The sequence below is a fragment of the Lithobates pipiens genome, unplaced genomic scaffold (assembly GCF_037356315.1).
Source record: "Lithobates pipiens isolate NorthernLeopardFrog02 unplaced genomic scaffold, aLitPip1_a1.2 Scaffold_52, whole genome shotgun sequence".
Classification (NCBI taxonomy): Eukaryota; Metazoa; Chordata; class Amphibia; order Anura; family Ranidae; genus Lithobates; species Lithobates pipiens.
In genome coordinates this window covers 4,140,351-4,243,171 of record NW_027507875.1, presented here as the reverse complement: position 1 = coordinate 4,243,171, position 102,821 = coordinate 4,140,351, and the positions used below count along the sequence as shown (strand labels likewise).

Genomic DNA, 102,821 nt, shown 5'->3' with positions numbered 1-102,821 from the left:
AGGCTGGGACTGCCCAAACAGTAAGGGGTAAATCCTCCAGGGGGGTCCAGAGTCACCCTGGAGGGAAGCAGTGTCTCGTACCAATAGGCTCAATAAATAAGTCATCCAGGGTCCCCGAAAGCTGCAGAAGGCAATGTCGGCAAAGAGTAGGTGGGAGCCAGAGGGGGGGACAAGGGGCACATCCAGGGGGAGGGGACACATATGCGGCAGGGACCACCCAAACAGTGAGGGGTAAAGCCTCCAAGGGGGACCGGTGTCAGACAGGAGGATAGCGGTGTCTTGTACAAGTTGGTTAATTAGACAAGTCATCCAGTGTGTTTCTGTGAGCAGCGGAAAGAAAGGTCGGTAAGGATTATGAATGGGTGGGGGCCAGGGAGTGCATAAAACTGCCACCAGATGACCGGGGCAGAGAGGGCAAGGGGATGAAAGTCAGATCTGGTAGGTGGGGGCGGGGGTGAGGAGTGTCCCTCATATTACTCACGTTGGCCATACCTTGAAGCTGAGCGCTCTGCATACCCAGGACGTTCTTCTGTATAATCTAGCCTATCTGTACACATTAGTCGGTCCTCTGTATACACTAGTCTGTCTGTATACACTAGTGTATACAGATAGGCTAGATTATACAGAAGAACGTCCTGGGTATGCAGAGATGGAGGCTAGGGTATACAGAGAGAGAGACTGTGTTACACAGAGAGGCAGGAGTATGCAGACTTGCTAGTGTATACAGATGGACTAGTGTATACAGTAGACCGGCTAGTTTATACAGAGAGGCTAATGTGTACAAAAGACAGGCTAGTGTATACAAATAGGCTAGATTATAGAGAAGAACGTCCTGGGTATGCAGAGATGGATGGCTAGTGTATACAGATAGGCTAGATTATACAGATAGGCTAGATTATACAGAAGAACGTCCTGGGTATGCAGAGATGGAGGCTAAGGTATACAGAGAGAGAGAGGCTAGAGTACGCATACTTGCTAGTGTATACAGATGGACTAGTGTATACAGAGGACCGGCTAGTTTATACAGAGAGGCTAATGTGTACAAAAGACAGGCTAGTGTATACAAATAGGCTAGATTATAGAGAAGAACGTCCTGGGTATGCAGAGAGAGAAGTTGGGTTACAAAGAGAGGCTAGTGTATGCAGACTTGCTAGTGTATACCGGTGGACTAGTGTATACAGAGAGGCTTGGGTATACAGAGAGCTAATGTATAAAGAGATGCTAGTGTATACCGACGGACTAGTGTATACAGAGGACCGGCTAGTTTATACAGAGAGGTTAATGTGTACAAAAGACAGGATAGTTTATACAGATAGGCTAGATTATACAGAAGAACGTCCTGGGTATGCAGAGATGGAGGCTAGGGTATACAGAGAGAGAGAGCGAGGCTGGGTTACACAGAGAGGCAGGAGTATGCAGACTTGCTAGTGTATACAGATGGACTAGTGTATACAGTAGACCGGCTAGTTTACACAGAGAGGCTAATGTGTACAAAAGACAGGCTAGTGTATACAGATAGGCTAGATTATACAGAAGAAGGTCCTGGTTTATGTAAGAGATGGAGGCTAGTGTATGCAGAGAGAGAGGCTTGGTTCCACAGACTTGCTAGTGTATACCGACGGACTAGTGTATACAGAGGACCGGCTAGTTTATACAGAGAGGTTAATGTGTACAAAAGACAGGATAGTTTATACAGATAGGCTAGATTATACAGAAGAACGTCCTGGGTATGCAGAGATGTAGGCTAGGGTATACAGAGAGAGAGAGAGCGAGGCTGGGTTACACAGAGAGGCAGGAGTATGCAGACTTGCTAGTGTATACAGATGGACTAGTGTATACAGAGGACCGGCTAGTTTATACAGAGAGGCTAATGTGTACAAAAGACAGGCTAGTGTATACAGATAGGCTAGATTATACAGAAGAACGTCCTGGGTATGTAGAGATGGATGCAACTACTTTTGAAACATATAAAGTGCTTTTTTCATATTTTGGTGCTGTTAAAAAGTGGTGTGTTGTCAGTGGTGATATCAATGTGACAGTTAATGTGGAGAACTACAACTATTCAAAATAGAGCAAAAGAGTGCTAAAGTTTAACTTGTTAAGTCATTGACTGATAGACGTTAAGTAATTGGCCGTTATTGGTTTGGCAGTACATGGTTTATTTTGATGTAAGATAGTTTTATTCTCTACTTATAGCCGAGTTTTAGACGACTTTCTTATTAGCATTATTCGCATTATTCATATATATTATGCAGAGTGTAAGTATTGCAGTGAGACGATATTGCTTTTAAAAGATTTGTATTATTATACATAGCATTGTTAGCAGACCAATAGGACAATTTACATGGCTTAATATTGCAGAGCGTAATTTATCAGGAAAGAGATCCAAAGCGTTAGTTGCAGTAGCTTCATAAAACTGAGATATCGTTGCATTACTCTAAATTTAAAGGTTGTTCCGGTAGCACTGAAAAGACGATATTAGATGAGTGATCTACACATTTCGTTTACTATTTCACTATACCGGCTAAATGTTAATATGTTAATATGTGCTGCGTGTAAGGTAGAAATTAGATGGTTTAGTGTGAGCTGGTTTACCAGGATTTAGAGATAGTAATCTGTTTATACTAGTAATAAATATAGCAAAATAACTATAACGGGTTTAAGTGGAAATACACGAAATAACAGCAACAACGTGTGTAGGTTTTTACCAATCAAGTTAATTACGTGTCAGCAGCTAAATATTCTGCAATAGCAGAGATTAAGTATTGCAGTCGAAATGAGATCGGAAGCGTTAGTTGCAGTAGCTCCAAAATGACTGAGAAATCATTTCATTACTCTAAATTTAAAAGTTATCCCGGTAGCACTGAGTGGACTGATATTAGATGAGTGATCGTTCTAGTACAAATTCAGTTTCCTATAGCAGAGAGATACCAGTTAATGTGAGACGAGTAATTAAACTGTTCACGGTAGCATTGCATTACTCTTAACATGTGCAGCGTGTAAAGAAGCAATAAGATGGTTTTGTATTATCCTAAAATTAGCAGTATACGTAATAAAGGTGAGTAGGTAACCTGGATTTAGACATAGCAAACTCTATAATCTAATTTAGCAAAATTAGAAAGGATAATATTGAGACAGTATATACAGGTAGAGTTTAAGTGGAAATACACAAAATATCTAGCTTACCTTTACATTGTTCAATAGAGCGTTGCAAAGTAATACCAAGGCAAAATGTCGGAATAGCAATTAGATGAGATGATTGCTGTAATCATGAAATATCAGCAACGACTAGGTTTCTATCGGATGAGAAAGTATAATAACTGGCAAAGTATGACATGGCAAAGAGACAAATTGCATTAGAGATGTGAGATGGATATGAAATATCAATCCCCATTGGTTACTTACATGTAAACGCGGCTACATACAGCAAAGTGTGAGCTAAGCAGCTAAAGGGTATTTAAGAGTAAATTGACGTAGCTTGAAAATTCCAACGTGTAAATCGTTCCATTAATTATGCTACGCACGAAGACGGCTTACACTGACTGTTTTCCGTTTCCACTGGTCATCGGCATAATGTATCAGTAACCATGAACATTAATAGTGATAGACAGCTTACATTAGGATGTATGCATGATGTGAATGTAAAATGAATGTAAAATAGTTGCATTATGTGTTATTAATGTAATCAAACTGTATTGCTTTGCTTTGCTACTGCAACCACTTCTCAATCAAGTAAACCGTCCCACTGCTTTTCTCACATTTTGCCGCAGTTAAAAAATGTGTTGCAAGTGTTATGTGTTACAAATGGTTATCAGTGTGACAGTTAATGTGGAGAAGAAGTAATACACAAAATAGAGTCAGAAAGAGAATCCTATTGCATAGAGGTAGCGAGAGATGGTTGCATTAATCTTAATGTGCAGTGTGTAAAAGGTTTTAAAAAGATGGTTTTGTGTGACTTTTGCTTTAACGTAAAATTAGCTGTAGACATTATAACTTGTTACAATGATTTAGAGATAGTAATCTCTATAAAATAATAATAATAAGTATAGCAAAACAAATTAGGAAAATTTTGAGGCAGTATGTATAGGTCGAGATATAGTGAATACACAAAAGGGATCAAGGGATAGTAGCAAAGTCAAGGGATAAATGCAAAGGTACTCTATTTAACAGTAAATTGACGTAGCTTGCAAATTTCAACGTGTAAATCGCTCCATTAATTTTGCTGCGCACGAAGACGGCTTACACTGACTGTTTTCCGTTTCCACTGGAAAGAGAATCCTATTGCATAGAGGTAGCGAGAGATGGTTGCATTAATCTTAATGTGCAGTGTGTAAAAGGTTTTAAAAAGATGGTTTTGTGTGAATTTTGCTTTAACGTAAAATTAGCTGTAGACATTATAACTATGGTTAGGTTTACAAAGATTTAGAGTTAGTAATCTCTATAATATAATAATAATAAGTATAGCAAAACAAATTAGCAAAATATTGAGGCAGCATATATAGGTCGAGATAAAGTGAATACACAAAAGGGATCAAGGGATAGTTGCAAAGTCAAGGGATAAATGCAAAGGTACTCTATTTAATAGTAAATTGACGTAGCTTGCAAATTCTAACGTGTAAATCGTTCCATTTATTTTGTTACGCACGAAGACGGCTTACACTGACTGTTTTCAGTTTCCACTGGAAAGAGAATCCTATTGCATAGAGGTAGCGAGAGATGGTTGCATATGGCAGAAAGACGGCTTACACTGCTTTTCTCACATTTTGCTGCGGTAAAAAGAAATGTTTTGTCACTGTGTTTTAACTGTGACAGATAAGGTGGAGAAAAAGAAGTAATACAGTACATGACAGCTGATACTGGTTGAGTAATAAAACTGTTTTATTAAGATGTAAGACTAGTTTTATTCTCTACATATACAGAGAGTTGTATAATATAGGCGACCAATAGGACATTTAAATGGCTTAATATTGTAGGGAGGAAGTATCGCAGTTCAAAGGTAAGAGATTGAAAGCTTAGCTTGAAAATGGCCGAGAAATAGTTGCGTTAGTCTAAATTTAAAGGATATGCCGGTACCAATGAGAAAGTTTATATTATATCTATATTAGACTAGTTGATCTTTGCATTACACAATCCTATTATTATTATTATTATTATTATTAAGATCATAGTGCAGAGAGATACTCAGTTAATGTCAGAAATACTCGGTCAATGTCAGAAAAGCAATAAAACTGTTTACATCGTTAGAGAGCGATAGTTCCATTACTCTTAGTATGTGCCGCATGTCTGGTAGCAAATGGATGGTTTTGTGAACATTTTGCATTAAGGTACAATTAACGGTAGAACTCATGGAAGTGAATAGATTTAAGCGGATTTTGAGATGGTACTCTCCATTTCTAATAAGAAATAAAGAAAAATAAGTCAGGATGGTGTGTCAGGACTGTCACATACTCACAGTTCCGGTACAAATATGCAAAATAGAGCAAAAGAGTACATGGTTTATTTTGATGTATGATAGTTTTATTGCATGCTTGATGTGGATGATTAAAATCGTGTAGTGATCTATATTTAGCATAAGAATGAAAAGGCATAACCTGGCAATGAGACAAACTCCATTAGAGATGTGAGCTAGATGAAATGATGAGATGTCTCTGTATAGCCCAGATTGTCTTCTGTTATCACTTAGCCTACCCTCTAAATTCACTAGCCTCTCTATATACACCAGTATGTTTACACTAGCCGGTCTTCTGCATACAATAGCCTGTCTTCGATATACACTAGCCTATGTTCTGAATACACTAGCCCGTCTTCTGTCTTCTGTATGCCCTAGCCTGTCTTCTGTATACATTAGTCTCTCTGTATAAACTAGCATCTCTGTATACCCCAAACTGTCTTCTGTAAAAACGTGTCTCTCTTTATAGCCTGTCTAGCCTTTCTTCTGTACACACTAGCTTCTCTGTATACACTAACCAGGCTTCTATATACAATAGCTTCACTCTATGCACTAGCCTCTCTGTATAATCTAGCCTCTCTATATACCCTAGATAGTGTTCTGCATCTCCGTAGTGGTAGCCTCTCCGTAGAAGCCAGCCTTTATTCTGTATTCACTAGCCTTTCTTCTGTATGCTGTAGTCTTCTATATATACTAGCTTCTCTGTACACCCTTGCATCTCTGTAATACACTAAACCCTCTGTATACCACAGCCTGTCTTCTGTATACACTAGACTGTAAACACTAGCTAGAATACACCAGCCTGTCTTCTGTACCCACTAGAATCTCTGTATACACTACCCAGTCTTCTGTATACACTGTCGGCTTGGATGTATACCCAAGCCTGTCTTCTGTATACACTAGTCTCTCTAGATGCACGGTCCTATCTGTATACACTCGACTCTCTCTATACACTAACCTCTCTATATACACTAACATCTTTGTATATACTAGCCTCTCTTTAAATTAGCCTCTCTGTGTACCCAGCCTCATTGTTTACTCTAGCATCTCTGTATACTCAAGCCTACCTGCTTACACGAGTCTGTATTCTGTATTCACTAGCCTGTATTCACTAGCCTTATATATACTAGCTTCTCGCTTCTCTGTACACCCTTGCATCTCTGTACACTAGACTCTCTGAATACACTAAACCCTCAGTATACCACAGCCTGTCTTCTGTATACATTAGACTGTAAAAACTAGCTAGAATACACCAGCCTGTCTTCTTTACCCAATAGACTCTCTGTATGCACTACCCAGTCTAAGAGATCGCTTACAGCCACATCACCCTGAAAGCACCATATCTCTTCTGATCTCAGAGGCTAAGAAGGGTTGGGCCTAGTTAGTACTTGAATGGGAGACGGCCTTGGAATACCAGGTGCCGTATTCTTCTTTTTATGTTGTTGGCGTTGACCTGTTTTTTTTCGCTTGTTTCCCAGGGTGACTATATTGGCATTTTTCAAGAGGGATGAGAGTGCCCAAAGAGATTGCCTATGGGCACATCACCCTGAAAGCGCCCAATCTCCGCTGATCTCAGAGGCTAGAAAGGGCCGCGTCTTGTTAATACCTGGATGGGAGACCGCCTGGAAATACTAGGTGCGGTAGGCTTCTTTTTATGTTGTTGGTGTTGACTTGTTTTTTTTGTTTGTTTCCTAAGGTGACCATCTTGGCATTTGTCAAGAGGGTTGAGCGTGCCTGAAAAAATCTACTATGGCTGCATCACCCTGAAAGAGCCAAATCTCATTTGATCTCAGAGGCTAAGCAGGGTTGGGACCTGGTTAGTACCGGGATGGGAGACCGCCTGGGATTTCTCGATGCCATAGGCTTTTTTTTTAAGTTGTTGGCATTGACTTATTTTTTTTTCTTGTTTTATTCTTTTATTAAGTATAAGTAGAACAACATAAATATAACAGTCAACCATACAGCATGACCCAGGGTCACAATTACATGGTAACAAAAAATAGGCAGCCAAATAACTCTGGGTTCTCAGAGGGGAGTCCTAGAGTTTCATGCAGAAAAGAGAGAAACCCCACCTCCGACATGTAGTACAGTATAACTAATGCAGCTCCGTTCGGACAAATGTAATCATGGAGAACAACTGGGACCACAGCGAGCCAGCTTATCATGACCTATGTGAACCAGAGTAAAATATGAGCCGGTCATGTCCAGAACCCTGGGGTTCTTCTGGGTCCCAAAGGCTAGTAAGGAGACAAGGCATAGTGAAAAGGGAGGACGGGGGAAGAAGAGAGTGCAAAGACGGAGAGAGAAGAGGGGGGCGGGATGGCGGCGGGGAAAAAAAGAAAAATAAAGACAAAAAGGGAGGGGGGGAATGCCACCCAGGGCAGACTTGGCCTACGTAGGTAAACGTTAGATGTTCAGTCGTTTTCTGGGACAGGGGCGCTGCTCACCTCCCAAATGTAGTCTCAGGTACCAGTAAAATACCTCCAGGGCCTCCATGTAACACTAAATGCCTCTTCAGTGTTGTGAAGGGTGGCGGTCAATTCTTCCATCCGGAGAATATGATTGACTTTGGAATACCACAGCACCTTGGATGGGGGCTGAGGCTGCCTCCACAGTGTGGGAATGCAGGCCCGGGCGGCGTTCAGGAATTGCATCGTGAGGGTTTTTTTGTATTTTTGAACAGGCTGTTCGGTCAAGTGTAGAAGGCACGCTGCTGGGTTGTCTGCGATATCTACATTTCTGAGAGTTTTTATCGTCCCGGTCACCTCCACCCAAAAGTTCCTCAAGGTCGGGCATGCCCAGAAAAGGTGTCCCATGGTCCCCATATCTGAATTTCACCTCCAACAAACATCCGGGATCGATCTATCCATTTTATTCAGAAGGTATGGGACTCTATACCAGCGTGAGACTATCTTGTATCTTGATATTGGTTTGCGATGGAAGCTTTATGTACTAAGGTCAGGATCTTCCCTATCTGTTGTGGGGTAAATGTGATGCCTAAGTCCCTCTCCCATTTGTGGATAAATGGTGGGGTCGACTCCTCCTCCTGACTACTCAATAGGTTGTACAGGAGGGAGAGGGTGTGTCGCACAGGTTCCCTTTTGTGACAGATGGATTTATAGGGTGTCAGGTCTCTAGGAGTTTAGGGGGCCCTTTGTATGGCCAGAAAAAAGGGACGAAGTTGATAAGCACTAAACAAGTCAAGCGGAGGGTCAGAAAGCTCGGTGTCAGTTTGCGTGGTCGGGAGCCCTCCCGTGGGCCACACCTCTCCCAGACGCTGTTTCCCCACCACTGTCAACTGTCGCAGTTTCTTGTTGGTAAATCCCGGTGGGAAGTCTGGATTACCTATAACCGGAGTCATTGGTGATGGCAGGGGAGCAATGTGTGTGCAGCGGAACAACCTCCGCACAACAGCCAACGTAGCTCCCACTACGGGGTGACCTCTGAGGTCTTTTGGTAGGGAGGACAGGAGCCACGGGGAGGTCAATAGGGGAATGGATCCATCCTCAATCTCCATCTCCACCCACTGCTTGTGTGGGCCATTACAATGCCAATCAACGACTCTCGCTAGCAGAGTCACTCTGTAGTATTGTCTGAGATCTGGGAGACCCAGACCCCCCTTGTCCTTTGGTCTGGCAAGCAATTGCAAATGGGCTCTGGGCGGTTTGCGCGCTCAAATAAAGTCCCGGAGCAGCACCTGCAGTTGTCTGAAAAAAATTGGGGGTAACCAGATCGGTAATGTCTGGAACATGTATAAGATCCGAGGGAGGGCCATCATTTTGAATGCATTACAGCGCCCGAACCAGGTCAGTGTTAAAGCATGCCAGTTTCCCAAATCAGATTTCAGTCTATCCAGGAGAGGGACAAAATTAAGCAGGTACAATTGCGCTAAATCCGCTGCGATGTCAACGCCCAGTTAACGTATAGATTTTTCAGCCCAGTAGAATGGAAAAGCGGACCGGAGCCTCTTGGCCTCACCATCCGGGACCGATATATTCAATACAGCCGACTTGGCGCAATTGTTTTTATAGTTTGATAGGCTGCCGTGTCGCTGTAGAGACGCAAGTATTTTGGGAAGCAAAATGTTTGGATTGGAGACGGAAAAAATTAGATCGTCAGCGTACGCCGCAATTTTGTGGTGTGCTGAGGGTTTGGATATGCCAGTAATATTCGGGTCATTCCGAACGTGACACATAAGTGGTTCCAGTGTCAGAATTAAAATTAGGGGAGACAGAGGGCACCCCTGCCTCGTCCCATTAGTGATGGGGAAAGAGTCCGAGCACCCCTCGGTCACCCGTACCGCTGCCGACGGCGTGGAGTAAAGCGACATTACCCAGCTCATCATGTTGGGGCCAAGACCTATATGTTCCAGGGTGGCCTGCATAAAGTGCCAGGCCACCCTGTCAAAGTCCTTCTCCGCGTCCGTTGACAACATAAGCAAGGGCCTTCCCTGTTAATGCGCCGCATGGATTAAATTGAGGACTCGGGCCGTATTGTCTCTAGCTTCCGACTTATTTATATTTTTTTGCTTGTTTCCCAAGGTGACCATCTTGGCATTTGTCAAGAGGGTTGAAAGTGCCTGAAGAGATTGCCTATGGGCACATCACCCTGAAAGCACCCGATCTCGTTTGATGTTGGAGGCTAATAGAGTCGGGCCTTGTTAGTACCTGGATGGGAGACCGCCTGGGAATACCAGGTGTCGTAGACTTCTTTTTATGTTGTTGGCGTTGACCTGTTTTTTTTTCCGCTTATTTCCCAAAGTGACCATCTTGGTGTTTGTCAAGAGGGTTGAGAGTGCCTGAAGAGATTGCCTATGGCCACATCACTCTGAAAGCACCCAATCTCGTCTGATCTTGGAGGCTAAGAAGAGTCTGGCCTGGTTAGTACCTGGATGGGAGACCACCTGGGATTACCAGTTATTGTAGGCTTCTTTTTATGTTGTTGGCGTTGATTCGTTTTTTTTTTTTTCTTGTTTCCCAAGGTGACCATCTTGGCATTTGTCAAGAGGGTTGAGAGTGCCCAAAGAGATCGCTTACAGCAGCATCACCCTGAAAGAGCCCTATCTCTTCTCTGAGGCTAAGAAGGGTTGGGCCTAGTTAGTACCTGGATGGGAGATGGCGTTGGAATACCAGGTGCCGTATTCTTCTTTTTATGTTGTTGACATTGACCTGTTTTTTTTTTTCACTTGTTTCCCAAGGTGACCATCTTGGCATTTGTCAAGAGGGTTGAGAGTGCCCGAAGAGATCACCTATGGCCCCATCACCCTGAAAGCACCCAATCTCGTCTGATCTCGGATGCTAAACAGTGTCGGGCATGGTTAGTACCTGGATGGGAGACCGCCTGGGAATACCAGGTGCCATAGGCTTCTGTTTTTTTTATTTTTTATTTAGTAGTATGCGACATACAATGTAAAGGCAACTTCACAGAATGTGTGATACAAATAGTTACAATCAAATGATCATATTGCATGGATATCAGAGCCAATGGTAAGAAGTCTGAGGAGAATAGCACGTGTACAGCTTTGCGGTCATATCAAGATGAGATTAAAGCTCCATCTCGTTGGGATCCTCTACCACTTAAAATATTATTGATACTAGCCCTGCTACCCTCGAAGAGTTTAGATATCCATAGATAGGGGAAGAGTATTGTGTAGTAGTCAAATGGGGTCGGAACATACCATTTTCTTTTCCCTTTTTTGAGTTAAGAAGGGAAATAGTAGAACTGAAAGGAGGGAGAAGGGGAAAGAGAAGATTGGGGAAGGAAATGGCAGAAAAGGAAAAGAAGGGGTAAGGGGGTGTCGTGGGTAGAGTGGATAGGGTGGGGTCCCCTCCCAGGGAGCAAGAGACGCCCTCGGCTCACCAGCTCATCAGCTGTCCAACGTTTGGAACAGCGATCTCCAACGATCACCATGAGCTTACTATGTCTCGCGGAGGTATTCTTCCGAAAAGCGAAACTGGGTCCAGTAGAACCATCTGTTCCCATGCTCCTCCGTTTTATCCCTCATTGTGGCAGTCAGGTCTTCCATTCGTTCAATATCATTTACCCTTGCGAACCACTGGGTCACCATTGGAGCAGATTGCTCTTTCCACTGACGTGGGATGCAGGCCCTAGCTGCATTGAGGAGATGTTTAAGTAAGGACTTATGATAACGCTTTCTCGACATAGGAGTTAGATTGAGAAGAACTGCTGCGGGATCATTGGCTAAGGAAATGTCTGCGAACTTGTGGATGAGTCTCAGGACAGGCTGCCAGAATGTTTGTAATTTAGGGCATTCCCAGAAAATGTGGAGAATGGTGCCAGTCTGTTGCCCACAGTGACAGCAGCGGTCAGATTGACCGGGGAATATTTTGGCCAACACCACCGGTGTACGATACCAGCGTGTGATCAGCTTATATGAGATCTCCTGATATTTACTGCAGAGTGACGACTTATGGGCGAAAAAGAGTATTCTGTCCTTCTGTGGTTTGGAGAATGTAGTTTGTAAGTCCCTTTTCCATTTAGCTAGGAAGGGTGGATCCGTGGAGGATTGTGCGTCTGTCAGGATTTGGTAGGACCTAGAGAGGGAACCACGAATTGGGCCATCATCCAGGCAAATTTCCTCGAAGGGGTGGAATTGTCTAGAGAAGAACGAATGGTTAGGTAGTGGTCCGAGGAAATGGATTAGCTGTCTAGCTCTCCAGCTATCCAATGCAACAGGTACTTGCTCTAGCAGTATGGTCCCCGTGGGAATCAAGCCCGTGGGTCCAAGAAATAGGGCTGCTCTCAGAAGCCCTTTCGGGGCTTGCCTGGTAAAGGCCTGGTCAGACAGGCCCGGAGGGAATCTAGGATGTCCAATAATTGGGGTCATAGGAGAAGGGAAGTTAGTCAGGTGGGAAAGGTGAAAAAAACTATCCATCTCGGCGAGCGAGGGGCCAATTAACGGGTGAGTAGTCACACAGGGCTCCAATGGCCTCCCCGCCCAAGGCAGACCAGCCAGTGGAACCCGCGCCATCTCCTGCTCTAGCTTGACCCATAGCTTCAGTTCCCCATGCCGGTGTCTTATCACATATGGTTCCCCATCGGATAGTGTCCGCTGTGTACTGCGCATGCGCAGTACACAGCAACACAGATTCCGAAAATTGCCGAGCATGAACGGCGCCTGCACACCGAGTCCAGGTTCTATCCCCGCTATCCAAGTGGACATAGAGTAAGAATATAAAAGAGCCGAGCGCAGCGAGGCCGAGCCCGAAGCGTGGCGAGCAAAGCTCGCCTGCGAGGGACCCTCTAATATTCACAACCCTATGTCCGCTTGGATGGTGGGGCTACCACCTCCACTCACCGCGCAGGCGCCGTTCAGCTTCGGAAATTTTCCGAAGCTTCGTCTGCTCCGTACTGCGCATGCGCAGTACGGCGCGGACACTATATCATGGCCGGACAGTATATGGCAGAACACCGGCACCAGTCAACCACCGGTGTCATGTGCGTCGCTGTGTAATATAGAGCAGGGTCCGGGAAGCCAATACCTCCCCGCAATTTCGGTCGCAATAGCATTGCCCTACCAATACGCATATGTTTTCCGCACCAGAGGAACTTGATAAAGATTGAGCGAACCGCATGAAAGAAAGTCTGGGGTATTTTGATAGGTAAGGCTTGTAGTAGATACAGAAGTCGTGGCATCGCGTTCATCTTCAACACATTACAGCGTCCGAACCATGACAGAGCTAGTGGGTCCCATCTTTTAAGGTCCGCTGTAAGCCCATAGGCTTCTTTTTATGTTGTTGGCTTTGACCTGTTTTTTTTGCTTGTTTCTCAAGGCGACCATCTTGGCGTTTGTCAAGAGGGTTGGGCGTGTCTTGAAGAGAACGCTTACGGCCACATCAACCTGAAAGCACCCGATGTTGTCTAATTTCAGAGGCTAAGCAGCGTCAGGCCTGGTTAGTACCTGGATGGGAGACTCCCTGGGAAGACCAGGTGCCATAGAAGGATCTGGTCTGGTTAGTGTCTTTTTTTTTTTTTATTCTTTATTTATGGATTGCAGGTAATACAGAGACAAACTGTAAAAGACATAGATCCCTCAGTTTTCCAGGTTAACAAAAATACATAGTTAATACTTCGTGGGGGATCGGGGGAAACCTAACAACTTATGTCAGCAGCAGCCCCAGCCGTGGCTAGGCCACCACATTATCCCACTCTAATGATCTGGCACCCCAGTGTCTACTTATAAACCAGGGCAGTCCCCGGGGCGATCCCCCTCAAGGCCCAGACTGAGGGGCCTCTAACATCGGTCACCTTCATTCTATTGGTCAAAGAGCTCAGCCGGGACCACCCCGAGGGCCGCCAACCCCTGGCTGGGAAATCGAGGGAACAAAACGAAAAGATCCTTGCAATCACCATGTATTTTAATTATACTTGGGAGTTAGGGGGTAGGGAAAGAGGGGGGAGCAAATGGGCAGGAGAAGGGGATGGGGGTAGAAAGAATGAAAGTTATAGGGGGCTAACAGTGCTACGAGGCAGACGGGGGAGAGAGTGAACCAGGGTGGTATACGAGAAGGGAGAGAAAGAAAGAGGACTCCGATGGGTTCCCACGGCCGGACCCTTCCCTCTATACACGTGCCAGAGCCTACAGATAGGATCTGTATGCGTCGGAAAACCTGAACAGGCTCCAAGACAACCAACGAGCAGTGTGCTCTTCCTCCCTGTCGCCTAACGCTGATGTGAGCTGTTCCATACGGTAGATGTCGAGTCCAGGTTCTATCCCCACTATCCAAGTGGACACAGAGTAAGAATATAAAAGAGCCGAGCGCAGCGAGGCCGAGCCCGAAGCGTGGCGAGCGAAGCGTGGCGAGCGAAGCTCGCCTGCGAGGGGCCCTCTAATATTCACAACCCTATGTCCGCTTGGATGGTGGGGCTACCACCTCCACTCACCGCGCAGGCGCCGTTCAGCTTCGGAGATTTTCCGAAGCTTCGTCTGCTCCGTACTGCGCATGCGCAGTACGGAGCGGACACTATATCATGGCCGGACAGTATATGGCAGAACACCGGCACCAGTCAACCACCGGTGTCATGTGCGTCGCTGTGTAATATAGAGCAGGGTCCGGGAAGCCAATACCTCCCCGCAATTTCGGTCGCAATAGCATTGCCCTACCAATACGCATATGTTTTCCGCGCCAGAGGAAGTTGATAAAGATTGAGTGAACCGCATGAAAGAAAGTCTGGGGTATTTTGAGAGGTAAGGCTTGCAGTAGATACAGAAGTCGTGGCATCGCGTTCATCTTCAACACATTACAGCGTCCGAACCATGACAGAGCTAGTGGGTCCCATCTTTTAAGGTCCGCTGTAAGCCCATAGGCTTCTTTTTATGTTGTTGGCTTTGACCTGTTTTTTTTTGCTTGTTTCTCAAGGTGAGCATCTTGGCGTTTGTCAAGAGGGTTGGGCGAATCACTATACTATATATCTATAATAATAAATAATATTTTTAGTTATTATATATAAGATACTATATAGGGGATTTGGCCGTAGGCACTCTCTTTGGGCACTCTGAAGCCTCTTGACAAAGGCCAAGATGGTCACCTTGGGAAACAAGCTAAAAAAAACAGGTCAAAGCCAACAACATAAAAAGAAGCCTACGGCATCCAGTATTCCCAGGCGATCTCCCAATCAAGACACTAACCAGGGGGGGCGTGGCCTAGGCATGAAGGAGTGAGGACGCTCTTTTCCGGAGCTCCCGGTCCGTGACCCCTCCGCACCCCTTTACCACAGTTTGGTCGCATATTTCGGCATCGCCGACATTTCCGCGCTTCGGCGGAACACAGCCAGCCGAGCGGGGTCCGCCGCTGCTGCCATGGACAGGTACTTGGTCCCGCTGCAGCCTCCGGCCTCCACGCCGGATCCAGCCAAGATGGCGCCCGCGGCCTCCGGCGCTCCAGGACACGCGGCACAGAGGGAAGGTGAGCAGACTGCTATGCAGGGACACGACATGCCCCCGTTCTCCCCGCCTAGTGACTTGTCCCCGTGTCTCCCCCGCTCACTGTCCATGGCCTCGCTTGACAGCCCGGACCATAGCGGCCTGCCACCCTGGTTCCCTCACAACTCCCAACTGTCCCAGAGACCCTCCCGCAGTGGAAGCCTCATCCCAGGACCGAATGGCCAGGCTGCTCTCGCCTCAGACACACAGGGGGACCCACCGCTGCCACCAGCACCAGCATTATTGGGGGACAAGGCCATCCTAGCTTTACTCCAAAACCTTCCCACTAAAGCAGACTTTAGCTGTATGGCAGCCAGGATTGAAACGACCTTGCGACATGAAATCGCAGGGGTCAAACGTGACGTGTCGGCTACGAACGAGCGGGTGACCACCCTGGCATCGGATGTGACCTCCCTGACCACTGATGTTTCTGGCCTGCAAGCCGCACATGATACCCTTGCTGACAGAGTGGCACAGTTGCAACTCCTAGTGGATGACCTTGAGAATCGCAACCGCAGATGCAACATCAGGATCAGAGACTTGCCCGAAGCCACTGGCCAGGCAGACCTCAAAGCCACAGTTACAGCTATATTTAACGCCTGTCTGGACTGCGCTGCTGACACAGTAATAGCCATTGATAGAGTCCACAGGACCCTGGGCCCCAGGAGCCCCACAGAGAACCGGCCACGTGACGTTTTATGCTGTCCCCACAATTACTCAGTTAGGGAGGATGTCCTGCAAGCGTCGTGGCGCAAAGGCAGCATTGATTTTGACGGGGCCCAAGTCACCCTTCTGCCAGATGTATCCCGCAAGACTTTCCAGATGAGACACTGTCTGCGACCCCTTCTGGAACACCTAACTGAACGGAGGATTCCATACAAGTGGGGCCATCCGTTTCACCTTATAGTGCGCAAAAATGGGAGGCCCCTTGCGCTACGACACCCTTCGGAGGTCCCGTCCTTTCTGGAGGCTTTGGGCCTGCCCTCGGTTCAGGTCCCCGACTGGTTGGCTCCTGTTGTCCCCCAGGGAGCAGTGGCCCCGACGAACAACCCCTCAACCAGGCCACAGAGAGTGAGACGCCACCGTTGATCCCAACGTCAGAGATCGCAGGCCCCCCAAGATCGTGAACCCTGAGAGAGTACAGTAATTTTCCGTTATTCCTGTGTTATACCCTTTTTTTTGTTTTCTTTTTCTCTACCAACATAGACGGCTGGAGTATCCAGCTTTGTGTTGTTTACCATGCCACGGGCCATTGTTCCCAGTGCCCCCGCTAGGGGAGAGGAAGGACATTGGAAGAACAGAGTTGGACACTGCGCTTCCTGGACGAAGCCCTGAGTCATTGGCGGTACTGTTCACCATTCTCGTTACTGTTTATCTACAGGTGCCCTAGTCTCGGCGCTCTTTGTGTTTTTGGACTGCCTGGTGGTGCCCCCCGGGTGCCCCTGGGCGGCGTTCCCGCTCCCTCCCCCTCTCCCCCCCCCCCTTTTTTCCATTTTTTTTGGGGGGGGGGAGGGGCGGGTGCCTGGGTGGTATAAATTTATCTATACTCTGTGTTGAAAAGTTTAATATGTTGGTCTAATTATGCACTGTTCTACTGTTGTTAACTGCCCGATACCTGCTGCAGTGATGTTCTATAATGCGTTTGATGTCGTAGTTAAGATGCCAAAGAAGCTCCGTGCACGCCCGATTGCGACTGCATGGACCATGGGATGCTGGAGGGGTACTGCACCGACGAGTTCCTCCCTCTGCAGTGCCTTACCTCTTCCCCCACTAGGCCCCTCTGCCCTAACCGGCAGGTTCTCTCCGATAGGAGCTTTAGCAATTCCCCGATCTATCCCCACCCCTCCTACCCTCCTCCTCCCTACTAACTCCGGACCTTCTCCGCTTCGTTACTGCTTTTCCTTTTTCTCCTCCTCTTCCTCTGTGCTTGAACTCTATATCTACTACTGACTCTGGTGGGGACCGCCGGCCGGGTACCACTGCCGTCATGGCCCTGAAGCTGGTTTCCTGGAATGTGAAAGGGCTGAATGTACCTGAAAAAAGGTCCAGCTGCCTAACAGAATTGTGGCGGATGAAGCCCCAAATAGTTTTCCTCCAGGAGACCCATTTCAGGACAGACCAAATACCACGGCTTTATAGTAAGCACTTCCCCCTGGCCCACCACAGCACGTCCCCTACTTCCAAATCGAGAGGAGTGTGTGTTCTTCTTGCTAAAAACTTGCCGTGGCGCCTGTTAGCTGTCCAAGCCGATAGTGAAGGGAGATATCTCTTCATTAAGGGAACTCTCCACTCGCAAACTTTTACTCTTGCCAACCTATACATGCCGAATGTGGACCAGCTGCCGGCCTTAGAAGCATGCTTGGATGCCCTGGCTGCATTCTCGGAGGGTACTTTGATCGTTGGGGGGGACTTTAACCTCACCTTGGACCCCAGCAGAGACTCATCATCGGGCACCTCTGCGATTTCTGCGAGAACGCGTTCACACATAAGAGACCTGCTACACTCCCACCGACTGATCGATGTGTGGCGTACGCTTCACCCACAGGATAGGGACTATACGTTCTTTTCCACCGCTCATGGTTCTTACTCACGTATAGATATGTTTTTAGTCGACCCACAATGCTATCCCGGCGGTCACAGACACTCAGATAGGCCACATAGCCCTGTCTGACCATGCCCCGATTTCTTTGATGCTGAAGCTACAACAGGAGTCGCGTGGTCAGTCCTGGTGGAGACTGAACGAGTCTCTCCTGAAGGACCCTGAGACCCACGCAGACCTGCTTAGGGAATTAGAAAGTTACTTTGATCATAACCGTGATTCTGTTTCCAACCCCCTCATGTTATGGGTGGCTCATAAATGCTACATTAGGGGCATTCTTATTAAACATGGTCATAGACTCAAAGTGGCCAAAACTGAGGCTCTCTCCAAACGTATTGCCAAGTTGCATGCGTGTGAACAACGACACAAATCCCAGCCGACTGCTGCGCTGGAGGTGAGAGATCTTAGAGAACAAATCAGAGATTTCTCTCTCTTTCAGGCTAGAACCAGACTCATGTGGGTCCGCAGGACGTATTATGAATATGGAGACAAGTGTAGTAGGTCCCTAGCGAACTCCCTGCGTGCCCAACGCAACGCGTCCTTCATTCCAACCATAACCTCCCCTTCGGGTGCCAAGCTTCATGATTCACGGGAGATAGCGGAGTGTTTCCGATCTTTCTATGAAGCCCTTTATAACTTGCACCCCCGGGACTCAGGAGATGCCCTCCAGGCCGGCACAGCAGCCATTGATGAGTACCTAGCTTCGGCAAACCTCCCGTCGCTTACACAGGAAGAGATAGAGCTTCTCTCGCAACCTATCTCCCCGGAGGAATTGTCGGCAGCGTTAAGAGACTCACCCAAGGGCAAGGCACCAGGCCCAGATGGGTTTACGGTCCCTTATTATAAGGCCTTCCTCTCCCTGTTGTCCACGCCGTTTGTGTCAGCTTTTAACGCCCTATTGGAGGGTCAGACCTTTCCACCGGAGCTGTTGCAGGCAAGCATCTCGGTCATACCCAAGCCGGAGAAGGATCCGCTTCTCTGTGCGAACTACAGGCCCATCTCCTTATTAAACAGCGACCTTAAGCTCTTCACTAAGATACTGGCGGAGCGGTTGGTGCCCATTCTCCAACGCCTGATACCTCTGGATCAGGTGGGGTTTATTCGTAACAGGGAAGCCCGAGACAACACTACCAGGACAATCAATGTTATAGAACGCGCCAGACGCCTTAAACTACCGATTATGTTGCTCTCTGTGGACACAGAAAAAGCGTTTGACAGGGTGAGCTGGCCTTTTTTGCTAGCCACCCTGCGAAGCCTGGGTGTACCCCCCCCATGCTTTCATGGGTTACAGCTCTTTACTCGTCACCGACGGCGATGGTTAGGGTCAATGGGTTTGCCTCGTCGCGTTTCACTATTGGCAATGGAACGAGGCAGGGATGCCCGTTGTCCCCCCTTTTGTTTGTCCTATCGCTTGAACCCTTGCTGCACCACATCAGGCAGAACATAGACATCAAGGGACTGGACACCCCCTCACACCACCATAAGGTCGCAGCCTTTGCAGATGACCTCTTGTTCTATGTCTCAGAGCCTCACATTACATTGCCGAATCTCTTAGCGGAAATAAGACGATATGGCACCCTGTCAAATTTTAAAATTAACTTACAGAAATCGGAAGCACTCAACGTCTCCCTGTCTACCAATGCCCAGACGAGTCTAAGCACTAATTTTCCCTTTCGTTGGGCAACTGGGGCTATACAATATCTGGGTACCAAGGTTCCCCCGGACCCACATCTGATTTTCCAATTGAATTTCCAGCCGCTTCTAAAAAAAATTTCCGTAGATCTAGAGAGGTGGTCAAAGTTGGCGACCTCTTGGTTTGGGAGATGCAATGTGCTCAAAATGAATGTAATGCCCAGACTCTTGTACCTATTACAAGCCTTACCGATAAAAATCCCCCAATCATTTTTTAAAGCCATGCGCTCCATCTTTATTCGATACGTATGGCAGGGCAGGCCTCCAAGACTCAGCCGAACATTACTGCTCAGACCAAAAGACAAGGGAGGGATTGGCCTCCCAGATCCGGCATGGTACTATACGGCGGTGCACATGAACAGAGTAGTTGACTGGTGCAGACACCTGAAGGATAAGCTGTGGGTTCGTCTGGAGCATGAATCCGTACCATTTCCACTTGAGGGTTTGCCCTGGAGTGGACCGGGCTGGTCGGGAGCGGCGCGGGCACACCCACACATTGAGCCAACGTTACAAGAGCTAGACAGATATTTTACCCTGACGGGCGTGCCCAGTTTCCCTTCGCCCATGACTCCTATTATTGGACACCCACGCTTTGAACCCGGCATGACGGAAAAGTCTTTCCGCCTCGACCCTGACTGGGACCTTGTGCGGGCCTCTTCTTTTCTTGGCCCTAGGACGTGGACAGCGGTCTCCACTATGTACGAGGCGTTAGCAACCACGGCCCTGGGACAGTGGAAGCTTTCCCAACTCTCCCACTTCTTGAAATCTTTGCCAAACAGTGGCGAATTCCGCAGACCCCTAACATCGTTTGAGGAGGTATTCTCAGGAGAGGGACCGACCCGAAGGTCTCTTTCCCTGTCATATCGCATCCTACTGGACCAACTCTCCCAGGGTAACCTGGTGTTCGTGGAAAAATGGGAGCGAGACCTGCATGTCCGGCTCTCGCCAGACCAGAAGAACCGCGCGCTTCTTTTTGCGCACAAGTCATCCCTATGTAGTAAATACCAGGAAATAGCTTATAAAATTTTGACCCGATGGTACAGGACCCCCACTGTCCTGGCGGCTATGTTTCCCGGTCACAGCCCTTTGTGCTGGAGATGCGGTGAACAAGCCGGCACGTTACTACATATCTTCTGGGAATGCCCTCAACTGGCCCATTTCTGGAGACAGGTTCTCAATATCATTTATGACCTCACGGCTATTGATCTCCAGAACAACCCAGCTGCGATCTTCCTCAATCTGACCCCACTCTCGAGCAAGAAGTACCATAAATCTCTCTTAAAACATCTTCTGAGTGGGGCCAGGGCATGTATACCTAGCATGTGGAAACAGCAGGCCGCTCCACTGGTGTCTCACTGGTTTGCAAGAGTTTGCGACATCTACCGTATGGAACAGCTCACATCAGCGTTAGGCGACAGGGAGGAAGAGCACACTGCTTGTTGGTTGTCTTGGAGCCTGTTCAGGTTTTCCGACGCATACAGATCCTATCTGTAGGCTCTGGCACGTGTATAGAGGGAAGGGTCCGGCCGTGGGAACCCATCGGAGTCCTCTTTCTTTCTCTCCCTTCTCGTATACCACCCTGGTTCACTCTCTCCCCCGTCTGCCTCGTAGCACTGTTAGCCCCCTATAACTTTCATTCTTTCTACCCCATCCCCTTCTCCTGCCCATTTGCTCCCCCCTCTTTCCCTACCCCCTAACTCCCAAGTATAATTAAAATACATGGTGATTGCAAGGATCTTTTCGTTTTGTTCCCTCGATTTCCCAGCCAGGGGTTGGCGGCCCTCAGGGTGGTCCCGGCTGAGCTCTTTGACCAATAGAATGAAGGTGACCGATGTTAGAGGCCCCTCAGTCTGGGCCTTGAGGGAGATCGCCCCGCGGACTGCCCTGGTTTATAAGTAGACACTAGGGTGCCAGATCATTAGAGTGGGATAATGTGGTGGCCTAGCCACGGCTGGGGCTGCTGCTGACATAAGTTGTTAGGTTTCCCCCGGTCCCCCACGAAGTATTAACTATGTATTTTTGTTAACCTGGAAAACTGAGGGATCTATCTCTTTTACAGTTTGTCTCTGTATTACCTGCAATCCGTAAATAAAGAATAAAAAAAAAAAAAGACACTAACCAGACCAGATCCTTCTATGGCACCTGGTCTTCCCAGGGAGTCTCCCATCCAGGTACTAACCAGGCCTGACGCTGCTTAGCCTCTGAAATCAGACGACATCGGGTGCTTTCAGGTTGATGTGGCCGTAAGCGTTCTCTTCAAGACACGCCCAACCCTCTTGACAAACGCCAAGATGGTCGCCTTGAGAAACAAGCAAAAAAAACAGGTCAAAGCCAACAACATAAAAAGAAGCCTATGGGCTTACAGCGGACCTTAAAAGATGGGACCCACTAGCTCTGTCATGGTTCGGACGCTGTAATGTGTTGAAGATGAACGCGATGCCACGACTTCTGTATCTACTACAAGCCTTACCTATCAAAATACCCCAGACTTTCTTTCATGCGGTTCGCTCAATCTTTATCAAGTTCCTCTGGCGCGGAAAACATATGCGTATTGCTATTGCGACCGAAATTGCGGGGAGGTATTGGCTTCCCGGACCCTGCTCTATATTACACAGCGACGCACATGAAACAGGTGGTTGACTGGTGCCGGTGTTCTGCCATATACTGTCCGGCCATGATATAGTGTCCGTGCCGTACTGCGCATGAGCAGTACGGAGCAGACGAAGCTTCGGACAATCTCCGAAGCTGAACGGCGCCTGCGCGGTGAGTGGAGGTGGTAGCCCCACCATCCAAGCGGACATAGGGTTGTGAATATTAGAGGGTCCCTCGCAGGCGAGCTTCGCTCGCCACACTTCGGGCTCGGCCTTGCTGCGCTCGGCTCTTTTATATTCTTACTCTATGTCCACTTGGATAGTGGGGATAGAACCTGGACTCAGTGGGCAGGCGCCGTTCATGCTCGGCAATTTTCGGAATCTGTGTTGCTGTGTACTGCGCATGCGCAGTACACAGCGGACACTATCCGATGGGGGACCATATGTGATAAGACACCGGCATGGGGAACTGAAGCTATGGGTCAAGCTAGAGCAGGAGAATGCGCGGGTTCCACTGGCTGGTCTGCCTTGGGCGGGGAGGCCATTGGAGCCCTGTGTGACTACTCACCCGTTAATTGGCCCCTCGCTCGCCGAGATGGATAGTTTTTTTCATCTTTCCCACCTGACTAACTTCCCTTCTCCTATGACCCCAATTATTGGACATCCTAGATTCCCTCCGGGCCTGTCTGACCAGGCCTTTACCAGGCAAGCCCCGAAAGGGCTTCTGAGAGCAGCCCTATTTCTTGGACCCACGGGCTTGATTCCCATGGGGACCATACTGCTAGAGCAAGTACCTGTTGCATTGGATAGCTGGAGAGTTAGACAGCTAATCCATTTCCTCGGATCACTACCTAACCATTCGTTCTTCTCTAGACAATTCCACCCCTTCGAGGAACTTTGCCTGGATGATGTCCCAATTCGTGGTTCCCTCTCTAGGTCCTACCAAATCCTGACAGACGCACAATCCTCCACGGATCCACCCTTCCTAGCTAAATGGAAAAGGGACTTACAAACTACATTCTCCAAACCACAGAAGGACAGAATACTCTTTTTCGCCCATAAGTCGTCACTCTGCAGTAAATATCAGGAGATCTCATATAAGCTGATCACACGCTGGTATCGTACACCGGTGGTGTTGGCCAAAATATTCCCCGGTCAATCTGACCGCTGCTGTCGCTGTTGGCAACAGACTGGCACCATTCTCCACATTTTCTGGGAATGCCCTAAATTACAAACATTCTGGCAGCCTGTCCTGAGACTCATCCACAAGTTCACAGACATTTCCTTAGCCAATGATCCCGCAGCAGTTCTTCTCAATCTAACTCCTATGTCGAGAAAGCGTTATCATAAGTCCTTACTTAAACATCTCCTCAATGCAGCTAGGGCCTGCATCCCAAGTCAGTGGAAAGAGCAATCTGCTCCAATGGTGACCCAGTGGTTCGCAAGGGTAAATGATATTGAACGAATGGAAGACCTGACTGCCACAATGAGGGATAAAACGGAGGAGCATGGGAACAGATGGTTCTACTGGACCCAGTTTCGCTTTTCGGAAGAATACCTCCGCAAGACATAGTAAGCTCATGGTGATCGTTGGAGATCGCTGTTCCAAACGTTGGACAGCTGATGAGCTGGTGAGCCGAGGGCGTCTCTTGCTCCCTGGGAGGGGACCCCACCCTATCCACTCTACCCACGACACCCCCTTACCCCTTCTTTTCCTTTTCTGCCATTTCCTTCCCCAATCTTCTCTTTCCCCTTCTCCCTCCTTTCAGTTCTACTATTTCCCTTCTTAACTCAAAAAAGGGAAAAGAAAATGGTATGTTCCGACCCCATTTGACTACTACACAATACTCTTCCCCTATCTATGGATATCTAAACTCTTCGAGGGTAGCAGGGCTAGTATCAATAATATTTTAAGTGGTAGAGGATCCCAACGAGATGGAGCTTTAATCTCATCTTAATATGACCGCAAAGCTGTACACGTGCTATTCTCTTCAGACTTCTTACCATTGGCTCTGATATCCATGCAATATGATCGTTTGTTTATAACTATTTGTATCACACATTCTGTGAAGTTGCCTTTGCATTGTATGTCGCATACTACTAAATAAAAAAACAAAAAAAACAGAAGCCTATGGCACCTGGTATTCCCAGGCGGTCTCCCATCCAGGTACTAACCAGGCCCGACACTGTTTAGCATCCGAGATCAGACGAGATTGGGCGCTTTCAGGGTGATGGGGCCGTAGGTGATCTATTCGGGCACTCTTAACCCTCTTGACAAATGCCAAGATGGTCACCTTGGGAAACAAGTGAAAAAAAAAACAGGTCAATGTCAACAACATAAAAAGAAGAATACGGCACCTGGTATTCCAACGCCATCTCCCATCCAGGTACTAACTAGGCCCAACCCTTCTTAGCCTCAGAAAAGAGAAGAGATAGGGCTCTTTCAGGGTGATGCTGCTGTAAGCGATCTCTTTGGGCACTCTCAAACCTCTTGACAAATGCCAAGATGGTCACCTTGGGAAACAAGCAAAAAAAAGAAAACGAATCAACGCCAACAACATAAAAAGAAGTCTACAATAACTGGTAATCCCAGGTGGTCTCCCATCCAGGTACTAACCAGGCCCGACTCTTCTTAGCCTCCAAGATCAGATGAGATTGGGTGCTTTCAGAGTGATGTGGCCATAGGCAATCTCTTCAGGCACTCTCAACCCTCTTGACAAACACCAAGATGGTCACTTTGGGAAATAAGCGAAAAAAAAACAGGTCAACGCCAACAACATAAAAAGAAGTCTACGACACCTGGTATTCCCAGGCGGTCTCCCATCCAGGTACTAACAAGGCCCGACTCTATTCGCCTCCAACATCAAACGAGATCGGGTGCTTTCAGGGTGATGTGCCCGTAGGCAATCTCTTCAGGCACTTTCAACCCTCTTGACAAATGCCAAGATGGTCACCTTAGGAAACAAGCAAAAAAATAAAAATAAGTCGGAAGCTAGAGACAATACGGCCCGAGTCCTCAATTTAATCCATGCGGCGCATGTACAGGGAGGGCCCTTGCTTATGCTGTCAACGGACGCGGAGGAGGCCTTTGACAGGGTGGCCTGGAACTTTATGCAGGCCACCCTGGAACATATAGGTCTTGGCCCCAACATGATGAGCTGGGTAATGTCGCTTTACTCCACGCCATCGGCAGCGGTACGGGTGACCGAGTGGTGCTCGGACTCTTTCCCCATCACTAATGGGACGAGGCAGGGGTGCCCTCTGTCTCCCCTAATTTTTATTCTGACACTGGAACCACTTATGTGTCACGTTCGGAATGACCCGAATATTACTGGCATATCCAAACCCTCGGCACAGCACAAAATTGCGGCGTACGCTGATGATCTAATTTTTTCCATCTCCAATCCACACATTTTGCTTCCCAAAATACTTGCGTCTCTACAGCGACACGGCAGCCTATCAAACTATAAAAACAATTGCGCCAAGTCGGCTGTATTGAATATATCGGTCCCGGATGGTGAGGCCAAGAGGCTCCGCTCCTCTTTTCCATTCTACTGGGCTGAAAAATCTATACGTTAACTGGGCGTTGACATCGCAGCCGATTTAGCGCAATTGTACCTGCTTGATTTTGTCCCTCTCCTGGATAGACTGAAATCTGATTTGGGAAACTGGCATGCTTTAACACTGACCTGGTTCGGGCGCTGTAATGCATTAAAAATGATGGCCCTCCCTCGGATCTTATACATGTTCCAGACATTACCGATCCGGTTACCCCCAATTTTTTTCAGACAACTGCAGGTGCTGCTCCGGGACTTTATTTTGGCGCGCAAACCGCCCAGAGCCCGTTTGCAATTGCTTGCCAGACCAAAGGACAAGGGGGGTCTGGGTCTCCCAGATCTCAGACAATACTACAGAGTGACTCTGCTAGCGAGAGTCGTTGATTGGCATTGTAATGGCCCACACAAGCAGTGGGTGGAGATGGAGATTGAGGATGGATCCATTCCCCTATTGACCTCCCCGTGGCTCCTGTCCTCCCTACCAAAAGACCTCAGAGGTCACCCCGTAGTGGGAGCTACGTTGGCTGTTGTGCGGAGGTTGTTCCGCTGCACACACATTGCTCCCCTGCCATCACCAATGACTCCGGTTATAGGTAATCCAGACTTCCCATCGGGATTTACCAACAAGAAACTGCGACAGTTGACAGTGGTGGGGAAACAGCGTCTGGGAGAGGTGTGGCCCACGGGAAGGCTCCCGACCACGCAAACTGTCGCCGAGCTTTCTGACCCTCCGCTTGACTTGTTTAGTGCTTATCAACTTCGTCACTTTCTTCTGGCCATACAAAGGGCCCCCTACACTCCTAGAGACCTGACACCCTATAAATCCATCTGTCACAAAAGGGAACCTGTGCGACACACCCTCTCCCTTCTGTACAACCTATTGAGTAGTCAGGAGGAGGAGTCGACCCCCACCATTTATCCACAAATGGGAGAGGGACTTAGGCATCACATTTACCCCACAACAGATAGGGAAGATCCTGACCTTAGTACATAAAGCTTCCATCGCAAACCAATATCAAGATACAAGATAGTCTCACGCTGGTATAGAGTCCCATACCTTCTGAATAAAATGGATAGATCGATCCCGGATGTTTGTTGGAGGTGAAATTCAGATATGGGGACCATGGGACACCTTTTCTGGGCATGCCCGACCTTGAGGAACTTTTGGGTTCCCAGTAGCGTGCCTTCTACACTTGACCGAACAGCCTGTTCGAAAATACAAAAAAAACCCTCACGATGCAACTCCTGAATGCCGCCCGGGCCTGCATTCCCGCACTGTGGAGGCAGCCTCAGCCCCCATCCAAGGTGCTGTGGTATTCCAAAGTCAATCATATTCTCCGAATGGAAGAATTGACCGCCACCCTTCACAACACTGAAGAGGCATTTAGTGTTACATGAAGGCCCTGGAGGTATTTTACTGGTACTCGAGACTACATTCGGGAGGTGAGCAGTGCCTCCGTCCCAGAAAACGACTGAACATCTAACGTTTACCTACGTAGGCCATGTCTGCCCTGGGTGGCATTCCCCCCCTCCTTTTTGTCTTTATTTTTCTTTTTTTCCCCGTCGCCATCCCCCCACCTCCTCTCTCTCCGTCTTTGCACTCTCTTCTTCCCCCGTCCTCCCTTTTGACTATGCCTTGTCTCCTTACTAGCCTTCGGGACCCAGAAGAACCCCAGGGTTCTGGACATGACCGGCTCATATTTTACTCTGGTTCACGTAGGTCATGATAAGCTGGCTCGCTGTGGTCCCAGTTGTTCTCCATGATTACATTTGTCCGAACGGAGCTGCACTAGTTATACTGTACTACATGTCGGAGGTGGGGTTTCTCTATTTTCTGCATGAAACTGTAGGACTCCCCTCTGAGAACCCAGAGTTATTTGGCTGCCTATTTTTTGTTAGCATGTAATTGTGACCCTGGGTCATGCTGTATGGTTGACTGTTATATTTATGTTGTTCTACTTAATAAAAGAATAATAAAAATAAAGAAAATAAGTCAATGCCAACAACTTAAAACTAAAGCCTATGGCATCGAGAAATCCCAGGCGGTGTCCCATCCAGGTACTAACCATGTCCCAACCCTGCTTAGCCTCTGAGATCAAATGCACGCTCAACCCTCTTGACAAACGCCAAGATGGTCACCTTGGGAAACAAACAAAAAAAACAAGTCAACGCCAACAACATAAAAAGAAGCCTGCGGCATCTGGAAAACCCAGGCGGTCTCCCATCCAGGTACAAACCAGGCCCAACCCTGCTTAGCCTCTGAGACCAAACGAGATTGGGCGCTTTCAGGGTGTTGTGCCCGTAGGCAATTTCTTTGTGCACTCTCAACCCTCTTGACAAATGCCAAGATGGTCACCTTGGGAAACAAGGGAAAAAAAACAGGTCAAATCCAACAACATAAAAAGAATCCTACGGCATCCGGTATTCCCAGGCGATCTCCCAATCAAGACACTAACCAGACCAGATCCTTCTATGTCACCTGGTCTTTCCAGGCAGTCTCCCACCCAGGTACTAACCAGTCCTGATGCTCCTAAGCCTCTGAAATCAGACGAGATCGGGTGCTTTCAGTGTGATGTGGCCGTAAGCGTTCTCTTCAAGACACGCCCAACCCTCTTGACAAACGCCAAGATGGTCGCCTTGAGAAACAAGCGAAAAAAACAGTTCAAAGCCAACAACAAAAAAAGAAGTCTATGGCACCTGGTATTTCCAGGCGGTCTCCCATCCAGGTACTAACCAGGACCGACACTGTTTAGCCTCTGAGATCAGATGAGATTGGGCGCTTTCAGGGTGATGGGGCTGTAGGTGATCTCTTTGGGCACTCTCAACCCTCTTGTTAAACACCAAGATGGTCACCTTGGGAAACAAGCGAAAATAAACAGGTAAAAGCCAACAACATAAAAAGAAGCCTACGGCACCTGGTATTCACAGATGGTCTCCCATACAGGTATTAACCAGGCTGTACACTGCTAGGCCTCCGAGATCAGATGAGATTGTGCACTTTCAGGGTGATGTGGCCATAGGTGTTCTATTTAGACACTCTCAACCCTCTTGACAAATACCAAGATGGTTATCTTGGGAAACAAGTGAAAAAAAAAAAGGTCAACGCCAACAACATAGACCCTGGCGGTCTCCCATCTGACCCAGACCCTGCTTAGCCTCTGAGATCGGGCGCTTTCAGGGTGATGTGACCTCAGGCGAACGCTTTGGGACATACTCAAAACTCTTGACTGATGCTAAAATGGTCACCTTGGGAAACAAGCGAAAGAAAAACAGGTCAAAGCCAACAATATAAAAAGATTCCTACGGCACCTTTAATTAGGTACTATCCAGGCCGGACCCTGCTTAGCCTCTGAGATCAGATGAGATCGGGCACTTTCAGGGGGATGTGGCCGTAGGAGATTTCTTTGGGCTCTCTCAGCCCTCTTGACAAATGCCAAGATGATCACCTTGGGAAACAAGCGGAAAAAAAAAACCATGTCAACGCCAACAACATAAAAAGAATGCTACGGCACCTGGTATTCCCAGTTGGTCTCCCATCCAGTTACTAATCAGGCCCGACAATGCTTAGCCTCCGAGATCAGACAAGATCAGGCACTTTCAAGGGGATGGGGCCATAGGCGATCTCTTCGGGCACTCTCAACCATCATGACAAATGCCAACATGGTCATCTTGGGAAACAAGCGAAAAAAAACAAGTCATTGCCAACATTGGAGGCTAAGCAGGGTTGGGCAATCAGTTTCCTTGCCTGAAATAGGCATCTCAGAACTGCCATCTGGCTACTTCCCGGGTTTCCAACTCCTTCAACTAATCCCAGGAGACAATACTTCGCCTCCATCCTGGTGGAGGTTCCAACCACCCGATCAATGGTTCCTGTCACCTCTGTCCAGTAGCGGATCAACTTCGGGCATCTCCAAAACATGTGCATCATGTCTCCCCCCATGTTCCCGCACCAGGGTCAACTTGCGTCCGGCCAAACTGAAAAAGTTTACGAGGAGCATAATAGGTTCTATATAATAAGAACAGATGTGACATCCTATGTGAGGAGAGCCACAATTCACCACAGGCAGGATTCCTGTGGCCAATTATAGCTCAGGGGGGTTTAGTACACACCCCACACTATATAAGGCCGCCAGCATGGCGGCCTTGTATAGTGTGTTGCGGTGATCAGGGAAAGAGGACGCTCTTTACTGCTTGGGAACCTAGCACTGTTACAGTGGGTGTTATGTGCCTCCTGCACAGTACACACCTGAATCTACCCTTTATTACTGGTGTTCAATTTCTGCAATACATGCATCTGCAGTGCAGAAGTTAGAGTCGGTGTTGTGTGCCTCCTGCACAGTATACACCTTATTGCTAGTGTATAGAGAGAGTCGAGTGTATACAGAAAGGACAGTGCATATAGAGAAGCTAGTGTATACAGAAAAGGTATACATGAAAGCTGACATTCTATACAGAAGACTGGGTAGTGTATACAGAGAGTCTAGTGGGTACAGAAGACAGGCTGGTGTATTCTAGCTAGTTTTTACAGTCTAGTGTATACAGAAGACAGGCTGTGGTATACAGAGAGTTTAGTGTATTCAGAGAGTCTAGTGTATACAGTCGGCGAGTGTATACATAAGACTGGCTAGTTTACACAGTGTTTACAGAGATGCAAGGGTGTACAGAGAAGCTGGTATATATAGAAGACTACAGCATACAGAAGAAAGGCTAGTTAATACACAATACAGAAGACTCGTGTATGTAGATAGGCTTGAGTATACAGAGATGCTAGAGTAAACAGTGAGGCTGGGGTACACAGAGAGGCTAATTTAAAGAGAGGCTAGTATATACAAAGATGTTAGTGTATATAGAGAGGTTAATGTATAGAGAGGGTCGAGAGTATACAGAAAGGACAGTGCATATAGAGAAACTAGTGTATACAGAAGACAGGCTTGGGTATACATCAAAGCTGACAGTGTATACAGAAGACTGGGTAGTGCATACAGAGAGTCTATTGGGTAAAGAAGACAGGCTGGTGTATTCTAGCTAGTTTTTACAGTCTAATGTATACAGAAGACAGGCTGTGGTATACTGAGGGTTTAGTGTATTCAGAGAGTCTAGTGTACAGAGATGCAAGGGTGTACAGAGAAGCGAGAAGCTAGTATATATAAGGCTAGTGAATACAGGCTAGTGAATGCAGATAGGCTTGAGTATACAGAGATGCTAGAGTAAACAATGAGGCTGGGGTACACAGAGAGGCTAATTTAAAGAGAGGCTAGTATATACAAAGATGTTAGTGTATATAGAGAGGTTAGTGTATAGAGAGAGTCGAGTGTATACAGATAGGACAGTGCATATAGAGAGACTAGTGTATACAGAAGACAGGCTTGGGTATACATCCAAGCTGACAGTGTATACAGAAGACTGGGTAGTGTATACAGAGATTCTAGTGGGTACAGAAGACAGGCTGGTGTATTCTAGCTAGTGTTTACAGTCTAGTGTATACAGAAGACAGGCTGTGGTATACAGAGGGTTTAGTGTATTACAGAGATGCAAGGGTGTACAGAGAAGCTAGTATATATAAAAGACTACAGCATACAGAAGAAAGGCTAGTGAATACAGAATAAAGGCTGGCTTCTACGGAGAGGCTACCACTACGGAGATGCAGAACACTATCTAGGGTATATAGAGAGGCTAGATTATACAGAAAGGCTAGTGCATAGAGTGAAGCTATTGTATATAGAAGCCTGGTTAGTGTATACAGAGAAGCTAGTGTGTACAGAAGAAAGGCTAGACAGGCTATAAAGAGAGACAAGTTTTTACAGAAGACAGTTTGGGATGCAGAGATGCAGAAGACAGAGATGCTAGTTTATACAGAGAGACTAATGTATACAGAAGACAGGCTAGGGCATACAGAAGACAGAAGACGGGCTAGTGTATTCAGAACATAGGCTAGTGTATATCGAAGACAGGCTATTGTATGCAGAAGACCGGCTAGTGTAAACATGCTGGTGTATATAGAGAGGCTAGTGAATTTAGAGGGTAGGCTAAGTGATAACAGAAGACAATCTGGGCTATACAGAGACATTTCATCATTTCATCTAGCTCACATCTCTAATGGAGTTTGTCTCATTGCCATGTTATGCCTTTTCATTCTTATGCTAAATATAGATCACTACACGATTTTAATCATCCACATCAAGCATGCAATAAAACTATCATACATCAAAATAAACCATGTACTCTTTTGCTCTATTTTGCATATTTGTACCGGGACTGTGAGTATGTGACAGTCCTGACACACCATCCTGACTTATTTTTCTTTATTTCTTATTAGAAATGGAGAGTACTATCTCAAAATACGCTTAAATCTATTCACTTCTACCGCTAATTGTACCTTAATGCAAAATGTTCACAAAACCATCCATTTGCTACCAGACATGCTGCACATACTAAGAGTAATGTAACTATCGCTCTCTAACGATGTAAACAGTTTTATTGCTTTTCTGACATTGACCGAGTATATCTGACATTAACTGAGTATCTCTCTGCACTATGATCTTAATAATAATAATAATAATAGGATTGTGTAATGCAAAGATCAACCAGTCAATCAATAAGCTTTCTCATTGGTACGCAACTATTTCTCGGCCATTTTCAAGCTAAGCTTTCAATCTCTTACCTTTGAACAGCGATACTTCCTCCCTACAATATTAAGCCATTTAAATGTCCTATTGGTCGCCTATATTATACAACTCTGTTAAAAGCCTATATGTAGAGAATAAAACTAGTCTTACATCTTAATAAATCAGTTTTATTGCTCAACCAGTATCAGCTGTCATGACAAATAAACGTTTCCACTGTTTGACTCTATTTTCTGTATTACTTCTTTTTCTCCACCTTATCTGTCACAGTTAAAACACAGTGACAAAACATTTCTTTTTACCGCAGCAAAATGTGAGAAAAGCAGTGTAAGCCGTCTTTCTGCCATATGCAACCATCTCTCGCTACCTCTATGCAATAGGATTCTCTTTCCAGTGGAAACAGTCAGTGTAAGCCGTCTTCGTGCGTAACAAAATTAATGGAACGATTTACACGTTGGAATTTGCAAGCTACGTCAATTTACTCTTAAATAATGTACCTTTGCATTTATCCCTTGACTTTGCAACTATCCCTTGATCCCTTTTGTGTATTCACTTTATCTCGACCTATATATACTGCCTCAATATTTCCCTAATTTATTTTGCTATACTTATTATTATATTATAGAGATTACTAACTCTAAATCATTGTAAATCTAACCATAGTTATAATGTCCACAGCTAATTTTACGTTAAAGCAAAATTCACACAAAACCATCTTTTTAAAACCTTTACACATTAAGAGTAATGCAACCATCTCTCGCTACCTCTATGCAATAGGATTCTCTTTCCAGTGGAAACGGAAAACAGTCAGTGTAAGCCGTCTTCGTGCGCAGCAAAATTAATGGAACGATTTACACGTTGGAATTTGCAAGCTACGTCAATTTACTGTTAAATAGAGTACCTTTGCATTTATCCCTTGACTTTGCTACTATCCCTTGATCCCTTTTGTGTATTCACTATATCTCGACCTATACATACTGCCTCAAAATTTTCGTAATTTGTTTTGCTATACTTATTATTATTATTTTATAGAGATTACTATCTCTAAATCATTGTAACAAGTTATAATGTCTACAGCTAATTTTACGTTAAAGCAAAAGTCACACAAAACCATCTTTTTAAAACCTTTTACACACTGCACATTAAGATTAATGCAACCATCTCTCGCTACCTCTATGCAATTGGATTCTCTTTCTGACTCTATTTTGTGTATTACTTCTTCTCCACATTAACTGTCACACTGATAACCATTTGTAACACATAACACTTGCAACACATTTTTTAACAGCGGCAAAATGTGAGAAAAGCAGTGGGACGGTTTACTTGATTGAGAAGTGGTTGCATTAGCAAAGCATAGCAATACAGTTTGATTAAATTAATAACACATAATGCAACTATTTTACATTCACATCATGCATACATCCTAATGTAAGCTGTCTATCACTATTAATGTTCATGGTTACTGATACATTATGCCGATGACCAGTGGAAACGGAAAACAGTCAGTGTAAGCCGTCTTCGTGCGTAACATAATTAATGGAACGATTTACACGTTGGAATTTTCAAGCTACGTCAATTTACTCTTAAATACCCTTTAGCTGCTTAGCTCACACTTTGCTGTATGTAGCCGCGTTTACATGTAAATAACCAATGGGGATTGACATTTCATGTCCATCTCACATCTCTAATGCAATTTGTCTCTTTGCCATGTCATACTTTTCCAGTTATTATAGTTTCTCATCCGATAGAAACCTAGTCGTTGCTGATATTTCATGATTACAGCAATCATCTCATCTAATTGCTATTCCGACATTCTGCCTTGGTATTTCTTTGCAACGCTCTATTTAACAATGTAAAGGTAAGCTAGATATTTTGTGTATTTCCACTTAAACTCGACCTGTATATACTGTCTCAATATTATCCTTTCTAATTTTGCTAAATTCGATTATAGAGTTTGCTATGTCTAAATCCAGGTTACCTACTCACCTTTATTACGTATACTGCTAATTTTAGGATAGTACAAAACCATCTTATTGCTTCTTTACACGCTGCACATATTAAGAGTAATGCAATGCTACCGTGAACAGTTTAATTGCTCGTCTCTCATTTAGCTGGCATCTCTCTGCTATAGGAAACTGAATTTGTACTAGAACGATCACTCATCTAATATCAGTCCACTCAGTGCTACCGGGATAACTTTTACATTTAGAGTAATGAAATGATTTCTCAGTCATTTTGGAGCTACTGCAACTAACGCTTCCGATCTCATTTCGACTGCAATACTTAATCTCTGCTATTGCAGAATATTTAGCTGCTTAGCTCACACTTTGCTGTACGTAGCCGTGGCGATTGGCATTTCAACTCTAATTCACATTCACATTTCTAATGCAGTTTGTCTTTTTGCCATGTCATCCTCTGTTAGTTATTATGCTTTCTCATCCTTGTGCTCCAATATTGGGGTATATTCACTACATGATTAAAGACACGTAATGAACTTGATTGATAAAAACCTACACACGTTGTTGCTGTTATTTCGTGTATTTCCACTTAAACCCGTTATAGTTATTTTGCTATATTTATTACTAGTATAAACACTAAACCATCTAATTTCTACCTTACACGCAGCACATATTAACATATTAACATTTAGCCGGTATAGTGAAATAGTAAACGAAATGTGTAGATCACTCATCTAATATCGTCTTTTCAGTGCTGCCGGAACCTATTTTAAACTTAGAGTAATGCAACGATTTCTCAGTTTTATGAAGCTACTGCAACTAACGCTTTGAATCTCTTTCCTGATAAATTACGCTCTGCAATATTAAGCCATGTAAATTGTCCTATTGGTCTGCTAACAATGCTATGTATAATAATACAAATCTTTTAAAAGCAATATCGTCTCACTGCAATAATATATATGAATAATGCGAATAATGCTAATAATAAAGTCGTCTAAAACTCGGCTATAAGTAGAGAATAAAACTCTCTTACATCAAAATAAACCATGTACTGCCAAACCAATAACGGCCAATTACTTAATATCTATCAGTCAATGACTTAACAAAATAAACTTAGCACTCTTTTGCTCTATTTTGAATGGTTGTAGTTCTCCACATTAACTGTCACATTGATATCACCACTTTTTAACAGCACCAAAATATGAAAAAAGCACTTTACATGTTTCAGAAGTAGTTGCATTAGCAAAAAATAAAATCCTGTCTTCTTTACACGCTAGCTTTTCTGTATACATTAATCTCTCTGTGTACACCAGCCACTCAATATAGACTAGCCTCTCTGTCTTCTGTATACAGGTGCCCGTAATCTATATACACTAGCCTGCCTTCTTTTTACAATAGTCTCGGTGTCCCAGCCTCTCTGCATACACTAGCCTCACTGAATTCCCCAGACTGTCTTCTGTATACACAAGCCTATCTGTAAAAAAAAATAGCCGGTCTTCTGCATACTCTAGCCTCTCTGTGTAACACAGTCTCTCTCTGGATTTCCTAGCCTACATCTCTGCATACCCAGGACCTTCCTCTGTATCATCTAGCCTATCTGTATATGTCTTTTGTACAAATTAGCTTCTCTGTAGCCGGTCTTCTGTATACACGAGCCCCACTGTCTACTCTTGGTTGTCTTTTGTATACACTAGCATCTCTTTATACATTAGCTCTCTGTATACCCAAGCCTCTCTGTATACACTAGTCCACCGGTATACACTAGCAAGTCTGCATACACTAGCCTCTCTTTGTAACTCAACTTCTCTCTCTGTATATCTTAGCCTCCATCTCTGCATACCCAGGACGTTCTTCTCTATAATCTAGCCTATGTGTATACACTAGCCGGTCTTCTGTAGACATTAGCCTCCCTGTATAAACTAGCTGGTCTACTGTATACACTAGTCCGTCTGTATACACTAGCAAGCTTGCATACACTAGCCTCTCTGTGTAACCCAGCCTCCATCTCTGCATACCCAGGACGTTCTTCTCTATAATCTAGCCTATTTGTATACACTAGCCTGTCTTTTGTACACATTAGCCTCTCTGTATAAACTAGCCGGTCCTCTGTATACACTAGTCCATCTGTATACACTAGCAAGTATGCGTACTCTAGCCTCTCTCTCTGTATACCTTAGCCTCCATCTCTGCATACCCAGGTCGTTCTTCTGTATAATCTAGCCTATCTGTATAATCTAGCCTATCTGTATACACTAGCCATCCATCTCTGCATACCCAGGACGTTCTTCTGTATAATCTAGCCTATCTGTATAAACTAGCCTGTCTTTTGTACACATTAGCCTCTCTATATAAACTAGCCGGTCCTCTGTATACACTAGTCCGTCTGTATACATTAGCAAGTCTGTGTAACCAAGCCTCTCTCTCTGCATACCCTAGCCTCCATCTCTTGCATAACCAGGACCTTCTTATGTATAATCTAGCCCATCTGTATACACTAGCCTGTCTTTTGTACACATTAGCCTCTCTGTATAAACTAGCCGGTCTACTGTATACACTAGTCCATCTGTATACACTAGCAAGTCTGCATACTCCTGCCTCTCTGTGTAACACAGTCTCTCTCTTTGTATACCCTAGCCTCCATCTCTGCATACCCAGCACTTTAGCCTCTCTGTATAAACTAGCCAGTCTTCTGCATACACGAATCTCTCTGTATACCCTTGGATGTCTTTTGTATACACTAGCTGCTCTTTATACATTAGCTCTCTGTATACCCAAGCCTCTCTATACACTAGTCCGTCTGTATACACTAGCAAGTCTGCATACACCAGCCTCTCTGTGTAACCCAGCCTCTCTCTCTGCATACCCAAGATGTTCTTCTCTATAATCTAGCCTATCTGTATACATTAGCCTGTCTTTTGTACACATTAGCCGGTCTTCTGTATACACTAGTCCGTCTGTATACACTAGCAAGTATGCATACTCTAGCCTCTCTCTCTGTATACCCTAGCCTCCATCTCTGCATACCCAGGACGTTCTTCTGTATAATCTAGTTTATCTGTATACACTAGTGTATACAGACAGACTAGTGTATGCAGAGGACCGACTAATGTGTACAAAAGACAGGCTAATGTATACAGATAGGCTAGATTATACAGAAGAACGTCCTGGGTATGCAGAGCGCTCAGCTTTGAGGTATGGCCAACGTGAGTAATATGAGGGACACTCCTCACCCCCGCCCCCACCTACCAGATCTGAGTTTCATCCCCTTGCCCTCTCTGCCCCGTGGTGGCAGTTTTATGCACTCCCTGGCCCCCACCCATTCATAATCCTTACCGACCTTTCTTTCCGCTGCTCACAGGAACACACTGGATGACTTGTCTAATTAACCAACTTGTACAAGACACCGCTATCCTCCTGTCTGACACCGGTCCCCCTTGGAGGCTTTACCCCTCACTGTTTGGGTGGTCCCTGCCTCTCCCTGGATGCTCCACATATACCACAACGACATTGTCAGAGGGGCACCACTTGACAGGACACGGGGCTTTCATTCCGGTGGCATCTCCCATTGGAGGAAGGGATGATGGCCCCAACCCCTTGGCAGCAGGTTCTTTCATGTACAGACCAGGGCGGCTCATCTTCCCTTCTGGAGTCTTGACCTTAGATGGGGGAGTTGCACTTTGGGGGGTCTGAGTGATACCTAATGCGCTGTACTGGAAGGGCTTGACATTCCCGCATATGTGTCCCCTCCCCCTGGATGCGCCCCTTGTCCCCCCCTCTGGCTCCCACCTACTCTTTGCCGACATTGCCTTCTGCAGCTTTCGGGGACCCTGGATGACTTATTTATTGAGCCTATTGGTACAGGACACTGCTTCCCTCCAGGGTGACTCTGGACCCCCCTGGAGGATTTACCCCTTACTGTTTGGGCGGTCCCAGCCTCCCTCTGGATGCTCTACACAGCCCCCGATGGCGATGCAGGAGAGACACTAATTGGCGGGCCCCAGGACTGCTGCTCGGGTGAAGTCTCCCATTGGATGGAGGGATGGTGGCCCCAGCCCCTTGCCTGCCGGATTTTCCATGCACCGACCAGGGCTGCTCCTCTTTCATCTTGATGTGGTGACCATGGAGGGGAGGAGTTGAAATTTATGGGGTCCGGGTGTTTGCTGGTGGGAGTGCGCTAAAGGACTTGACATTTCTGCATGTTTGTCCCCTCTCCCCTGTTTCCCCCCTCCCTCTCCCCCCTTCCCACCCTTCCCTTCCCTCCTTTCCCTCCCCCTTTCCCCCTTCCACTCCCCCTTTCCCCCTTCCACTCCCCCTTTCCCCCCTTCCCTGCCCCTTTTCCCCCCGGGGCGTGGACGGGGGAGAGGGGGTAAGGAGAGGACAATCTGCCAAAGGGAGAAATGCATTTGTTCGGGGACTGCATGTACTTTAGGGGTATGGGACGGGGGGTGGTGGATCCCATTCTGTGATGCCTTTTCTGTTGTGACGGGCTCCCTCGTGCATGCCTATGTTTAGGGCGAGCCGAGGAGACCCCTCAGTGCTGACAGTTATATGCTCTACCTCCGTTTTGGTTATACTATTGTTTTTTGTTTCTTTGATGTTACTGATTGTCTTTTATTTGCATACCGGTATCAGACGTGACATTTACCACTGCCGGGACTGGGGGGACTAGGATTCGGGGGCTCCCTCTCCGACCTGTCTACCCAATAACCCAAGTAGGACAGCGCTTTAAACCCAGTGTACATCTGGTAAGCGCTATAGCATAATTGTGCTGTTTTAGTATACCCTTCCTGTACTGTTGAGTGCGGACAACCCTTAATTTCCCTCTCCCCCTGGGGTTGAGGTGCCCGGCCTCTTTTTCCCTTTACCTTTCCTTCCATTTGCCCTTCCTTTCTCCCCCTTAGTTCCCACCATGCATTACCTACCCAAAACCTACCTTGGTTCAACTTTCTTTGCTTTTCTCTGACGTCCCCCTCCCCCTCCCCGAGGAGCGATGGGAGACTCAGTCAAGGTCACCTCTCTAAACGTTAAGGGACTGAATTCCCCTGAAAAACGGTGGATCCTCCTGTGAAAACTGAACACATCCTGTACTGATGTGGCCTTTATACAAGAAACACATTTTAAAAATACTAGCCTCCCCTTTCTATGGTCGAGATCCTTCCCTAAGGTCTACCACTCTACTAACCCCTCCTCTCCATTCTGATCTCTAGCAGGCTCCCCTGGGTTCTCCAGGATTCTCTGGTGGACCCTGGGGGCCAATATCTTTTTCTTAGGGGCCACATTGGAGAGCGCCTTTTTACATTTGCCACTGTGTACGCTCCCAATGATCACCAAGACACGTTCCTCAGAACTACCCTGCACAGATTATGTGACTTTCGGGAGGGCCAATTGATATTAGGTGGGGACTTTAATGTTCCCTTTCGCCATCGGTTGACACTTCTGCCTCTTGCTCCTCGCTCCCTACCCCTCACCTAGGTCTCTATTCTGGCACCTTAATGAGAGCCTCCTCCAGATACCGGAAGTTTTAGCAGATGTGACCAGGGAATTGGACCTTTATTTCCAAGAAAACTAAAGCAGGACTGTGCCCCGGGGATAATTTGGGAGGCTCACAAGTCAGTACTCCGCAGGGTACTTATCAGGCACGGGGCGCGCATCAAACGAACACGGAAGGAACAGCTTGCTAATCTGTTTCGTGAACTTGCCTCTGTGTAAGCGAAACATAAACATACCCCCTTACGGACCTTAGAGATTGAATTGGGGACACTCCATACCCATATTGCTGTCCTACTCCATTATAAAGCGAAAGCGGCACTCCAGTTTTGTCGTAAACTGACGTAGGAGTCAGAGGACAAATGCAGAAAAATCTTAGCCAGGTCGGTAAAGGAGTTGAAATCTGGCTCTTACATACCACAGTTGATAGATGAGAATGGCCAGAGGGCCTCTACCCCAACCCAAATAGTCGAAGTCTTTGAAAAATGTTACTCTGATCTCTACAACCTGCCCGATTCAGGGTCTGGACAGGACAACATAGACAGATATGTAACCGGTTCTGGTCTACCAACCCTCTCATCGGAATCACGGGAGTACTTGGAGGACCCGATCACACTGGAAGAAGTCCAGACGGCCGTGGGACCTCCGAAGGTGGGTAAGGCTCCGGGCCCTGACGGATATACCGCACAATACTTTAAGACCTTCCTCCCTATTCTCGGCCCGCGCTTGGTGAATTTATTTAATACTCTGAGCTCAAATGGGGATTTTCCTGAGGATACCCTTAGAGCCCACATCTCGTTGATACCTAAGGAGGGCAAAGACCCGGGCCTATGTGGGAGCTACAGACCCATTTCCCTCCAAAATTCGGTCCTAAAACTATTCTCTAACTCCTCGCCACGTGATTGGCACATCACTTGTAGTCCCTTATACATATTGACCAGTTAGGTTTTATTCCCACCAGGGAAGATAGGGACAACACCACTAAGGTGCTTACCCTAATCCGTAAAGCAAAGTCATCTGGGACCCCTTGTCTTTTCATGAGTACTGATGCCGAGAAGGCTTTTGATCGGGTCAAATGGACATTAATGTTCTCGGTCCTTCGCCATATAGGTCTGAGTGAACGGATGCTGGCATGGATAAGTAAGATATACTCACGTACTTACATTCCACTGGACATCGCGCGTACGTTTATGTTGAACTTCCCCCCACCCCTTGTCACTAAGATCCGCAGTTTGCTTCACGGGTGGCATTCTGGCCTTCATTCCTGGTTCAGCAGATGCAATCTCATTAAAATGAACATACTCCCTAAATTTACTTATCTTTTCCAAGCTCTCCCGATCCAGATTCCAGTTCTGTTTTCTAAGCAAGCTCAATCCTTGCTCACTCAATTTAGCTGGGCCCACAAAAATCCCAGACTTAAGCGGTCACAGCTGACATTGTCTAAACAACAGGGAGGGTTGGTTCTCCCTAACTTGCGACGCTACTACCTGGCCTCCCATCTGGGGCGTGTATTGGACTGGAATCGAAACAAACTTTCTAAGCTCACTCCCGAATTCCGCTAAGAAGCGCCATGTGGTGCTATAAGTATTTACCCACAGAATTTATGTCACATCCCACTATAGGGGCTTAGTTGAAAGTCAGTAACCTGATCGCTACCCAAAACACACTCACGTCTTTGACTTCCCCCCTATTCCCTATACGTGGCCATCCAACCTTTGAACTGGGGACCCACTTAGAAATTCCAACCTAGACAATGCGTCTAAATTCGTCATTGATGGAAAATGGCCTTCTTTCTCAACCCTAACAGATCCGACAGGGCTTTTCCAACTGCCTTTTTGGAGAGCGGCGCAACGACATCATTTTCTCCATTCCATCCCCAATCCTCAAACGTTCGCCCACCCTCAGACGGAGTTTGAGACTCTATGCAGGAGCGAAGGCCCTTTGGCCCACATTCTCTCTCAAACAGATTACCCACACTTAACCTGTCTGTCCAACTGGGAAAAGGACCTTAATTGCTAATTTTCCCCAGCACAGAGACAACGCATTTTCACTTTGGCTCTCAAAATGTCGCTGTGCACGAAGATACAGGAGACGAATTTTAAACTTCTCACCAGGTGGTATTTGACACCATCAAAGCTGCAGAAATGTTTCTCCTCTTCCTCGAACATATGCTGGAGGTGTGGAGAAGAAGAGGGCACGTTGCTGCACATTTTTTGGTCCTGCCTCAGCTTGGTGGACTTCTGGACAGAGATCCGATGCATAACACAAAAATTCACAGACTTCTCCATCCAGGAAGAGGCTGCATTCTTTCTCTTGCACCATTCACAGATTCCCATTAAGAAGTACAAAAAAATCTATTTTACGGCATGTGATAAATGCGGCGAAATCCTGCATCCCTCTCTATTGGAAAAAATGTTCCCCCCCTTTCATTACTCACTGGCTTAGGAAAATAGAGGACATTAAAAAAAATGGAGGACTTGATCCTCACATCACAAGGTATACAAGAATTTTTTAAACAAACCTGAGACATCTGGAATACCTTTATATTCTCGCTGGAAGGATGTCGCCTGCTATCGCCTTAGTGCTCTGAGCTTTCCTTGACTGGCCCCTTGGACAGTGGCTGCCATCGTGTCTCGTCCCCTCTTCTCCTTTTCTGATCTTTCAACCCTTCTCTTTTCTGCCTTCCTCCCCTATCTCTCACCCCCTCCACCCCCTCTCTCTTTTGGAAAGAGTGGAAAATTGGGAATGACGGCCCCACACCCCCCTCTGGATGGATTATGCCGGAGGGACCTGGGGGTTTGTGTGACCCTGGATCTTAGTACAGTACTTTATCCGTGCCTCGAATCATTGTGATTGATGGAAGGCAGACTCACAGTTGCGAATATACCTGTATCAAGTATTGTTCAGCTGCTTTTTGCTCTGTATTTCTCTGTTGCATTATGTACTCGGGGGACCGTCTTCCCCTATTTGGAGAAAAAATTATATTTGAAAAAAAAAAGAAGCCTACGACACCTGGTATTCCCAGGCGGTTTCCCATCCAGGCATTAACCAGGCCTGACCCTGTTTAGCCTCCAAGATCAGACGAGATGGAACAGATTCAGGGTGATGTGGCCGTAGCTGATATCTTCAGGCACTCTCAACTCTCTTGACAAACACCAAGATGGTCACCTTGGAAACAAGCGGAAAAAAATAGGTCAACGGCCACAACATAAAAAGAAGCCTACGGCATCTGGAAATCCCAGGCGGTCTCCCATCCAGGTACTAAACTGGTCCCAACCCTGCTTAGCCTCTGAGATCAGATGAGATTGGGCTCTTTTAGGGTGGTGTGGCCGTAGGAGATTTCTTCAGGCACTCTCAACCTTGACTAACGCCAATATGGTCACCTTGGGAAACAAACAAAAAAATTAAGTCAACGCCAACAACATGAGAAGAAGTCTACAGCACCTAGTATTCCCAGGTGGTCTCCCATCCAGGTATTAACAAGGCCCGACCCTGTTTAGTCTCTGAGATCAGACGAGATCTGGTGCTTTCAGGGTTATGTGGCCATAGGCGAGCTCTTCAAGCACTCTCAACCCTCTTGACAAACACCAAGATGGTCACCTTGGTAAACAAACAAAAAAAAAAAAACAAGTCAACGCCAACAACATAAAAATAAGCCTTCAGCACCTAGTATTCCCAGGTGGTCTCCAATCCAGGTACTAGCAAGGCCCGACCCTGTTTAGCCTCTGAGATCAGAGGAGATCGGGCGCTTTCAGGCTTATGTGCCCATAGGCAATCTCTTTGGGCACTCTCAACCCTCTTGACAAATGCCAAGATAGTCACCTTGGGAAACAAGCGAAAAAAAAACAGGTCAATGTCAACAACATAAAAAGAAGACTACGGCACCTGGTATTCCAAAGCCATCTCCCATCCAGGGACTAACTAGGCCCAACCCTTCTTAGCCTCAGAGATGAGAAGAGATAGGGCTCTTTCAGGGTGATGCTGCTGTAAGCGAACTCTTTGGGCACTCTCAACCCTCTTGACAAATGCCAAGATGGTCACCTTGGGAAACAAGCGAAAAAAAAACAAAACGAATCAAGGCCAACAACATAAAAAGAAGCCTACAATAACTGGTATTCCCAGGTGGTCTCCCATCCAGGTACTAACCAGGCCTGACTCTTCTTAGCCTCCAAGATCAAACGAGATTGGGTGCTTTCAGAGTGCTCGGACTCTTTCCCCATCACTAATGGGACGAGGCAGGGGTGCCCTCTGTCTCCCCTAATTTTTATTCTGACACTGGAACCACTTATGTGTCACGTTTGGAATGACCCGAATATTACTGGCATATCCAAACCCTTGGCACACCACAAAATTGCGGCGTGCGCTGACGATCTAATTTTTTTCGTCTCCAATCCACACATTTCACTTCCCAATATACTCGCGGCTCTCCGGCGATACGGCAGCCTATCAAACTATAAAATCAATTGCACCGTCGGCTGTATTGAATATATCGGTCCCGGATGGTGAGGCCAGGAGGCTTCGCTCCGCTTTTCCATTCTACTGAGCTGAAAAATCTATACGTTACCTGGGCGTTGACATCGCAGCGGATTTGGCGCAATTGTACCCGCTTAATTTTCTCCCTCTCCTGAATAGACTGAAATCTGATTTGGGAAACTGGCATGCTTTAACACTGACCCGGTTTGGGCGCTGTAATGCATTCAAAATGACGGCCCTCCCGCGGATCTTATACTTGTTCCAGACATTACCGATCCGGTTACCACCACTTTTTTTCAGACAACTGCTGGTGCTGCTCCGGGACTTTATTTGGGTGTGCAAACCGCCCAGAGCCCGTTTGCAATTGCTTGCCAGACCAAAGGACAAGGGTGGTCTGGGTCTCCCAGATCTGAGACAATACTACAGAGCGACTCTGCTAGCGAGAGTCGTTGATTGGCATTGTAATGGCCCACACAAGCAGTGGGTGGAGATGGAGATTGAGGATGGATCCATTCCCCTATTGACCTCCCCGTGGCTCCTGTCCTCCCTACCAAAAGACCTCAGAGGTCACCCCGTAGTGGGAGCTACGTTGGCTGTTGTGCGGAGGTTGTTCCGCTGCACACACATTGCTCCCCTGCCATCACCAATGACTCCGGTTATAGGTAATCCAGACTTCCCACCGGGATTTACCAACAAGAAACTGCGACAGTTGACAGTGGTGGGGAAACAGCGTCTGGGAGAGGTGTGGCCCTCGGGAGGGCTCCCGACCACGCAAACTGTCACCGAGCTTTCTGACTCTCCGCTTGACTTGTTTAGTGCTTATCAACTTCGTCACTTTCTTCTGGCCATACAAAGGGCCCCCTACACTCCTAGAGACCTGACGCCCTATGAATCCATCTGTCACAAAAAGGAACCTGTGCGACACACCCTCTCCCTCCTGTACAACCTATTAAGTAGTCAGGAGGAAGAGTCGACCCCACCATTTATCCACAAATGGGAGAGGGACTTTGGCATCACATTTACCCCACAACAGATAGGGAAGATCCTGACATTAGTACATAAAGCTTCCATCGCAAACCAATATCAAGAATCAGGATACAAGATAGTCTCACGCTGGTATAGAGTCCCATACCTTCTGAATAAAATGAATAGATCGATTCCGGATGTTTGTTGGAGGTGCAATTCAGATACGGGGACCATGGGACACATTTTCTGGGCATGCCCGGCCTTGAGGAACTTTTGGGTGGAGGTGACCGGGACGATAAAAACTCTCAGAAATGGCATTGAGAAATCCCAGGCGGTCTCCCATCCCGGTACTAACCAGGTCCCAACCCTGCTTAGCCTCTGAGATCAAATGAGATTTGGCTCTTTCAGGGTGATGCAGCCATAGTAGATTTTTTCAGGCACGCTCAACCCTCTTGACAAACGCCAAGATGGTCACCTTGGGAAACAAACAAAAAAAACAAGTCAATGCCAACAACATAAAAAGAAGCCTACCGCACCTAGTATTTCCATGCGGTCTTCCATCCAGGTATTAACAAGGCGCGTCCCTTTCTAGCCTCTGAGATCAGCGGAGATTGGGCGCTTTCAGGGTGATGTGTCCATAGGCAATCTCTTTGGGCACTCTCATCCCTCTTGAAAAATGCCAAAACCCTGGGAAACAAGCGAAAAAAAACAGGTCAACGCCAACAACATAAAAAGAAGAATACGGCACCTGGTATTCCAAGGCCGTCTCCCATTCAAGTACTAACTAGGCCCAACCCTTCTTAGCCTCTGAGATCAGAAGAGATAGGGTGCTTTCAGGGTGATGTGGCTGTAAGCGATCTCTTTAGGCACTCTCAACCCTCTTGACAAATGGCAAGATGATCACTTTGGGAAACAAGCGAAAAAAACAGGTCAACACCAACAACATAAAAAGAAGCCTGCGGCATCTGGAAAACCCAGGCGGTCTCCCATCCAGGTACAAACCAGGCCCAATGCTGCTTAGCCTCTGAGACCAAGCGAGATTGGGCGCTTTCAGGTTGCTGTGCTCGTAGGCAATTTCTTTGTGCACTCTCAACCCTCTTGACACATGCCAAGATGGTCACCTTGGGAAACAAGGGAAAATAAAACAGGTCAACGCCGACAACATAATGAGAAGCCTACGGCACCTGGTATTCCCAAGCTGTCTCCCATCCAGGAACTAACCAGGCCCATCGCTGCTTAGCCTTCGAGATCAGATAAGATTGGGCTCTTTCAGGGTGATTTGGCCATAGGCACTCTCTTTGGGCACTCTGAAGCCTCTTGACAAAGGCCAAGATGGTCACCTTGGGAAACAAGCTAAAAAAAACAGGTCAAAGCCAACAACATAAAAAGAAGCCTACGGCATCCAGTATTCCCAAGCGATCTCCCAATCAAGACACTAACCAGACCAGATCCTTCTATGGCACCTGGTCTTCCCAGGCAGTCTCCCATCCAGGTACTAACCAGGCCTGACGCTGCTTAGCCTCTGAAATCAGACGAGATTGGGTGCTTTCAGGTTGATGTGGCTGTAAGCGTTCTCTTCAAGACACGCCCAACCCTCTTGACAAACGCCAAGATGGTCGCCTTGAGAAACAAGCAAAAAAAACAGGTCAAAGCCAACAACATAAAAAGAAGCCTATGGGCTTACAGTGGACCCTAAAATATGGGACCCACTAGCTCTGTCATGGTTCGGACGCTGTAATGTGTTGAAGATGAACGCGTTGCCACGACTTCTGTATCTACTACAAGCCTTACCTATCAAAATACCCCAGACTTTCTTTCATGCGGTTCGCTCAATCTTTATCAAGTTCCTCTGGCGCGGAAAACATATGCGTATTGGTAGGGCAATGCTATTGCGACCGAAATTGCGGGGAGGTATTGGCTTCCCGGACCCTGCTCTATATTACACAGCGACGCACATGACACCGGTGTTGACTGGTGCCGGTGTTCTGCCATATACTGTCCGGCCATGATATAGTGTCTGCGCCGTACTGCGCATGCGCAGTACGGAGCAGACGAAGCTTCGGAAAATTTCCGAAGCTGAACGGCGCCTGAGCAGACGAAGCTTCGGAGATTTTCATGCGCGGTGAGTGGAGGTGGTAGCCCCACCATCCAAGTGGACATAGGGTTGTGAATATTAGAGGGCCCCTCGCAGGCGAGCTTCGCTCGCCACGCTTCGGGCTTGGCCTCGCTGCGCTCGGCTCTTTTATATTCTTACTCTATGTCCACTTGGATAGTGGGGATAGAACCTGGACTGTTCATGCTCGGCAATTTTCGGAATCTGTGTTGCTGTGTACTGCGCATGCGCAGTACACAGCGGACACTATCCGATGGGGGACCATATGTGATAAGACACCGGCATGGGGAACTGAAGCTATGGGTCAAGCTAGAGCAGGAGATGGCGCGGGTTCCACTGGCTGGTCTGCCTTGGGCGGGGAGGCCATTGGAGCCCTGTGTGACTACTCACCCGTTAATTGGCCCCTCGCTCGCCGAGATGGATAGTTTTTTTCACCTTTCCCACCTGACTAACTTCCCTTCTCCTATGACCCCAATTATTGGACATCCTAGATTCCCTCCGGGCCTGTCTGACCAGGCCTTTACCAGGCAAGCCCCGAAAGGGCTTCTGAGAGAAGCCCTATTTCTTGGACCCACAGGCTTGATTCCCATGGGGACCATACTGCTAGAGCAAGTACCTGTTGCATTGGATATATATATATATATATATTGGACCTATATGTTCCAGGGTGGCCTGCATAAAGTGCCAGGCCACCCTGTCAAAGGCCTTCTCCACGTCCGTTGACAACATAAGCAAGGGCCTTCCCTGTACATGCGCCGCATGGATTAAATTGAGGACTCGGGCCGTATTGTCTCTAGCTTCCGACTTATTTTTATTTTTTTTGCTTGTTTCCCAAGGTGACCATCTTGGCGTTTGTCAAGAGGGTTGAAAGTGCCTGAAGAAATTGCCTGAAGAAATTGCCTGAAGAAATTGCCTACAGGCACATCACCCGGAAAGCACCCGATCACGTTTGATGTTGGAAGCTAAGAAGAGTCAGGCCTTGTTAGTACCTGGAGGGGAGACCGCCTGGGAATACCCGGTGTCGTAGACTTCTTTTTATGTTGTTGGCGTTGACCTGTTTTTTTTCCGCTTGTTTCCCAAAGTGACCATCGTGGTGTTTGTCAAGAGGGTTGAGAGTGCCTGAAGAGATTGCCTATGGCCACATCACTCTGAAAGCACCCAATCTCGTCTGATCTTGGAGGCTAAGAAGAGTCGGGCCTGGTTAGTACCTGGATGGGAGACCACCTGGGAATACCAGTTATTGTAGGCTTCTTTTTATGTTGTTGGCGTTGATTCGGTTTTTTTTTCGCTTGTTTCCCAAGGTGACCATCTTGGCATTTGTCAAGAGGGATGAGAGTGCCCAAAGAGATCGCTTACAGCAGCATCACCCTGAAAGAGCCCTATCTCTTCTCTTCTCTGAGGCTAAGAAGGGTTGGGCCTAGTTAGTACCTGGATGGGAGATGGCGTTGGAATACCAGGTGCCGTATTCTTCTTTTTATGTTGTTGACATTGACCTGTTTTTTTTCGCTTGTATCTCAAGGTGACTATCTTGGCATTTGTCAAGAGGGTTGAGAATGCCCAAAGAGATTGCCTATGGGCACATAACCCTGAAAGCGCCCGATCTCCTCTGATCTCAGAAGCTAAACAGGGTTGGGCCTTGCTAGTACCTGGATTGGAGACCACCTGGGAATACTAGGTGCTGTAGGCTTCTTTTTATGTTGTTGGCCTTGACCTGTTTTTTTTTTCACTTGTTTCCCAAGGTGACCATCTTGGCGTTTGTCAAGAGGGTTGAGAGTGCCCGAAGAGATCACCTACAGCCCCATCACCCTGAAAGCGCCCAATCTCGTCTGATCTCGGATGCTAAACAGTGTCGGGCCTGGTTAGTACCTGGATGGGAGACCGCCTGGGAACACCAGGTGCCATAGGCTTTTTTTTTTTTTTTTTTTTTTTTTATTTAGTAGTATGCGACATACAATGCAAAGGCAACTTCACAGAATGTGTGATACAAATAGTTACAAACAAACGATCATATTGCATGGATATCAGAGCCAATGGTAAGAAGTTCGAGGAGAATAGCACGTGTACAGCTTTGCGGTCATATCAAGATGAGATTAAAGCTCCATCTCGTTGGGATCCTCTACCACTTAAAATATTATTGATACTAGCCCTGCTACCCTCGAAGAGTTTAGATATCCATAGATAGAGGAAGAGTATTGTGTAGTAGTCAAATGAGGTCGGAACATTCCATTTTCTTTTCCCTTTTTTGAGTTAAGAAGGGAAATAGTAGAACTGAAAGGAGGGAGAAGGGGAAAGAGAAGATTGGGGAAGGAAATGGCAGAAAAGGAAAAGAAGGGGTAAGGGGGTGTCGTGGGTAGAGTGGATAGGATGGGGTCCCCTCCCAGGGAGCAAGAGACGCCCTCGGCTCACCAGCTCATCAGCTGTCCAACGTTTGGAACAGCGATCTCCAACGATCACCATGAGCTTACTATGTCTCGCAGAGGTATTCTTCCGAAAAGCGAAACTGGGTCCAGTAGAACCATCTGTTCCCATGCTCCTACGTTTTATCCCTCATTGTGGCAGTCAGGTCTTCCATTCGTTCAATATCATTTACCCTTGCGAACCACTGGGTCACCATTGGAGCAGATTGCTCTTTCCACTGACTTGGGATGCAGGCCCTAGCTGCCTTGAGGAGATGTTTAAGTAAGGACTTATGATAACGCTTTCTCGACATAGGAGTTAGATTGAGAAGAACTGCTGTGGGATCATTGGCTAAGGAAATGTCTGTGAACTTGTGGATGAGTCTCAGGACAGGCTGCCAGAATGTTTGTAATTTAGGGCATTCCCAGAAAATGTGGAGAATGGTGCCAGTCTGTTGCCCGCAGCGACAGCAGCGGTCAGATTGACCGGGGAATATTTTGGCCAACACCACCGGTGTACGATACCAGCGTGTGATCAGCTTATATGAGATCTCCTGATATTTACTGCAGAGTGACGACTTATGGGCGAAAAAGAGTATTCTGTCCTTCTGTGGTTTGGAGAATGTAGTTTGTAAGTCCCTTTTCCATTTAGCTAGGAAGGGTGGATCCGTGGAGGATTGTGCGTCTGTCAGGATTTGATAGGACCTAGAGAGGGAACCACGAATTGGGCCATCATCCAGGCAAAGTTCCTCGAAGGGGTGGAATTGTCTAGAGAAGAACGAATGGTTAGGTAGTGATCCGAGGAAATGGATTAGCTGTCTAGCTCTCCAGCTATCCAATGCAACAGGTACTTGCTCTAGCAGTATGGTTCCCATGGGAATCAAGCCCGTGGGTCCAAGAAATAGGGCTGCTCTCAGAAGCCCTTTCGGGGCTTGCCTGGTAAAGGCCTGGTCAGACAGGCCCGGAGGGAATCTAGGATGTCCAATAATTGGGGTCATAGGAGAAGGGAAGTTAGTCAGGTGGGAAAGGTGAAAAAAACTATCCATCTCGGCGAGCGAGGGGCCAATTAACGGGTGAGTAGTCACACAGGGCTCCAATGGCCTCCCCGCCCAAGGCAGACCAGCCAGTGGAACCCGCGCCATCTCCTGCTCTAGCTTGACCCATAGCTTCAGTTCCCCATGCCGGTGTCTTATCACATATGGTCCCCCATCGGATAGTGTCCGCTGTGTACTGCGCATGCGCAGTACACAGCAACACAGATTCCGAAAATTGCCGAGCATGAACGGCGCCTGCGCACTGAGTCCAGGTTCTATTCCCACTATCCAAGTGGACATAGAGTAAGAATATAAAAGAGCCGAGCGCAGCGAGGCCAAGCCCGAAGCGTGGCGAGCAAAGCTCGCCTGCGAGGGGCCCTCTAATATTCACAACCCTATGTCCGCTTGGATGGTGGGGCTACCACCTCCACTCACCGTGCAGGAGCCGTTCAGCTTCGGAGTACACAGCGGACACTATATCATGGCCGGACAGTATATGGCAGAACACCGGCACCAGTCAACCACCGGTGTCATGTGCGTCGCTGTGTAATATAGAGCAGGGTCCGGGAAGCCAATACCTCCCCGCAATTTCGGTCGCAATAGCATTGCCCTACCAATACGCATATGTTTTCCGCGCCAGAGGAACTTGATAAAGATTGAGCGAACCGCATGAAAGAAAGTCTGGGGTATTTTGATAGGTAAGGCTTGTAGTAGATACAGAAGTCGTGGCAACGCGTTTATCTTCAACACATTACAGCGTCCGAACCATGACAGAGCTAGTGGGTCCAATCTTTTAAGGTCCGCTTTAAGCCCATAGGCTTCCTTTTATGTTGTTGGCTTTGTCTGTTTTTTTTGCTTGTTTCTCAAGGCGACCATCTTGGCGTTTTCCAAGAGGGTTAGGCGTGTCTTGAAGAGAACGCTTACGGCCACATCAACCTGAAAGCACCCGATCTCGTCTGATTTCAGAGGCTAAGCAGCGTCAGGCCTGGTTAGTAGCTGGATGGGAGACTGCCTGGGAAGACCAGGTGCCATAGAAGGATCTGGTCTGGTTAGTGTCTTGATTGGGAGATCGCCTGGGAATACTGGATGCCGTAGGCTTCTTTTTATGTTGTTGGCTTTGACCTGTTTTTTTTAGCTTGTTTCCCAAGGTGACCATCTTGGCCTTTGTCAAGAGGCTTCAGAGTGCCCAAAGAGAGTGCCTACGGCCAAATCACCCTGAAAGAGCCTAATCTCATCTGATCTCGGAGGCTAAGCAGCGATGGGCCTGGTTAGTACCTGGATGGGAGAAAGCTTGGGAATACCAGGTGCCGTAGGCTTCTCATTATGTTGTCGCGTTGACCTGTTTTTTTTCCCCTTGTTTCCCAAGGTGACCATCTTGGCATGTGTCAAGAGGGTTGAGAGTGCACAAAGAAATTGCCTACGGGCACAACACCCTGAAAGCGCCCAATCTCGTTTGGTCTCAGAGGCTAAGCAGGGTTGGGCCTGGTTTGTACCTGGATGGGAGACCGCCTGGGTTTTCCAGATGCCGCAGGCTTCTTTTTATGTTGTTGGTGTTGACCTGTTTTTTTCGCTTGTTTCCCAAAGGGATCATCTTGGCATTTGTCAAGAGGGTTGAGAGTGCCTAAAGAGATCGCTTACAGCCACATCACCCTGAAAGCACCCTATCTCTTCTGATCTCAGAGGCTAAGAAGGGTTGGGCCTAGTTAGTACTTGAATGGGAGACGGCCTTGGAATACCAGGTGCCGTATTCTTCTTTTTATGTTGTTGGCGTTGACCTGTTTTTTTTTCGCTTGTTTCCCAGGGTGACTATCTTGGCATTTTTCAAGAGGGATGAGAGTGCCCAAAGAGATTGCCTATGGGCACATCACCCTGAAAGCGCCCAATCTCCGCTGATCTCAGAGGCTAGAAAGGGTCGCGCCTTGTTAATACCTGGATGGGAGACCGCCTGGAAATACTAGGTGCGGTAGGCTTCTTTTTATGTTGTTGGTGTTGACTTGTTTTTTTTGTTTGTTTCCTAAGGTGACCATCTTGGCATTTGTCAAGAGGGTTGAGCGTGCCTGAAAAAATCTACTATGGCTGCATCACCCTGAAAGAGCCAAATCTCATTTGATCTCAGAGGCTAAGCAGGGTTGGGACCTGGTTAGTACCGGGATGGGAGACCGCCTGGGATTTCTCGATGCCATAGGCTTTTTTTTTAAGTTGTTGGCATTGACTTATTTTTTTTTTTTTGTTTTATTCTTTTATTAAGTATAAGTAGAACCATACAGCATGACCCAGGGTCACAATTACATGGTAACAAAAAATAGGCAGCCAAATAACTCTGGGTTCTCAGAGGGGAGTCCTAGAGTTTCATGCAGAAAAGAGAGAAACCCCACCTCCGACATGTAGTACAGTATAACTAATGCAGCTCCGTTCGGACAAATGTAATCATGGAGAACACCTGGGACCACAGCGAGCCAGCTTATCATGACCTATGTGAACCAGAGTAAAATATGAGCCGGTCGTGTCCAGAACCCTGGGGTTCTTCTGGGTCCCAAAGGCTAGTAAGGAGACAAGGCATAGTGAAAAGGGAGGACGGGGGAAGAAGAGAGTGCAAAGACGGAGAGAGAAGAGGGGGGGGGGATGGCGGCGGGGAAAAAAAGAAAAATAAAGACAAAAAGGGAGGGGGGAATGCCACCCAGGGCAGACTTGGCCTACGTAGGTAATCGTTAGATGTTCAGTCATTTTCTGGGACAGTGGCCCTGCTCACCTCCCAAATGTAGTCTCAAGTACCAGTAAAATACCTCCAGGGCCTCCATGTAACACTAAATGCCTCTTCAGTGTTGTGAAGGGTGGCGGTCAATTCTTCCATCCGGAGAATATGATTGACTTTGGAATACCAAAGCACCTTGGATGGGGGCTGAGGCTGCCTCCACAGTGTGGGAATGCAGGCCCGGGCGGCGTTCAGGAGTTGCATCGGGAGGGTTTTTTTGTATTTTCGAACAGGCTGTTCGGTCAAGTGTAGAAGGCACGCTGCTGGGTTGTCTGCGATATCTACATTTCTGAGAGTTTTTATCGTCCCGGTCACCTCCACCCAAAAGTTCCTCAAGGCCGGGCATGCCCAGAAAATGTGTCCCATGGTCCCCGTATCTGAATTGCACCTCCAACAAACATCCGGAATCGATCTATTCATTTTATTCAGAAGGTATGGGACTCTATACCAGCGTGAGACTATCTTGTATCCTGATTCTTGATATTGGTTTGCGATGGAAGCTTTATGTACTAATGTCAGGATCTTCCCTATCTGTTGTGGGGTAAATGTGATGCCAAATGCAATCTCCCATTTGTGGATAAATGGTGGGGCCGACTCCTCCTCCTGACACCTTAATAGGTTGTACAGGAGGGAGAGGGTGTGTTGCACAGGTTCCCTTTGTGACAGATGGATTCATAGGGCGTCAGGTCTCTAGGAGTGTAGGGGGCCCTTTGTATGACCAGAAGAAAGTGATGAAGTTGATAAGCATTAAACAAGTCAAGCGGAGGGTCAGAAAGCTCGGCGACAGTTTGCGTGGTCTGGAGCCCTCCCGAGGACCACACCTCTCCCAGACGCTGTTTCCCCACCACTGTCAACTGTTGCAGTTTCTTGTTGGTAAATCCCGGTGGGAAGTCTGGATTACCTATAACCGGAGTCATTGGTGACGGCAGGGGAGCAATGTGTGTGCAGCGGAACAACCTCCGCACAACAGCCAACGTAGCTCCCACTACGGGGTGACCTCTGAGGTCTTTTGGTAGGGAGGACAGGAGCCACGGGGAGGTCAATAGGGGAATGGATCCATCCTCAATCTCCATCTCCACCCACTGCTTGTGTGGGCCATTACAATGCCAATCAACGACTCTCGCTAGCAGAGTCGCTCTGTTGTATTGTCTCAGATCTGGGAGACCCAGACCCCCCTTGTCCTTTGGTCTGGCAAGCAAATGCAAACGGGCTCTGGGCGGTTTGCGCGCCCAAATAAAGTCCCGGAGCAGCACCTGCAGATGTCTGAAAAAGATTGGGGGTAACCGGATCGGTAATGTCTGGAATAAGTATAAGATCTGCGGGAGGGTCGTCATTTTGAATGCATTACAGCGCCCGAACCAGGTCAGTGTTAAATCATGCCAGTTTCCCAAATCAGATTTCAGTCTATTAAGGAGAGGGAGAAAATTAAGCGGGTACAATTGCACCAAATCCGTTGCGATGTCAACGCCCAGGTAACGTATAGATTTTTCAGCTCAGTAGAATGGAAAAGCGGAGCATAGCCTCTTGGCCTCACCATCCGGGACCGATATATTCAATACAGCCGATGGTGCAATTGATTTTATAGTTTGATAGGCTGCCGTATCGCCGGAGAGCCGCGAGTGTATTGGGAAGCGAAATGTGTGGATTGGAGACGAAAAAATTAGATCGTCAGTGTACGCCGCAATTTTGTGGTGTGCCGAGGGTTTGGATATGCCAGTAATATTCGGGTCATTCCGAACGTGACACATAAGTGGTTCCAGTGTCAGAATAAAAATTAGGGGAGACAGAGGGCACCCCTGCCTCGTCCCATTAGTGATGGGGAAAGAGTCCGAGCACTCTGAAAGCACCCAATCTCGTCTGATCTTGGAGGCTAAGAAGAGTCAGGCCTGGTTAGTACCTGGATGGGAGACCACCTGGGAATACCAGTTATTGTAGGCTTCTTTTTATGTTGTTGGCCTTGATTCATTTTGTTTTTTTTTTCGCTTGTTTCCCAAGGTGACCATCTTGGCATTTGTCAAGAGGGTTGAAAGTGCCCAAAGAGTTCGCTTACAGCAGCATCACCCTGAAAGAGCCCTATCTCTTCTCATCTCTGAGGCTAAGAAGGGTTGGGCCTAGTTAGTCCCTGGATGGGAGATGGCTTTGGAATACCAGGTGCCGTAGTCTTCTTTTTATGTTGTTGACATTGACCTGTTTTTTTTTCGCTTGTTTCCCAAGGTGACTATCTTGGCATTTGTCAAGAGGGTTGAGAGTGCCCAAAGAGATTGCCTATGGGCACATAAACCTGAAAGCGCCCGATCTCCTCTGATCTCAGAGGCTAAACAGGGTCGGGCCTTGCTAGAACCTGGATTGGAGACCACCTGGGAATACTAGGTGCTGGAGGCTTATTTTTATGTTGTTTTTTTTTTTTTTTTGTTTACCAAGGTGACCATCTTGGTGTTTGTCAAGAGGGTTGAGAGTGCTTGAAGAGCTCGCCTATGGCCACATAACCCTGAAAGCACCAGATCTCGTCTGATCTCAGAGACTAAACAGGGTCGGGCCTTGTTAATACCTGGATGGGAGACCACCTGGGAATACTAGGTGCTGTAGACTTCTTCTCATGTTGTTGGCGTTGACTTGATTTTTTTGTTTGTTTCCCAAGGTGACCATATTGGCGTTAGTCAAGGTTGAGAGTGCCTGAAGAAATCTCCTACGGCCACACCACCCTGAAAGAGCCCAATCTCATCTGATCTCAGAGGCTCAACAGGTTTGGGACCAGTTTAGTACCTGGATGGGAGACCGCCTGGGATTTCCAGATACCATAGGCTTCTTTTTATGTTGTGGCCATTGACCTATTTTTTTTCCGCTTGTTTCCAAGGTGACCATCTTGGTGTTTGTCAAGCGAGTTGAGAGTGCCTGAAGATATTGGCTACGGCCACATCACCCTGAATCTGTTCCATCTCATCTGATCTTGGAGGCTAAGCAGGGTCGGGCCTGGTTAATGCCTGGATGGGAGACCGCCTGGGAATACCAGGTGTCGTAGGCTTCTTTTTTTTTCAAATATAATTTTTTCTCCAAATAGGAGAAGATGGTCCCCCGAGTACATAATGCAACAGAGAAATACAGAGCAAAAAGCAGCTGAACAATACTTGATACAGGTATATTCGCAACTGTGAGTCTGCCTTCCATCAATCACAATGATTCGAGGCACGGATAAAGTACTGTACCAAGATCCAGGGTCACACAAACCCCAGGTCCCTCCGGCATAATCCATCCAGAGGGGGGTGTGGGGCCGTCATTCCCAATTTTCCACTCTTTCCAAAAGAGAGAGGGGGTGGAGGGGGTGAGAGATAGGGGAGGAAGGCCGAAAAGAGAAGGGTTGAAAGATCAGAAAAGGAGAAGAGGGGACGAGACACGATGGCAGCCACTGTCCAAGGGGCCAGTCAAGGAAAGCTCAGAGCACTAAGGCGATAGCAGGCGACATCCTTCCAGCGAGAATATAAAGGTAATCCAGATGTCTCAGGTTTGTTTAAAAAATTCTTGTTTACCTTGTGATGTGAGGATCAAGTCCTCCATTTTTTTAATGTCCTCTATTTTCCTAAGCCAGTGAGTAATGAAAGGGGGGAACATTTTTTCCAATAGAGAGGGATGCAGGATTTCGCCGCATTTATCACATGCCGTAAAATAGATTTTTTTGTACTTCTTAATGGGAATCTGTGAATGGTGCAAGAGAAAGAATGCAGCCTCTTCCTGGATGGAGAAGTCTGTGAATTTTTGTGTTATGCATCGGATCTCTGTCCAGAAGTCCACCAAGCTGAGGCAGGACCAAAAAATGTGCAGCAACGTGCCCTCTTATTCTCCACACCTCCAGCATATGTTCGAGGAAGAGGAGAAACATTTCTGCAGCTTTGATGGTGTCAAATACCACCTGGTGAGAAGTTTAAAATTCGTCTCCTGTATCTTCGTGCACAGCGACATTTTGAGAGCCAAAGTGATAATGCGTTGTCTCTGTGCTGGGGAAAATTAGCAATTAAGGTCCTTTTCCCAGTTGGACAGACAGGTTAAGTGTGGGTAATCTGTTTGAGAGAGAATGTGGACCAAAGGGCCTTTGCTCCTGCATAGAGTCTCAAACTCCGTCTGAGGGCGGGCGAACGTTTGAGGATTGGGGATGGAATGGAGAAAATTATGTCGTTGCGCCGCTCTCCAAAAAGGCAGTTGGAAAAGCCCTGTCGGATCTGTTAGGGTTGAGAAAGAAGGCCATTTTCCATCAATGACGAATTTAGACGCATTGTCTAGGTTGGAATTTCTAAGTGGGTCCCCAGTTCAAAGGTTGGATGGCCACGTATAGGGAATAGGGGGGAAGTCAAAGACGTGAGTGTGTTTTGGGTAGCGATCAGGTGACTGACTTTCAACTAAGCCCCTATAGTGGGATATGACATAAATTCTGTGGGTAAATACTTATAGCACCACATGGCGCTTCTTAGCGGAATTCGGGAGTGAGCTTAGAATGTTTGTTTCGATTCCAGTCCAATACACGCCCCAGATGGGAGGCCAGGTAGTAGCGTCGCAAGTTAGGGAGAACCAACCCTCCCTGTTGTTTAGACAATGTCAGCTGTGACCGCTTAAGTCTGGGATTTTTGTGGGCCCAGTTAAATTGAGTGAGCAAGGATTGAGCTTGCTTAAAAAACAGGACTGGAATCTGGATCGGGAGAGCTTGGAAAAGATAAGTAAATTTAGGGAGTATGTTCATTTTAATGAGATTGCATCTGCTGAACCAGGAATGGAGGCCAGAATGCCACCCGTGAAGCAAACTGCGGATCTTAGTGACAAGGGGTGGGGGGAAGTTCAACATAAACGTACGCGCGATGTCCGGTGGAATGTAAGTACGTGAGTATATCTTACTTATCCATGCCAGCATCCGTTCACTCAGACCTATATGGCGAAGGACCGAGAACATTAATGTCCATTTGACCCGATCAAAAGCCTTCTCGGCATCAGTACTCATGAAAAGACAAGGGGTCCCAGATGACTTTGCTTTACGGATCAGGGTAAGCACCTTAGTGGTGTTGTCCCTATCTTCCCTGGTGGGAATAAAACCTAACTGGTCAATATGTATAAGGGACTACAAGTGATGTGCCAGTCACGTGGCGAGGAGTTAGAGAATAGTTTTAGGACCGAATTTTGGAGGGAAATGGGTCTGTAGCTCCCACATAGGCCCGGGTCTTTGCCCTCCTTAGGTATCAACGAGATGTGGGCTCTAAGGGTATCCTCAGGAAAATCCCCATTTGAGCTCAGAGTATTAAATAAATTCACCAAGCGCGGACCGAGAATAGGGAGGAAGGTCTTAAAGTATTGTGAGGTATATCCGTCAGGGCCCGGAGCCTTACCCACCTTCGGAGGTCCCACGGCCGTCTGGACTTCTTCCAGTGTGATCGGGTCCTCCAAGTACTCCCGTGATTCCGATGAGAGGGTTGGTAGACCAGAACCGGTTACATATCTGTCTATGTTGTCCAATATGGGTATGGAGTGTCCCCAATTCAATCTCTAAGGTCCGTAAGGGGGTATGTTTATGTTTCGCTTCCACAGAGGCAAGTTCACGAAACAGATTAGCAAGCTGTTCCTTCCGTGTTCGTTTAATGCGCGCCCCGTGCCTGATAAGTACCCTGCGGAGTACTGACTTGTGAGCCTCCCAAATGATCCCCGGGTCACAGTCCTGCTTTAGTTTTCTTGGAAATAAAGGTCCAATTCCCTGGTCACATCTGCTAAAACTTCCGGTATCTGGAGGAGGCTCTCATTAAGGTGCCAGAATAGAGACCTAGGTGAGGGGTAGGAAGCGAGGAGCAAGAGGCAGAAGTGTCAACCGATGGCGAAAGGGGACATTAAAGTCCCCACCTAATATCAATTGGCCCTCCCGAAAGTCACATAATCTGTGCAGGGTAGTTCTGAGGAACGTGTCTTGGTGATCATTGGGAGCGTACACAGTGGCAAATGTAAAAAGGCGCTCTCCAATGTGGCCCCTAAGAAAAAGATATTGGCCCCCAGGGTCCACCAGAGAATCCTGGAGAACCCAGGGGAGCCTGCTAGAGATCAGAATGGAGAGGAGGGGTTAGTAGAGTGGTAGACCTTAGGGAAGGATCTCGACCATAGAAAGGGGAGGCTAGTATTTTTAAAATGTGTTTCTTGTATAAAGGCCACATCAGTACAGGATGTGTTCAGTTTTCACAGGAGGATCCACCGTTTTTCAGGGGAGTTCAGTCCCTTAACGTTTAGAGAGGTGACCTTGACTGAGTCTCCAATCGCTCCTCGGGGAGGGGGAGGGGGACGTCAGAGAAAAGCAAAGAAAGTTGAACCAAGGTAGGTTTTGGGTAGGTAATGCATGGCAGGAACTAAGGGGGAGAAAGGAAGGGCAAATGGAAGGAAAGGTAAAGGGAAAAAGAGGCCGGGCACCTTAAACCCAGGGGGAGAGGGAAATTAAGGGTTGTCCGCACTCAACAGTACAGGAAGGGTATACTAAAACAGCACAATTATGCTATAGCGCTTACCAGATGTACACTGGGTTTAAAGCGCTGTCCTACTTGGGTTATTGGGTAGACAGGTCGGAGAGGGAGCCCCCGAATCCTAGTCCCCCCAGTCCCGGCAGTGGTAAATGTCACGTCTGATACCGGTATGCAAATAAAAGACAATCAGTAACATCAAAGAAACAAAAAACAATAGTATAACCAAAACGGAGGTAGAGCATATAACTGTCAGCACTGAGGGGTCTCCTCGGCTCGCCCTAAACATAGGCATGCACGAGGGAGCCCGTCACAACAGAAAAGGCATCACAGAATGGGATCCACCACCCCCCGTCCCATACCCCTAAAGTACATGCAGTCCCCGAACAAATGCATTTCTCCCTTTGGCAGATTGTCCTCTCCTTACCCCCTCTCCCCCGTCCACGCCCCGGGGGGAAAAGGGGCAGGGAAGGGGGGAAAGGGGGAGTGGAAGGGGGAAAGGGGGAGGGAAAGGAGGGAAGGGAAGGGTGGGAAGGGGGGGAAGGGAGGGGGGAAACAGGGGAGAGGGGACAAACATGCAGAAATGTCAAGTCCTTTAGCGCACTCCCACCAGCAAACACCCGGACCCCATAAATTTCAACTCCTCCCCTCCATGGTCACCACATCAAGATGAAAGAGGAGCAGCCCTGGTCGGTGCATGGAAAATCCGGCAGGCAAGGGGCTGGGGCCACCATCCCTCCATCCAATGGGAGACTTCACCCGAGCAGCAGTCCTGGGGCCCGCCAATTAGTGTCTCTCCTGCATCGCCATCGGGGGCTGTGTAGAGCATCCAGAGGGAGGCTGGGACCGCCCAAACAGTAAGGGGTAAATCCTCCAGGGGGGTCCAGAGTCACCCTGAAGGAAGGAGTGTCTCGTACCAATAGGCTCAATAAATAAGTCATCCAGGGTCCCCGAAAGCTGCAGAAGGCAATGTCGGCAAAGAGTAGGTGGGAGCCAGAGGGGGGGACAAGGGGCGCCTCCAGGGGGAGGGGACACATATGCGGGAATGTCAAGCCCTTCCAGTACAGCGCATTAGGTATCACTCAGACCCCCCAAAGTGCAACTCCCCCATCTAAGGTCAAGACTCCAGAAGGGAAGATGAGCCGCCCTGGTCTGTACATGAAAGAACCTGCTGCCAAGGGGTTGGGGCCATCATCCCTTCCTCCAATGGGAGATGCCACCGGAATGAAAGCCCCGTGTCCTGTCAAGTGGTGCCCCTCTGACAATGTCGTTGTGGTATATGTGGAGCATCCAGGGAGAGGCAGGGAGCACCCAAACAGTGATGGGTAAAGCCTCCAAGGGGGACCGGTGTCAGACAGGAGGATAGCGGTGTCTTGTACAAGTTGGTTAATTAGACAAGTCATCCAGTGTGTTCCTGTGAGCAGCGGAAAGAAAGGTCGGTAAGGATTATGAATGGGTGGGGGCCAGGGAGTGCATAAAACTGCCACCAGATGACCGGGGCAGAGAGGGCAAGGGGATGAAACTCAGATCTGGTAGGTGGGGGCAGGGGTGAGGAGTGTCCCTCATATTACTCACGTTGGCCATACCTTGAAGCTGAGCGCTCTGCATACCCAGGACGTTCTTCTGTATAATCTAGCCTATCTGTATACATTAGCCTGTCTTTTGTACACATTAGTCGGTCCTCTGTATACACTAGTCTGTCTGTATACACTAGTGTATACAGATAAGCTAGATTATACAGAAGAACGTCCTGGGTATGCAGAGATGGAGGCTAGGGTATACAGAGAGAGAGGCTAGAGTATGCATACTTGCTAGTGTATACAGACGGACTAGTGTATACAGAAGACCGGCTAGTTTATATAGGGAGGCTAATGTGTGCAAAAGACAGGCTAGTGTATACAAATAGGCTAGATTATAGAGAAGAACATCTTGGGTATGCAGAGAGAGAGGCTGGGTTACACAGAGAGGCTGGTGTATGCAGACTTGCTAGTGTATACAGACGGACTAGTGTATAGAGAGGCTTGGGTATACAGAGAGCTAATGTATAAAGAGCAGCTAGGGTATGCAGAGAGAGAGGCTTGGTTACACAGACTTGCTAATGTATACAGACGGACTAGTGTATACAGAGGACCGGCTAGTTTATATAGAGAGGCTAATGTGTACAAAAGACAGGCTAGTTTATACAGATAGGCTAGATTATACAAAAGAACGTCCTGGGTATACAGAGAGAGAGTGAGGCTGGGTTACACAGATAGTTACTAGATTATAGAGAAGAACGTCCTGGGTATGCAGAGATGGAGGCTAAGGTATACAGAGAGAGAAGTTGAGTTACAAAGAGAGGCTAGTGTATGCAGACTTGCTAGTGTATACCGGTGAACTAGTGTATACAGAGAGGCTTTGGTATACAGAGAGCTAATGTATAAAGAGATGCTAGTGTATACAAAAGACAACCAAGAGTAGACAGTGAGGCTCGTGTATACAGAAGACCGGCTACAGAGAAGCTAATTTGTACAAAAGACAGGCTAGTGTATACAGATAGGCTAGCTTATACAGAGGAAGGTCCTGGGTATGCAGAGATGTAGGCTAGGGAATCCAGAGACTGTGTTACACAGAGAGGCTAGAGTATGCAGAAGACCGGCTATTTTTTTTTACAGATAGGCTTGTGTATACAGAAGACAGTCTGGGGAATTCAGTGAGGCTACTGTATGCAGAGAGGCTGGGACACTTTTTATTGTAAAAAGAAGGCAGGCTAGTGTATATAGATTACGGGCACGTGTATACAGAAGACAGAGAGGCTAGTCTATATTGAGTGGCTGGTGTACACAGAGAGATTAATGTATACAGAAAAGCTAGCGTGTAAAGAAGACAGGACTTTATTTTTTGCTAATGCAACTACTTCTGAAACATGTAAAGTGCTTTTTTCATATTTTGGTGCTGTTAAAAAGTGGTGTGTTGTCAGTGGTGATATCAATGTGACAGTTAATGTGGAGAACTACAACTATTCAAAATAGGGCAAAAGAGTGCTAAGTTTATTTTGTTAAGTCATTGACTGATAGATGTTAAGTAATTGGCCGTTATTGGTTTGGCAGTACATGGTTTATTTTGATGTAAGATAGTTTTATTCTCTACTTATAGCCGAGTTTTAGACGACTTTATTATTTGCATTATTCGCATTATTCATATATATTATGCAGAGTGTAAGTATTGCAGTGTGACGATATTGCTTTTAAAAGATTTGTATTATTATACATAGCATTGTTAGCAGACCAATAGGACAATTTACATGGCTTAATATTGCAGAGCGTAATTTATCAGGAAAGAGATTCAAAGCGTTAGTTGCAGTAGCTTCATAAAACTGAGAAATCGTTGCATTACTCTAAGTTTAACATATGTTCCGGCAGCACTGAAAAGACGATATTAGATGAGTGATCTGCACATTTCGTTTACTATTTCACTATACCGGCTAAATGTTAATATGTTAATATGTGCTGCGTGTAAGGTAGAAATTAGATGGTTTAGTGTGAGCTGGTTTACCAGGATTTAGAGATAGTAATCTGTTTATACTAGTAATAAATATAGCAAAATAACTATAACGGGTTTAAGTGGAAATACACGAAATAACAGCAACAATGTGTGTAGGTTTTTAACAATCAAGCTCATTACGTGTCTTTAATCATGTAGTGAATATACCCCAATATTGGAGCACAAGGATGAGAAAGCATAATAACTAACAGAGGATGACATGGCAAAAAGACAAACTGCATTAGAAATGTGAATATGAATTAGAGTTGAAATGCCAATCGCCACGGCTACGTACAGCAAAGTGTGAGCTAAGCAGCTAAATATTCTGCAATAGCTGAGATTAAGTATTGCAGTCGAAATTAGATCGGAAGCGTTAGTTGCAGTAGCTCCAAAATGACAGATAAATCATTTCATTACTCTAAATGTAAAAGTTATCCCGGTAGCACTGAGTGGACTGATATTAGATGAGTGATCGTTCTAGCACAAATTCAGTTTCCTATAGCAGAGAGATACCAGCTAAATGTGAGACGAGCAATTAAACTGTTCACGGTAGCTTTGCATTACTCTTAATATGTGCAGCGTGTTAAGAAGCAATAAGATGGTTTTGTATTATCCTAAAATTAGCAGTATACGTAATAAAGGTGAGTAGGTAACCTGGATTTAGACATAGCAAACTCTATAATCTAATTTAGCAAAATTAGAAAGGATAATATTGAGACAGTATATACAGGTCGAGTTTAAGTGGAAATACACAAAATATCTAGCTTACCTTTACATTGTTCAATAGAGCGTTGCAAAGAAATACCAAGGCAGAATGTCGGAATAGCAATTAGATGAGATGATTGCTGTAATCATGAAATATCAGCAACGCCTAGGTTTCTATCGGATGAGAAAGTATAATAACTGGCAAAGTATGACATGGCAAAGAGACATACTTATAGTAAAGTATAATAACTGGCAAAGTATGACATTGCATTAGAGATGTGAGATGGACATGAAATGTCAATCCCCATTGGTTATTTACATGTAAACGCGGCTACATACAGCAAAGTGTGAGCTAAGCAGCTAAAGGGTATTTAAGAGTAAATTGACGTAGCTTGAAAATTCCAACGTGTAAATCGTTCCATTAATTATGTTACGCACGAAGACGGCTTACACTGACTGTTTTCCGTTAGCACTGGTCATCGGCATAATGTATCAGTAACCATGAACATTAATAGTGATAGACAGCTTACATTAGGATGTATGCATGATGTGAATGTAAAATGAATGTAAAATAGTTGCATTATGTGTTATTAATGTAATCAAACTGTGTTGCTATGCTTTGCTACTGCAACCACTTCTCAATCAAGTAAACCGTCCCACTGCTTTTCTCACATTTTGCCGCTGTTAAAAAATGTGTTGCAAGTGTTATGTGTTACAAATGGTTATCAGTGTGACAGTTAATGTGGAGAAGAAGTAATACACAAAATAGAGTCAGAAAGAGAATCCAATTGCATAATCTTAATGTGCAGTGTGTAAAAGGTTTTAAAAAGATGGTTTTGTGTGACTTTTGCTTTAACGTAAAATTAGCTGTAGACATTATAACTTGTTACAATGATTTAGAGATAGTAAGCTCTATAAAATAATAATAATAAGTATAGCAAAACAAATTAGGAAAATTTTGAGGCAGTATGTATAGGTCGAGATATAGTGAATACACAAAATGGATCAAGGGATAGTTGCAAAGTCAAGGGATAAATGCAAAGGTACATTATTTAAGAGTAAATTGACGTAGCTTGCAAATTCCAAAGTGTAAATCGTTCCATTAATTTTGTTACGCACGAAGACGGCTTACACTGACTGTTTTCCGTTTCCACTGGAAAGAGAATCCTATTGCATAGAGGTAGCGAGAGATGGTTGCACATGGCAGAAAGACGGGTTACACTGCTTTTCTCACATTTTGCTGCGGTAAAAAGAAATGTTTTGTCACTGTGTTTTTTTTTTAAACAATCTTTATTTATAGGAGATAGGGTATTACAGCTTGATATACAGTAAAAGAATGAAAAAAAAATGAAAATAAACAGAGAGGATAAACATTTGCTGCAGGTAATGCTGATACGTAATTCTCCAGTCGTTCCTCTTTCGTTTTTCACTTGTAGTGGGAACAAGAACATGAATAGTCAACAGTCATAAACTAACTTCGTACTGATCAGGTTATTAAGAGAGTATTTACCAGGTGACGGGTCAGCACGGTAGGTCAACTGATTGTTGGGCTGAGTAATCCCAGTCCGCAGTCAAGTTCGTGCAGTATAGGACTGGTCTGTCCTCTTGTAAGGGGTTCTCACGCGTGATACGCTTGGTCAGCTTTAACGTTCAAGGTAACTCACGTGGGGCCGACGGCTTCCTAGACGACCGCGTGCTGGGGGGAGGGGGGCAGTCCTGCATAATAGCGGCACCAAAGTGCCATTTCCCTGTTCAAGTCAGGTTTTTTGGGCCACCCAAGTCCTCCATTCCTCACCCGTCACCTGGCACTCAACATATCAACCATCTGCCCGTAGGCAGCCATAACTATTCAAGTCATAAAGTATTAGAAAGTAGTTAAGTGAGAAAAAGAAGGGAAAAGAAAAGTGGTTTAGAGCATACCTGAAGCCTCTCTTCCGACTCCGCCTCCTCTCCGAGCCCCGTCAACCTCTCCATACATGTAGGATGATCAAGGGGGTGAGTGAAGAGAGAGAATAGCATCCTGTCTCCTCGCCCCTGATTAATGAAACGTTAAATTGAGTGTTGTCACTGAGTTTTAACTGTGACAGATAAGGTGGAGAAAAAGAAGTAATACAGAAAATAGAGTCAAACAGTGGAAACGTTTATTTGTCATGACAGCTGATACTGGCTGAGCAATAAAACTGTTTTATTAAGATGTAAGACTAGTTTTATTCTCTACATATAGGCTTTTCAGAGAGTTGTATAATATAGGCGACCAATAGGACATTTAAATGGCTTAATATTGTAGGGAGGAAGTATCGCTGTTCAAAGGTAAGAGATTGAAAGCTTAGCTTGAAAATGGCCGAGAAATAGTTGAGTTAGTCTAAATTTAAAGGATATGCCGGTACCAATGAGAAAGCTTATTGATTGACTAGTTGATCTTTGCATTACACAATCCTATTATTATTATTATTATTATTAAGATCATAGTGCAGAGAGATACTCAGTTAATGTCAGAGATACTCGGTCAATGTCAGAAAAGCAATAAAACTGTTTACATCGTTAGAGAGCGATAGTTACATTACTCTTAGTATGTGCAGCATGTCTGGTAGCAAATGGATGGTTTTGTGAACATTTTGCATTAAGGTACAATTAGCGGTAGAAGTGAATAGAGATTTTGAGATAGTACTCTCCATTTCTAATAAGAAATAAAGAAAAATAAGTCAGGGTGGTGTGTCAGGACTGTCACATACTCACAGTCCCGGTACAAATATGCAAAATAGAGCAAAAGAGTACATGGTTTATTTTGATGTATGATAGTTTTATTGCATGCTTGATGTGGATGATTAAAATCGTGTAGCGATCTATATTTAGCATAAGAATGAAAAGGCTTAACATGGCAATGAGACAAACTCCATTAGAGATGTGAGCTAGATGAAATGATGAAATGTCTATGTATAGCCCAGATTGTCTTCTGTTATCACTTAGCCTACCCTCTAAATTCACTAACCTCTCTATATACACCAGCATGTTTACACTAGCCGGTCTTCTGCATACAATAGCCTGTCTTCGATATACACTAGCCTATGTTCTGAATACACTAGCCCGTCTTCTGTATACATTAGTCTCTCTGTATAAACTAGCATCTCTGTATACCCCAAACTGTCTTCTGTAAAAACTTGTCTAGCTTCTCTGTATACACTAACCAGGCTTCTATATACAATAGCTTCACTCTATGCACTAGCCTCTCTGTATAATCTAGCCTCTCTATATGCCCTAGATAGTGTTCTGCAACTCCGTAGTGGTAGCCTCTCCGTAGAAGCCAGCCTTTATTCTGTATTCACTAGCCTTTCTTCTGTATGCTGTAGTCTTTTATATATACTAGCTTCTCTGTACACCCTTGCATCTCTGTAATACACTAAACCCTCTGTATACCACAGCCTGTCTTCTGTATACACTAGACTGTAAACACTAGCTAGAATACACCAGCCTGTCTTCTGTACCCACTACAATCTCTGTATACACTACCCAGTCTTCTGTATACACTGTCAGCTTGGATGTATAACCAAGCCTGTCTTCTGTATACACTAGTCTCTCTATATGCACTGTCCTATCTGTATACACTCGACTCTCTCTATACACTAACCTCTCTATATACACTAACATCTTTGTATATACTAGCCTCTCTTTAAATTAGCCTCTCTGTGTACCCCAGCCTCATTGTTTACTCTAGCATCTCTGTATACTCAAGCCTATCTGCATTCTCTAGCCTGTATTCACTAGCCTTATATATACTAGCTTCTCGCTTCTCTGTACACCCTTGCATCTCTGTGCACTAGACTCTCTGAATACACTAAACCCTCAGTATACCACAGCCTGTCTTCTGTATACATTAGACTGTAAAAACTAGCTAGAATACACCAGCCTGTCTTCTTTACCCAATAGACTCTCTGTATGCACTACCCAGTCTTCTGTATACACTGTCAGCTTTGATGTATACCCAAGCCTGTCTTCTGTATACACTAGTTTCTCTATATGCACTGTCCTTTCTGTATACTCTCGACCCTCTCTATACATTAACCTCTCTATATACACTAACATCTTTGTATATACTAGCCTCTCTTTAAATTAGCCTCTCTGTGTACCCCAGCCTCACTGTTTACTCTAGCATCTCTGTATACTCAAGCCTATCTACATACACGAGTCTTCTGTATTGTGTATTAACTAGCCTTTCTTCTGTATGCTGTAGTCTTCTATATATACCAGCTTCTCTGTACACCCTTGCATCTCTGTAAACACTGTGTAAACTAGCCAGTCTTATGTATACACTCGCCGACTGTATACACTAGACTCTCTGAATACACTAAACTCTCTGTATACCACAGCCTGTCTTCTGTATACACTAGACTGTAAAAACTAGCTAGAATACACCAGCCTGTCTTCTGTACCCACTAGACTCTCTGTATACACTACCCAGTCTTCTGTATAGAATGTCAGCTTTCATGTATACCCTTTCTGTATACACTAGCTTCTCTATATGCACTGTCCTTTCTGTATACACTCGACTCTCTCTATACACTAACCTCTCTATATACACTAACATCTTTGTATTTGTCTTTAAACTAGCCTCTCAGTGCTAGGTTCCCTGCCTATCGTCCTCTTTCCCTGACCACCGCAACACACTATACAAGGCCGCCGTGCTGGCGGCCTTATATAGTGTGGGGTGTGTACTAAACCCCCCTGAGCTATAATTGGCCACAGGAATCCTGCCTGTGGTGAATTGTGGCTCTCCTCACACAGGATGTCACATCTGTTCTTATTATATAGAACCTATTATGCTCCTCGTAAACTTTTTCAGTTTGGCTGAACGGCCGGACGCAAGTTGCCCCCGGTGCGGGAACATGGGGGGAGACATGATGCACATGTTTTGGAGATGCCCGATGTTGATCCGCTACTGGACAGAGGTGACAGGAACCATTGATCGGGTGGTTGGAACCTCCACCAGGATGGGGGCGAAGTATTGTCTCCTGGGATTAGTTGAAGGAGTTGGAAACCCGGGAAGTAGCCAGATGGCAGTTCTGAGATGCCTATTTCAGGCAAGGAAACTGATTGCCCAACCCTGCTTAGCCTCCAATGTTGGCAATGACAGGTTTTTTTTCGCTTGTTTCCCAAGATGACCATGTTGGCGTTTGTCAAGATGGTTGAGAGTGCCCGAAGAGATCGCCTATGGCCCCATCACCTTGAAAGTGCCTGATCTTGTCTGATCTCGGAGGCTAAGCATTGTCGGGCCTGATTAGTAACTGGATGGGAGACCAACTGGGAATACCAGGTGCAGTAGGATTCTTTTTATGTTGTTGGCGTTGACATGGGTTTTTTTTTCCGCTTGTTTCCCAAGGTGATCATCTTGGCATTTGTCAAGAGGGCTGAGAGAGCCCAAAGAAATCTCCTACGGCCACATCCCCCTGAAAGCGCCCAATCTCATCTGATCTCAGAGGCTAAGCAGGGTCCGGCCTGGATAGTACCTAATTAAAGGTGCCGTAGGAATCTTTTTATATTGTTGGCTTTGACCTGTTTTTCTTTCGCTTGTTTCCCAAGGTGACCATTTTAGCATCAGTCAAGAGTTTTGAGTATGTCCCAAAGCGTTCGCCTGAGGTCACATCACCCTGAAAGCGCCCGATCTCAGAGGCTAAGCAGGGTCTGGGTCAGATGGGAGACCGCCAGGGTCTATGTTGTTGGCGTTGAGCTTTTTTTTTCACTTGTTTCCCAAGATAACCATCTTGGTATTTGTCAAGAGGGTTGAGAGTGTCTAAATAGAACACCTATGGCCACATCACCCTGAAAGCGCACAATCTCATCTGATCTCGGAGGCCTAGCAGTGTACGGCCTGGTTAATACCTGTATGGGAGACCATCTGTGAATACCAGGTGCCGTAGGCTTCTTTTTATGTTGTTGGCGTTTACCTGTTTATTTTCACTTGTTTCCCAAGGTGACCATCTTGGCGTTTAACAAGAGGGTTGAGAGTGCCCAAAGAGATCATCTACGGCCCCATCACCCTGAAAGCGCCCAATCTCATCTGATCTCAGAGGCTAAACAGTGTCGGGCCTGGTTAGTACCTGGATGGGAGACTGCCTGGAAATACCAGGTGCCATAGGCTTCTTTTTTTGTTGTTGGCTTTGAACTGTTTTTTTTCGCTTGTTTCTCAAGGCGACCATCTTGGCGTTTGTCAAGAGGGTTGGGCATGTCTTGAAGAGAACGCTTACGGCCACATCACCCTAAAAGCACCCGATCTCGTCTGATATCAGAGGCTTAGCAGCATTAGGCCTGGTTAGTACCTGGATGGGAGACTGCCTGGGAAGACCAGGTGACATAGAAGGATCTGGCCTGGTTAGTGTCTTGATTGGGAGATCGCCTGGGAATTCCGGATGCCGTAGGATTCTTTTTATGTTGTTGGCTTTGACCTGTTTTTTTTCCCTTGTTTCCCAAGGTGACCATCTTGGCATTTGTCAAGAGGGTTGAGAGGGCACAAAGAAATTGCCTACGGGCACAACACCCTGAAAGCGCCCAATCTCGTTTGGTCTCAGAGGCTAAGCAGGGTTGGGCCTGGTTTGTACCTGGATGAGAGACCTCCTGGGTTTTCCAGATGCCGCAGGCTTCTTTTTATGTTGTTGGCGTTGACTTGTTTTTTTTGTTTGTTTCCCAAGGTGACCATCTTGGCGTTTGTCAAGAGGGTTAAGCGTGCATTTGATCTCAGAGGCTAAGCAGGGTTGGGGCATGGTTAGTACCTGGATGGGAGACCGCCTGGGATTTCTCGATGCCATAGGCTTTAGTTTTAAGTTGTTGGCATTGACTTATTTTTTTATTTTTATTATTCTTTTATTAAGTAGAACAACATAAATATAACAGTCAACCATACAGCATGACCCAGGGTCACAATTACATGCTAACAAAAAATAGGCAGCCAAATAACTCTGGGTTCTCAGAGGGGAGTCCTACAGTTTCATGCAGAAAATAGAGAAACCCCACCTCCGACATGTAGTACAGTATAACTAGTGCAGCTCCGTTCGGACAAATGTAATTATGGAGAACAACTGGGACCACAGCGAGCCAGCTTATCATGACCTACGTGAACCAGAGTAAAATATGAGCCGGTCATGTCCAGAACCCTGGGGTTCTTCTGGGTCCCGAAGGCTAGTAAGGAGACAAGGCATAGTCAAAAGGGAGGACGGGGGAAGAAGAGAGTGCAAAGACGGAGAGAGAGGAGGTGGGGGGATGGCGACGGGGAAAAAAAGAAAAATAAAGACAAAAAGGGAGGGGGGGAATGCCACCCAGGGCAGACATGGCCTACGTAGGTAAACGTTAGATGTTCAGTCGTTTTCTGGGACGGAGGCACTGCTCACCTCCCGAATGTAGTCTCGAGTACCAGTAAAATACCTCCAGGGCCTCCATGTAACACTAAATGCCTCTTCAGTGTTGTGAAGGGTGGCGGTCAATTCTTCCATCCGGAGAATATGATTGACTTTGGAATACCACAGCACCTTGGATGGGGGCTGAGGCTGCCTCCACAGTGCGGGAATGCAGGCCCGGGCGGCATTCAGGAGTTGCATCGTGAGGGTTTTTTTGTATTTTCGAACAGGCTGTTCGGTCAAGTGTAGAAGGCACGCTACTGGGAACCCAAAAGTTCCTCAAGGTCGGGCATGCCCAGAAAAGGTGTCCCATGGTCCCCATATCTGAATTTCACCTCCAACAAACATCCGGGATCGATCTATCCATTTTATTCAGAAGGTATGGGACTCTATACCAGCGTGAGACTATCTTGTATCTTGATATTGGTTTGCGATGGAAGCTTTATGTACTAAGGTCAGGATCTTCCCTATCTGTTGTGGGGTAAATGTGATGCCTAAGTCCCTCTCCCATTTGTGGATAAATGGTGGGGGTCGACTCCTCCTCCTGACTACTCAATAGGTTGTACAGGAGGGAGAGGGTGTGTCGCACAGGTTCCCTTTTGGGACAGATGGATTCATAGGGTGTCAGGTCTCTAGGAGTGTAGGGGGCCCTTTGTATGGCCAGAAGAAAGTGACAAAGTTGATAAGCACTAAACAAGTCAAGCGGAGGGTCAGAAAGCTCGGCGACAGTTTGCGTGGTCGGGAGCCCTCCCGTGGGCCACACCTCTCCCAGACGCTGTTTCCCCACCACTGTCAACTGTCGCAGTTTCTTGTTGGTAAATCCCGGTGGGAAGTCTGGATTAGCTATAACCGGAGTCATTGGTGATGGCAGGGGAGCAATGTGTGTACAGCGGAACAACCTCCGCACAACAGCCAACGTAGCTCCCACTACGGGGTGACCTCTGAGGTCTTTTGGTAGGGAGGACAGAAGCCACGGGGAGGTCAATAGGGGAATGGATCCATCCTCAATCTCCATCTCCACCCACTGCTTGTGTGGGCCATTACAATGCCAATCAACGACTCTCGCTAGCACAGTCATTCTGTAGTATTGTCTGAGATCTGGGAGACCCAGACCCCCCTTGTTCTTTGGTATGGCAAGCAATTGCAAACGGGCTTTGGGCAGTTTGCGCGCCCAAATAAAGTCCCGGAGCAGCACCTGCAGTTGTCTGAAAAAAATTGGGGGTAACCGGATCGGTAATGTCTGGAACATGTATAAGATCCGAGGGAGGGCCATCATTTTGAATGCATTACAGCGCCCGAACCAGGTCAGTGTTAAAGCATGCCAGTTTCCCAAATCAGATTTCAGTCTATCCAGGAGAGGGACAAAATTAAGCAGGTACAATTGCGCTAAATCCGCTGCGATGTCAACGCCCAGTTAACGTATAGATTTTTCAGCCCAGTAGAATGGAAAAGAGGAGCGGAGCCTCTTGGCCTCACCATCCGGGACCGATATATTCAATACAGCCGACTTGGCGCAATTGTTTTTATAGTTTGATAGGCTGCCGTGTCGCTGTAGAGATGCAAGTATTTTGGGAAGCAAAATGTGTGGATTGGAGACGGAAAAAATTAGATCGTCAGCGTACGCCGCAATTTTGTGGTGTGCCGAGGGTTTGGATATGCCAGTAATATTCGGGTCATTCCGAACGTGACACATAAGTGGTTCCAGTGTCAGAATTAAAATTAGGGGAGACAGAGAGCACCCCTGCCTCGTCCCATTAGTGATGGGGAAAGAGTCCGAGCACCACTCGGTCACCCGTACCGCTGCCGATGGCGTGGAGTAAAGCGACATTACCCAGCTCATCATGTTGGGGCCAAGACCTATATGTTCCAGGGTGGCCTGCATAAAGTGCCAGGCCACCTTGTCAAAGGCCTTCTCCGCGTCCGTTGACAACATAAGCAAGGGCCTTCCCTGTACATGCGCCGCATGGATTAAATTGAGGACTCGGGCCGTATTGTCTCTAGCTTCCGACTTATTTTTATTTTTTTGATTGTTTCCCAAGGTGACCATCTTGGCGTTTGTCAAGAGGGTTGAAAGTGCCTGAAGAGATTGCCTACGGGCACATCACCCTGAAAGCACCCGATCTTGTTTGATGTTGGAGGCTAATAGAGTCGGGCCTTGTTAGTACCTGGATGGGAGACCGCCTGGGAATACCAGGTGTCGTAGACTTCTTTTTATGTTGTTGGCGTTGACCTGTTTTTTTTTCGCTTATTTCCCAAAGTGACCATCTTGGTGTTTGTCAAGAGGGTTGAGAGTGCCTGAAGAGATTGCCTGAAGAGATTGCCTATGGCCACATCACTCTGAAAGCACCCAATCTCGTCTGATCTCGGAGGCTAAGAAGAGTCGGGCCTGGTTAGTACCTGGATGGGAGACCACCTGGGATTACCAGTTATTGTAGGCTTCTTTTTATGTTGTTGGCGTTGATTCGTTTTCTTTTTTTTGCTTGTTTCTCAAGGTGACCATCTTGGCATTTGTCAAGAGGGTTGAGAGTGCCCAAAGAGGTCGCTTACAGCAGCATCACCCTGAAAGAGCCCTATCTCTTCTCTTTTCTGAGGCTAAGAAGGGTTGGGCCTAGTTAGTACCTGGATAGGAGATGGCGTTGGAATACCAGGTGTCGTATTCTTCTTTTTATGTTGTTGACATTGACCTGTTTTTTTTTCACTTGTTTCCCAAGGTGACCATCTTGGCATTTGTCAAGAGGGTTGAGAGTGCCCGAAGAGATCACCTACGGCCCCATCACCCTGAAAGCGCCCAATCTCGTCTGATCTCGGATGCTAAACAGTGACAGGCCTGGTTAGTACCTGGATGGGAGACCGCCTGGGAATACCAGGTGCCATAGGCTTCTGTTTTTTTTGTTTTTTGTATTTAGTAGTATGCAACATACAATGCAAAGGCAACTTCACAGAATGTGTGATACAAATAGTTACAAACAAACGATCATATTGCATGGATATCAGAGGCAATGGTAAGAAGTCCGAGGAGAATAGCACGTGTACAGCTTTGCCGTCATATCAAGATGAGATTAAAGCTCCATCTCGTTGGGATCCTCTACCACTTAAAATATTATTGATACTAGCCCTGCTACCCTCGAAGAGTTTAGATATCCATAGATAGGGGAAGAGTATTGTGTAGTAGTCAAATGGGGTCGGAACATACCATTTTCTTTTCCCTTTTTTGAGTTAAGAAGGGAAATAGTAGAACTGAAAGGAGGGAGAAGGGGAAAGAGAAGATTGGGGAAGGAAATGGCAGAAAAGGAAAAGAAGGGGTAAGGGGGTGTCGTGGGTAGAGTGGATAGTGTGGGGTCCCCTCCCAGGGAGCAAGAGACGCCCTCGGCTCACCAGCTCATCAGCTGTCCAACGTTTGGAACAGCGATCTCCAACGATCACCATGAGCTTACTATGTCTCGCGGAGGTATTCTTCCGAAAAGCGAAACTGGGTCCAGTAGAACCATCTGTTCCCATGCTCCTCCGTTTTATCCCTCATTGTGGCAGTCAGGTCTTCCATTCGTTCAATATCATTTACCCTTGCGAACCACTGTGTCACCATTGAAGCAGATTGCTCTTTCCACTGACTTGGGATGCAGGCCCTAGCTGCATTGAGGAGATGTTTAAGTAAGGACTTATGATAACGTTTTCTCGACATAGGAGTTAGATTGAGAAGAACTGCTGCGGGATCATTGGCTAAGGAAATGTCTGTGAACTTGTGGATGAGTCTCAGGACAGGCTGCCAGAATGTTTGTAATTTAGGGCATTCCCAGAAAATGTGGAGAATGGTGCCACATTTGGTCCACAGCGACAGCAGCGGTCAGATTGACCGGGGAATATTTTGGCCAACACCACCGGTGTACGATACCAGCGTGTGATCAGCTTATATGAGATCTCCTGATATTTACTGCAGAGTGACGACTTATGGGCGAAAAAGAGTATTCTGTCCTTCTGTGGTTTGGAGAATGTAGTTTGTAAGTCCCTTTTCCATTTAGCTAGGAAGGGTGGATCCGTGGAGGATTGTGCGTCTGTCAGGATTTGGTAGGACCTAGAGAGGGAACCACGAACTGGGCCATCATCCAGGCAAAGTTCCTCGAAGGGGTGGAATTGTCTAGAGAAGAACGAATGGTTAGGTAGTGATCCGAGGAAATGGATTAGCTGTCTAGCTCTCCAGCTATCCAATGCAACAGGTACTTGCTCTAGCAGTATGGTCCCCATGGGAATCAAGCCCGTGGGTCCAAGAAATAGGGCTGCTCTCAGAAGCCCTTTCGGGGCTTGCCTGGTAAAGGCCTGGTCAGACAGGCCCGGAGGGAATCTAGGATGTCCAATAATTGGGGTCATAGGAGAAGGGAAGTTAGTCAGGTGGGAAAGGTGAAAAAAAACTATCCATCTCGGCGAGCGAGGGGCCAATTAACGGGTGAGTAGTCACACAGGGCTCCAATGGCCTCCCCGCCCAAGGCAGACCAGCCAGTGGGACCCGCGCCATCTCCTGCTCTACCTTGACCCATAGCTTCAGTTCCCCATGCCGGTGTCTTATCACATATGGTCCCCCATCGGATAGTGTCCGCTGTGTACTGCGCATTCCGAAAATTGCCGAGCATGAACGGCGCCTGCGCACTGAGTCCAGGTTCTATCCCCACTATCCAAGTGGACATAGAGTAAGAATATAAAAGAGCCGAGCGCAGCGAGGCCGAGCCCGAAGCGTGGCGAGCGAAGCTCGCCTGCGAGGGACCCTCTAATATTCACAACCCTATGTCCGCTTGGATGGTGGGGTTACCACCTCCACTCACCGCGCAGGCGCCGTTCAACTTCGGAGATTTTCCGAAGCTTCGTCTGCTCCGTACTGCGCATGCGCAGTACGGCGCGGACACTATATCATGGCCAGACAGTATATGGCAGAACACCGGCACCAGTCAACCACCGGTGTCATGTGCGTCGCTGTGTAATATAGAGCAGGGTCCGGGAAGCCAATACCTCCCCGCAATTTCGGTCGCAATAGCATTGCCCTACCAATACGCATATGTTTTCCGCACCAGAGGAACTTGATAAAGATTGAGCGAACCGCATGAAAGAAAGTCTGGGGTATTTTGATAGGTAAGGCTTGTAGTAGATACAGAAGTCGTGGCATCGCGTTCATCTTCAACACATTACAGCGTCCGAACCATGACAGAGCTAGTGGGTCCCATCTTTTAAGGTCCGCTGTAAGCCCATAGGCTTCTTTTTATGTTGTTGGCTTTGACCTGTTTTTTTTGCTTGTTTCTCAAGGCGACCATCTTGGCGTTTGTCAAGAGGGTTGGGCGTGTCTTGAAGAGAACGCTTACGGCCACATCAACCTGAAAGCACCTGATGTCGTCTGATTTCAGAGGCTAAGCAGCGTCAGGCCTGGTTAGTACCTGGATGGGAGACTCCCTGGGAAGACCAGGTGCCATAGAAGGATCTGGTCTGGTTAGTGACTTTTTTTTTTTTTAATTCTTTATTTATGGATTGCAGGTAATACAGAGACAAACTGTAAAAGACATAGATCCCTCAGTTTTCCAGGTTAACAAAAATACATAGTTAATACTTCGTGGGGGACCGGGGGAAACCTAACAACTTATGTCAGCAGCAGCCCCAGCCGTGGCTAGGCCACCACATTATCCCACTCTAATGATCTGGCACCCCAGTGTCTACTTATAAACCAGGGCAGTCCCCGGGGCGATCCCCCTCAAGGCCCAGACTGAGGGGCCTCTAACATCGGTCACCTTCATTCTACTGGTCAAAGAGCTCAGCCGGGACCACCCCAAGGGCCGCCAACCCCTGGCTGGGAAATCGAGGGAACAAAACGAAAAGATCCTTGCAATCACCATGTATTTTAATTATACTTGGGAGTTAGGGGGTAGGGAAAGAGGGGGGAGCAAATGGGCAGGAGAAGGGGATGGGGGTAGAAAGAATGAAAGTTATAGGGGGCTAACAGTGCTACGAGGCAGACGGGGGAGAGAGTGAACCAGGGTGGTATACGAGAAGGGAGAGAAATAAAGAGGACTCCGATGGGTTCCCACGGCCGGACCCTTCCCTCTATACACGTGCCAGAGCCTACAGATAGGATCTGTATGCGTCGGAAAACCTGAACAGGCTCCAAGACAACCAACGTGCAGTGTGCTCTTCCTCCCTGTCGCCTAACGTTGATGTGAGCTGTTCCATATGGTAGATGTCGCAAACTCTTGCAAACCAGTGAGACACCAGTGGAGTGGCCTGCTGTTTCCACATGCTAGGTATACATGCCCTGGCCCCACTCAGAAGATGTTTTAAGAGAGATTTATGGTACTTCTTGCTCGAGAGTGGGGTCAGATTGAGGAAGATCACAGCTGGGTTGTTCTGGAGATCAATAGCCGTGAGGTCATAAATAATATTGAGAACCTGTCTCCAGAAATGGGCCAGTTGAGGGCATTCCCAGAAGATATGTAGTAACGTGCCGGCTTGTTCACCGCATCTCCAGCACAAAGGGCTGTGACCGGGAAACATAGCCGCCAGGACAGTGGGGGTCCTGTACCATCGGGTCAATATTTTATAAGCTATTTCCTGGTATTTACTACATAGGGATGACTTGTGCGCAAAAAGAAGCGCGCGGTTCTTCTGGTCTGGCGAGAGCCGGACATGCAGGTCTCGCTCCCATTTTTCCACGAACACCAGGTTGCCCTGGGAGAGTTGGTCCAGTAGGATGCGATATGACAGGGAAAGAGACCCTTGGGTCGGTCCCTCTCCTGAGCATACCTCCTCAAACGATGTTAGGGGTCTGCGGAATTCGCCACTGTTTGGCAAAGATTTCAAGAAGTGGGAGAGTTGGGCAAGCTTCCACTGTCCCAGGGCCGTGGTTGCTAACGCCTCGTACATAGTGGAGACCGCTGTCCACGTCCTAGGGCCAAGAAAAGAAGAGGCCCGCACAAGGTCCCGGTCAGGGTCGAGGCGGAAAGACTTTTCCGTCATGCCGGGTTCAAAGCGTGGGTGTCCAATAATAGGAGTCATGGGCGAAGGGAAACTGGGCACTCTAGCTCTTGTAACGTTGGCTCAATGAGTGGGTGTGCCCACGTCGCTCCCGACCAGCCCGGTCCACTCCAGGGCAAACCCTCAAGTGGAAATGGTACGGATTCACGCTCCAGACGAACCCACAGCTTATCCTTCAGGTGTCTGCACCAGTCAACTACTCTGTTCATGTGCACCGCCGTATAGTACCATGCCGGATCTGGGAGGCCAATCCCTCCCTTGTCTTTTGGTCTGAGCAGTAATGTTCGGCTGAGTCTTGGAGGCCTGCCCTGCCATACGTATCAAATAAAGATGGAGCGCATGGCTTTAAAAAATGATTGGGGGATTTTTATCGGTAAGGCTTGTAATAGATACAAGAGTCTGGGCATTACATTCATTTTGAGCACATTGCATCTCCCAAACCAAGAGGTCGCCAACTTTGACCACCTCTCTAGATCTACGGCAAAATTTTTTAGAAGCGGCTGGAAATTCAATTGGAAAATCAGATGTGGGTCCGGGGGAACCAGCGACGGGAGGTTTGCCGAAGCTAGGTACTCGTCAATGGCCGCTGTGCCGGCCTGGAGGGCGTCTCCTGAGTCCCGGGGGTGCAAGTTATAAAGGGCTTCATAGAAAGATCGGAAACACTCCGCTATCTCCCGTGAATCATGAAGCTTGGCACCCGAAGGGGAGGTTATGGTTGGAATGAAGGACGCGTTGCGTTGGGCACGCAGGGAGTTCACTAGGGACCTACTACACTTGTCTCCATATTCATAATACGTCCTGCGGACCCACATGAGTCTGGTTCTAGCCTGAAAGAGAGAGAAAGCTCTGATTTGTTCTCTAAGATCTCTCACCTCCACCTCCAGCGCAGCAGTCGGCTGGGATTTGTGTCGTTGTTCACACGCATGCAACTTGGCAATACGTTTGGAGAGAGCCTCAGTTTTGGCCACTTTGAGTCTATGACCATGTTTAATAAGAATGCCCCTAATGTAGCATTTATGAGCCGCCCATAACATGAGGGGGTTGGAAACAGAATCACGGTTATGATCAAAGTAACTTTCTAATTCCCTAAGCAGGTCTGCGTGGGTCTCAGGGTCCTTCAGGAGAGACTCGTTCAGTCTCCACCAGGACTGACCACGCGACTCCTGTTGTAGCTTCAGCATCAAAGAAATCGGGGCATAGTCAGACAGGGCTATGTGGCCTATCTGAGCGTCTGTGACCGCCGGGATAGCATTGTGGGCGACTAAAAACATATCTATACGTGAGTAAGAACCATGAGCGGTGGAAAAGAACGTATAGTCCCTATCCTGTGGGTGAAGTGTACGCCACACATCGATCAGTCGGTGGGAGTGTAGCAGGTCTCTTATGTGTGAACGCGTTCTCGCAGAAATCGCAGAGGTGCCCGATGATGAGTCTCTGCGGGGGTCCAAGGTGAGGTTAAAGTCCCCCCCAACAATCAAAGTACCCTCCGAGAATTCAGCCAGGGCATCCAAGGATGCTTCTAAGGCCGGCAGCTGGTCCACATTCGGCATGTATAGGTTGGCAAGAGTAAAAGTTTGCGAGTGGAGAGTTCCCTTAATGAAGAGATATCTCCCTTCACTATCGGCTTGGACAGCTAACAGGCGCCACGGCAAGTTTTTAGCAAGAAGAACACACACTCCTCTCGATTTGGAAGTAGGGGACGTGCTGTGGTGGGCCAGGGGGAAGTGCTTACTATAAAGCCGTGGTATTTGGTCTGTCCTGAAATGGGTCTCCTGGAGGAAAACTATTTGGGGCTTCATCCGCCACAATTCTGTTAGGCAGCTGGACCTTTTTTCAGGTACATTCAGCCCTTTCACATTCCAGGAAACCAGCTTCAGGGCCATGACGGCAGTGGTACCCGGCCGGCGGTCCCCACCAGAGTCAGTAGTAGATATAGAGTTCAAGCACAGAGGAAGAGGAGGAGAAAAAGGAAAAGCAGTAACGAAGCAGAGAAGGTCCGGAGTTAGTAGGGAGGAGGAGGGTAGGAGGGGTGGGGATAGATCGGGGAATTGCTAAAGCTCCTATCGGAGAGAACCTGCCGGTTAGGGCAGAGGGGCCTAGTGGGGGAAGAGGTAAGGCACTGCAGAGAGAGGAACTCGTCGGTGCAGTACCCCTCCAGCATCCCATGGTCCATGCAGTCGCAATCGGGCGTGCACGGAGCTTCTTTGGCATCTTAACTACGACATCAAACGCATTATAGAACATCACTGCAGCAGGTATCGGGCAGTTAACAACAGTAGAACAGTGCATAATTAGACCAACATATTAAACTTTTCAACACAGAGTATAGATAACTTTATACCACCCAGGCACCCACCCCTCCCCCCCCAAAAAAAAAAAAAGGAAAAAAGGGGGGGGGGGGGAGGAGGAGAGGGGGAGGGAGCAGGAACGCCGCCCAGGGGCACCCGGGGGGCACCACCAGGCAGTCCAAAAACACAAAGAGCGCCGAGACTAGGGCACCTGTAGATAAACAGTAACGAGAGTGGTGAACAGTACCGCCAATAACTCAGGGCTTCGTCCAGGAAGCGCAGTGTCCAACTCTGTTCTTCCAATGTCCTTCCTCTCCCCTAGCGGGGGCGCTGGGAACAATGGCCCGTGGCATGGTAAACAACACAAAGCTGGATACTCCAGCCGTCTATGTTGGTAGAGAAAAAGAAAACAAAAAAAAAAAGGGTATAACACAGGAATAACGGAAAATTACTGTACTCTCTCAGGGTTCACGATCTTGAGGGGCCTGCGATCTCTGACGTTGGGATCGACGGTTGCGTCTCACTCTCTGTGGCCTGGTTGAGGGGTTGTTCGTCGGGGCCACTGCTCCCTGGGGGACAACAGGAGCCAACCAGTCGGGGACCTGAACCGAGGGCAGGCCCAAAGCCTCCAGAAAGGACGGGACCTCCGAAGGGTGTCGTAGCGCAAGGGGCCTCCCATTTTTGCGCACTATAAGGTGAAACGGATGGCCCCACTTGTATGGAATCCTCCGTTCAGTTAGGTGTTCCAGAAGGGGTCGCAGACAGCGTCTCATCTGGAGGTTCTTGCGGGATACATCTGGCAGAAGGGTGACTTGGGCCCCGTCAAAATCAATGCTGCCTTTGCGCCACGACGCTTGCAGGACATCCTCCCTAACTGAGTAATTGTGGAGACAGCATAAAACGTCACGTGGCCGGTTCTCTGTGGGGCTCCTGGGGCCCAGGGTCCTGTGGACTCTATCAATGGCTATTACTGTGTCAGCAGCGCGGTCCAGACAGGCGTTAAATATAGCTGTAACTGTGGCTTTGAGGTCTGCCTGGCCAGTGGCTTCGGGCAAGTCTCTGATCATGATGTTGCGTCTGCGGTTGCGATTCTCAAGGTCATCCACTAGGAGTTGCAACTGTGCGACTCTGTCAGCAAGGGTATCATGTGCGGCTTGCAGGCCAGAAACATCAGTGGTCAGGGAGGTCACATCCAATGCCAGGGTGGTCACCCGCTCGTTCGTAGCCGACACGTCACGTTTGACCCCTGCGATTTCATGTCGCAAGGTCGTTTCAATCCTGGCTGCCATACAGCTAAAGTCTGCTTTAGTGGGAAGGTTTTGGAGTAAAGCTAGGATGGCCTTGTCCCCCAATAATGCCGGTGCTGGTGGCAGCGGTGGGTCCCCCTGTGTGTCTGAGGCGAGAGCAGCCTGGCCATTCGGTCCTGGGATGAGGCTTCCACTGCGGGAGGGTCTCTGGGACAGTTGGGAGTTGTGAGGGAACCAGGGTGGCAGGCCGCTATGGTCCGGGCTGTCAAGCGAGGCCATGGACAGTGAGCGGGGGAGACACAGGGACAAGTCACTAGGCGGGGAGAACGGGGGCATGTCGTGTCCCTGCATAGCAGTCTGCTCACCTTCCCTCTGTGCCGTGTGTCCTGGAGCGCCGGAGGCCACGGGCGCCATCTTGGCTGGATCCGGCGTGGAGGCCGGAGGCTGCAGCGGGCCCAAGTACCTGTCCATGGCAGCAGCGGCGGACCACGCTCGGCTGGCTGTGTTCCGCCGAAATATGTCGGCGATGCCGAAATATGCGACCAGACTGTGGTTTCCCAAGGTGACCATCTTGGCATGTGTCAAGAGGGTTGAGAATGCCCAAAGAGATTGCCTATGGGCACATAACCCTGAAAGCGCCCGATCTCCTCTGATCTCAGAAGCTAAACAGGGTTGGGCCTTGCTAGTACCTGGATTGGAGACCACCTGGGAATACTAGGTGCTGTAGGCTTCCTTTTATGTTGTTGGCCTTGACCTGTTTTTTTTTCCACTTGTTTCCCAAGGTGACCATCTTGGCTTTTGTCAAGAGGGTTGAAAGTGCCTGAAGAGATTGCCTACGGGCACATCACCCTGAAAGCACCCAATCTCGTCTGATCTCGGATGCTAAACAGTGTCGGGCCTGGTTAGTACCTGGATGGGAGACCGCCTGGGAATACCAGGTGCCATAGGCTTCTTTTTTTTTTTTTTTTTTTATTTAGTAGTATGCAACATACAATGCAAAGGCAACTTCACAGAATGTGTGATACAAATAGTTACAAACAAACGATCATATTGCATGGATATCAGAGCCAATGGTAAGAAGTCTGAGGAGAATAGCACGTGTACAGCTTTGCGGTCATATCAAGATGAGATTAAAGCTCCATCTCGTTGGGATCCTCTACCACTTAAAATATTATTGATACTAGCCCTGCTACCCTCGAAGAGTTTAGATATCCATAGATAGGGGAAGAGTATTGTGTAGTAGTCAAATGGGGTCGGAACATACCATTTTCTTTTCCCTTTTTTGAGTTAAGAAGGGAAATAGTAGAACTGAAAGGAGGGAGAAGGGGAAAGAGAAGATTGGGGAAGGAAATGGCAGAAAAGGAAAAGAAGGGGTAAGGGGGTGTCGTGGGTAGAGTGGATAGGATGGGGTCCCCTCCCAGGGAGCAAGAGACGCCCTCGGCTCACCAGCTCATCAGCTGTACAACGTTTGGAACAGCGATCTCCAACGATCACCATGAGCTTACTATGTCTCGCAGAGGTATTCTTCCGAAAAGCGAAACTGGGTCCAGTAGAACCATCTGTTCCCATGCTCCTCCGTTTTATCCCTCATTGTGGCAGTCAGGTCTTCCATTCGTTCAATATCATTTACCCTTGCGAACCACTGGGTCACCATTGGAGCAGATTGCTCTTTCCACTGACTTGGGATGCAGGCCCTAGCTGCATTGAGGAGATGTTTAAGTAAGGACTTATGATAACGCTTTCTCGACATAGGAGTTAGATTGAGAAGAACTGCTGCGGGATCATTGGCTAAGGAAATGTCTGTGAACTTGTGGATGAGTCTCAGGACAGGCTGCCAGAATGTTTGTAATTTAGGGCATTCCCAGAAAATGTGGAGAATGGTACCAGTCTGTTGCCCACAGTGACAGCAGCGGTCAGATTGACCGGGGAATATTTTGGCCAACACCACCGGTGTACGATACCAGCGTGTGATCAGCTTATATGAGATCTCCTGATATTTACTGCAGAGTGACGACTTATGGGCGAAAAAGAGTATTCTGTCCTTCTGTGGTTTGTAGAATGTAGTTTGTAAGTCCCTTTTCCATTTAGGTAGGAAGGGTGGATCCGTGGAGGATTGTGCGTCTGTCAGGATTTGGTAGGACCTAGAGAGGGAACCACGAATTGGGCCATCATCCAGGCAAAGTTCCTCGAAGGGGTGGAATTGTCTAGAGAAGAACGAATGGTTAGGTAGTGATCCGAGGAAATGGATTAGCTGTCTAGCTCTCCAGCTATCCAATGCAACAGGTACTTGCTCTAGCAGTATGGTCCCCGTGGGAATCAAGCCCGTGGGTCCAAGAAATAGGGCTGCTCTCAGAAGCCCTTTCGGGGCTTGCCTGGTAAAGGCCTGGTCAGACAGGCCCGGAGGGAATCTAGGATGTCCAATAATTGGGGTCATAGGAGAAGGGAAGTTAGTCAGGTGGGAAAGGTGAAAAAAACTATCCATCTCGGCGAGCGAGGGGCCAATTAACGGGTGAGTAGTCACACAGGGCTCCAATGGCCTCCCCGCCCAAGGCAGACCAGCCAGTGGAACCCGCGCCATCTCCTGCTCTAGCTTGACCCATAGCTTCAGTTCCCCATGCCGGTGTCTTATCATATATGGTCCCCCATCGGATAGTGTCCGCTGTGTACTGCGCATGCGCAGTACACAGCAACACAGATTCTGAAAATTGCCGAGCATGAACGGCGCCTGCGCACTGAGTCCAGGTTCTATCCCCACTATCCAAGTGGACATAGAGTAAGAATATAAAAGAGCCGAGCGCAGCGAGGCCGAGCCCGAAGCGTGGCGAGCGAAGCTCGCCTGCGAGGGGCCCTCTAATATTCACAACCCTATGTCCGCTTGGATGGTGGGGCTACCACCTCCACTCACCGCGCAGGCGCCGTTCAGCTTCGGAGATTTTCCGAAGCTTCGTCTACTCCGTACTGCGCATGCGCAGTACGGCGCGGACACTATATCATGGCCGGACAGTATATGGCAGAACACCGGCACCAGTCAACCACCGGTGTCATGTGCGTCGCTGTGTAATATAGAGCAGGGTCCGGGAAGCCAATACCTCCCCGCAATTTCGGTCGCAATAGCATTGCCCTACCAATACGCATATGTTTTCTGCGCCAGAGGAACTTGATAAAGATTGAGCGAACCGCATGAAGGAAAGTCTGGGGTATTTTGATAGGTAAGGCTTGTAGTAGATACAGAAGTCGTGGCATCGCCTTCATCTTCAACACATTACAGCGTCCGAACCATGACAGAGCTAGTGGGTCCCATCTTTTAAGGTCCGCTGTAAGCCCATAGGCTTCTTTTTATGTTGTTGGCTTTGACCTGTTTTTTTTTGCTTGTTTCTCAAGGTGAGCATCTTGGCGTTTGTCAAGAGGGTTGGGCGTGTCTTGAAGAGAACGCTTACGGCCACATCAACCTGAAAGCACCCGATCTCGTCTGATTTCAGAGGCTAAGCAGCGTCAGGCCTGGTTAGTACCTGGATGGGAGACTCCCTGGGAAGACCAGGTGCCATAGAAGGATCTGGTCTGGTTAGTGTCTTGATTGGGAGATCGCCTGGGAATACTGGATGCCGTAGGCTTCTTTTTATGTTGTTTGCTTTGACCTGTTTTTTTTAGCTTGTTTCCCAAGGTGACCATCTTGGCCTTTGTCAAGAGGCTTCAGAGTGCCCAAAGAGAGTACCTACGGCCAAATCACTATACTATATATCTATATCTATAATAATAAATAATATTTTTAGTTATTATATATAAGATACTATATAGGTGATTTGGCCGTAGGCACTCTCTTTGGGCACTCTGAAGCCTCTTGACAAAGGCCAAGATGGTCACCTTGGGAAACAAGCTAAAAAAAACAGGTCAAAGCCAACAACATAAAAAGAAGCCTACGGCATCCAGTATTCCCAGGCGATCTCCCAATCAAGACACTAACTAGGGGGGGCGTGGCCTAGGCATGAAGGAGTGAGGACGCTCTTTTCTGGAGCTCCCGGTCCGTGACCCCTCCGCACCCCTTTACCACAGTGTGGCCGCATATTTCGGCATCGCCGACATATTTCGGCGGAACACAGCCAGCCGAGCGGGGTCCGCCGCTGCTGCCATGGACAGGTACTTGGTCCCGCTGCAGCCTCCGGCCTCCACGCCGGATCCAGCCAAGATGGCGCCCGCGGCCTCCGGCGCTCCAGGACACACGGCACAGAGGGAAGGTGAGCAGACTGCTATGCAGGGACACGACATGCCCTCGTTCTCCCCGCCTAGTGACTTGTCCCTGTGTCTCCCCCGCTCACTGTCCATGGCCTCGCTTGACAGCCCAGACCATAGCGGCCTGCCACCCTGGTTCCCTCACAACTCCCAACTGTCCCAGAGACCCTCCCGCAGTGGAAGCCTCATCCCAGGACCGAATGGCCAGGCTGCTCTCGCCTCAGACACACAGGGGGACCCACCGCTGCCACCAGCACCGGCATTATTGGGGGACAAGGCCATCCTAGCTTTACTCCAAAACCTTCCCACTAAAGCAGACTTTAGCTGTATGGCAGCCAGGATTGAAACGACCTTGCGACATGAAATCGCAGGGGTCAAACGTGACGTGTCGGCTACGAACGAGCGGGTGACCACCCTGGCATCGGATGTGACCTCCCTGACCACTGATGTTTCTGGCCTGCAAGCCGCACATGATACCCTTGCTGACAGAGTCGCACAGTTGCAACTCCTAGTGGATGACCTTGAGAATCGCAACCGCAGACGCAACATCAGGATCAGAGACTTGCCCGAAGCCACTGGCCAGGCAGACCTCAAAGCCACAGTTACAGCTATATTTAACGCCTGTCTGGACCGCGCTGCTGACACAGTAATAGCCATTGATAGAGTCCACAGGACCCTGGGCCCCAGGAGCCCCACAGAGAACCGGCCACGTGACGTTTTATGCTGTCTCCACAATTACTCAGTTAGGGAGGATGTCCTGCAAGCGTCGCGGCGCAAAGGCAGCATTGATTTTGACGGGGCCCAAGTCACCCTTCTGCCCGATGTATCCCGCAAGACCTTCCAGATGAGACGCTGTCTGCGACCCCTTCTGGAACACCTAACTGAACGGAGGATTCCATACAAGTGGGGCCATCCGTTTCACCTTATAGTGCGCAAAAATGGGAGGCCCCTTGCGCTACGACACCCTTCGGAGGTCCCGTCCTTTCTGGAGGCTTTGGGCCTGTCCTCGGTTCAGGTCCCCGACTGGTTGGCTCCTGTTGTCCCCCAGGGAGCAGTGGCCCCGACGAACAACCCCTCAACCAGGCCACAGAGAGTGAGACGCAACCGTCGATCCCAACGTCAGAGATCGCAGGCCCCTCAAGATCGTGAACCCTGAGAGAGTACAGTAATTTTCCGTTATTCCTGTGTTATACCCTTTTTTTTTTTGTTTTCTTTTTCTCTACCAACATAGACGGCTGGAGTATCCAGCTTTGTGTTGTTTACCATGCCACGGGCCATTGTTCCCAGCGCCCCCACTAGGGGAGAGGAAGGACATTGGAAGAACAGAGTTGGACACTGCGCTTCCTGGACGAAGCCCTGAGTTATTGGCGGTACTGTTCACCATTCTCGTTACTGTTTATCTACAGGTGCCCTAGTCTCGGCGCTCTTTGTGTTTTTGGACTGCCTGCTGGTGCCCCCCGGGTGCCCCTGGGCGGCGTTCCCGCTCCCTCCCCCTCTCCTCCCCCCCCCCTTTTTTTCCATTTTTTTTTTGGGGGGGGGGCGGGGCGGGTGCCTGGGTGGTATAAAGTTATCTATACTCTGTGTTGAAAAGTTTAATATATTGGTCTAATTATGCACTGTTCTACTGTTGTTAACTGCCCGATACCTGCTGCAGTGATGTTCTATAATGCGTTTGATGTCGTAGTTAAGATGCCAAAGAAGCTCTGTGCACGCCCGATTGCGACTGCATGGACCATGGGATGCTGGAGGGGTACTGCACCGACGAGTTCCTCCCTCTGCAGTGCCTTACCTCTTCCCCCACTAGGCCCCTCTGCCCTAACCGGCAGGTTCTCTCCGATAGGAGCTTTAGCAATTCCCCGATCTATCCCCACCCCTCCTACCCTCCTCCTCCCTACTAACTCCGGACCTTCTCCGCTTCGTTACTGCTTTTCCTTTTTCTCCTCCTCTTCCTCTGTGCTTGAACTCTATATCTACTACTGACTCTGGTGGGGACCGCCGGCCGGGTACCACTGCCGTCATGGCCCTGAAGCTGGTTTCCTGGAATGTGAAAGGGCTGAATGTACCTGAAAAAAGGTCCAGCTGCCTAACAGAATTGTGGCGGATGAAGCCCCAAATAGTTTTCCTCCAGGAGACCCATTTTAGGACAGACCAAATACCACGGCTTTATAGTAAGCACTTCCCCCTGGCCCACCACAGCACGTCCCTTACTTCCAAATCGAGAGGAGTGTGTGTTCTTCTTGCTAAAAACTTGCCGTGGCGCCTGTTAGCTGTCCAAGCCGATAGTGAAGGGAGATATCTCTTCATTAACCACTTTCAGACCGGACCATTTTGCTGGTAAATGACCAGAGGTCTTTTTACACTTTGGCACTGCGCTGCTTTAACTGGTAATTGCGCGGTCATGCAATGTTGTACCCAAACAAAATTTGCGTCCTTTTCTTCCCACAAATAGAGCTTTCTTTTGATGGTATTTGATTGCCTCTGCGATTTTTATTTTTTGCGATATAAACGTAAAAAGACCGCAAATTTTGAAAAAAAATGATATTTTCTACTTTTTGTTATTAGAAAAATCCAATAAACTCAATTTTAGTCATACATTTAGGCCAAAATGTATTCAGCCACATGTCTTTGGTAAAAAAAAAGTCAATAATTGTATATTTATTGGTTTGCGCAAAAGTTGTCACATCTACAAACTAAGGTACGTTTTCTGGAATTTACGCAGCTTTTAGTTTACGACTGCCTATCTCATTTCTTGAGGTGCTAAAATGACAGGGCAGTACAAAACCCCCCCAAATGACCCCATTTTGGAAAGTAGACCCCCTAAGGAAATTGATAAGAGGCATGTTGAGCCCATTGAATATTTTATTTTTTTGCCTCAAGCGATTGAATAATGACAAAAAAAAAATTTTTTTTTTTTTTTTACACAAAGTTGTCACTAAATGATATATTGCTCACACATGCTATGGGCGTATGTGAAATGACACCCCAAAATAAATTCTGCTGCTTCTCCTGAGTACGGGGATACCACATATGTGGGACTTTTTGGGAGCCTAGCCGCGTACAGGGCCCCGAAAACCAAGCACCGCCTTCAGGCTTTCTAAGGGCGTAAATTTTTGATTTCACGCCTCACTACCTATTACAGTTTTGAAGGCCATAAAATGCCAAGATGGCACAAAACCCCCACAAATGACCCCATTTTAGAAAGTAGACACCCCAAGCTATTTGCTGAGAGGCATGTTGAGTCCATGGAATATTTTATATTTTGCCACAAGTTGCGGGAAAATTACAAACTTTTTTTTTTTTTTTTTTTTTTTCACAAAGTTGTCACTAAATGATATATTGCTCATGCATGCCATGGGCATATGTGAAATGACACCCCAAAATAAATTCTGCTGCTTCTCCTGAGTACGGGGATACCACATATGTGGGACTTTTTGGGAGCCTAGCCGCGTACGGGGCCCCGAAAACCAAGCACCGCCTTCAGGCTTTCTAAGGGCGTAATTTTTTGAGTTCACTTCTCACTACCTATTACAGTTTTGAAGGCCATAAAATGCCAAGATGGCACAAAACCCCCACAAATGACCCCATTTTAGAAAGTAGACACCCCAAGCTATTTGCTGAGAGGCATGTTGAGTCCATGGAATATTTTATATTTTGCCACAAGTTGCGGGAAAATTACAAACTTTTTTTTTTTTTCACAAAGTTGTCACTAAATGATATATTGCTCACGCATGCCATGGGCATATGTGAAATGACACCCCAAAATAAATTCTGCTGCTTCTCCTGAGTACGGGGATACCACATATGTGGGACTTTTTGGGAGCCTAGCCGCGTACGGGGCCCCAAAAACCAAGCACCGCCTTCAGGCTTTCTAAGGGCGTTACAGTTTTGAAGGCCATAAAATGCCAAGATGGCACAAACCCCCCCCCCCCAAATGACCCCATTTTAGAAAGTAGACACCCCTAAATTTAGGGGTACACTAGTGAGACTAGGTAATAAATGGCGGGTGCCCTGAAACTATAAAAAAATAACTAACCAACCAGCGTCACCTGTAACAGTTATATGGTGATCACTGGTGAAAGGGTTAACTAGGGGGCAATCAGGGGGCTTTATGCGGTAGTATATGGGGGTCCCTGGCGCTATAAAAAGCTGCGGCGAACCTAAATACCTACCTGCCTAACTAGCGTCACCTGTGACACTAATACAGCGATCAGAAAAACGATCGCTTATTAGGCTGGGTTCACACTGGAGCGATGCGGGAACGCCACGAATGCGCGGCGGGTTCCCGCATCGCATGCCTCCCGGCGGCAGTTCACACTGCCCTATGCGAACTGCTGGGAGTGTCAGTGAAATGTTAATGACACCCCCAGATCAGTTCGCATATCGCAGTGCGATCTGCAAACTTGGATCGCATGGTGTGAACACCCATGCGATCCGATTCTGCTGCGGACCAAAAAAAGGGTCCCGTGCGAGTTTGCGGCGGGTGCGGCGGGTGCGACACGAATTCAGCCATACTATCTGTATAGCTGAACTCGAATCGCACAGAGATCGGATGTGATTTGCACTGCAGTGCGGTGCGAATCACATCCGTTCTCATAAACCGCTGCAATGTGAACCCAGCCTTAGTGACACTGGCGACGGGGGGTGATCACGGGGTTAAACCTTTATTGGGGGGGTTAGGGGGGTACCTTAGAACTAAAGGGGGCTAACCCTAACTGCCCTAACAGTTATTAGTCACAAATGACACCTGCCGGGTGATCAGGGGGTTAAACCTTTATTAGGTAATAAATGGCGGGTGCCCTGAAACTATAAAAAAATAACTAACCAACCAGCGTCACCTGTAACAGTTATATGGTGATCACTGGTGAAAGGGTTAACTAGGGGGCAATCAGGGGGCTTTATGCGGTAGTATATGGGGGTCCCTAGCGCTATAAAAAGCTGCGGCGAACCTAAATACCTACCTGCCTAACTAGCGTCACCTGTGACACTAATACGGCGATCAGAAAAATGATCGCTTATTAGGCTGGGTTCACACTGGAGCGATGCGGAAACGCCGCGAATCCGCGGCGGGTTCCCGCATCGCATGCCTCCCGGCGGCAGTTCACACTGCCCTATGCGAACTGCTGGGAGTGTCAGTGAAATGTTACTGACACCCCCAGATCAGTTCGCATATCGCAGTGCGATCTGCAAACTCGGATCGCATGGTGTGAACACCCATGCGATCCGATTCTGCTGCGGGCCAAAAAAAGGGTCCCGTGCGAATTTGCGGCGGGTGCGGCGGGTGTGGCGGGTGCGGCGGGTGCGGCGAATGGCTGAACTCGAATCGCACAGAGATCGGATGTGATTTGCACTGCAGTGCGGTGCGAATCACATTCGTTCTCATAAACCGCTGCAATGTGAACCCAGCCTTAGTGACACTGGCGACGGGGGGTGATCACGGGGTTAAACCTTTATTGGGGGGGTTAGGGGGGTACATTAGAACTAAAGGGGGCTAACCCTAACTGCCCTAACAGTTATTACAGTCACAAATGACACCAATGCAAAAAAAAAAAAAAAAAAAAAAAAAATGACATTGGTGTCACTGTGACTGGGGGGCAGGGGTAATTGGGGGGGTGATCGGGGGGTAAAGGGGGGGTGTGAGTGTGCCTGGCATGTTCTACTGTGTGTGGGATGTGTTGGTGCAACTCACTGATCCGCTCTCCTCCGTGTCGGAACGAAAAATACCGACACGGAGGAGAGAATACATCACTTCCTCTCCTGTGTTTACATTACAGGAGAGGAAGTGATGTCACCGGGGATTTCCATTCGTCGGGAGCGATCGCGAGGGGGTGGCCATGAATGAATGGCCGTCCCCTCGTCCGGGATCGCTCCCGAACGAAAACCGACCGCCGCAGGCACCGGGCGGGGGCCCGATCGGGCCCCCGACCCGCGGGAGGCAAAGGACGTACATGTATGTGCTTATGCCTGCCCGTGCCATTCTGCCGACGTACATCGGCGTGCGGCGGTCGGCAAGTGGTTAAGGGAACTCTCCACTCGCAAACTTTTACTCTTGCCAACCTATACATGCCGAATGTGGACCAGCTGCCGGCCTTAGAAGCATGCTTGGATGCCCTGGCTGCATTCTCGGAGGGTACTTTGATCATTGGGGGGGACTTTAACCTCACCTTGGACCCCCGCAAAGACTCATCATCGGGCACCTCTGCGATTTCTGCGAGAACGCGTTCACACATAAGAGACCTGCTACACTCCCACCGACTGATCGATGTGTGGCGTACGCTTCACCCACAGGATAGGGACTATACGTTCTTTTTCACCGCTCATGGTTCTTACTCACGTATAGATATGTTTTTAGTCACCCACAATGCTATCCCGGCGGTCACAGACGCTCAGATAGGCCACATAGCCCTGTCTGACCATGCCCCGATTTCTTTGATGCTGAAGCTACAACAGAAGTCGCGTGGTCAGTCCTGGTGGAGACTGAACGAGTCTCTCCTGAAGGACCCTGAGACCCACGCAGACCTGCTTAGGGAATTAGAAAGTTACTTTGATCATAACAGTGATTCTGTTTCCAAACCCCTCATGTTATGGGCGGCTCATAAATGCTACATTAGGGGCATTCTTATTAAACATGGTTATAGACTCAAAGTGGCCAAAACTGAGGCTCTCTCCAAACTTATTGTCAAGTTGCATGCGTGTGAACAACGACACAAATCCCAGCCGACTGCTGCGCTGGAGGTGGAGGTGAGAGATCTTAGAGAACAAATCAGAGATTTCTCTCTCTTTTAGGCTAGAACCAGACTCATGTGGGTCCGCAGGACGTATTATGAATATGGAGACAAGTGTAGTAGGTCCCTAGCGAACTCCCTGCGTGCCCAACGCAACGCGTCCTTCATTCCAACCATAACCTCCCCTTCGGGTGCCAAGCTTCATGATTCACGGGAGATAGCGGAGTGTTTCCGATCTTTCTATGAAGCCCTTTATAACTTGCACCCCCGGGACTCAGGAGACGCCCTCCAGGCTGGCACAGCGGCCATTGACGAGTACCTAGCTTCGGCAAACCTCCCGTCGCTGACACAGGAAGAGATAGAGCTTCTCTCGCAACCTATCTCCCCGGAGGAATTGTCGGCAGCGTTAAGAGACTCACCCAAGGGCAAGGCACCAGGCCCAGATGGGTTTACGGTCCCTTATTATAAGGCCTTCCTCTCCCTGTTGTCCACGCCATTTGTGTCAGCTTTTAACGCCCTATTGGAGGGCCAGACCTTTCCACCGGAGCTGTTGCAGGCAAGCATCTCAGTCATACCCAAGCCGGAGAAGGATCCGCTTCTCTATGCGAACTACAGGCCCATCTCCTTATTAAACAGCGACCTTAAGCTCTTCACTGAGATACTGGCGGAGCGGTTGGCGCCCATTCTCCAACGCCTGATACCTCTGGATCAGGTGGGGTTTATTCGTAACAGGGAAGCCCGAGACAACACTACCAGGACAATCAATGTTATAGAACGTGCCAGACGCCTTAAACTACCGATTATGTTGCTCTCTGTGGACGCAGAAAAAGCGTTTGACAGGGTGAGCTGGCCTTTTTTGCTAGCCACCCTGCGAAGCTTGGGTGTACCCCCCCCCATGCTTTCATGGGTTACAGCTCTTTACTCGTCACCGATGGCGATGGTTAGGGTCAATGGGTTTGCCTCGTCGCTTTTCACTATTGGCAATGGAACGAGGCAGGGATGCCCGTTGTCCCCCCTTTTGTTTGTCCTATCGCTTGAACCCTTGCAGCACCACATCAGGCAGAACATAGACATCAAGGGACTGGACACCCCCTCACACCACCATAAGGTCGCAGCCTTTGCAGATGACCTCTTGTTCTATGTCTCGGAGCCTCACATTACATTGCCGAATCTCTTAGCAGAAATAAGACAATATGGCACCCTGTCAAATTTTAAAATTAACTTACAGAAATCGGAAGCACTCAACGTCTCCCTGTCTACCAACGCCCAGACGAGTCTAAGCACTAATTTTCCCTTTCGTTGGGCAAATGGGGCTATACAATATCTGGGTACCAAGGTTCCCCCGGACCCACATCTGATTTTCCAATTGAATTTCCAGCCGCTTCTAAAAATTTTTGCCGTAGATCTAGAGAGGTGGTCAAAGTTGGCGACCTCTTGGTTTGGGAGATGCAATGTGCTCAAAATGAATGTAATGCCCAGACTCTTGTACCTATTACAAGCCTTACCGATAAAAATCCCCCAATCATTTTTTAAAGCCATGCGCTCCATCTTTATTCGATACGTATGGCAGGGCAGGCCTCCAAGACTCAGCCGAACATTACTGCTCAGATCAAAAGACAAGGGAGGGATTGGCCTCCCAGATCCGGCATGGTACTATACGGCGGTGCACATGAACAGAGTAGTTGACTGGTGCAGACACCTGAAGGATAAGCTGTGGGTTCGTCTGGAGCGTGAATCCGTACCATTTCCAGGTTTGCCCTGGAGTGGACCGGGCTGGTCGGGAGCGACGCGGGCACACCCACTCATTGAGCCAACGTTACAAGAGCTAGACAGATATTTTATCCTGACGGGCGTGCCCAGTTTCACTTCGCCCATGACTCCTATTATTGGACACCCACGCTTTGAACCCGGCATGACGGAAAAGTCTTTCCGCCTCGACCCTGACCGGGACCTTGTGCGGGCCTCTTCTTTTCTTGGCCCTAGGACGTGGACAGCGGTCTCCACTATGTACGAGGTGTTAGCAACCACGGCCCTGGGACAGTGGAAGCTTGCCCAACTCTCCCACTTCTTGAAATCTTTGCCAAACAGTGGCGAATTCCGCAGACCCCTAACATCGTTTGAGGAGGTATGCTCAGGAGAGGGACCGACCCGAGGGTCTCTTTCCCTGTCATATCGCATCCTACTGGACCAACTCTCCCAGGGTAACCTGGTGTTCGTGGAAAAATGGGAGCGAGACCTGCATGTCCGGCTCTCGCCAGACCAGAAGAACCGCGCGCTTCTTTTTGCGCACAAGTCATCCCTATGTAGTAAATACCAGGAAATAGCTTATAAAATTTTGACCCGATGGTACAGGACCCCCACTGTCCTGGCGGCTATATTTCCCGGTCACAGCCCTTTGTGCTGGAGATGCGGTGAACAAGCCGGCACGTTACTACATATCTTCTGGGAATGCCCTCAACTGGCCCATTTCTGGAGACAGGTTCTCAATATAATTTATGACCTCACGGCTATTGATCTCCAGAACAACCCAGCTGCGATCTTCCTCAATCTGACCCCACTCTCGAGCAAGAAGTACCATAAATCTCTCTTAAAACATCTTCTGAGTGGGGCCAGGGCATGTATACCTAGCATGTGGAAACAGCAGGCCGCTCCACTGGTGTCTCACTGGTTTGCAAGAGTTTGCGACATCTACCGTATGGAACAGCTCACATCAGCGTTAGGCGACAGGCAGGAAGAGCACACTGCTCGTTGGTTGTCTTGGAGCCTGTTCAGGTTTTCCGACGCATACAGATCCTATCTGTAGGCTCTGGCACGTGTATAGAGGGAAGGGTCCGGCCGTGGGAACCCATCGGAGTCCTCTTTCTTTCTCTCCCTTCTCGTATACCACCCTGGTTCACTCTCTCCCCCGTCTGCCTCGTAGCACTGTTAGCCCCCTATAACTTTCATTCTTTCTACACCCATCCCCTTCTCCTGCCCATTTGCTCCCCCCTCTTTCCCTACCCCCTAACTCCCAAGTATAATTAAAATACATGGTGATTGCAAGGATCTTTTCGTTTTGTTCCCTCGATTTCCCAGCCAGGGGTTGGCGGCCCTCGGGGTGGTCCCGGCTGAGCTCTTTGACCAATAGAATGAAGGTGACCGATGTTAGAGGCCCCTCAATCTGGGCCTTGAGGGGGATCGCCCCGCGGACTGCCCTGGTTTATAAGTAGACACTGGGGTGCCAGATCATTAGAGTGGGATAATGTGGTGGCCTAGCCACGGCTGGGGCTGCTGCTGACATAAGTTGTTAAGTTTCCCCCGGTCCCCCACGAAGTATTAACTATGTATTTTTGTTAACCTGGAAAACTGAGGGATCTATGTCTTTTATCTATGTCTAAGTTTGTCTCTGTATTACCTGCAATCCGTAAATAAAGAATAAAAAAAAAAAAAGACACTAACCAGACCAGACCAGATCCTTCTATGGCACCTGGTCTTCCCAGGGAGTCTCCCATCCAGGTACTAACCAGGCCTGACGCTGCTTAGCCTCTGAAATCAGACGACATCGGGTGCTTTCAGGTTGATGTGGCCGTAAGCGTTCTCTTCAAGACACGCCCAACCCTCTTGACAAACGCCAAGATGGTCGCCTTGAGAAACAAGCAAAAAACAACATAGAAAGAAGCCTATGGGCTTACAGCGGACCTTAAAAGATGGGACCCACTAGCTCTGTCATGGTTCGGACGCTGTAATGTGTTGAAGATGAACGCGATGCCACGACTTCTGTATCTACTACAAGCCTTACCTATCAAAATACCCCAGACTTTCTTTCATGCGGTTCGCTCAATCTTTATCAAGTTCCTCTGGCGCGGAAAACATAAGCGTATTGGTAGGACAATGCAATTGCGACCGAAATTGCGGGGAGGTATTGGCTTCCCGGACCCTGCTCTATATTACACAGCGACGCACATGACACCGGTGGTTGACTGGTGCCGGTGTTCTGCCATATACTGTCCGGCCATGATATAGTGTCCGCGCCGTACTGCGCATACGCAGTACGGAGCAGACGAAGCTTCGGAAAATCTCCGAAGCTGAACGGCGCCTGCGCGGTGAGTGGAGGTGGTAGCCCCACCATCCAAGCGGACATAGGGTTGTGAATATTAGAGGGTCCCTCGCAGGCGAGCTTTGCTCGCCACGCTTCGGGCTCGGCCTCGCTGCGCTCGCCTCTTTTATATTCTTACTCTATGTCCACTTGGATAGTGGGGATAGAACCTGGACTCAGTGCGCAGGCGCCGTTCATGCTCGGCAATTTTCAGAATCTGTGTTGCTGTGTACTGCGCATGCGCAGTACACAGCGGACACTATCCGATGGGGGACCATATGTGATAAGACACCGGCATGGGGAACTGAAGCTATGGGTCAAGCTAGAGCAGGAGATGGCGCGGGTTCCACTGGCTGGTCTGCCTTGGGCGGGGAGGCCATTGGAGCCCTGTGTGACTACTCACCCGTTAATTGGCCCCTCGCTCGCCGAGATGGATAGTTTTTTTCACCTTTCCCACCTGACTAACTTCCCTTCTCCTATGACCCCAATTATTGGACATCCTAGATTCCCTCCGGGCCTGTCTGACCAGGCCTTTACCAGGCAAGCCCCGAAAGGGCTTCTGAGAGCAGCCCTATTTCTTGGACCCACTGGCTTTATTCCCGTGGGGACCATACTGCTAGAGCAAGTACCTGTTGCATTGGATAGCTGGAGAGCTAGACAGCTAATCCATTTCCTCGGATCACTACCTAACCATTCGTTCTTCTCTAGACAATTCCACCCCTTCGAGGAACTTTGCCTGGATGATGGCCCAATTCGTGGTTCCCTCTCTAGGTCCTACCAAATCCTGACAGACGCACAATCCTCCACGGATCCACCCTTCCTAGCTAAATGGAAAAGGGACTTACAAACTACATTCTCCAAACCACAGAAGGACAGAATACTCTTTTTCGCCCATAAGTCGTCACTCTGCAGTAAATATCAGGAGATCTCATATAAGCTGATCACACGCTGGTATCGTACACCGGTGGTGTTGGCCAAAATATTCCCCGGTCAATCTGACCGCTGCTGTCGCTGTGGGCAACAGACTGGCACCATTCTCCACATTTTCTGGGAATGCCCTAAATTACAAACATTCTGGCAGCCTGTCCTGAGACTCATCCACAAGTTCACAGACATTTCCTTAGCCAATGATCCCGCAGCAGTTCTTCTCAATCTAACTCCTATGTCGAGAAAGCGTTATCATAAGTCCTTACTTAAACATCTCCTCAATGCAGCTAGGGCCTGCATCCCAAGTCAGTGGAAAGAGCAATCTGCTCCAATGGTGACCCAGTGGTTCGCAAGGGTAAATGATATTGAACGAATGGAAGACCTGACTGCCACAATGAGGGATAAAACGGAGGAGCATGGGAACAGATGGTTCTACTGGACCCAGTTTCGCTTTTCGGAAGAATACCTCCGCGAGACATAGTAAGCTCATGGTGATCGTTGGAGATCGCTGTTCCAAACGTTGGACAGCTGATGAGCTGGTGAGCCGAGGGCGTCTCTTGCTCCCTGGGAGGGGACCCCACACTATCCACTCTACCCACGACACCCCCTTACCCCTTCTTTTCCTTTTCTGCCATTTCCTTCCCCAATCTTCTCTTTCCCCTTCTCCCTCCTTTCAGTTCTACTATTTCCCTTCTTAACTCAAAAAAGGGAAAAGAAAATGGTATGTTCCGACCCCATTTGACTACTACACAATACTCTTCCCCTATCTATGGATATCTAAACTCTTCGAGGGTAGCAGGGCTAGTATCAATAATATTTTAAGTGGTAGAGGATCCCAACGAGATGGAGCTTTAATCTCATCTTGATATGACCGCAAAGCTGTACACGTGCTATTCTGCTCAGACTTCTTACCATTGGCTCTGATATCCATGCAATATGATCGTTTGCTTGTAACTATTTGTATCACACATTCTTTGAAGTTGCCTTTGCATTGTATGTCGCATACTACTAAATAAAAAAACAAAAAAAACAGAAGCCTATGGCACCTGGTATTCCCAGGCGGTCTCCCATCCAGGTACTAACCAGGCCCGACACTGTTTAGCATCCGAGATCAGACGAGATTGGGCGCTTTCAGGGTGATGGGGCCGTAGGTGATCTCTTCGGGCACTCTCAACCCTCTTGACAATTGCCAAGATGGTCACCTTGGGAAACAAGCAAAAAAAAAAAAACGAATCAACGCCAACAACATAAAAAGAAGCCTACAATAACTGGTAATCCCAGGTGGTCTCCCATCCAGGTACTAACCAGGCCCGACTCTTCTTAGCCTCCAAGATCAGACGAGATTGGGTGCTTTCAGAGTGATGTGGCCATAGGCAATCTCTTCAGGCACTCTCAACCCTCTTGACAAACACCAAGATGGTCACTTTGGGAAATAAGCGAAAAAAAAACAGGTCAACGCCAGCAACATAAAAAGAAGTCTACGACACCTGGTATTCCCAGGCGGTCTCCCATCCAGGTACTAACAAGGCCGACTCTATTAGCCTCCAACATCAAACGAGATTGGGTGCTTTCAGGGTGATGTGCCCGTAGGCAATCTCTTCAGGCACTTTCAACCCTCTTGACAAACGCCAAGATGGTCACCTTGGGAAACAAGCAAAAAAATAAAAATAAGTCGGAAGCTAGAGACAATACGGCCCGAGTCCTCAATTTAATCCATGCGACGCATGTACAGGGAAGGCCCTTGCTTATGTTGTCAACGGACGCGGAGAAGGCCTTTGACAAGGTGGCCTGGCACTTTATGCAGGCCACCCTGGAACATATAGGTCTTGGCCCCAACATGATGAGCTGGGTAATGTCGCTTTACTCCACGCCATCGGCAGCGGTACGGGTGACCGAGTGGTGCTCGGACTCTTTCCCCATCACTAATGGGACGAGGCAGGGGTGCCCTCTGTCTCCCCTAATTTTAATTCTGACACTGGAACCACTTATGTGTCACGTTCGGAATGACCCGAATATTACTGGCATATCCAAACCCTCGGCACACCACAAAATTGCGGCGTACGCTGACGATCTAATTTTTTCCGTCTCCAATCCACACATTTTGCTTCCCAAAATACTTGCGTCTCTACAGCGACACGGCAGCCTATATGTATTGAATATATCGGTTCCGGATGGTGAGGCCAAGAGGCTCCGCTCCTCTTTTCCATTCTACTGGGCTGAAAAATCTATACGTTAACTGGGCGTTGACATCGCAGCGGATTTAGCGCAATTGTACCTGTTTAATTTTGTCCCTCTCCTGGATAGACTGAAATCTGATTTGGGAAACTGGAATGCTTTAACACTGACCTGGTTCGGGCGCTGTAATGCATTCAAAATGATGGCCCTCCCTCGGATCTTATACATGTTCCAGACATTACCGATCCGGTTACCCCCAATTTTTTTCAGACAACTGCAGGTGCTGCTCCGGGACTTTATTTGGGCGCACAAACCGCCCAGAGCCCGTTTGCAATTGCTTGCCAGACCAAAGGACAAGGGGGGTCTGGGTCTCCCAGATCTCAGACAATACTACAGAGTGACCCTGCTAGCGAGAGTCGTTGATTGGCATTGTAATTGCCCACACAAGCAGTGGGTGGAGATGGAGATTGAGGATGGATCCATTCCCCTATTGACCTCCCCGTGGCTCCTGTCCTCCCTACCAAAAGACCTCAGAGGTCACCCCGTAGTGGGAGCTACGTTGGCTGTTGTGCGGAGGTTGTTCCGCTGCACACACATTGCTCCCCTGCCATCACCAATGACTCCGGTTATAGGTAATCCAGACTTCCCATCGGGATTTACCAACAAGAAACTGCGACAGTTGACAGTGGTGGGGAAACAGCGTCTGGGAGAGGTGTGGCCCACGGGAGGGCTCCCGACCACGTAAACTGTCGCCGAGCTTTCTGACCCTCCGCTTGACTTGTTTAGTGCTTATCAACTTCGTCACTTTCTTCTGGCCATACAAAGGGCCCCCTACACTCCTAGAGACCTGACACCCTATGAATCCATCTGTCACAAAAGGGAACCTGTGCGACACACCCTCTCCCTCCTGTACAACCTATTGAGTAGTCAGGAGGAGGAGTCGACCCCCACCATTTATCCACAAATGGGAGAGGGACTTAGGCATCACATTTACCCCACAACAGATAGGGAAGATCCTGACCTTAGTACATAAAGCTTCCATCGCAAACCAATATCAAGATACAAGATAGTCTCACGCTGGTATAGAGTCCCATACCTTCTGAATAAAATGGATAGATCGATCCCGGATGTTTGTTGGAGGTGAAATTCAGATATGGGGACCATGGGACACCTTTTCTGGGCATGCCCGACCTTGAGGAACTTTTGGGTTCCCAGTAGCGTGCCTTATACAACTTGACCGAACAGCCTGTTCGAAAATACAAAAAAACCCTCACGATGCAACTCCTGAATGCCGCCCGGGCCTGCATTCCCGCACTGTGGAGGCAGCCTCAGCCCCCATCCAAGGTGCTGTGGTATTCCAAAGTCAATCATATTCTCCGGATGGAAGAATTGACCGCCACCCTTCACAACACTGAAGAGGCATTTAGTGTTACATGGAGGCCCTGGACGTATTTTACTGGTACTCGAGACTACATTCGGGAGGTGAGCAGTGCCTCCGTCCCAGAAAACGACTGAACATCTATCGTTTACCTACGTAGGCCATGTCTGCCCTGGGTGGCATTCCCCCCCTCCCTTTTGTCTTTATTTTTCTATTTTTCCCCGTCGCCATCCCCCCACCTCCTCTCTCTCCGTCTTTGCACTCTCTTCTTCCCCCGTCCTCCCTTTTGACTATGCCTTGTCTCCTTACTAGCCTTCGGGACCCAGAAGAACCCCAGGGTTCTGGACATGACCGGCTCATATTTTGCTCTGGTTCACGTAGGTCATGATAAGCTGGCTCGCTGTGGTCCCAGTTGTTCTCCATGATTACATTTGTCCGAACGGAGCTGCACTAGTTATACTGTACTACATGTCGGAGGTGGGGTTTCTCTATTTTCTGCATGAAACTGTATGACTCCCCTCTGAGAACCCAGAGTTATTTGGCTGCCTATTTTTTGTTAGCATGTAATTGTGACCCTGGGTCATGCTGTATGGTTGACTGTTATATTTATATTGTTCTACTTATACTTAATAAAAGAATAAAACAAAAAAAAAAATAAGTCAATGCCAACAACTTTAAAAAAAAGCCTATGGCATCGAGAAATCCCAGGCGGTCTCCCATCCCGGTACTAACCAGGTCCCAACCCTGCTTAGCCTCTGAGATCAAATGCACGCTCAACCCTCTTGACAAACGCCAAGATGGTCACCTTGGGAAACAAACAAAAAAAACAAGTCAACGCCAACAACATAAAAAGAAGCCTGCAGCATTTGGAAAACCCAGGCGGTCTCCCATCCAGGTACAAACCAGGCCCAACCCTGCTTAGCCTCTGAGACCAAACGAGATTGGGCGCTTTCAGGGTGTTGTGCCCGTAGGCAATTTCTTTGTGCACTCTCAACCCTCTTGACAAATGCCAAGATGGTCACCTTGGGAAACAAGGGAAAAAAAACAGGTCAAAGCCAACAACATAAA

At 47.6% G+C, this 102,821-nt stretch overlaps 20 pseudogenes; 13 read left to right on the top strand and 7 right to left on the bottom strand.

Moving 5' to 3' along the window:
* Positions 1–10,258: 10,258 nt before the first annotated feature.
* LOC143957441 (5S ribosomal RNA) lies at positions 10,259–10,377 on the top strand (annotated as a pseudogene).
* A 318-nt stretch (positions 10,378–10,695) lies between these two features.
* Positions 10,696–10,814, top strand: LOC143957259 (5S ribosomal RNA; annotated as a pseudogene).
* Positions 10,815–24,400: 13,586 nt separating this feature from the next.
* Positions 24,401–24,519, bottom strand: LOC143957244 (5S ribosomal RNA; annotated as a pseudogene).
* Positions 24,520–24,842: 323 nt separating this feature from the next.
* LOC143957316 (5S ribosomal RNA) lies at positions 24,843–24,961 on the bottom strand (annotated as a pseudogene).
* Positions 24,962–43,116: 18,155 nt separating this feature from the next.
* LOC143957576 (5S ribosomal RNA) lies at positions 43,117–43,236 on the bottom strand (annotated as a pseudogene).
* A 95-nt stretch (positions 43,237–43,331) lies between these two features.
* Positions 43,332–43,450, bottom strand: LOC143957417 (5S ribosomal RNA; annotated as a pseudogene).
* Positions 43,451–46,510: 3,060 nt separating this feature from the next.
* On the bottom strand, positions 46,511–46,629 carry LOC143957624 (5S ribosomal RNA; annotated as a pseudogene).
* A 1,952-nt stretch (positions 46,630–48,581) lies between these two features.
* Positions 48,582–48,700, top strand: LOC143957413 (5S ribosomal RNA; annotated as a pseudogene).
* Positions 48,701–49,019: 319 nt separating this feature from the next.
* Positions 49,020–49,138, top strand: LOC143957375 (5S ribosomal RNA; annotated as a pseudogene).
* A 101-nt stretch (positions 49,139–49,239) lies between these two features.
* On the top strand, positions 49,240–49,358 carry LOC143957336 (5S ribosomal RNA; annotated as a pseudogene).
* A 2,720-nt stretch (positions 49,359–52,078) lies between these two features.
* LOC143957465 (5S ribosomal RNA) lies at positions 52,079–52,197 on the top strand (annotated as a pseudogene).
* A 3,906-nt stretch (positions 52,198–56,103) lies between these two features.
* LOC143957416 (5S ribosomal RNA) lies at positions 56,104–56,222 on the top strand (annotated as a pseudogene).
* A 314-nt stretch (positions 56,223–56,536) lies between these two features.
* Positions 56,537–56,655, top strand: LOC143957515 (5S ribosomal RNA; annotated as a pseudogene).
* A 13,689-nt stretch (positions 56,656–70,344) lies between these two features.
* LOC143957568 (5S ribosomal RNA) lies at positions 70,345–70,463 on the top strand (annotated as a pseudogene).
* A 3,568-nt stretch (positions 70,464–74,031) lies between these two features.
* On the top strand, positions 74,032–74,150 carry LOC143957348 (5S ribosomal RNA; annotated as a pseudogene).
* Positions 74,151–74,472: 322 nt separating this feature from the next.
* On the top strand, positions 74,473–74,591 carry LOC143957359 (5S ribosomal RNA; annotated as a pseudogene).
* Positions 74,592–82,860: 8,269 nt separating this feature from the next.
* On the top strand, positions 82,861–82,979 carry LOC143957374 (5S ribosomal RNA; annotated as a pseudogene).
* Positions 82,980–83,080: 101 nt separating this feature from the next.
* LOC143957339 (5S ribosomal RNA) lies at positions 83,081–83,199 on the top strand (annotated as a pseudogene).
* A 16,035-nt stretch (positions 83,200–99,234) lies between these two features.
* LOC143957243 (5S ribosomal RNA) lies at positions 99,235–99,353 on the bottom strand (annotated as a pseudogene).
* Positions 99,354–99,456: 103 nt separating this feature from the next.
* On the bottom strand, positions 99,457–99,575 carry LOC143957282 (5S ribosomal RNA; annotated as a pseudogene).
* Between the last annotated feature and the right edge of the window lie 3,246 nt (positions 99,576–102,821).